This window comes from Scleropages formosus, chromosome 9, assembly GCF_900964775.1.
Source record: "Scleropages formosus chromosome 9, fSclFor1.1, whole genome shotgun sequence".
Classification (NCBI taxonomy): domain Eukaryota; kingdom Metazoa; phylum Chordata; class Actinopteri; order Osteoglossiformes; family Osteoglossidae; genus Scleropages; species Scleropages formosus.
The window spans coordinates 18,680,441-18,824,619 of NC_041814.1; the positions used below are offsets into that span (position 1 = coordinate 18,680,441).

Below are 144,179 nucleotides of genomic sequence, written 5' to 3' on the forward strand. Positions count from 1 at the left end.
ATTCCTGCAATAAAACTAGCTGAAAACTAATGCTAGCTATACCATTAATGCTTGATCTTGCTCACATTGTTGAGAAATACTACTTACTTTCAGTAAAGATGAGTTTTTTTAATAATTGACTGGGCCACATATTTTCTGTGAATTTCAGGGCTTATGAGCACTATAATGTTACATACCTGCTGGTGTACTGCTTGTAGGTATGTTGCTGTGCAGCTCTTCAGACTGATCATATTTTATAATTTCACTGGTGGGTACCAGATCCAAACAGAACACCTTATTGGACATATCGTGGCGCAGAGCGTCATGGGTTCGGATGGGGCGAAGAAGGACTCATAACAAACAATTTATTTGAACACTGGCACAAGGAAAATGATGCTCTCGGGCCAAAGACCCTATTTCCTCCAGGACCTGTGCTTGCAGCCAGTCTGCCTAGAACCCCTAGGTTCTCTCCCAACACACTGGTAGACACAGTCAACCCACCATTTCCCCCCGAAGTGCCCCCAGCGGTTACAAGCACTATTTACAGATTTCCCATAATGCAACTATTTACATTAAATTAGTAATGCAGGTCGTTACAATATTAAGGGAAAACATGCATTATGGCACATCTGTATATTACCTCCACTACACACGCACATTGTCTAAAACTGCTTGTCCCCATCAGGGTTGCAGCAAGCTGGAGCCCAGCCCAGCAACAGAGGGCATAAGGCTGGAGGGGGAGGGGACACACCCAAGGCAGGGTGCCAGCCCACCACAAGACATCCCAAGCAAGACTCAAATCCCAGACCCACTAGAGAGCAGGCCCTGGCCAAACCCACTCCGCCACTGCACCCCCTACCTCTACTGCTTTTGTGCAATAATACATTAGAGTTGGTTTTACTCAAAGGTTGTGTGGCAGGTCTAGGGTTCGAGCCCTGCTTGGGGTGTCTTGTGACAGACTGATGTACCGTCCTGGGTGTGTCCCCTCCCCTTTGGCCTTGCACCCTGTGCTGCTCGGGATAAGCAGTTGTTGATGGATGGACCGACTTGGTTTTACCATTTGTTTTTATTGTGTGTGTTTTGAGGTGTGAATGTAAAAGGTATAAAGTGTGATTGAAGATGGTTTCTTGCTACCAGAACTCAATCGAACAGCCTTGCTGCAAAGAAGAGGGTCATTTCTAAGTAGACGTTTGCTTGCTTGCAAAAATTATGGGCACAAAACAAGAAGCCGAAGCCACCTGCCAAGTAAAAGGAGAGTGAGTGTACACTGAAGAATGCTATCAGTCTAATAGAGCACTAACACAACGATCAGCAAAAAGCTGCCTTGGATGAATTGGTGTCCTGTGGCTCTCCAGTAGCACAATACCATGTTCCAGATGCTAAACCTCACATCCCCGCATTTAAGTGGCCTTTATTTTTTCTGAAAAAGAGACAAACTAATGAATTCATACTGCTTTACAAAATTAGCAGAGAGAACTCGTGTAACACATTTGGTTTGAAAATAAAGACAAATGTCTGGGAGTCATTCTTTTCTCCTTTTCCAAGTGCTCTTTCATCCTGAGTTTGAATAAATATACAGTATATGTGATTTTTTTAGACATTTACATTCTGTGCACTTGTACATCATGTTCCCAACAATTGACTTATGAATTTTCAGGATTTACTGGTATGTCAATATTTTTTAGATTTTAAAACAATTTTCTTACATAAGGGGGGGCGGGGTTATGCAGCGGGTTTGCCCAGGTCCTGCTCTCTGGTGGGTCTGAGGTTCGAGTCCTTCTTTGGGTGCCTTGTGATGGATAGGTGCCACCTACCCTCCAGCCTTGTGCCCTGTGTTGCCGGGTTAGGCTCGCTGCGACCCTGCTCGGGACAAGCAGTTTCAGCCAGTGTGTGTGTGTGTGTGTGTGTGTGTGTGTGTGTGTGTGTGTGTGTGTGTGTGTGTGTGTGTGTGTGTGTGTGTGTGTCTTATACAAAGTGTTTTACACTTTTTTCTACATCAGTAAGGCCCCTCCTGTTTCCAAAAACTGACTGAGAACTTCTATTGTTATACACTCTAAAAAATTATTGGGGTATTTGTTATGGAAGAATAACATTTGCTTTACATATCGGAACATTACTAAAGTGATCAGCACTGCAGTTTATTGGATCCATATCACATTTATTACTTTAGAAAGGATTTATATAAAATTATATAGTCGCTTTATATACACTGCTTCAATAATTCAGGCTTTGAATTATGACATGAAGGAGATGCTGAGAAAGTGGTGTTACTTGTAGCTGTTTCATTATCTTAACTGATGACTCCTCTCATGCTCATTAACAGTTTGGCACTCAGTTGAGGGTTATTATCCTTATAGAGCTGGACTTCTGTTTTGAAGAACAGCCTGTTTTGAATCATTCATGCTCATTTCTTCTAGTATTAATATGGTTTATTAATAACCTGTGGGGCACAGAAATTGCAATTCTTGCATTGTCACATATCTTTAATGGAATATTAACATACCCTTTTATTTTACTTGTACATTTTGTTCCAATTATCCAGTTTTCACATGAAATCATTGCCAATTTACACCTTGCTATTCTAGCTCAGCATTGCAATTTACACCTTAATGTTGCAAATATCTCCCCACCTGTGGAGAGGAAAACGCATGTGATATATATATATATATATATATATATATATATATATATATATATATATATATATATATATATATATATATATATATATATATATATATTAGGGGTGCGGTGGCGCAGTGGGTTGGGCCGCAGTCCTGCTCTCCAGTGGGTCTGGGGTTCGAGTCCCGCTTGGGGTGCCTTGTGACGGACTGGCGTCCCGTCCTGGGTGTGTCCCCTTCCCCTCTGGCCTCACGCCCTGTGTTGCCGGGTAGGCTCCGGTTCCCCGTGACCCCGTACGGGACAAGCGGTTCTGAAAATGTGTGTGTGTGTATATATATATTTTTTTTTTTTTTTGCTGACACTTTTTAAAAATGGCCAGGGCAGAACAGTTTTACATTGTAAAGATCATTTAAGGTTGAGCCAAACATAATTAATGAATAAGTATCTAATTTAAAATTGGAGATTTAAATTTCTCCATGCACGACGTTTGATTGTATTTTTAAAATAATTTTCCTTTCCTTCTTCATTGCTGCCACAATAATGAGGAATAACTGGTTCCAGCCTGGCTCAATTTTCCAAATTCTGTGTACTGATGTGTAAGATTTAAAGCGATTTCCTTTGTATTGTAAACTTGTGAATTTTACAAATGTTTTGTAAGCTTGTGGATTTAGATGGTGTCCCACAGAAGGATACTAAACAGAGCTTACTGAAGAATTAGACAGTTACAGAAGGGCATTAATCTTAGGCATGATTTTCAGTTGAGCATCATATGAGGGTACTTGCCAGCTGGATGAAATGAACCATGTTGACAGCTTATGTATCAGTTATTCTTCTCATGTATTTTGCATACAATATACTACTGGGAATAGGTAAAAATCCGGTGGTTGTATAAAGCCATATACTAGTGTTCACCCCTAAATCCACTTTTAAAAATGGAATGATTTTCAACTCCTCATGAATGCATAAAAAACAACGATATATTATAAATTGTCAGAACATTACAGTGTCTCAGTAGAAGATAAACTGTTTGATTCCTCTCAGTTTATTTGCCACTAATAAGTACCGGTGGAAAAACAGGCTTTTTCTCCAACACTGGCTGCGTATGACCGGGTCCCACCGGGCATGGCCCACTGGACGCGTCACGGAACTGGAGTGAGCGGTTACAGCAATCATTCTTCACGCCCTGGCTCCCTTGACCCATTTCATGATTTAGTGATGGCCTTGTCGCTATGTGCTGGAAAATTGTGTTTTAACCTTTCGGCACCGACAGTCCCGCTGTATCTCTTTGTGACGACAGTTAGGATGGAGACAAATCGAAGGCAGTAAGACGTTAAGTGCATGGCGTTGCACATTGTCCTTGACATAGAGCAATACATTCAGCCCGAAAAGGTCATCTGCTCGTTCTTCAGTCACTTAGCGCTGCGTTTCCACCATTGGTGAGACCAGTGTATCTCGACCAAGAGCACATGTGAAAAATTGCACTTAAGATCATTTCCCATAATCCATAACTGTGAATGTTTCATTGGGTTATTTCAACATGATTGTGTTTCAGATACATGAAAGACAAGTCAGGTAGCTAAAAAAGTGAAATGAGTAATGAGCTGCTGTCATTAGCTGAGCTTGTTGAGATACTGGTCCTTGCAGTAACTAAGTTCTTTTTGTGCTATATGGCAGCGCTCAAAAAAAGAATAATGTAAGACGCTGCAAATCTTACACTGTGCGTATTATTTGTTATTTTATAATACTTTATTTTGCAGGTACTATTGTCGAAGGAGGAGGGGTGTGGTGGTGCAGCGGGCTTGGCCGAGTCCTGCTTTCTGGTTTGTCTGGGGGTTCGAGTCCTGCTTGGGGTGCCCTGCGATGGACTGGCGTCCCGTCCTGGGTGTGTCCCCTCCCCCCTCCAGCCTTACGCCCTGTGTTGCCAGTTTAGGCTCCGGCTTGCCGCGATCCGCCTTGGGACAAGCGTCTGTAGCCAGTGTGTGTGTGTGTGTGTGTTGTCAAAGGCAGCTTTCTACATGTTACTGCAGTTCATGCTTATTTAACTGAATACACAAAAGCAACCAAATCTCATGTAAGTTTCAAATAATGACATTTCCCATGGAAATGACATTTACGCCCCTTTAGTTATTTACTAGCACATTGTACGTTGAATCCTGCATTCAAAATGCGTGTTTAATTACAGAATAACTTCCACTAGCATGAGAATCGCTTACCTCTCCACATCACATTACTTAGTGATTCTTTTTATAACACAGTACACCGACTGAGACTAATACCGTCGTTACACCAACAGAAAGAAACAGGCATAATCAAAGTCCTTGCCGGAGAATTGATCCGAGGTGTACGTTTAAGACAAGCTCATTCGGTCCTCCTTATTGCTTGACCTTACACAGATCAATGGCTTCCTGAAACAGCACAAAATCCTTCCCTTCAAAGGAGTTTTACAAGCTCCAGCATTGTCCACTGAGCTTTTTCTTCCTCTATCCGTAGAACACCGAGTTCCCACCAGCATCCGATAAACCCATTGTCAGAGAACTCCGTGCTTTATGACAAAAGCACCTTTGTTTTCCCCTGTCTAATCTCATAATTTGAGCTCCTTTTGTGTAACCTGCAACTCACTTCAGGATTTATTATAATTAACCGCTGCAGTGCTGTAATTATGATAATTGCCATTATCAGTGCAGTCACTGTTGTGAATTCACATTAATTATGTTGAAACATCAATAGAAAGCAACATTTTACAAAAACTGGGTCAGTTGTTCGGTACAGGTACCACAATGTAAAAATGTCTATGTACATAGTTAGCTACATGCTTACTGTACTTTTGTGAAGATTTGTCTGCTTCTTTTTCTCTCTGACATACATATTTTGATATTTACATTTATTCACTTAGCAGATGCTTTTCTCCAAAGCAACTTACAATGGATACTATGTAGTGTTATGAGCCCACACACCTTATTCACCACAGTGACTTACACTGCTAGATACACTACTTACAGTGGGTCACTCACCCATATATTGGTGGAACACACTCTTTCTGTCACTCACACACTATGGGTGACTTTTGGATTCACCAACTCACCGGAACATCATGTCTGTGGACTGTGGGAGGAAACCAGAGCAACCAGAGGAAACCCACACAGACATGGAAAGAACATGCCAACTCCACACAGACTGAGCAGGGATCAAACCCACATTCTCTCACACCACCCAGGCACTGTAAGGCAGCAGCACTACTTGCTGTGCCACCGTGCCACCCCATATTTAGAGACTCATTGCAGGCCACATTGCTCTGTGTTAAATTTAGGTCAGCTCTCCAACCCACTTTACACCCAATGGAGATAATTAAACATGGAAACGCTGACAAGACCCAGTTCTCCATTTGCATGGATATGAAATGTATGAAGCGAAGCAGCGTTGATATTTTTGGTTTATGATTAGCAGTAAAATATTGCTTTGATTATGTTGGCATCTATAATTAATTAATCCAACAGTTGTTTCTAAATTTCATAAACTATTTCTGATGGTACTTTACTGTAATTTTCTTAAGAAATGATACAGAAAATAGGAACAATAGAGTAATCAGATTACCAGTCAGATTTTGGTGTTGATTGACTTCATTAGAGAGAGTTTAACAGCACACATTTATTACAACACACTGATGCACTACATGTGAAAGGTCCATCTGTAAACCATGTCAAAAATGTGGCAAACAAATATTGGGGCTTTAAAGGTGTTACAGACAGTATGTTTGCCGATTAGTTTCTGGAGAAATGTGTATTTCCAAATTAATTTTTAGAGGAATTTCTTACGTTAAAATACTGCAACATGTTCACACATTGGTTCACGGAAGATGACATATTTATTGTACAACTGTTTCTTGATGAGTGGACATTCAAAGAGCAAAAATGAATAATTAATTCACTTTATTGTTCATATATATTTTCTTTGCAAATGAAGGCTCCACTAATCTCAACTTATAATGATCTAATGAAGACAAACCATTACTAATATCACAGGAGGTTGGCAGAGAAGTCCAAAACAAGTCTTAATATGTGTCCAGAACACTGCTTCAGAGAATGAAAACATGATTTTGGAAGAAAAAAAAACACAAAAATATATTTCAGCAACTATGCAAATAGCACATTTAGTTAAAACAGCCATTGAATATTAGAGTTAGAGCATAAATAAAGAAAAGACAGCACTTTCTTTGGCAAACAAAATCTTACAAAAATAACAATCATTTAAATATTAAACATAGTCTTCAGATCTTTGAGTTGGAATGATAATACACTTACTGAAATGGTCCTGAAACAATTGTACTGGATAGAATTTGACAAGAGTAAGAATTTTTTAAGGAATTACCATTTTCAAGTCTGGTGCTGGTGTTGTATCTACATGATCACCAGCTACAAAATTTCAGAAATAATGAAAATCTATTTTGTTTTGTTTTCATCTCTGATGCTAGTCTGAAGTTTATAATGACCCTAGATAGAAACAGAACAGTCTAAAGGATGAGATCAGTCTAATGACTTCTAATGACATGCATTGCAGGCCCACTTCACTGTGTCTAGTGAGCTGCAAAGCATGCTGGGAGGAAAAAAAGGGCATGATGCCTTCTGTGCCATCAGCCATAAGTGTGCCCTAAGGCAGTGCTTTACAAGGCTTTTCCACTCTGAAGCACACGCAACACACAAACACTTTGTAGTGCACTTTGTCCAAAATACATGACCGACTTGTTCACCGGTAAGAGAGAGAGAGGAGAGCGATCGGTACATACCATGGCCACTAGGGTGCATGATAGTTATACAGAGGTCACCTCTTCTACACACAGAAAGAGATACATCTGAGTTAAGTTGGACAGAATAAAAATCTGTCCTGGTGGAAATGTCACTGTTCAGTCCTGATTTGCTACATTTTGGTGCACGAAGAATGGACTAACATTTTTTGGCATAATGTAATGCCCTTATTGATGAACATGAAACCGCAGGCGCACACTTTTTTGAAAGAAAGGACCGTAGCACGCCGAGGCGGCCTGGGGAGGGGGCGGAGACGGGGGCAAAGCAGCCACAGCTGGGGCTGATTTCACTCCGTATTTCTTCCCCGGTGCCCAGCAGTAGGGGGAAGAGACCGAGGAGGAGAACGAGACAGGGGCGAACCCGATCCCTGAGACGACGCCCGCGTCCCGACCGACCCGCCGCCCCCTACCTGTTCCCTGGTCCCCCGTCTCCTTCCTTCTCCCCTGTCTAAGGGCAAATGAAAGCCCACTGCAATGGGCAACTGCATCTCCTGTCTCCTGTCTCATCTCTTACAAGGACCTAATAATCTCTTTGAGACTGTGGTTTCTACAACATAAAAATTATATTTCAGTTTTTCAGTTTGAATAAAATGTTTCCATTTTAGCACAATGTGAACCATTTTCAGCACGGCACATTTAAAGTATATCTTAAAAAGTAAAGCCAAGTTGTTTCATGTGGGAATCAGTGCTGCCTGTGGAAAGGTAAATTCGCTGCAACACATTCCTCATGAAAAAACACACTATAATCAGCTTTTAATTTTCTCTGCTTCTAGCTCCTCTAGCGATGAGAAAGTGGTTTGTGCCTCTAATACAAAACAATCGATTTATTTATGTCTTGTAACAGCCAATCTATGTCAACAAACTTTAATCCAAAAGACTTTACGTAGATTTAAATATTTTTTCTAGCAGTGAGCAAGGTGAATAAGGTGGAAGTATTTTGACATTAGGTTCATACATATTTACATAGTGAAAATAGAGGATTTTGCTTTTGTAGTCAATTTATGAAAGTCTTCTTGAAAGTTCCTATAGACAGCTATGATAAGTGCAAAAGTCACATTATATCAAGAGTAATAATGAGGAAAAGCAGTGAAGTTTGAAAAAGGCAAATTGTTGAACAGACTAAATGTGTCTACTTCTTAAAATTCTGGCACGATTTAAATACTGTCAGAGGTGCGTGCATCCTACATTAACGAAATATCTTTACTGTGCAAAAAAACGTTTCGGACAGCCCCACAACACATCCTAGTTTGTGCTTTTGAGTGTGAATAGATATACGAAAAGCAACCACCATGCACAGGTTAGTGTCTTATACTTTGGAAAAAGAAGTGTTCTTTGTTATGAAATACATTGACTTATCAGAATACTCAGACTGGCTGTGAAAATAGCTAAATCTGCAAGCCTCTGTAATTTTCTTGTGTTTGCTGAACACCAGTGACAAAGGCCATGAATGCAAGAACGAGTTATTGACTGAACACTGTAGCTGGTCAAGTCTTTTAGGAAAAAATGTTCAGGAATTTGTCAGTGAGCGAGAGATGTTCAGGAAGGGATTACTGAACATCTGACTCAGCGAAACCCCTTTGTAAAAGATGTTCAGGAAGGGTTCCCTACAAGCCTGATTCTGTGAAGTCTCTTTGCGTGAGATGTTCTGAATCAGTCACTGAATGTTTGACTTTGTGAACTCCCTTTTGTCAAGATGTGTGGGATGGGGTCACTGACCAAATGCCTGACTCTGTGAAGTCCCCTTGTAAAAGATATTCCTAGTGTTGTCTGGACTGCTGCCTCGTTCGGGGATGAGGATGATGTTCCCCTTCCTTCTGAGAGTGGAGTCCTGGCTAGAGGCAGCAGACAAGGTCTCGGAGGCAACTTCACCGCCCTCCACCGGTGTCACACGGATAGTGGTGACTGCCTGTGGGTGGTGGTGACAGTGGTTTCCGCTGTTGCAGTCCGCATTACTCGACTCCCTGTTGATGGGGCCGTAGCCGTCTGCCCTGGACTCGGGCCTTTCGGGGTCTCTGTTGAGGTCATTGAGCTCAAATGGCTGCCGGAGGACAACCTTCTCCTGCGAGCTCCATTTCCAGGAGCCACTTCCATTGGCAGATGGTGGACAATCACCTTCTGGGTGGGCCTCCACCCTCACGATGCTGACGGGGTCCTGGTCTGTGAGTGCCTTGTAACGGATTGACCCCGTGCAGCTGACCGAGCTGCCATCTGAGCTCTTGGGGCTGCCCTGGAGAAGGCCCTGTTGCTTGGACATGGCAATGACCTGCATTATCCGTGGCTGGCTGTTGGACCTGCACATGCCACTCTTCTCCGCCACCTTGAGCCACTTGGAGCGGCAGGTGGTGCTCTTAGGGGATGTATTACCGATGTTCTCCTGGGTCTCCTCCGGGATGTGGACCAGTTTGGTTGAGTCGGGCCGTGACGGCATGGAAACCCTGGTGCCGCCGGTGATTCCGCTATTGTTGCTGGGCAAATGGTTGTTGCTGGGCAAATGGTTGTTGCTGGTGGTCAGTTTCATGAATTGACTTGCAGAAGCGTGGTTATCCCCGTTGATCCCCACCCCAGCAGGCTCAGAACTGGACCTCATTTCTATGGCTCTCTGGGGAGAGTGGCTGACCTCTGTTTCAATCACCTGCAGGGACAAATTGTGGCTCTCGTTCTTGCTCTTCCATTGTGAAAGCAGCTGCTTGGAACGGGTCGTGTCCATAGAGGCATGGATGGTGGCGTTGCGGCGTGTGGCCTCCTCCACAGCAGAACTGTGGACTCTGGGCAACGTGTTGCTGAAGGTGACCATGTTCTCCTTGCCCATGGGAATCCTTGGAGTGATGACCTCCACGTCGGCACTGGCCCTCTTTAGGTTGGTGAGGGAGGCGGCATCTCGACGGCTGTGGTTAAGGATGCTCCCGGAACGCGAGGAGATGCCATCACTGCTGGCGTTCTTTGTTTGCAAGTGGCGGCTGGGGTCCTGACGCACATCTGTCAGTGGCTGTCGAGGGTCTCGAAGTTTTATCTGCTGGTTTGAGGGCTCTTCGCTTGACTGGAAGTTGCCGACAGCGTACAGCCCCTGATGACACAACAGAGCATTACGTTCCATCTGTCCTTTGACAGCTTGGTGCTGATGTTGTCAACACACCACTTTGCAGCCTAATCAGTGTGAAAGCTGCCCTTTTATGACAAAATACGGAAACTTAAGAAGCAGTAACTGCAGTGCAAGCGAAATTTTCCCTAATCTTACAGAAAATCTACAATATCAAACATGTGGTTTGTTCATGCATTTATAAACTAATATTTCTCAACTCAAGGGGGTGCGGTGGCGCAGTGGGTTGGACCGCAGTCCTGCTCTCCGGTGGGTCTGGGGTTCGAGTCCCACTTGGGGTGCCTTGCGGCGGACTGGCGTCCCGTCCTGGGTGTGTCCCCTTCCCCCTCTGGCCTTACGCCCTGTGTTGCCGGGTAGGCTCCGGTTCCCCGTGACCCCGTAAAGGACGAGCGGTTCTGAAAATGTGTGTGTGTGTGTGTATTTCTCAACTCCTGAGCCATCTCAATTTTCAGTTCATTACAGGGCAGACAAAAAAAAAAAATCAGGACTCTTTCACCTTCGCATTTTAATAATTGAAAAAGCATATAATTATACATGCAATTATGCGTGTGCTGAAGGGAACTCCTACAGCTTGACATTTATCTGCAAATGAAGCAGCAGTATGTCATCTAGCTCTCAGGGGAAAAGAGTATGGCCTTGAGGAGGAAAACATTTTTTAGCGGAGCACGCAGAACAACCAGTTATCGCTCAATGTTGTCAAATGACTTCCTCTTACTCAGACAAAGAAAAGAAAATGTTAAATATTTTGTTGGTATCACCATATGATTTTAACAAAATTTTCAATTCTGGCAAATTTAGATAGGAGCAGGTGCATAATGGTATGAAATAATAATTTATTGGACATCCTGTTCATCTGAGAGTTCAAGAACCGCAGGACTTTAAACCATATTTTACTGATCTGTATCACTGCAACGGGGTGGTACGGTGGCACAGTGAGTAGTGCTGCTGCCTCACAGCACCTAGGTGGTGTGAGAGAATGGTGGCCAGTGCCACCGCTCAATTTGCATGTTCTCCCCATAATTGCATGGGTTTCCTCCCACAACCCCAAAAAAAAAAAAAAAAAAACTGTTCAGGTGAATTGTTGTCTCTAATTGCCCTTAATGTGTGAATGCATCAGTGACTGTGTGTGCGTATATGTGTGGCTACCCTGCAATGCACTGGCATCCCGTCCAGGGTTTACCCCCTGTCAGCCTTGCACCCAGTGCTTCCAGGATAGGCTCTGGATCACTGCGACCCTAATGTGGACAAGCAGTTATTGAAAATGGATGGATGGATTTATCCTTAGACGCTACGGTACATCCTGCCCCTGAGTCATATATGTAGGTAACTGAAAAAAAAAAGAGAAAGGATACATGAAATGTACTGCAGAAAAGTATACTGTATATGAGCAATATTTACCAGATAGATAGCTATTCCACCTCCAATCAGGAAGCCGAGGTAAACGTCGACAGCGTGGTTCTTGTACTGAATGATACGCGTCAGTCCACATATAATGGCACATATGATGAAAGTGAATACCAGTGCTGGTTTTAAAAGCTTCGAAGAGTCATTCAGAGTTGCGTTGAAGTACATCTAGAAGTACGAAAGTAATCCCAGTAAATGACTGTGATTATTACAGTGCCTGTGAAAATGAACCTTTTCACATTTTAAACTTCACGGTGAAAACCGAATGAAACCGTGAAAGAAATATGTTAGTCCCAATCAATGAGAATTACTTGTCTAATACTCAAAGACATACTTTCCATACCATAGTATCATAATAAACTAGAGTTTGTAGTGAACATGTTGTTTGTTCTGATGCAATTAGCCAGGTATTAGATTTGTTTAAAAGCTTCTCTCTCACGTTACAATGTCCTGTGCCGATTGTTGGGCTGCATCTAACCCATGCTGCACAGGGATGAACATGAGGCTGGATTACTCACGGAGATGTAGACAGCAGCGAAGGATGCCATGGTGGCATGCTGGGATGGAAAAGATTTCCTGCAACAGAGGCAGAACAGAGTTGTTCTTCGTATTGAAAGAATTCGATCTCAGAAAATAATGTGCCGGACTAGGTTTGGCCAGACAGACCAAAAAACTTCACTCTTTGTAAAAATGATCCCAGTCATTACCTGCCACATACGCTGAGTTAGTCAGCCAGGAGCTTTCTTGAGGCATTCTTTACACATGTGCATATCCAAGGGTGTTTTTCAGCAAGCTGACATTACTGTGGAGTATTTTCTAAGTGCTCTCAAGCTGAGATTTGAATAGATTTACAGGTTTGACATTTGGCATTTTCTTTTTCAAACAGCTCTGCTGACCCCAGTTTCCTGACACAGATTTATTGAAATTAATTCATTTCAGCAGCGATGTGGAAGGCAATTATCCATTGAGTGTACAGAAGGCCCCTAGTCTGAAGCTCAACATTGAAAAAAGGTATTTTCACCTTCCTTCTGAACTGTCATAAAATGCAATCTTAAAAGTAACCTTACCGCTTTGAAAACCATTATTTTTTAATACGAACATTAAAATGACAGTCCGTCTGTATTTATGTCATGAATATAAAAAAGAAAAATGCTTAAAAAGTGTGTATCAGTCTCCTAAATTCCTATTCTCATGCTGAACTTGGGCTATAGGCCTCAGTCAATTGTAAGCGTTTTATTTCTCAAATCACTCCGGGGTCCACAGGATTTAATTTAATGCCCCATTTAATCTGTATCTGTCCAACAGACAAGTAAAACCATTTACCAAATTTATGATCCCATCCATGAGATAGAAGGAAGAATCAAAAGTAATTAGGCAGCAAAAATATTCAATAAATCAATCGATATAGCTACTGTCATTGCTTCCTTTATCCCGTCCTAAGACAAATGCATTTCGGATGATCTCGTTTTTCTCTCATTAATGAAAAATATTTTAAGTAAAATCCAAATATTGCATTTGTAGAGCAGAACTAGTTTATTAACAAAGAATTCTGCCTGTACAAGGTTGTGTAAATAAAACTTTTACACAAATTCGAGTTATGTATTATGAAAAATACTACAAGATACAGGCACAAAGCAATGTTGTGAATATGAAACAATGACAGTGTCAGTTTTTTACATAAAGCTCTCTGTGATTTGTCTGTACTCACTGATTTCATATTTATAGGAATCCCCTGTTTGATTGGCCTGTGAGTAACAACTGCACAGGCAGCAAAGCCATTAAAATTTACTTTTGGGTTGAAACAACAGGGATTCCTCGTACTCAAAATGTATGAAGTCATTTTTTGCAATTCATATCGTAGAAGTGCGTATATTGCCATGGGCCCTAATAAACGCACGGTTGAAGCAAACAAAAATCATAATGTTGTGCACACACCAGCCACTGGGCAAATGTAATGAGGTATTACAGCAAAATGAGTCATATTTGTGCAGAACTCCCATATCAAGTCTGTTTCAGTCAAGTCTGGTTGAATGTGGGTTTATATTTCAAACTTTTATGTACCATCCGTACTAATACCAAGGTTTTATGACAGGCAAACAAAGGGTTTTGGTAATAAAGTAAAATAAGAACTTTAATGAATTGCCCCGGAGGGGTGCAGTGTTGCAGCAGGCTTGGCCGGATCCTGCTCTCTGGTGGGTTTGGGGCTGCTTGGGGTGCCCTGCGATGGACTGACGCACACACACACACACACACACACACACACACACACACACATAAAAAAACTTGTTGGGAGGGTATCAGGATTTGTCTATCCTGTGTTTTATGCACCTACTCGGATGATGAACCCCGGTGCAGCAAGTGGTAGGGAACAAACTAGGTTTGCTTGAGACTTTCATGTCTGCAGCTATGTATCTTTCTCTTACTGTAATGCATAAATTTTAATTTTGCTGAGATGTACGTCGCTTCGGACAAAAGCGTCTGCTACATGAATAAACGTGAATGTAAATATATATGTGTTTAAGTAAAGAGAGTTTCACATTTTCAGCTACTTAATTCTGGATGTCATGGTACCTTAAAGGAACAGGACAGTACGTTAAACTAGTCTGTATGAAAGGGTCAGATGTTCAAGGGCTAGTGGTGGTCCTTCAGGTGCACTGGTGTGCAAGGAATTTTCCGAAAATTGCTTCTATAAAAAGATTCAGCTGAATAAGGTGTGCGGTGAGCATCTGGGGATAGTATAGAGCAGTGGCTTTCAGTCATCATTCGGGGAGGAATCCCAGCTGAATTTTAAATTGTTCATAATGTTGTGTTAGACACCTAAAGCAGTTCAGTTAGGGTGAAGATTAGTTCAGAGAAGTGCTAAAATGGTGAGGCAAGCTAAAAACTGTACACACTGATGCCTGGGAAAAGGCTGGGAAGCAATGCCGTAGAATTGGAATCTTGGGATGAAAGTCACCCGTGGTGTAAAATCTTACTAAATGACCATGAAGTGGCCATATCTGTCATTAGGGCACAGAGGAATAACATAAAAGCTTCAACTGTATGAGCCCAGGTCCTCCGTGACTGACCTGCCGCTGTTGATCACGGTCGGGTCGGACCCGGAGCAGATGTCCTCCACGATGAAGGAGTTCTCCTCACAGGTGGTGTTGAGCGTCGTGTAGTTGGGCTTGCACACGGTAAGGAAGTACGGCGCGTGGTAGCCAGTGGACAGCTGGATGATATCCGTGATGAGGGCGGTGGCACAGAGGCCGAACACGTGCACACCTTGCGGGCGCACACACACACACACACACACACACACACACACACACACACACAAACACACAGTAGCATGTTTCCGCTTCCCTCTCAGTTCAGTTTGTCAAGGTTGGTAATAAACACTACACGTATAAAAATGAGGAATTAAGCCATGGCTTTGAGTACTATTTTGGGGTTGGTAGGCCTGCATTCCCATTCAAGGCAACTTGAACTTGTAAGTACTTAAAGAGCTTTATAATTTATTGGCGCATATAAGGCCTAGTACCTCACTCAGGTGTACAACAGCAGGTCCCAGGAAGCAGCAACCCTCAATTTAAAAGTTGGAATCTTTATCCTTAATAAAAAGTGTTATGCTTCATCGCTTAACCTTCAGCCCTGCTGACTACATTTTAATAGCAAGACCAGGAGTCAAGAGAACCTTTTCAACATTTTATATTTCGCCTTCCACTATCCTTTTTTATGCTTTGACAAATGTCACGTCTTGCATATAGTTTATTCTGGCAGTGCTTGATTTCTTGTTCTTTATTCTTCTTCACTGATTTCTTACCTGGACTGATACCTCCAAAAATCAGTTTATTATTAAACATCACAGCCTACCTTAAGGAAAAAAGACCTTACAGAAAAAAAAAAAAAAAACATACCTACAAACCTGACAGCTCTGCGGATGTAGGAGTTGAAGTTGCATCCTGCAGCGTTGATGTCTGACTCGGCTCCAACGCAGTCCTTCCTCCGCGACAGGCAGCAGTACAGAATACCCTCCCCAATCATTATCTGGAGCAGAACGGTTCGCTTTGTCAGTATTTACTATCAGTCTGCAGGTGAATGAGTCCAATTCCTCTCCAGTGTGAAGCTGTATAAATTGCTGCACTTCTTCCCAACATTCCTCTAATGTCTTCTCTAATCTTCGCATATTTCACTGTGATACCGCATTCACGTCTGTGCGCGAGGGATCATGGGAAATGGGGCGCGTTCACACGGCTAAAGTACGCCCTACTTCTGTGCTCTGCCGCAACTTTTTTCAAAGAGGAGCTACATAAGCCTTTAGAAACTGAAAGCCAAAGGGACAAAAGTGCCCACCTGTGCATTTGCAGTGGGATCTGTCCCTGATCTGTGAGCCTGCCTGACCCACTTTGTACTCTAGGACAGAATGGACACATTCTAGTTTTTTGTTCCTCTTTGGGACGCGAGCCAGACTCCGAGGGCCTGCGAATCAGCCCTCGTGGATAGATTACAGAGTTTGACTGCCTCATATAACAGCTGCCGGTAGACACGACTTCGGGTTTAAATGTACCGGTAAGTAATTTACGGACCAGTAGGACACCGTTTGCGATATTTAGGTGGTAAGACTTTCGCACTTAGTTCTCAGCTTATGAGAGGGTTTCGTCCCAACGATCTGTTTTTGCAAAGAAAATGCAATAGTTGATAACACATTAACTGACCGAACTGCTCTGTCTGTACTGACATGACACAAGCCTTGGGAAAAGGGTTGCAAATGTGTACCGGCATCCGTAACACCTCATGAACGAAGCCGAACGGAATGCAGCGTGGACATTAAAGCCGTAGGATCATTGATTCCGGCGAGCACCGCGGTGCTGGACGTGACCCACCGTGGCTGTGGGCCCTGCAAAGGCCAGACTGAGCAACATCAGGAAGGGGACCACCTCGTGGGTGGGCTCGACGTAGGGCAGGCTCAGGCTCCGGTCGTGGCAGGTGTACCCTGCCAGCACGGGCTTGAACACATCCGTCAGCTCCAGGAAGTACAGGCTGACCACGGACGAGGCCAGGATGGGCAGCTGTTGGTGCAGACCAATGTCAAAGACCCCTCCACACTCACCTCCAGCCTCTTTATGTACAGACCATATTTTATCACATTCTTTCTATACATTCCATATTTAACACAGATTTGAAGATTGCAAAAAATGTTTCCATACTTTGTATTTGCATACTTCTTATTCAATATTCTTTGTTCAAAAACCATTAATTCCTTCACTGTCAGCAAACACTCGAGGCATGGTACACTCTGGAAAGAACCCCATCCCACTGCAGTCTCTGTCAGACAGTCTTTCACAATCACAATCACACACCCGTGAACTGAGTGACAGTTTGTGCAAACTAAAAAAAAAATAAAATAAAATTGATTTGTATCATATCACATTACTTTTGTCATGTGCATAGATTTCACTTGGTTCTATGTGATTTCACTAAAGGGTGGCCATATAAAGTGTTCAGTACTTCATATTACTATTACTTACTACTACATTTAGCATCTAGAGTCAAAGTACCTGTATCTATCTTGTCATCTTAGTCAGGTCATCATTTCATAGACTGACTCTTCTACTAATCTCATAAAAAGGTAAGACACACACTGTGAATATATTTAACAGGCAGAGAAGCTGTAGCCTTAATAAAATGTGACGACCCTTTACAATTATACACATTCGCAGAGCTACAGCACTAGACTGGAGTTTGATTTATGTTCCAGACTCAGATGTGGAGCTGCCCCCCCCCGTCACACAACAACAACAACAACAACAACCTAGAAGCGAACACAGACATGACAAACATTTTAAAATGAGTACTGTAGCACTCTCCATAGTAAATGTAATAAAAGGGATTTCTGCAGCAATAATACATTCCTGCACAAATCTCTCACCGCACACTCATACAGTGGAGGAGCTATGACACACTGCATCTAGGTAACTTGCTAAACCGAGAGCCGCGTGGTGCTCACGCTTGGCTACCGCTGCCCGAATTTCATGGGAAGTAATATTCTTGAAATAATATCACTGATGAGTGCCAACTCATCAGTCTCCCCAGCAGTACACTTGTTTATCCTGGCTCTTGTTAAAGTGCTGAGAAGATATTTGCAGTCTAGGCAATATTGTCTGCATGAGTCAGCACCTGTGAGGAACAGAATTAAAAATACTAACTATATTTCTTAAATTTAGCAAACCAAACAATTTGTTTTATGAACCCAACCAAAGAGTAGACTAAAAAATGTATGTGTAAAATAGAACGATTACCGTAATCTATTTGGCTATAATTATCAATTATCGATCCATTTTATAGTTTTCACGTTAAAGTGTTTAGTTTTGCTAAATAATTGAGCAGTATAGTCATGTCATAGTATAACTGGTTATTGGATATAGCCATGCCATAGTATAATTGGGGTTATGCCTACTACCGCTGTTGGGGCATAGGCCGTCAACAAGGGCTTTCCAGGCATCTCTGTCCTGGGCCAGCTTTTCCAGTTTTCCTCAGGTGTGGCCCAAGCTGGCTTTCGCAGGGTATGGCCGATCCATCGCCAGCGTCTTTTATAGTATAATTGAGGGTATTATTAAGCAGAAGGGGGCGTGGTGGGTTCAGCTGGTGCCCACTGTGCGGCGGGTCTGGGGTTCGAGTCCTGCTTGGGGTGCCTTTCGACAGACTGGTGTCCCGTCCCGGGTGTGTCCCCTTCGGCCTTGCACCCTGTGTTGCCGGGTTAGGATCCGGCTTGCCGTGACCATGCTTGGGACAAGCGGTTGTTGACGATGGATGGATATTATTAAGCTTTTATTGATTACAGCTTTGTGATACTTTGGCTTTACAAAGTCAACAAACCGAGATGGTCTCACTACTCGTTCCAGTTGTGTACATTAGATGAGGAGGCAGTGTATTAGTGGTATACACCTCAGGACTTCACTGAAATGTTCTGTTGTGCACCATGAACCACCCTTCATACAAGACAGTTGCCTGGTGGACACTCCTGTGTTATCTAAACAGGTGAGAAATGCTTTTCGGTTAAAGAAACAGGGGTATTCAGCTGGGCTCCTACTACGTGCTCTTCACTGTCAGTATCCTCATGCACTAATTCGAAATTTAGACTGACATATTTATCCTTTAAAACAAGCATGCACTTGATTTTTTCCTCCTAGAGCAGCTACCTCTTGAAGCTGCTGTTTTAAACCGAGTCCTGCTGACTTTCGTGCCACAAGGCATTCAAATATGATTAACTCTTACTTTTAATGTGTAATTTTTCTGCATTCTTTCTCTGACTGATTATGTATATTCTTCATAGATGTATACAAATTTAACTGGTGTAATTCAGGAGAAACACATTCATTATGGCTAAAACATGAACAGAATTCTGTGTCCTGCTATAACCCACAGAAAAACAGGCTTTGATATTGTGAAATCAATTTTCATGCATTAATATACATTTTTTAAATTCATTTGGTTCCCTCCTCTGTAGCTCTTTAACAGTCCTGCACTCACGCTTTGCAGAGCAGCTCGCAAGCACTTAAACTATTAAAATGTGTTTTTGGAACATTATAGTGTTCTAGCTTACTTTGAGTTATTTAGGCCAGACAGCAAAAATGTGTTTTATATTTTAAAAAGGAGGGGGTACCATGGTGGTACAGTGGGTAATGTCAGTGCCTCGCAGCTCCTGGGATGTAGGTTTAAATCTGTCTATGTGCAGTTTGCCTTTTCTCCCCATGTATGTGAGGGTTTCCTCCCATAGTGCAAATACATCACACACACATCGTCTGAAACCGCTTGTCAGAAGCGGGGTCGTGGCGAACCGGAGCCTAATCCAGCAACACAGGGCGCAAGGCTGGAGGGGGAGGGGACACACCCAGGACGGGACACCAGTCTGTCACAGGGCACTCCCAGCGGGACTTGAACCCCAGACCCACCCTGGAGAGCAGGCACAGCCGGCCAAACCTGCTGCGCCACCGTATTCATATTTGTTCTTATTGTTTATGCTTATTTTTACAGAGATCTCTTCTCATAGTGACACAGAGCACTGAACAAAGTTCCAGGGAATAATACAACAAAGGAAGGCAACACTTGCAGTTAGGTTAAGGAAGCTGAGGAGAAGAAAACAAAAACTCCTTACTGCGAAGAAGAGGAGGAAAAATAAACCTCAGGGCTCCTCGTACCAGTGGCAGCCCACCCATCTTTAGCACTCTAATGGGGTGACGGGTATATCTAATACAAAAGTAAGTATCAATAAACCACTTTGGTAACCTCAACCTTGAAGCCAATGGTTGCCAAGAATTAAAACTTTGACTCAGTGGCACCTACTCCTTACCTCCGCCCAAATACTCTTAAGTTTGCGCCATTAGCTGCAAGTAAACCAGAGCAGCAGCACTTATAGTTGGGTTTCTTCTCTTCCCAGGCTCTGTGATAATCCTGTGCCGGAGAGTGTACGACCGTGAAACCTGCGAACATCAGCCACGTACTGGCACATATACTGAAACACAGGCCAGTAGCACCTCTTCTGTATGAGGGCAAACATCCCAGGTCTCACAAATGGAACTGGAATACCTTTCATTGTTTGAACCACCTCCAATAATTTAGGATTTGTTGGAGCACTGTGCTCCTTCACCATTTTATGTTGTCTGAAACTTAGATCTCAGCAAAAAGTAAAATAAGGGCTTTAATTCCCTTACCACAGCTATAAATCAGGTACATGCATTGCCATGACATGCATTTGTGTTAAATACTAGCTTGATGATAGAGGGACAGAACTATGAAAAAACTGACTCCCTATATGACTTGCTGCAAAAATATTCAATATATTAAATATGTAATTAAAAAAACTATTAAAAATTTTTTAAAAAATAGTGCTTGAAGAAATAATACAAAATGCTTTGTAAAATTTTTACAAGTAGATCCAATGTTCATTTTGCCTGGACGAGACACACTTTTCTGAGATCAAGCGTTACTGAAACGCTAAACTCGTTGACATGATTCGAAGAAGAAGAAATGGTATTGCGTCTCTATGAGGCAGTGACACCAGTGCTACGCGAACATCGGCAGGACCGGTACTCCGGGTTGTCGTGAAGCACACGGCACCTCTTTTTGCACAATGCTAAGCGCACCGAAGCTAAAGCCCTGTGGAGTAATCGATGAGAGCGACTAATGAGCACAAGTGACCACTGCTGTCTTTCCAGCCACAGCTGTTCTGCCCCCAAGCGAACTACTTTCAGCTGTAGTTTTCAGTTAAAGCTTCTGTCACTTTGTATGGTCTGCTTGATTGCTGTCCATTTGGGTGTTTAACTCTGGATGCACAAATCTATGTATGACAAAACGAATGAAGGGCTGAATTAATGGGCGAACGTATGAGAGTTTTTATGCTCCCACCTTTATCGATGAAACACCACTTCTCTACATAATTTCTGGTTTAACCCTGGATGCATTATCGAGATCTGTTTAAAAACAAAAGGCAAATAATAAAACCCCGAACGTCCAAACGAAGGGCACTGGTTTGAGTCCCCGAGTGTGACGGTGTTGAAATTACAGCAGCAATTTCAAATCCGCCCTACTGTCCACCCTTCAAAGAACACCACACGGAGTGCTCTCTCAAGCATTAAAGGATTAAGCATGGTGACAGACGGGCAACTTCATTATCGATTTCCCATAATTATTTGCTCAGCAGAATGCATCCGTGTGATGTTCCAGCTGTTACCAGACGAACAGGAACAGTGTCCCAAATTAACAGACCTTGAACCCAGTGCAAGCCTATTTTTATAAAAGCTTCAGGCTCAGGTATTTCTCAGTAAAGATCTAAAATATGTGTTAGAAACACATTTAGAACCAGATAATGATGGTCTTTCGTGTACCTTTATGAGGTTACCCACTTGTTCTCCTTGTCATGTGTGAAACACAGATGAAATATTCATACTTAAATGGTCTCTTAAAACATGTTCTTGGGCCTAATGCTAAGAACTCCACAAAGACCAACTATCTTTTATGCACTGAATGATGGACTTTATTTGGTCTCATTTCATAAATTTTTACAGCCTTTACAAGTACTCAGACAACTAATGCCATTATTGCAACTCTCAGAACTGAAAACACATACAGTACAATGCACCATGTTTCATTCTTTTAAATAAAACTGTTGACTAACCATATGATATTCAGGAAATTGCAACTCGGTTATTGTGACATTCATTAATGCCACCATAAAATGAAATAAGCTTTATAACAAGTCAAGATCCACTCAGACGGCAACAACAACAACTACGATGGTGCATTCGGAACCAAAAGGCACTGAATTCATACATGGGTTCAAATACAGTCTAGCTTGTGTAGAGTTTGCTTGCTATCCCCGTGTTTGCATGGGTTTCTTCCCACAGTCCACAGATGTGCCTTTCTGGTGTATTTGTGACTCCTAATTGTCCTTATTGGGGGGATCTGGTGGGTTTGACCGATACCTCGCTGTTTGGCGGGTCTGGGGTTTGAGCCTTGCTCAGGGTGTGTGGCGGCTCTGTGTTTCTCCCTGCGTGTGCCTCCCTCAACATATAGAGGATAGCACTGGCAACCCCCTTCTGTTCCTCCCTTGCGATGAAAACCACACAGGTGATTGCTATGGGTCAGGTTTGACTCGATAGCAACAACAATTGTCCTTATCGTTTATATGTGTAAAACAATAAATGTGGGTGTGTTTGTGAGAGAATGTCCTGGTGTCCCATCCAGAGTGTAACCTGCCTCCTATTCATATGTATTCATTTAACTGACACTTTTCTCCAAAGTGACGTATAATGTTAAGGTACTTAAAATTGTTTACCTATTTATACAGTTGGATAATTTTACTTGAACAATATAGTGCAAGCACCTTGGTCAAGGGTACTACAGCTGGAGATCAAATCTGAGACCTTTAGATCCAAAGGCAGCAGCTCTAACCGCTACGCTACCAGTTGTCCCATCCAATGCTTCTGGTATAGGCTCTAAATCAATGAACCCTGCATTGGACAACAAGTTATTGGTAAATAGTTCTTACAGTGAAGTTGCTGTGGTAAAGAAAGCCTAAAAAAAAGGCTTTGCTGCACCAGTCGAATGAATACTTCTTAAGTAGAACATATTGAGAAGTAACCACTACAAAAACAGAACCATGATAATACTGGAGCTTTCATTCATTAACTGGAGACATAATAGTTTACACCTAAATCTCTATAAACTGAATATTTATTACAGTCACAGCTTACATTGTCATTGTGTGTAACCCTGACAGCCCTGGATCTATTTCACATCCCCATACTGGACACACTGTCTCCTTACTGCTAAGGTCTGTATGTAGGCGTCATGCAAACATCTACCCCAGTCTATTTTTATAAAACATACACATAATTTATGAAGGCAACTTACTTTTGACTCGGAAAAACACAACAAGACCGTTTTAGAGCAAATTTACACAAATTCGCACCACAAACTTCAACAGCAGCAGCAGCAGCACGGAATTGAGGAAAAAATATGTGAAATTAACTCAACAGCCCTAATTAATGACACATTTCCACGCATTTTGGCAAAGCTTCGCAGGTTATATCGCACTGGCCAATGCACGTGATTTTAAGAAACGCGTCAAAATAAGCACGTACGCAGTTCACATATAATTATGAAGTCATAATAATCATTATGATATTCACTGCAAAAAAAAAGCAAAAGAAATTCCCCGTCGGTCATAAATAATAAACAGATCATCATGAGCTCGCAGTCCGGATTTAAGATTAGAGCAGATGCACCGACTCTTACCTCCACGAAATAGAAGCAAGGCAACAAGGAGACGCTGTCTTTGGTCAACTTTGCCGCGCTCCTTCCGTCCTCCGTGGACATGATGATGATGATGATGATGATGATGATGGACCTCCTAGATCTCCCGGACCTTCAGTTCCCCGAGATTTGCTGGAGCAGCCTTCTGCGCTCGATCTCCTGGATCTCCCGCGTTCCCAGATCTGCTGGACCTCCAGGTTCTCCGCGGTGGCGCCGAGACTGGTGGGGAGCGGAGCACGCGCTCGTGCCTACCGACCCGACTGGCGCGAGGCTCCCCGCAGCTCCATGGTGGCAGAGGATGGACAAGCGGTGCGGCGGGGTGACCGCAAGAGCCAGAACTTCTCACTCAGACACCCTGGATCCTGAGACACAGACAGACGGGGAGTAACGGAATGTGGGACGTGTGCGGCGCTCCAGGCTCAGGAGAGCATCCCTGTGGCCGCTCGGGGTCCTGGCGGGCGCGTGTTCTTATAACTCGGTGTGACAGGCTGCGCCTGCTCAAAGGTACAATACTGGGTGAAATGACGTCATCCCCGCTGGGGGGCGAAGGGGGGGGGGGGGTGCGGGAGCCGTAATTCATAGACAGCCCGGCTGTACCCCCAGTGGAAGCGCAAGAGCGCACATTTTAACTGTCAGCCCACATGTTACTATATCAAACAAGACATCTGGAACATGTGGAAGCTGTCATTTCTGATACAGAAAACATTTCTGCATCGAATCTGTTCCGCTGTCACTGATCACATGTAATAATAGGTAGAGCACTTCTGTTAGATTAGGTTACATTCATATGAGGCCACATACTATATTAAACATCTACTGAAGGTTGTAGATGTAAATGCATCATTTAACCTCATATTTAATGTAACCTCATATCTAATCTTTTATGCAGATAGCTAAATAAAAATGTTTCAGTGACAAATCCCTTATCAAAGAAAGGTAAGTACATGACTGCAATGTTCAGAACCCTCACAGTAGTGTGTAATGTCATCTGTGCTCTTTTGAACCCTGTCACTTAAGAAGATGTGGCTTTGCATAATGCATTTCTTTCTTGTCCTTTATCATCTGTCTCAGTTACAACTAATATGTGCCAGTCACATGTCAGGAGCCCAAAGAACACATTCTTTTGATTGCAATCTGCAGGTCTATCTTGATGGTTGAATGAGTCATATCTAAGCACAGTGTTTTATATGTCACCCTAGCATTAGTGAATTGTCAAATGGTCCAATGGGTGCAGCAAATTAGAAAAGGTGCAGGGAAAAGCATAGAAAGCATAGATACAGCAGTGTGTGCAAAAATGTGTGCACACATTCAGATCCCCCAAAATCACAGCACCTTCAGTGTTTAATATGTAATGTTCTCTTGAGGATACTTAAACTAGTTTATGAACGTTCAATCCAGTACAGATTTTAATATAGCTTGCAATTAATTTCATTCCCACTGGTAAATTTAAATTGATTGCCAAAGTGTGTCTTGCATCATGGGGAAAGAACGCAGTAGACAATATAACTACAACACATGTAAAATTTAACTTAGAACATCTTTATTTTTGACATTCAATTGGTACTGTAGATGGTGTATATTTGTTGTAACAACATCATTTGTTAGATTTTTAGTCACAAAATATTTGAAACTTGGAGGCACCAAATGAAAGTGGCTGTTTGCCATGAATAAATAAATTTTGATAATTATGTGAAAGTAATATGATTTTAATTTAGAGCCAGACCAATTGGATTTAATGCATTTCATTCCTGCAAGCTTAACTACAAGTGCTTATACTCTCATGTGGCAGCAACCAAAGAAAGGCTAACCTTTGATATCAAGTGCTAGCGGTAGAATGGAGGGTTTCCTTTACATGATCTGCCCGGGTCTTTCCATTAGAAAAGAATGGATTCATCCACGATAATGAAAGTGAGGGGTGTTCTTATGATGCAAATTTTTCTCTAAAAAATGATGCAGAGTTTGTCTTCAAGAACAACCTTAAGCATTGGCAATGTCCAATTTTCTCAGTCAGAAAGGAATATTTGTTACCTTCTCCAGAGAAACACCTGTTACAATATTCTTTTTATCCAGAGAGACTCACATAGTGTATTTTACAGTTCTGGTTTTGCGTGCTCTCTTTCTCAAGATTTAAGAAGTTATAATATACAATGTTGTGATTTAACATAACAAGTTGGTCACAGATACAGTTCATTAACCACTCCAACATTTGCAAGACATTGCAAGCAAGCAAGGGCAGCATGATGGCACAGTGAGTAGTGCTGCTGTCTCACAGTGCTTGGGTGGTGCAAAAAATTGTGGGTTCAATCTCTGCTCAGTCTGTGTGGAGTTTCCATGTTCTCCCTGTGTCTGTGTGGGTTTCCTCCCACACTCTAAACATGTGCTGTTCAGGTTCCCCATGGTGTGTAAGTGACACTCAGTGTGTTCCACTGATGTATGGATGAATGACCAATTGTAAGTAGTGTATCTAGCAGTGTAAGTTGCCTTGGTGAATAAGGTGTGTGAGCTGATAAAACTACATAGTATCCATTGGAAGTTGCTTTGGGGGAAAGTGTCTGCTAAATAAATGTAACAAGAGTTATGGCATTTAGGAGGATGGAATAAAAAACAAAAATTCTGCTTGTATTGTCTTTAAATCTGTAGTTAAGCCTTTTATTTTCTATGAACTCTGTCACTTGACACTGGCTTGCAGGGTTCACTGACCCAAGCAGGGTCAGTTTATACGTGCATGTAGCACATAAGAGTAATAAAAAGTTAGAGGTTGTTTCTGATGAATGTAGAAGAAAATAATTTGCAAAAATTATATTTGTGCAGGGTGGCTGGTGGTGTTGTGGTTGGAGCAGCTGCCTTCGGCTCTGAAAGTTGCCGGTTTGATCCCTGCCTCCAGCTGTGGCACCCTTGAGTCACGTACTTGTCCTGCAAGTGCTCCAGTACCTTTGCCTGGATGTGTGCCTGGGGAGCTGGTTGTGGCCCTGCAATGGACTGGTGCCCTGTCCAGGGTGTGCCTGGTGCCCAATGTCTCCAGGATAGGCTCCGGCTTACTGCGACCCCACTCGGGACAGGTGATTACTGAAATTGGTTGACTGGTTGTATTTGTGCACTTTCACTTAACGTGGTGTCCATATGGCCCAGCAATACTCAAACCAACCAAATTTAGTTGATGAGACTGAGTAAAAGATGCTGTTTGGAAGTGAAGTGTACCAAGCCCAGAAAAGATGGCCTGTGCTATTCAACACTCCAAAATACATTCTTTTGCAGACATTTCACAACTTATTTGTTACCCAGTATAGTTATAATAATTTCAGACTTTAACAAATCACCAGATCAAAAATGGGATGTGTTTTAAATGAAAACTGAATGTTTAAAACACGAAAAAGAAGTGTATTTGTTTTATTTTTTATTGTATTTTATGATTATTAAAAAAGTTTTTTTCAAGGCATTATTGTACTCTTATGTATCTTTTGCAGTACAATACTGTAAGTGTTTTCTAAAGCACTGAAAGGATGGGTTTGTTTTTGCTTCATCATCCTACTACTGGATGCAATGCACTCTTCTATGGTAAGGGGTGGAAAGGTATAAAACACAGTAATGACCAGAGTAAGATAAATATGAAATGCAGTTTAAATATTTTTGCTCTCCACATAGCATCATTTCAATCTTTGCCTTCTAGTGTCTTGCTTCGTGTATTGTTTTTTTATATCATCGACAAACAGAATGTACAGTATCCTCAACAAAATAAACAAGTAAACAGATCGGCAGACAGACTGACTGACTTATAGATAGAATAGGTCACATCTGTCCACATTAATGCTGTTTTCCATTATTTCTTTAGGGAAAAGAGCACTTAGGAAGCCGTTTTTGCTCATAATTCCACCACATAGCAGGACCATCTGTAATAAGTAAGGATGCTTAAAATCATGCTGCGCTATGCCGTTTGAAATGCTGCAGGTGGCGTAGCGGTTGGGGGCTTTTGCCGGCAATCTGAAGGTTCTCGGTTCAAATTCCATACCTATTGAAAAGCCCTATATCAGTGTTCCTACTGTATTACTCTAATAAGAATACTGTGCTGTATAATGGGTAAATCATTGTAAAACTGCTTACCTAAGTGCAAGTCGCCTTGGTCAGTGGAATATAGCAGTTTACTGTATTTCTTTCAGAGGATAATTTTCAATTAGCATTATTTAAAAACACTGGATGGGAAACACTCATTTTTGCATCATTCGACGATGACTGACACACACGTCTGAAACCACTTGCCCCAGAGAGCCGGAGCCTAACCCGGCAACACAGGGCGTAAGGGAGAGGGGAAACAAGACAGGACGCCAGTCCGTCGCAAGGTACCCGCAGCGGGACTCGAACCCCAGACCCAGAGAACAGCAGGACCCACTCTAACCCACTGCGCCACCGCACTCTCTCGCCAATGACTCGTCAAGTAGAATGAACTCGTAGCCGCTGTCTGCAGAGAAACCGATGCGCGAACAGGATAGCTGTCAGTAAGAGGAGCGCAGAAGCGCACGGCGTCTTAGGTTCGCAGCGCCGCCGCAACGAGCCTCTAGTTCCAGGAACCGCTGCACGGAGGACGCCTCGCGCTGGCTGAGCTGTGCCGCGCATGCGCGTCGCGCTGCTCTCGGTGCGCACAGTGCGGTAATTACACACTATTAGAGTGGAGAGGACACCCAAAGTGTTCCCGAATCGCTGTCATTGATGAGCACAGGGTAACAACACACTGTTCTACATAGCAGCAGTGGGCAAGTAAACATTTAAAGAGCCCCCTGGTAAAAGAAGTGTTGTATGCTCTTTATCTAGGGTTGTGTCTGTCCGAAGCTGTTGAGACGATTAACTCCCTCCCTGCGCTCTCCAAGGTAGGACTTTTTTTCCTCTCTCCATAACTCCTCTAGTCTGTCTTACAGCATTACTGTTACCACACAAGTCAAGTGCACAATGGCAGTACAGTGTAAGGAGGAAGCATCTGTGAAAACACCAAAAGCGCCTTCTTGAGCTATGACTAGTAGAGAGAATGGAAATACAGCACTGCACCATGGTTAAAACCAGGTAACTCTTGTGGTCTTGGTACCATGGAACAAGTGCTTCCAGTGTTTGGGTGATCTGCATGGCAGTGTCGCTCATCGTTTCATTGCTTTTTGTTTTTTCGCCCTACATTGCGTTGCAGTGGAAAGGAAATTATACATAGGCATGTGATAATATCATCATTTGTTACATAATTTTCTATGACAGCCTATGTTGCTGCCCTACATCACACAGGCATTTATTTTCAGATGTGCAGGTGGGTTCAATTACTAGACAGCCTTGAGGGAACAGCCACAGAAAACAGAAATTCACCATTAATACCCTGTCACTGGAAAGTCTCACAGAACTGAAATTAACAGAAATATTACTATTAGACTAGACTGTGTTTCTCTTAACAGAGTTAACTCCTTATGAACATGGTTTTGTCTGGACAAGACACTTTGTGTTGTTTCAGAAGTGAAATATACAATATGAGCTGCGTTTAGAGGAAGATTGAAGCTATTTAAAAAGCCAAGACTGCTTTAAATGACTAAAAACACGTGGGAGAAGAGGTGGGCCGGAGGTGCTGTTCCTTTGGATATGATTAAAATATTCCAGTTTAAATTACACAAAGCCCTGATGGAGTTAACCAGAGAGAAAAGTCACACAGTAACACACATGTATGGTACACTCTGAGCCAGTTTTGAGTGTGTAAAATCTTTTCATAGATGAAAATATTTTTTGAAAAACTATTTTCATAGATGGCAGGAAGGATCAGGTCTCATTCAAAACAGTTCAGAGTATTAATATAATGACAATTTTTGGAACTTTAAAAGCACTCATGTTTGGTACTTTTTAAGAAATTATATGCATTTCTTTTCCTTATTGTTAAAATGGCATGTATAGTACTAAGAACTTCCTTAGTTTGCTTTGTTGGTGGAATTTCTGAATTAAACAATAAATTGAATTTAAGGAAACAGTGCCCATCCCATAGGGTTATTTGGAATAGGTATGGTACAATACTAACATAAAAAATACCCACCCTTTCCTTGATTAAAGTGACATCAGTGGGACAGTAAGCTAATATGAGCTAAATAAATGTAGGTATAATATCAAGAAGAAAACAATGTGTGCGAAAACACATTATAGAACAAAAACAATTAATTCAGCACTAACTGTTTAACAGCAGCCCCTTCCAGATGGATGGGAAAGGTGCTGTTATAAACTCGGGCCTTTATAACTAAAATCATATATTCCTTCATTTCAATCCTTCTGTAAACTGGGGCATCAGTCTCTAGTAGGTCCAAATGTTCACCAAATTAAAAATAGAACTGAAATTTTATTTTTTATTTCTCATGAGGGGGGTGCGGTGGTGCAGTGGGTTGGACCGGGTCCTGTTCTCCAGTGGGTCTGGGGTTCAAGTCCCGCTTGGGGTGCCTTGTGAAAGACTGGCGTCCTGTCCTGGGTGTGTCCCCTCCCTCTCCAGCCTTATGCCCTGTGTTGCCAGGTTAGGCTCTGGTTTGCTGCAGTCTTGCTTGGGACAAGTGGTTTCTGTGTGTGTGTATGTATTTCTTGGATTTAGAATGTAACACATTGTCAGCTAGATACACATAGCATGATGACATGTGTATATATAATATACATAATGCTGCTATACTTACAGTATTTCCTCATACTTCCATGACAGCAGGTGCTATAATGGTTAGTGCTCTTCCTCTGTAATGTAAAGTTTCCTAGTTCCAATCCATGCTGCTTCTGCAGCGCCCTTCCGGAAGGTACTATCACTGAACAGATACACTAAGAATGTCCTGCAGTATAAATGATTATCTCACATTGTACATTTTCTTGTACAAAGATACCAGCAAAATAAAGGTTAATGATACAAAATAGTGTCATAAAATTCACATGACCATATAATATTTACCCCTCCCGAACTTTCACATTCTCTTCTATCACTGCTTAAGATTTGAATCCATTAGTCTTCCCCAGAATTAAAGAGACATTTCACTCACACAAGCTGGGTCAGTATTGTGTAAACAGGCTATGGGAACCAGTTACAGCTTTCAGTCCTTGTGGATGAGGCTGTATGTGCTTTGCAGATTTAGATTTTAGAGCCTTTGCCCATTCCTTTGTGCAAACTCGTTACAACTCTGCTGGGAAAGCATCAGCGGACAGTATTTTTCAGGTCATACCACAGAATTTCAGTGGGATTCAAGCCTGGGTCTGCCCATAATACTGACTTGGTTGTGCTTAAGACTTTTCTTTCTAGTTTGCTCTTGTAGTCCTGCTGAATCATTAATCCTTGCCCCAAATACAAACCTCTTCCTGACTGAGTTAGGTTTTCCTGCAGGATTTGCCCATGTTTGGCTCTGTCCATTTTGTCCTTGATGTCATAAAGGTGTCCAGTCCCACTTGCTGAAAAGGAAACCTGTTACCACTGTCCTTGAGGGCAGGAATCTGGTTACATTAGTAATGAGCTGTGTTGCGCTTGTTCTGAACACATATCTTTGCTTACCAGCCAAAGAGCAAAACTCAAGCCTCATCAAACCACATAAATCATCTTACAGAAGGTTTCTGAGTCTTCCACATTGACTTTCTGGCAAACACCATGCATGACTTATGGTTGGCATTTCTCTGTCTAGACTTGCTGCCTTCTTTCTAGTCACTCTGCCCAAGAAGTCAAACCCATGTAGTGATTCCATGATCCCATTTGCTGATCTCTGTCAGTGTTTAATTTCGCCTCTTGCTCAGTTCTCTTTGGGCTGCGCAGTTTGTTAGGGCAGTCAGATTTTGGTATTGTCTACGTTTTGCCATTATTGCCTTCTTTCCATTTAAATACATTAGGCTTAAAAGTGCTTCTGGGGAGTTTCAAAACTTTGTCTGTAATTGCATAGCCTTTTCTCCTCTTAATTAAGGTCTACAGGCAGTTCCATTTAATTTTTAATACGATATGGTAGAATTCAGAAAACTTCAAATTCTAGTTCTAATTCTGGGCTGAAAATATAGTGTTAGTTTTATGAGTGAAACAAATGTCATGTAATGATGCAAAACAGATCTGGTTTTCATATGCTAAATACTGGCTTTGTGAAGCTCAACACATAGTGATGGCCATTTTTGACTTGCAACAACTTCTTCTTCTTTCCTTGCCTTGAAGAAGCTGTCAAGATTTCAGCTTTTTCCTCACCACTCCTAATAATAAAAAAAATTAAAATTTTTCTAAATGTAAAGAAAGCATATAATGGGGAACAGGCTATTAAGTCCTACGAAGGCGATCACCATATTAATCTCTGCTGCCACATTCATTGCTTTTAGAGCACTGGTTATAGGAGTACTATTATGAGGATAAATCTTACATCTCCGTCTTCCTAGTCTGCCCTAGAAATTCTAAAACTGTGTGGTCTCTGCTGGGATTACAGTTAGCAGCCCAACATCTTTCTAACATCTGGTTAGGGTGTTTAAAACAAACAGGCACAATTGGTATGATAAAATTATTATAGAGCCAGCTAAACATCATAAAATGTTACATAATTCCTGGGTATTTTGAAATAGATTGTAGACAGTTGTATAAGAGAACAGAAAGTGTGTGATTTTCTGGGAATACAAATTATTACTTTGCAAAACCTTTGTAAATGCTTTTTGGCTGTTTTATGCTTCAAGAACATCTCGGTTATCGCAGTGTTTCTTTGGTACAATTGCAGTTCTTCAGCTACCTAATTCATTCTATGATATTAACATTGTCAACTGTTTTTTCCATTTTTACAAAAGATAATGCAGCTGCAACAGTAAGTAACTGTGTGCTGAACTAGCCTTTTAAAATACTTCCAACAAATTTTTTACTGAAATAAAATAAATTTTGTATATATAAGATTTGAATCCCCATTCCTACTGCAGCACCCTTTAGCAAAGTACTTAGCCTAAATTTCTTGGTAAAAAGCAAGAAAGATATGATCCAGCTGTATAAATGGGTAGCTCAATGTGCAAACACTGTAAGTCAATTTTAACAAAGGTGTCAGCTAAATGATTAAATATTAATAACTTATACGAGAACCTGGAAAATATTACGATGTGAAACAACATACAGAATAGATATAAGGCCAACAGCTGCGCAGCAACTGGCTGTGAAATACCAACTATCACATATAAAAATGCTTAATCTGCAGTGTTAGGAACATCTTGAACGTAAAGTGCTATTTTCACGTTGTCGAAAATCAGAGAACGTGACCATGTGCTTATTAGAAACAATTATAATGACTCAGTAACAGACAGTGGTTTGCAGTCCCCCCTTTGGTTTAACACATCATCTGCATTTGCAAGTTAGTTTCCATTTTCTTACTTTAGCACCACTATCTCCATCTTCTTATTAGTATTTTGTTAGATATTGTACTGCTTTGTGCTTTATTCTGACTTTAAGACTTGCCCAGTGTTTCCTTTTCTAAATTCAGCAATGACCTGAACCATAGAATGAGAAAGAGGTAAACAATTCGCAAAATGGTATAAGAAGGTGAATTTGTAAAGGGGGCAGCAGGTGGAATAGTGGTAAGAGTCATTTTCTCACCATCAGGGCAGCCAGGTTTGAATCTGCCTACTGCTATATTTACTAGTGCACCAGTAAAAACTACCCAGCTGTACAAACAGGCTGAATCTTCATAATTTGCTTTGGAGAAAAGTAATAATAATGTTGTAACAAGTGCAATAATAAACATTTATTATGTGTATAATGTAATACATGTTTTTGTTTTAAATAATCATTTTAATTGTATATTTCTAATGTAAAAACTTTTGTTCAGAAATATGAATGTATTTTGAAAGAGCAGGAGTGCAGTCTGTTAATCTTAGAAGATTTTTTATTTCAGGTGATAAACATCAAGTAGGTTTATGTCGCTCAGCCATTAAGTGCAGGTGAATGTGCAAAGGTTTGGAGTTTGGGAATACTGTACATACTGTAACGCTGAGAACAGAAGCTGAACAGACGGCAAAGAAATCGCTTAATGTTTTTTAGAATAATGTTTTCATGTAACTGAGGTGTGAACAAAAACAGTGATAAAGCACACAGATTATTCCACAAAGTCAAGTAACAGAAAAGGTTATGTGTCAGTATAATAAGACAAAAAAATGTGACAAATAACAAAACACAAAGCCACGAGCAACACACGTCGATTCTTAGGTGATCTTTGAGGCTTTGTTCTAAACTGGCTGTCCGGTAATGTGGGAAACTACAATATTTTGTGTCGGAAATTTCAAGAGAAAGCTCTCCTGCCGAAAACCTTTCTGTGAAAATAATGTATGTATTTTTAACGAGGGTCCTGTCATCCTGTACATAGCGGATTATGTTCTGCACGCTTTAACTGTAGTAAAACATGGGAAGTGCATTTGCAGTTGCATGCTTTGAATAAAGTGGTGGTAAAGGGGCAAGTCATGTAAAAGCTATGCACAGTATGAATTTGCAGCGACTTCATCTTTTTATTTTTTTCGTCATGCTGCCTGTGGAGTAATGGTTACTTTGAGAAGCCACTCGGTTTACCATCCTCCGGTGCGGTAATGGTCAATTCAACTTTGTTGCTGTCTGGATTTTTCAGGCAGAGTGTAAAAGACCATGTTCCTGTTTTTGTGGCATGGAGTGAAAAGGTCACAGGCTGCTCTTTTATTTGTGTGCCAACGGGTAAGTTAGTAGTTAGCTCTACTGCCTTCCAAAGAAAACAGAATAAGCTGGGTTTGACTCTTTCTCCTGCTGCCTGCTCTACTTTCCTTGAGTTGTGGTATAGCTAGGAATTCCGCGTCCCTTGAACAAATATTGTTTGCCCTCCTCTTTTTCAATGAAAAAAATTTTGCAGACAGCCCAACTTTGAACTGGTTTGGGGATTCCCTCCTTGACTGTAATTTGCTGATGGTTTCTTGGACCAGGGGGACAATTTCCAGGAGATTATGGACTTGTGGAGTCAGACAGAAGATTGTGATTTCTAGGAGATGCCCAGAACTTCAGGCACACCATCACCACCATTCACCCCAGCAACGGCCCTACCCTTAAGCATGGTATCGTACTGTACTGCTGCAATAAAAAAAATTACATAGCTGTACAACAAATAAAAAAAAAATCAAAGTAGCTTGTTATACAAACCCAACACTACAATTTTAAGAAATGTGTGAAACTAAGTACATAATTAATAGTCATTGTGTGTTCCTGGAATTATTTAGTATTTATTAATTTTGGGGGACAGTTAGCGCTGCTGTCTTACAGCGCCTGGGTGGTTTGAGAGGACATGTTTGATCCCCACTCAGTCCGTGTGGAGTTTGCATGTTCTCCCTGTGTCTGCGTGGGTTTCCTCCAGGTGCTCTGGTTTCCTCCCACACTCCAAAGACATGCTGTTCGGGTTCCCCCATAGTGTGTGAGTGATACAGAGAGAGTGTGTGCCACTGATGTATGGATGAGTGATGCAGTGTAAGTAGTGTATCTAGCAGTGTAAGTCACCACGGTGAACAGGGTGTGTGGGCTGATAACACTACACAGAGTTCATTGGAAGTCGCTTTGGAGAAAAGCGTCTGCTAAATGAAGAAAAGTAAGTATGAGATAGTACTGAGGAATGTTTAATATATATCAAACAAATCTGCAGAATATTACTGAAGTAATAATATGATATCACTATTTAATTTTCATTCTCATTTTTCCTGCATTTTAATGATTCTATATTTATCTTTATATTAAAGTATGAATGCATTTTTAATTACTTTATACTATGATGGATGAACGTGACAAGCCATATCTGCAGTATGTGTCACTGACTGTGTAAAAGTAACATCACATCATCAGAACCGCTTGTCCCATATGGGGTCGCGGGGAGCCGGAGCCTAACATGGTAACGGAGGGCGTAAGGCTCGAGGGGGAGGGGACACACCCAGAGCAGGATGCCAGTCCTTCACAAGGCACCCCAAGAGGGACTTGAACCCCAGACCCACCGGAGAGCAGGACAAGAACCAACCCACTGCTCCACCACACCCCCTGACAAAGTAACATTTGTTAGTAATTTAGCATTAGGCTTGCATTCCTGAAAAGAGGAATTAGAAAAGGAATATGCTTTAAAATAGAAATCATGGCCTGTTACTTTAATCCCAAAGGAAAAATTGAAATTATGATCAGTATAAGTGAACTCTTTTCTCCTTGACCCAATATATGGGATACGTTCGGCCTACATTTCCATCCAGTGATGATGCAAAAGTAAAGTGTGAATAGTAACAGTGCAGAATTTAATTCAGTTGACACACATACACACACATTGTCTGAAACTGCTTGTCCCGAGCAGGGTCGCAGCAAGCTAGAGCCTAACCCAGAAACACAGGGCGCAAGGCTGGGGGACGGACACCCAGGACGGGACGCCAGTCCATCGCAAGGCACCTCAAGCGAGACTTGAACCCCAGACCCATCAGAGAGTGGACACAGACCAAACTTGCTGCACCACCACACCCCCCCCCCCAGTTAACGCAGAATTGATCATTTATGACTATTTAACTTGTATGTGCACTATAACGGGTTAAAATACGTAGACATTTTGCCAAGGGGGGGTCAAGCACAAAAAAAATGCATTGAAATAGTGAGAATTAAAAAGCTGCCACATTTTTGAAACGTAAAAGGCTATTTTTATGGAAAAAAATCCATTTTGACATCAGTATTCCAGTATCCGTGGCACGTAATGATTGGGTGGGTAAAACTGTAAATGACATTTTAAATTACAACAGTGACTTCAGTGTTCTAGTATGGGAGTAACAGATGGTGTTTGGGGCTCTTACCCCACAATCTAAAGGACCCCAATTCGAATCCAGCTTCGACTCTCATACCCTTGGCCTAAGTACGTACCCTGAACTGATAGACTGCGAATACTGTACTGTATAATGGGGTGAACTATTATAAAACTCATTGCCTAATTTTGTAAATTATGCTGGGAAAAGCTGTCCACTAAAAATGGTTAATTACAATACATTATTATGGAAGATTAATATATTTCTTAATAGGGCAATAACGTGTGTTTTTTTGTTGGTTTTCTCAGACTTTCCTTTTTCTAGTGTAAAATTTGCAGTATTTTCTTATGGGTGAGGTTGCAGTCCCATCTGCAAGTGACATCTTGTGGTTGTCAGTGGGATGAGACAGGCAGCTGCACAGCAGCAATAAAACAGACATGAAATAGAAATAGTGCTCATTCACGTGTGCTGGAAAACTGAGCAGATCACTCATGTTTGAAATGTTGCTTACAGAAGATATGTAAATGAATAAGAAGATGCGTATGCGTACAGTATGTGGCTGTGAGTCAGCGCTGGGGTTTCATAAAGTGAAAATATGGCTGCAGGGGCCCCCTAGTGGGCAGAAACATGAATTGAACATGGTAAGTGAACATGGTAAGAAACAGGTAAAAAAAAAAAAAAAAAAAAAAAAGGCACAGTCTGCATCAAAACCTCATGTGGCAATGTGAGCAATATGGCATGTCACACTCGGGTGCTTTTGTTTCCAGTTAGGGAGGTCATACAGAGTTATGAATATTTCTGCTGAGATGCAGTCATTTCTGTTGACTTGTAAAGCATTCAGCTATTTCATTGCATTTGTACACACACACACACACACACACACACACACACACACAAACCCGCTGCGCCACCATGCCCCCTGCATTTTTATATATTTTATATATTTAAATAGCATTATTATTTTATCGCAGCGGGTCCTTTTTATGAAACTGATTAACAGTATCTCCGAATGTGAACTTTGAACGCAAGGTATTGTATGAGCTGTGAGAGTGATAATGACTTTTCCAAACTGACAAACGTGTTGTGCTGCGATCCAGGTGCCATTCTGACAAATTCATAATTGCTCGATCATTTTACGATACAGCTTCAAATGGCTGAAAGACAAAGCACGGAAAAAAGAGAGCAAAATATACACACACACACACACACACACACACACACACACACACTTTCAGAACCACTTGTCCCATACAGGGTCACAGAGCCTAACCCGGCAACACAGGGCATAAGGCCGGAGGGGGAGGGGACACACCCAGGACGGGACACCAGTCCATCGCAAGGTACCCCAAGCAGGACTCAAACCCCAGACCCACCAGACAGCAGGACTGTGGCCCAACCCACTGCGCCACCACGCCCCCCAAGCAAAATACATTTTATATTTAAATGTGTATGTGTACTCATTTTACGATCCATCTGACAGCAAACTCTTTGAATCTAAAGTGATGAAAAAATGTGCTGTTTTTTTTCCAAGGCTGTTTTCCTCAACCCACGCAGGTATTGCCAACAGAAGAAAATGCCCCCAGAAAGACCTCACCACAGAAGTTGCTGGATGATCTACTTTTTTATCCTGGTTGAGGTAAAATGGCATATTGTATGTGCATCATGCATGCAAAAGTTATTTCTGTACAAAACATCTGCTTGCGGCTCCATTTGTTAGCATTCTCTAAATCATCACCAGTTTTTAGGCCATTTAAGAAAATGGACAATGACCATGATTTTTTTTTTTTTGTGCACGCTATAATCACAGCATTTCTTCTCCTAAAATATAAATTTTTCCTTACTATTCTCAGGCTGACAGTTCATATATTCTGCATCCAGTTAGAGAGAATATTTATTTTGTTCCGTTGACAAATACTGAGGGAAATGATTACATAATAAAATATTACAGATTTCCATTTTGGCTTTCCTAAATAAAGTTGTTCTCGCAAACATCCCATATGTTTGTTACTTCTTACAAGCCACACATGTAACAACCGTACGGTGCCATCTCCAATTTATGGGTGTACCATTTAGAGTGTTCAGAGTGTCACAATGATTTTTTTAAAAAAAATTTCTTAATGACAGTAAACCACTTAGCTCCATCGAACCTAGAAATCTGTAAATAGTGAGGGTTTTTCCTGACTCTAGATAAAAGCAGTAATGCGTACGCCGCATTCTGTTGGGGGTCTCATATTACACCAGGCGAAAGTTACTACCAGACAGACAATAGACAGTATAAAAAGACATATCATGAACAACCAAACTGGTACGTCATCTCTATTGACTTTAGCCATTATAGAGCACAGGAACACAAGAGGATAATGTGCTGTGATCGCGGTATTATTATGTACTTTAGGAATAACGTTTGGTACAATGATCCATGCAGTGATAGGGTTCAAAAATTAACCAAGCTGCTGCAGCGTCAGGTGGAATAAATGCAAAGCCAGTAATGATAGTAGTAATATCTGTTTTATCGCTTTGGCAGCAAGACCTGGTCGCATTTGCATTTCAAGAAGTACATACTCAAAACTTATTAATATGTTTTGTCACTTGCCTCCCAGTGACTGAACTGGAGGTGTTTTGTAATAAAAAATGGACAAATAGGAATGTGTGCTCACCTGAGAAACTTTTTGTGACTGAAAACTGAGGACTACACAAATGTATTTGAATATTTTAAAATTTACATCCACGAGCTCTCTGTGTTTAAATAAAATAAAAATAAAAAAATCTTCTATTTCATATGTATATTTTGTAACAGTGTAACAACACACTTTTCAAGCTTTGCATTAGTTTGGCCTTTAGAAATGTAATGCAATAACATGGAACAAAACACATTTAGAAATTACTCAGAATTTTAGTTCAGTACATAGGGAGACAAACAAATAGATATAGTGGCGGTTATTGTCAGGTGATACTAGTGATATTGTGTGATTTAACCAGCTTTAATGTCCATTTGGAGTTCTGCTAGTTTATATTCATGGCTTTTGAGTTGGATGGAGCTCCTATATCATTGCAGGCACTGGCACAGAGGTCAGCACTGGAGTACAGACTTTATTCAGACCACCTACCTGGAGGAAACATCCTGTAACAGGTGGACAAAGTGGAAACCTTTATAAACAGCCTACTCCCATTTTTTTTTATCTGTCGTAAGATGTCTTAACTGTTTGACCACAGACTCAGCCTCCAGTGTAAACAAATAGCAGAAAGTGAAAAAAACATTGTCTACTCAGAACTACTATGTATTCTGTATTTGGTATTTGTATGCTGCGTCACACTCTCGGAAGTGCAGAAATTAATTTTTGTTATGCTTCTGTAATGACAAAAAGTACTCCGTGTAGGTGTCAGCAATCTCTGCTCCAAAGTCTTTATATTCGGTTCTTCGGAGTCGTCACTTAAGTTTTGACACAAGTGAAGGAAACAGGAGTAGGAAGTGAGTTGCATTCAGAGCAAGACAAAAAAAGGAAGTATTTCCTCCTTTCCCATATTAGGAAAGCCTTTTCTTGGGAGATCAGGTATTGAAGCAAAGAAAAAGAGGGCCTTTCTGTTAAAAGAACCCTTCCTGGTGTGTGATACCACTTGTAAGGCCCGCGATTTGACTCGGACGTGAACCATCAAGCTTTGTGACCACAATCCTTGAGTGAACAGATGGTAGATGGCATTATAGCCATCAGACTGTTGCACTCACCATAAAGCAAGAAGCCAGAAGGAACAGCTTGTTGGGTGACTATTTGTCACATATACCTTTCACAGCTTCCGCTGGAGAGGCAGAACATACCGTGTCAGTATGGGCTCATGGAGCCTGGTCACACAGTAGAGTTCCTAGATGTTCCTTCAAGATATTTCCACTGTCCGTTTGTCACAGACTGCAGGAAAGCAGCAAAGAGGCTCTCCAGTATAATTGCTTCAAGTGTTACATGCTGTGTACTTCAAAACTTCCCCAACACATTTTGCCTTACGAAGCTAATAATACCATCTAGTGTCTCACATTTATTTGTTTAGTTGACACTCTTCTCCAAAGTAACTTACAAGTGTCACGACCACGGTCGCACCCGCAACCAGCAGCGCCTGGCTCCGATTAGGTACCTGTCCGCAATCGGAGCGCTCAGCTATAAAAACAAACCCCGGTCGCGGAATCTCTTTGAGACAACTGTCCATCCTGTGTTCACGACTCCACAGCACCTTACCTGGTCTCCTCCGTGTACCTCCCTCCTTGTGTCCTCGCCCATCTCCTTGTTTCTGTCTCCTATGGCATCGATCTTTGCAACACCTTCGTCGACCACATCTTCGGATTCTCTCCTCATGTCACGTTTACCACGTTTATCTCGGATTTACCACGCTTGTCCCAGACTACGAGTATTGCCTTGCTCCAAGAGTCTTTGCAACAAACGATCCTGCAATTGGGGCCACACCCAGGCCTCCGGTCTGCTCTGTGTGACTGCAGTGTTAAGCCATTACAATTCTTTACCCATTTACACAGCTGGGTAACTTTACTGGAGCAAGCATGTTACTCAAGGAGATTACAGATGGAAGTGGGATTTGAACCACCAACCTTTGGGTAAAAAGGTTGCTACTCCAACCACTTTGCTGCCAGTTGCCTCTGACCTCAGTTCAGTTACCTTGCTGCACACTTTATATGGCTACAGTTATGCTGAAAACAAAAGTTCTTGATATTTTTACTCATGGTACAAAGCACAGAAATACTAAATGTGACACTGATAAACGTACCGTATGCTGCAGGCTTACACCAGCATATCGGCATGTCTGTATTTATTGTACATGAGCAGTGCACACGATGAGGACCTTCTTTTGGTGGTGTTCAATTAGAATTTTTCAATGCGACAATTAAAACAAATTGCCTATTCCGTTTATTTTAACCAATGTATTTAAAAAACATACAGTGGTACAGTATTCTCACATGAGATGCTTTTGAACTCTCTTGATGTATTCAATAATATAAAAGCTATAAAAAAATTTTCCCTTACATAATTTCACAGGAAAATCATATTTTAAAGATGTTAATCTGAAAGTAATTAAGTCTATCCAAGATTAACTGGCCCTCTTTAAAAAAGCATCCATTCCTCTACACATGGAAAAAAAACCCAAAGTGGCAAAGAACAAATGCAAAGGATCATTCATTTTATAATAAGTTCAATGATGCAGTTGGGTACTTACACTTACAGCATCTATCTCAGTTTCTTAAGACAATTTCAAACCCAGTAGTTAATTTAAAAAGTAAACTGTTTTTCGTAGACTGTCGTTTAACAGTTTTGTGCAAGTGGGTACGATGCATGGAGGAACAAAGACACCAATATGTGATCTGAGCGATTTGACTTTATTTGAAAAGAGGCACCCTCTGTCTTTTCCTTTTCATTTGGAAGCGTTCAAGACAATTTAAAACCATATGTAGTAATTACGGGTTTCCTTTAATGCAGACCTTTAAGCATCTGTAGGGGGCATTCTTGAAGAGCAGACCAAGAGCAATATGCAAATTGGTTTCTACTCCAAATGATGAAGGGAGCAGCCTTAATATACAAGTGGGGTTGTCAAGGGAAATGAAATGCTTTCTGGAATCTTAACTAATGCTAAAGAAGATCAACTGAAGGTGTGTGTCAATAAGTAAACAAATAGCATAGGGCAGCTGGTAGTGTACTAGTTATACCTGCTCACTTTAGACCCAAAGGTTCCAGGTTCATATCCCAACTCCTGCTATATTACCCTTGAGCAAGTTACTTATCCTCAATTGCTCCAGTAAAACTACCCAGCTGTATAAATTCGTGAGTGTAAGTTTTTCGGAGAAGAGTTTCACCTAAATGAAGAAATGTAAATATATACTGTTAAAGATACCTGCAAATAACAAAGTTGCATTTTTAAAAAGTCTTGGTATAGGGGTTTGTTTTAGTATGTGTTCTAAATACTTTTTTAAAATAATCAGCCAGTACAAACAGGAATAGCCTGAACATTAAGTATAACGTAATTTTTGAAAGTTACGACACTGAAACGTTCCATCTTCCCATTTTTCTCTTCTAAAATCCAATAAAAGGGTTGGAATAATTTTCCTTCGGGAACTTTGACAGAGGATGATAGGATGTCCAGGTTAACATGCAGATGGGCTTCAGCTGTGGATAAAAAGTTTTCTGCATTCACTGTAAATCATATAAAGAGCTGAAGCGGTTCTTAAGGTGTGTTAATGAAAAATGATCTCTGGATCTGGATGATCTTTAGCTTCTTTGATGTCTGTCCCATTGTCTTGCCTTTCAGAGGCGTTTCCAACCACTGGCCATTCTCTCCCAGCTGATCAGTTTGGGAAGATAAGTGGGAGCTCTTGTACACATATTATCGACCTGACTGCTCCATGAGTTAATGGATGTCTGTGCATTCTTTTTAAATTCCTCTCTTTCTTTATGCCCAAGCTATTTGTAGTAGTGCCTTTGCTCTGAATACATAACCATAAAAGTGAGCCAGGTGTATTTAATCTCAGGTCAGTCAGTATTCAATACAATTACAATAAATAAATGTAATCATAAATCACATGGAACATGTTTGTTGTCTGCTGTTGGAGCGCTTTCAGTTTACTCTTTGAAATCTCTAGGAACCCCCTACTTATAATAGTACATACAGTGCCTCGAAAAAATATATTGACTCCCCCTACGGTGTCCCATTTCATGTTCAAACAAGGTAAATAGTAAATGATCTCAGTGTGCAGTTGTTTTTTTCAACAGGTTGCATCAGAAATATCCTTTTTCAGGAAACATTTTCCAGCATGTACGTTTTAGTACTAACCATGCTGAATTATGAAGTCACATTAATAAGAGAATTTAGAGATTAATTAATGTTCAAATGCAATACGCATGTGCACTGTGCATTAAATTTCTCTTTAGATTCATTTTGCTAGGTTATGACAACTGTGACACAGTCAGTCTGGACTTTTTTTAGCACAAGACTCAAAAGACAAATTTTGAGTGACTAATGCATGTTTTTTAGAATCAAGAAATACAAAAAATAAGTAAATCTGTATGAAGTACGATATATATATGAGCGGCACTTTGGTGCAGTGAATGGCTCAATTTTCTGACAGCTTCTGCACTGAGCTACTGGATTTGGGTTCGATCCCCAGTCAGTCTCTGTGGAGTTTGCAGGTCCAAACAAGGTAGATGGTAAATAATCTCAGTGCTCAGAGCAGATGCTTTCATGAAAGTCTCATCTTCATCATCTCATCAAGCAATTCGCTTGGCAAGTGACATGTAAGCACCTGCATTCAAATTTTGGGATGTGCTCAATGAAAAAAATGACTCCATCTGGCTGATTGTTTTGTCTACGATGATGTAACAGGGCCACGGTACAGATGATCAACATGATTTTTATCCAACTTGAAAATTCTCGGCAAAAGCTTACTTTCCTCACAATAACTTTGCTTACCGTAAAATTCCGTGCATGCATTTCAGCGCCTGAAGTACAACGAAGGAAATGTGGCAGATGTTCAGCTCCACAATAAACATCTGCCAGTCACCAAGTATTCGGGCTTCATCTTGCAGAAAATGCATCTGCTTGCACCTTAAACTTTCCAGTGGCTTCATGAATAATACTGAGGTGCTTAAGATTCCTCCATAAAAGAGAATCTGGTACAATCCTAAAACCCTGCATTGTACTTGAAAGAAGGTAAATAACTCTCTAGTACATCAACTGTTGTATCAACGATCAATGTTTCATCAACTGTTGGTCATCAGTCCACAGAGTTCAACATTTAACAGATTATTACACATGTATTGCTTGTATGTCTATAGATTCCAGCCAAAATTGAAAATACAGGAAGACAGTTTCACAATTTTACTAAAAGCAAACGTTGTAGAAATTAGATGCTTTCATCTAAGCACCAGAAGATCGTTGACAGCTGGTCAACATATTTGAATGTATTATTTATTGAAACAGTTATGACCCCAGGGAAGACCTTGATAAGCTTGATCTGCTTTCTAATTATCTTATTGCCAGGAAACAAGAGAATGTTAGACTTTTTTACTTTGCAACAATGTAACCTTATTTATTTTGTAAGCATTAATGTTGTTCATAGTTTTTGGAGTTATGCTATCCCGATTCATGTCATTATAAAAGCTTGTGTGTGCCATGTAAAGAAAGAAAGAATTGACAAAATGGACAAAAGATTCTGAAGAAATAGCGGTGCCGGTGAAGTAGACGTGGTAATATTGCTGCTCTGAACAGCATATGGAAGATGTTTATTTTCAGGATCATTTAAGTGATTATGATGACAAATGATTTCAGATGCACATGTGAAATGTCAAAACATATAGTTGTATCCAGATGTAGATGTGACCAAATGGACAGCCTGGCATCCTTTCCTCCCCCTCCCTTATATTTTACTGTTTTTCAGGCTGCCACAGATATTTTCATTCAGAAAGCTAACAGGATCCTTTCAAATCTTCAGGGGTATGATGAAGACAGTGCATGAATTTCTTATGAAGCTTGGCACGTAAGATAAGCTTTTGCCGCTTGAAGCCTGGTACTTTGAAGTTTCTCTCCTTTGCTTTGCCTTTTAATAACTAGCATTTATTCAGATGTGAAGATGACATCAGATGCATTAGTGGTCTGCCTGTAAGCACACACACACACACACACATTTTCTGAACCGCTTGTCCCATACGGGGTTGCGGGGAACCGGAGCCTACCCGGTAACACAGGGCGTAAGGCCGGAGGGGGAGGGGACACACCCAGGACGGGACGCCAGTCCATCGCAAGGCACCCGTAAGCAATTCACAAAATACTGTGCTTTTATAATATGGATACATTTGTAATATACATGGCCTTTTATTAACATGGTCAAGAAATTAATTTCATATAATGTTACCTTCAAAAGTCTGGTATTATACACAGAACTGAGATATCCATGACTATTGTGTTTTATATTGGTATTTTATTTGATGTCACGTTCTTGATCTAGGTCAGTCTCTAGCCTTGGGCTTGCAAAGATTGCTTTGCAAATTGCAGCGTAATCATTTTATTATGTCCCTGGCAGGGTACCAGTATATATAGAATACAACAGAATGTTTTAGATAAAGTGACAGACATTTACAGTAATTGCTTATCAAAGGACAAAAACAATGTGGTAATTAAAAGTGGTTCTAAGTCTACACAAAAATACATCCCATGTGGTTATTTTAATGGGGCTCATTTGATGTATTACCTGATGAACATGTTATTGATGAAGCTGGGAAATATGTAAACGCACAATTGAATTCAAACAACCTTTTAACCATTTCAAGGCTCTTTCTGTCTGCATTATGCCAGCTCACAAATATGCCGCCAGTTTGAAGTTTATTACACTGTATGACCTTTTTTTTAAAAAGTCACTATAATTCACTGCTCTTACAGTATATGCTATATATGACATTTCTTAATTTACAATTGCGAGAATCTGCACATAATGCAGTTCACGAAGAGAGAGATTTACTCATTTCTTGGTTACATTTTTCCATGCCTTATCAGGCTCACCCCACAATGAATGAACCCATAGCCCATACTGTATTCTGCCATACAAAGAAAGAGAAAGAATGGAGCCCCTACCAAAGCATTCAGAAGAGATTAAGAGGCTCAAACTTAAGTTAATTCCTAAATTAGCATGAATGCGCTTATTTTCACACCATTTTGGTCCCACGGCAAAGTGGACGTTTTTAAGTCCGTTACTAATTGCTGCAATAGCTCAGTACACTGAAATGCATGTCAGCAGTGTGTGTTCTGGTTCTGCAGGTGAAGTATATATACATGCTCTGCCATCTTTTGAATGATGTGGTAACAGCTGCCCATTGCTGAGTCCTTCTTGCGTGCTGGCATCGCTGTCTTTGCAGGATGCCTTCGCGCTTCCATCTTAGAATGGCTGGGGTCACAGAACCTTCAGAGGGCCCTCACGCTACACTCGCTTCGCCAGCATCTTTCTTCAGCCAAAAATATTACAGCCCCCCTTAAAGCCTTTGTTGTCTGGGAAAAGGATGCCAGCACACCACCGTATTGCTATCCAGCCCTTTTCCTTTTGTCTGATCTACACACTGATACCTGCACGTGACTGTCTCTTAAAATGTTCTTTATATTGGGATGAAGGTTGAAACAGAATGTAAGGGTATTCGTGGCATGTAAGTATTACTGACAACGGTATTTTCCCTATCGTGAATCCACCTTTCATTTAATTTGAATGAAGTCAAATTTTGAAATTCTAGCTTTTGCTATGGCTTTGCCTATCCTTTTAGACACTTTGTGTGGTATGAAAGAAGAACAAAGCATTCACTTGTGAATGGATTGAACAGTTTACCTCTGAAAGGTGTACGGTCCTTACTCCACTGTGTTGCAGCTTCTCTCTGAAGCCAGTTTTGCATTTTAATTATTTTTCTGTTCTGAATTTCAAATAGGAATAGGTAGTAATACTTTTATCTTCACAGTTTGCAATTAATGAGCATCATTTTTAAAAGTCTCAATTTGAATCAGTTTGTAAAGAAATGTTCGCTGTACATTTTCTCCACATTAAAAGGATGTAGCACACAAGAATATGCACACAAATGCAAGTACAGTATAGGAACAATAGTTTTTTTTTTTTTAATAATGCCAAAACTAAGTTTTAACTGATGATTTTAAAGTCTTTATGAAAACATAAATGGAAAACAGAATTTGTCTGTCGTAGAAGTATACAGTATGCTGTATGGATGAGTGACCCGGTGGAAGTAGTGTACAGTACCAGCAGTGCAAGTCACCTTGGTGAGTAAAGTGTAGGCTGATAACACTACATAATATCCATTGGAAGTCGCTTTGGAGAAAAGCGTCTTCTAAATAAATAAATGTGGATGTAAATGTAAACAGTATAATGGAAGAACTTATTGATTACTTTAAAAGAACAGTATTTCCCTCTGTTTCACTGGTTTATAGAAGGGCAGATAGATGTTTATAGGGGCTGTACTTTTAGCAACACATTAGACCATCATATTGTCTTAATTGTGAAAGACTGGTATCCCATCCAGGCTGTACCTTGCCTCATGCCTTGTACCTCCAGGATAGGCTGTGGACCACAGTGACCCTGCAGATGGATGGATATTATGTCAAGTAGTCTGGCAGAGGAGGGGCTAAGCCCTTAGGTGGGGAGCGATCGCAATCAAACCTGCTTTGTAACGACGGTGAGTGGGGTTAAATGACACATACCAGTAGAAAGGTGCTGTACTGCTGGGCTCCTGCTTCACTGGCAAGCCGGCTCCAGGAGCGAACACAGAAAATGACCTGATGAAAGCCACAATCAGCAGTTAGTGAAGTGTCATATCGAAATTCTGCCAAGTGGTAGCCTTCTGTCTGGTCACACAGGTGAGGAGGATGATCCTATCTGCTCACATACTGCCCCTTAAACGCTAAGGAAAATAAAAAGTTACATCTAAAAAATTAACAGATCCAGTTTTTCCATATAAAAAAGAAAGCAGAAAAAGTCCAGTTCAGCGATTCTATAAATCTGCTGTCTACTTATGCTAAAATTGAGGAGATATCAAACAAGGCAAAAGCCCTTAATCTGAAGACCCCATTGTCAAAATATTACAGATCAGTGTATCTGCAGATTCACAAAGAAGAACCACTGCACTGTTGAAATGACAGATGGGTGTTTGGATCACAGAAGATTCTTGCAAAAACAAACTGCTGAGGTCTGACCCGATAATTGGATCTGCGTGTAGATCTTTTCGCGTGATTGAATCTGCGGCACAGCGGCGCAGCCCGAGGAATTTACTCTGATCATGATCCTCCGTGTGGCCTCCCTGCTGAGCTTCTGCTGGGCTGAAAACCTTGACCTGTAATACACATTTGAACATCTGGAATAATGCACCAGTAACACCCTGAGCTTAACCTACTTTGCAGTGGAATTCACAGTTCAGCAAAGAACGCAAGTGAGGATGGACGAATCCAGCAGCCCATAGAGAACGCCTTGCTGACAACATCATACACCTCAACGATAGAGTTTTATATCTGTTTCATTTTATTTTATATCTGTATTTGGATACACAAAACTGCAGCATCCAAGAGACACTGTAGATATTAATAGTTTTTTTTTTTTTTTTTCACAAATGCCTTTTGAAAAGGCTTTTAATCTGCTGCCAGCTGAATAAAGTGCAACTTTCTCTTTGAAGACTTATTTGCGTGATACGATTAGTGCTGATTTCAGGCGGCATGTGTCTCATATTTGCTTTATGAAATTAATGTGATTAGACAGAAATTGAAATATAATTGTTTTTTCAGTTTTGATCAGAGCATTTTCCCATCCTGTGCTTGATCTCTGGTGGGTCTGAGGTTCGAGTCCCGCTTGGGGTGCATTGTGATGGACTGGCGTCCCAACCTGGGTGTGTCCCCTCCCCCTCCAGCCCTGCGCCCTGTGTTGCCGGGTTAGGCTGCGGCTCCCCGGGACCCCGCTTGGGACGAGCGGTTTCAGTCAATGTGTGTGTGATTTTCCCAGCCTCAGACTGGTCCATAAAAGACATTATCGTTATACTTATTTTCAGTCCACTTCATTCTGACAGGTCTAGCACTTTTATTTACCTTGCGTTCATGCGGTTCTCTGAAATAACTTAGTATGTATAATCTAAAAAATTTAGTATTTCTTAGATTTATTAGAAAAGAAGCAGAGAGATGAGCATCTTATATGTGTTGAGGTTGTGTATTTAACATAAAGGTATAATATAACCGACTGTAATTAAGATGTATATAGACTGTAGACTGTAAACGCTGGCACTGCAGTAAAAATGCTGATTGTTGCGTCCATATGTAAAATCCTTCTCAGGGCCCAATTAATACTAGCAGCAGGAAAAATCTGTAGACTAGATGATGCTGAGGCTTAATGTGAAACTTGAAATGTCTGGATGTCTCAAATATTTGGTTGTAGAAGAAGTTTTATGAAGTGAATTCTGTCAGCAGCATGAGTCCAGCACAGCTGAGTTGAACCTGAGTTGGTTCTCACTTCTGACGTCACGTGTGGCTGGCTGGTGCTTTTCAGTTCTTGGACAGTCTACATTGAGGAAGTTCTAACCAACTGGTCGTCTGTTCATTTCATTACACTTCTCAGTAGGCTACTTGGATCGTGTCCATCGCTTCTTTAGATGGGTTAAACGCTTTGGCACACACGGAAATAAGTTCTGGACGAGCGCGTGGGGACGGAGTGTGCCGATGGGCGGCGGGGGGGGCGGGGGGGCGGCGCGGTGCTCCTCCAACAGGTTGCTGGCGATGACGCGATCGGCCGAGGCGCGCCGCGGACGGAGCTCGCGCTGAGGAGCGCGCCGCGAGGACCGACCGCGCGCGCGTCCTCCGCACGCACGCAGACAGGCAGGCGTCTCCTTCCGCGCGCTCCGCACTCGCGCCCCTCGCCGAGCTGCCTGCCGTGCCATGACGGGCGGCGCCTTGCGCCCGTCCTTCGAGGGAGTGTGTGAGGGGCGTGTGAGGCGGTGCCGGGGGGGAGCCATGGCCAGGTTGCGGTAGGGACGCGCACGGGGGAGGCTCCGCCGACGAGCTCCGGCTTCATAAATGTTCTCTCGCTCACCTGTGACCACCATGCTTTACTTCCAGCTGGTGATCATGGCGGGGACGGTCATGCTGGCCTATTACTTCGAGTACACGGACACGTTCGACGTGCACGTCCAGGGCTTCTTCTGCTACGACAGCTCGTACACGAAGCCGTACCTGGGACCCGAGGAGTCGAGCGCGGTCCCGCCAGCGCTGCTCTACACGCTCGTGGCCGGAATACCCACTCTCGTGGTGAGTTTTTTTTTTTTTTTTCCCGCCGCTGGCGCTGCTTCTGCTGCTTGGCGCTTCTGTTCTGACTCTGCTGCTCAGCCCTTCCACCACGGCGGCTGGGCTCGAGTCTCCAAACACACACACACACACACACACACACACACACACACAGAGTACAGCAGTGTACATGTTACCGGCGTGTTCGAGTGGGACCGTCCATCGATCAGTGAGTAAGTGAGTAAGCAGCGCTGTGTGGAGTGTCGATACTGCAAGACACCCACGGCCACGGCATCGATCGTGTCCGATCCGAATGAATCAGAAATTAACGGTAATCTTTACTTAACATCAATTCAAACAGGAGTCATGTTCATCGCGGCAACTTAAACTTGCAGCAATGCTGACTAATTTTTATTAAAAAAAAAAAAAAATCTACAGATTATAATAACTGTTGTTATTAATAAAATCTCTTTCCTGTTTATTATTTGAAGAATGCCGGCAATAACTAAGAACTGGTAATTGAAGGGTTTGGAGACGCAGGATTCTGGAAATGTTGTGTTATGCGGTTCTGCTTCTGGTTCCGTAGCGCCGCGCTGGGAATTTCTCGCTTTTCCTCCTTCCTTGCTGAGTTAATGTAAGAAGTTTACATCATCGAATTGCATCGGGTCCTTACTGTCTGCAAGGCTCTGCTTCGTGACCAGTGTGTTTTAAGTGAGTGTGTATTAAGTAGCTGTTTTGATCTTCATGTTGCTGCATTGTATTTTCCAGAAGAGAATTTACATTTGCATTCACAGTTATTAATGTATTTGTTCAAAAAAAAGGTGTTGGAGCTGTTGATGTATAAACACCCTAATTTACATTTCATTTGTGCAGCAGATGTGCCTGTTAAACTTGTTATGCCAAATACACTACTCAGATTTTTTATTTTTATTTTTATTTTTTTATTTGAAATAGATAAGATATGGTTGTATTAAATCTGTACCCGAAGAACTAATACACCAACTATTTTTGATGCCAGTTGGGTGGATATGAAGTGTCAAAGCATAATATGTGTATATATTTATAGTGTTGAGCTGCAGCAGTCTGTGGTTAACTCACACCTTGCCCTAACCCATCAACCGCAGGTTAATGACATCATCGGTGATGATACAGCATAGTGTAGTGGTTAGAGCTGCTGCCTTTGGACCCAAAGGTCGTAGGTTTGAGCCTCACCTCTGGCTGCAGTACCCTTGAGCAAGGTACTTACCCTAAATTGCTCTAGTAAAATTACCCAGCTGTATAAATGGGTAAGTAATTGTAATCTCAACATTGTAAGTTGCTTTGGAGAAAAGCGTCAGCTAAATGAATGTGAGCTGACAATGTGCAGATGCTCTGCAACATAGTTCTGTTTATATATCCTTAGAAGACCACCGTTCCTGTGTAGATATGTGATAATGACCATTTGCCATATAGCACAGCTCCGCATCCAGGTGAGGTGTTTTCAGTGATTGTGACAGCACGCAGCATAGCAACGTAAGCCAAATGGTTCTTTTGGAAGCAGTTCATAGATTGACATTGTTGATGACAACATTGCTCCCTGCTGCCCTTAAATAATAGTGTTAAAAAGCAACATGTTGGAAAATCTCCCATGTGGCCCAGTTAAATTTGTGGTTCTCATTGGCCCTGTGAGTATTGTGAAAATGTGCCTCTAAGTTATTTGTTTGTTTATTCACCATGCTGAGTTCTGTACAGCTTCATTGTTCAATTCACTCACACTTTTTTTTTTTTTTTTTTGTGAGTTTGCTTTCTGAATTTAGGAACTAGCACGTTCTGTCCTTTTTAGCTGCTACTGTGCTACTGCCATTTTGCATAGCTATGTTCTAGATACTTGTACTTTGGACTGATGTTCAAGAGCAGATACAATGACTGGTACGTGGCAGCAGGTGGCGAGGCGGTTAGGATTGCACCCTTTTTAGCTGAAGCTGCTTGTTCTGAATCCCCCCACCTGCTGTAGTACCCTTAAGCATGGTACTTATCATGACTAGGTGCTGTGAAAATACCCTGCTGTATAAATCGGTTCATTATTCTCAGTCGGATGCTCTAGTACAAACTTTATTTTGGACAAAGGCATCAGCTAAACTGAGATTAATAGGTGCAATAGAAAACTGTTGGTAATGAATATAATGCATCAAACAAGTCAGCAGCAATGAAATATATTTACTTGGCAGTAACAGCCAGCGTTGGTATCTATTTGATTTTTCAAGAGTGGTTCAAAATAGCCATATCTGAATGTGAACTATTTTAGTTTTTTCCCAGCTGTTGCCCAACAGGAACCCAGAAGCACATAGAAACCTGTGATGTAATGGGGGGGAAAAAAGCTTCATGTATCTTTGCAAAATGCTGATAGAATATTTCAGATTTCAGTGAGTGTGCTTTCAGAAACATCAACCATTTACTATACCATGTTAAACCAGGTACTATGTCTCACAGATGATATTGCAATGGGGTATCAAGGAATTCCCGTACAAGAGTCACTGAGTCCACAGGCTTTCACATGAATGACAATTCCCTCAATTTGGGAGTGAATATAAAATAATTAAACTTTTTCTGCTGAGTGCCAGTTGTTGACTGGCCTTTTTAAACTTTGGATTTATACTTGTAAAGCAAAGCTGACATTAATGACTTCCTTAACAAAGGTTTGATGTGCACATCTTGTTTGAAGCTGAATGTCAGTGCCCGTTTAAAGGGAGATACTTTGATTTTCTCAGCTAGTGACAAAGCCCACGGTTGGAGTTCATGCAGCTGTTACTATTATTCATGCATGTCTTAGTGCCCAATTTATGTGTGCAAGATTTAACAGAATATTTCGATGTGTTCCGTTATTGAGTGTTTCAGAGGAAGTCTAAGGACTCAGTTAGTCAACACACTGTGCCAGTAGGAGTATGAGACGACATTTTAAATACATTCACTGTAGGGGCAAACGGTAGAAGAAATATCTGCAGCTATGGTCAGGATGACTCATGAAATGAGGGCAGGATTCCTCAACCAACAAATGAAACAACGAATACCCAGAGCATCGCTGAATGTGAGTAAGAACCCCGCTGCCACCACGACTGCCAACAACAGTGGGGGGAAGTTGTTCTGCGCTTGAGCTCCCTGATGCTGAGATGTCAGCACGCTCCAGGGACGAAAGGACTGCTGAGAGTGAAGCCCGTGGCTGAGCCACTGAGTCATGCACTGATGCCTCACTTCTGCGGGCATGTGTGTGTATATGTGTGTGAGACAGCCTTCAGCTTCACTGACCACTATAGCTCTTGGAAGCTGTACCCCTGGACTCCAAGTGTGTGTGAGGCAGTGTAGTGGTCAGAGCGGTTTCCTTGTAATGTGAATGGTGCTGGTTTGAATACTCTCCTCCTGCAGCACACTGGAGTAAGGTGCTTGATGTAAAAACTGATCAGATAAATTATTAATTTTTGCAAGCAGAGGTATTGTTTATGTTTATGTTTTGCGTTCTACTGTTGCCGTTCAGGTTACCTAGCAAAGGTACAACAGCATGTCCCCTTCGAGGGACCAAGAGCCTGCTTTGTTAGAAGGCTGGTTTCTGAAATTCTACATCACATAATGACTGTTTTATCATTTCCTGGGGTTTCAAACATGGGATTTAGTGTATAACCAGGCATTAGTTAAAAACTGAGATAAAGATTACCTAGAGCGTATCTCAGATTGGTGCACTGTACTTTTACTTAAAAGAGAAACCTCTCCTCAAAGGATGGGATCTTTTTGAAGAGCCTCACATAAATGAGCGAAGACACTTTGGTTTTATCTGACATTTATTTTGACCTACACAGTGCATAATGATTTTTTTTTTTTTTTTTTCCCCCCCAGTTTTCTGAAGTTTAATTGTTTTTGGTTTTGCTTTGAATACTGTTAAGATGTTCTCAATGAGCGCATGACTTTAGATTTTAGAAGATATATGAATTACATTCTAGAGGTGCACCAATTCAGGCATATGTAGTATCGTATGTTCAGAATCATTCGTACATTGTCAGTAACCTCTTGCCCAATGCAGGGTTGCAGTGGTTCGGAGCCTATTCTGGAAGTGCGGAGTGTGAGGCAGGGTGCAGTCCAGTACAGTGATGTTTAAAAGAATATATATATATTTGAGATAAAGATTTAATAAATCAAACATATATTTTTGATATGCATAAAGTCATTATAGTGACCAATTCTCTCACAAAAAGGCTTATTTTTTTCAGGGCTTGGTTATAGTATTCTTTGGTGGTGTCAGTGCAGTTTTGAAGTTTTTGGCACGGCGTCACCCCGCAGCACCCCTTGGGTAGAGCTCTACTGAAATCCCTGACCAATCAGTTCATTGGCTGTATTGTATTTGTGATTGAATGCAAATGCGGTACTATTTCAGCAGCGAGGTGCTCAGCAGAGCCGTGCATGCAATTGTGTGATGGATGCTGAAACACTTTTTAGTGATAGCGAGTAAGAAATGAACTGCAGGGATCAAAGAAAACCAAAAAAAAAACCATTATCCCTCAGCTATAATTGAGATTGAAATTAAATGGCTGTGTTAAAATTTTCATATAATTTCTTGAGTTGTGTTTTTTTTTTTTGCTGTGACCCAATACATCGCATTGTCTGGCATACGTTAGCTGGCTAGAGTGAACAGCTAGTGTGACTGAAGAGTCGGGCGTTACAATAGCCCATAAGCGCACGCGTCTATTTTCGTTGTGGGCCGTTCGGCCATCCTTAACGTGAAGCCGGCAGACGAAAGGTGTACCTCTTGTGGTTTGTCAACCATATAGTTTGTAACCAATTCCTTACACTACAGTGGATAAGGTGAGGACTAGATGTGTGTGTGTGTGTGTGTGTGTGTGTGTGTGTGTGTGTGTGTGTGTGCTGCTGTTCCCTCCAAAGCATCTCATCAGGGTTTATGGCATTTGACATTTGCCAGCTAGGATGGCATGATTGCTATTATCAGTGACTTGATGACAGTGAGTAATGCATGGTTGTCTTTGCGGCTCATCCAGACTGCTTTCATTAGGCAGTGGAACATTAAAGATAGGACAGTCCGACTGGGCAGCACAGTCGAAAGACTGAGGCTGACTGGTCTTAGTTTAATTAAATGTATTTCATGCTAGTTACAACAAGCATTCGAAGTGTAACAGAAATGTATGATAGATGCTACAGCTCACTGGGCTCAATCAAAATACCCGACCATGTTTTTCAGAAATGGAACTTGGCTGATTTTCCGTTGTTTCCATGGAACAAGCAGAATTAACATAGGCACAATATAATGGCAGGAATGGTTCACATACAGTAATGATTCAGAAACTGTCATAGCACTAAATATCATCTCCTTGATGAGTACTGCCAAAGAAAGTATTTGTGCATACCAGGATGGACCATGGTAAGACAATGTCAGATAGGATCTACTCTGAAGTTTGCATCAGGACCTAGACATATTCAGTGTTAATTTTTTTTTTTTTTTTTTTTTTTTTTTTTTTTTTTTTTTTTTAAATGGTATTTTTCAGTCCCTGCTCAGTCCATGTGGAGTTTGCATGTTCTTCCCATGTCTGCTTGGATTTCCTAGGGGTGCTCCCGTTTCCTTCCACAGTCCAAAGACATGCAATTCAGGTGGATTGTTCCAAATTGCCTTTAATGTATGTGAATGGGTGAGTGATTGTGTGTGTGTCTGCAGGTACCTTGTGATGGGCTTGCATTCTGTCCAGGGTGTACCACCCCTCAGCCCTGCACCTAGTGCTTCCAGGATAGGCTCTGGATTACCGCAACCCTGCTCAGGATAAGCGGTTATTGAAACTGGATAGATGGATGTTTCTTGTTTTATAGGCACTTAGGTACACATTAGTAGACTGTGGTTGCTGAAATACCCTGAGATATTGAAGCAGGAAAGATTTTTTTTTTTTTTTTTTTCCCCCTTCCCCCCCCCCACAAAATTTCCAGGATGGTTGCAGCATGTCTATGGTTTAAATTCAGGCAAGTTAGCCTGTTCACTATATTCTTCCTCCACAGCTCATGTTTGTTGGTTTGTCTGTCTAAGTAATACGGTGATTTAAATCCATTCAGGGATGATTATTTCCTGCAACCGATACTAGGCATCACTGCCTGGATCTAAATCACTTTATGTTAAAGACATATCTGCTGTCCAGACTCTGCCCTCTGTACTGTGGCTAATAGACTCCGATTATCTGGACCTGTGCCAGTTATCTCAAATTCCCCGTGTCGGTAAAGTTTTAAATGCAAAGCTCTGCATATCTTGCTCTTCCACATGTTGATGCACTCATCCTGCAAGAGCCTGAACTCTTCCCGGGGACATGCTAGTGAGATATGGACCAGAAGTAAGAGTAAGTTACTATGTAAGAAGTTACCATATAAGCAAAGTAAGCTGAGAAGACGAGAGAGAGCTGGAGGACAAAGTGGGAGAAGAGGAAGGCCGTCTGCTACTGTGGATACCAGGATTGCGTTCAGTTTCGTTCAGTTTCACTTTAATCCATCTTATGTTGCCGCGCGAACATTTTTCCTCACAAATGCCACTCACGGTTCTGTATACTTACATACATTTATCGTGTTATCATATTTTGCAGACTTTGATGGTCATTTAAATGTGCACAGTAAAGTAAGATGGCAACGAGCTTTCATCTGCTGACAAATGGAAGAAGCTGTTAAAAATTCATTACTAAAAGAGAAGCAGCAAAATGGTTTTGGACAATTTCTTTTTCAGTACAACTTTCAAAAAAGGCTTCGCCGCTTTAGAGAGGTAATGTAAAATAATTCCTGGTGGCAGCATCATGTCATTCTAAAGGGAATATGACTTGACTGGCACTGACACATGCACAGCCAGAGGTCGTTCAGTGTGAATAATAACAGTAATTCATGTATTCATGTAATTCATAATTCTTGGCATTCACTTGTTCCATTTTCATAGCTAAAACCTCTTTTTAAAACAGCTTATTTACATTGAGCACTGATTTAAAAAAAAAAAAAAAAATGTTTATAATTTCTTTTTACAGCACGAAGCTGGTGTTTTGCAAGGAGGTGATATTTTTCGAGCAGATGTCCGTGTTTAATTATTCTGAAAGCCTGGAACAAAGGTTAAGAGGGGGGAAAAAAGGGGGAAAAGAACGAAGTGAAACCCTGGAGAGCGCTGAGCTGGTTAACACAGCTGTACCAAAGCTGAGCCTGGGGCTGTCCCTGGACTTACTGGGTCAGAGATAAGTTACTCAGCCATATTCCTTATGCATCTGCAGCATCATGTGCGCTCTGTTTGCTCTGGCGCAGAGCTGAAACACGAGGACGCTTGGACTGTCTGTGCAAAAGCCCTAAGAACAGTGGAGAAAAAGGCATTACGCTTTTATCGCTTGTTTCGTGTGAATATTTCAGACTTGCTGCTGAATTCAGGGACTGATGAATTGACGTGCTCCCTCACGACGGGGGAACATCTTCGCATTCTCGGTACCTCGGTAGATACGTTTTATTCTAGCAGAAATGTATCGTACCACACTTCACACAGCAGATACCTCGTTTCAGTGGTGTTGCAGCTTCTTGGGTATCAGGTGGACCGAAAAATATTAACAGTAGCATTTGGTGTTATAAACGGGTTTGTTAGAATATTTTTGCAGGGCTCTTCTCCACCCCTTGTTACAGCTGTGCCTTGGTTAACGGAAGCAGTAGCACAGTGGATTGATGATTTACAGGCCCAGCTCAGATGTAAATAAGATTAATTGTCAGATTGTATCTGAACACTGTTAACTACAGCATTAATTGGTCGCTCTGCATTTCAGCTGCTCATATTATCATGATTACCCTTGTCAGCAAGACATCACTCTCATCACATGACGTTTATTAAGACGCAACGGGGCCGTTCATGAATCTGTGATGTTCACATGTGTGATATGAGTGTCTTTTCTTGGTATTGAAATGACTGTTCATTTGGTATTATTGCATACGGGTTCAATACAGTACATTGCAATTTACTCTATCGCACTAAGTGCATTTACAAGGTTGTACATAAAGGAAATGATACACCATCACATGTAAAGCATATTGCAAGAGACATTATATACTAAAGCAACAAGTACGTGATATTGATGGGGACAAAAGGAAACGGTTAAATTAGTGAATAGATACGAGAAATAAGTCATAAATGATGCACATTATGGTGATGAAGCAGTGGCCAGCTGGAAGTAGAGGATCTTGCTACTGGTGTCTCATCTTAGACTTTCATTTGTTCTTTTTGCTGATGCTTTTTTCCAAAGCAACTTACAATGTTAATCTACCTACAGTCAGTTACCCATTTATACAGGTAGGCAATTTTACTAGAACAACTAGTCAGAGGTGGGATTTGAACCTACAGCGTGTGGGTCCAAAGGCAGTAGCTCTAACCACTGTGCTGCCAGCTGTCTTTTACAGAGTTTACCTTTCTGTGGTATTTTGAGAGGTGAGTTCTTAGGGTGAGATTGAGAAATGCATAAAACTGAACTGAAAACCATCTCGGTAGATGCTGAAAATTCAGCACCGGCAGTGGGCTTCATGAAAGCTTTAACTAAGACCACAGAAGGAAACAGAGCTGTAAATAAGACAGTCGTGCCTCCCTCGTCTAGCACAGTCTCTTCTTTTGCTGCCCCCCCCACTTGTCACTCTACCATATGTCAGCAGAGCTGGGTAGATGAACAGTTCATCAGCAGTTCTCCAAACAAGGGTCAGTTAGTCATTAGTTGAAGGACCATCTGTAAAATCTTACCATGCTACTTAAAAATGTAGAATGTGTATTTTTACGTGAAAATTTTTCGTTTTTATAAAGGAACTACTTTGTAGTTTAAATGCTCTTATTTGACCTCAAATCATGAAACACTGTAAATTTTCATACTTATGCTTGCTGTGAATCCTGGACTTTATAGTTTGCTGTCTCTTTCCAAATGTATACAAAAACTCAGCTTTTCAGAGAATTTCTAGGAGTATGTGTTGTAGGCAAATGCAGAAAATATTATGTTCCAAAAGTAATACATTGAAGTGCTTTGAAGATTAAGGAAGGATGGAGCTTGAATATTGGGAGACTTCAAGAGAAATCTTACTGATGCAGAATATGTCTCAAACCACATGCAGAGATCATGACATTGTGAGGTCAGCTTGTGAAAGGATGAGTGAAAGCATGAATAATAGGGTTACTACCATCTCGGAGGACTATCTCTGGACCTCTTCAAGCTCAATTTCAAACTTCTGGTAACTTTGGCACATTTCACTAGAATGCACGGCACTGCTACTCTGGTGCAATAATGACATTAGCAATAGGAACTGACTGAATATTCAGAGTAACATCGCATTTCCCCTGGCAGGTGCCTCAGAGCTTTAGACTTTGGAATGTAGATTTACACTGTGGTCTGTTGAAAACTTGAAATGATTTGTGAAACTTGTCTCTTCCCATGTATTTCAAGTGGTCCAGTGTGTGGTTTTTTTTTTTTTTTCTTTTTCTTTTTCTTTTTCCAAACTCTCTTTCAGATAATTGTTACGGAGTGTGTCCTCTTCCTGCTTCAATATACATCTAAAGATTTAGACAGCCGGGAGAAGACCATTGTAACCGGAGACTGTTGTTACCTCAACCCTCTTGTGCGAAGAACTTTCCGATTTCTCGGTAGGTCGCCATGACTCGAACGTTTTTTGCTGCTGGTCCTCATTGAAAGCATTTTCCTGCGCTCTATTACACAATGAAGTGATCTGCGATGATACAGCAGACTTTATTGCTCAGGCTTCTCACTGCTATTGCTTCTCCTTGATTAGTAGGGATATTAAAATGACCTGACCTTGCCAAGTGACGCTTTAGGCAAGTGAAGACGTATAAGGCCCTCTCCTGCTTAAGTGCTTCGATCAGATAAAGTTACAGTTCCGAGGAGGATTATTACTTTAATCCTGAAAGAGAAAATCCCATTCCCAGCTCTAGTAAAATCTTCATTTGCACCTCACTGTAACATGGACTCCAGCCCTACAGTGTTACCATACAGTGACACTTCCTGGGTTGCACAAGGTGACAAACATGGAATGATGTATAACGGCGTAACTTTATAACTCTAACACTCTTGCCTGGGATCTTCAGGGTTTTAAACTATAGACAACCCGTGTACAGATTGATCACGTGGCTTTGTGTTCTCCTTCAGTCCCGCGGTGTTTAAGAGTTTTGCGGCGCTGGCTTCTGTCCATGTTCTCATGGTGCTTAACCAAAGTTTTTTATTCTTAAATCATAACTGATTGTTTGTAAACAAAAGTATGTAAGAGGAGCCCCAGCAGCGCCGGTCCTCGCGGAGATTTGGAGAGGCGCAGAGAAACGAGCTCCGTGGTTTCAAAGGCAACGCTGCAGGAAAAAAAAAAAAGACTCAAAACAGGCAGTTTGTTGCACTCTGAAAGCTTCAGCTGCATCACCATTTGCTTTGGGCTTCTGCCTAATACTCTTACAAAACAACAGGGTTTGTATGACCTGTAATTGGATTTTTTTGCCTTGAATTTATATTGTCAGACATGAGACTCAATTAATTTAATTAATTCCTCTGCAGTGTTGTACAACTTATGGCAGAGTATTTAATTTTTTCTTGCATGGTAAACAACATCCAGTAGTCATAAGGCTTAGCATGTTAGGAGCATTGTCATTCATTCATATTCCCATTTTGGGGAAACTGGTTTTTTTTACTTAATTCCATAATTAAGGAGTTTTAATGCCTCTGTCAGTAACCGATGAAGTGCTTAGTACTTTTTTCTTGGAGTTAAACCAAGTTAATGCAGAGTGCTTCCTTTGCCTTTACAGCTGTGAGCCAGAGACTGCAGTGGTTTTGATGACTATGTCATTTCAGCATTTCAACACAAACCAGAAAGGTTTATGCCTTAGTCCTGCAGTTATTTACAGCAATCATTTGAAAAGAGATGCTGAGTCCGTGCTACTGGAATTTAAATTGGTATTTAAAACTGTTGCTTAGCAGTTGCTACATCATAGAAAGGGTAAGGGAGCAAATGATATGTATATTCTGAATGTAAAATTTAGTAGCAAGGGCTGTCATCTTGTAATCTAAAGGTCCTTGGTTCAAAGACTTGATAAAGGGTTTTACCCTAAACTGATACAGTAAGAATACCCTGCTGTGTAAATAGGTTAACCATTGCAAAGTTATTGTAAGATGTCTTGGACAAAGGAGTCAGCCAAATAAAGGATAATAATCATAGTTTGCAGGGCAGAAACAATAAAAAAAAAAAAAAAAAAAAGCTCAATGTTTTTTTTTTTTTTTTTTTTTCCCTGGGGTCCCTGAAATGTGTTTATGCAACACGTATGGAAGAATCCTGCCACATAGTGGGGCAACATAAGCCCAAGCGCAACATTTTATTATTCATACAAGAGCACTTAGAAAAGGCCCGAGCACATCGCTGCTTGACATCGCCATAGTGATTTTATTGCTCTCATAACGGCTGACTCTGCCTGTAGCCCTAGCTACTTGTCTTGCATGTTCTCGCAATGTTAACTAGAACAGACACATTTTATGTAGTATCTCCTGCTCAGTGAGAACTAACAAACATTTCAGGGCACCATCATCAGGACTTGTCTACTCTTACTGGAGTTGTTGCTCTTTTTCTTCTTCTTCTTAATAACAACAACAATATTATTATTCAGTTTCTTCAAAGCAAATTACACTGTTAGGTTTGTGTGCTGAGCTACCTACAATGATTTACCTATTTCTACAGTAGGGTCATTTTTACTGTATCAGTTCAGGGTCAGATACCTTGGGCAAGGGTATTTACAGCTGGAGTGGGATTTATACCCAGTTCCTTTACAGTTGATGACAGCAGTTCTGTCCAGTATATTGCCAGTGGGCCTGAAGATGTTTTCTGCTTTTAAGGATAGTCTCCTGAACCATGCTTTCCTGAATTCAGTTTAATACTTGCAAAATAACTTTCCTGTTAAGTTATTTTTAACGGGTCACTCAAGGTTCTTATTTTCTGGAAGTGCTGTTTGTTCATCATAGCGAGCAGTAATTCACCGAGACTGTTCATCTCCCTGTGCAGGTGTGTATGCCTTTGGCCTCTTCACCACCGACATCTTCGTGAATGCGGGCCAGGTGGTGACGGGGAATTTAGCTCCCCACTTCCTCACCGTGTGCAAGCCCAACTACACGGCGCTAGGCTGCCAGCATGCTCTGCGCTTCATCAGCCACCAGGAGGCCTGCACGGGTAACCAGGAGGACATCCTTCGCGCCCGCAAGACCTTTCCATCCAAGGAGGCTGCACTAAGCGTCTACGCTGCCCTGTATCTCGCTGTGAGTATGTTTCCTGAGCATAACACTGGCAAATTATGAACAGCACGCTACAGCACAATTAGTTTGTCAAGTATTCGATCAGTACTGTCACTTAGCCTCCATCCTTTCTTGGCCCTTTCACTCTGTATGACTAATGGTTACGATTTTGTCAGTACGCCTGTCTGTCTTCTACTTTTTTCACTGTAATTTACAGTTGTACTGTCTTATATAAGCGTAAAATCCTCAGGGCAATCTATTCATTTATTCTGTCAGGCGTGAATAGCGACCTAAACTGTGTTTCCAAGTCTCGAAATAATTTTGATTGGGTGTTTTCATTCAAGTGCCTTTCAGTGGAAGTGACAGCATCCGCAGCTGGCGTTGGGAAGCAGACGCACGTGTGTCAGCGGGCTTGCGGTCTTGTCGCCTGTCATTCTTTAAGTCTGCATCAGTGAGCATCGTGTTCCTGAAAGCGAGAGAGGCACATACAGGAGGCAGCATCTTCTTGGCTTTAAAAACTCTTTAGGGAAGTCCATGGTTCTTACTGGAAATTGTCATTTTAGCGATATTGGGTATTTTCAGTGACCTAGAATTCAGCGTATACTCGTTGTAGAACTGTGAACTCGCTAACAAACAAAAGCTATTCATTTATTTGAAAATGATCTTATTGATTCCTTCCAAGTTGAAAGTGCTAAGATGTAGTGAACTGGGGATATTGGCAAATGAACAGATTAAATTTATGGCATTCCCATTTGCCAGTTAATCATTAAAAATAATTATTTACATTTATTCACTTAGCAGATGCTTTTCTCCAAAGTGACTTCCAGTGGATACTATGTAGTGTTATCAGCCCACACACCTTATTCACCAAGGTGACTTAGACCATACACTACTTACAATGGGTCACTCATCCACACATCAGTGAAACACACTCTCTCTGTGACACTCGCACACTATGGGGGAATCTGAACAGCGTGTGTGTGAGGAAACCAGAGCACCTGGAGGAAACCCACAATTATGGTGCCCTACCGAATTATGGTGTCTATCCCATCCTTCTGTCCATTATCAATAACCACTTGTCCATTGCAGGGCCGTGGCGGTACAGAGCCTATCCTGGAAGCATAGGGCGTGAGGCAGGGAACACCCAGAAAGGGATTTTGGTTTAGCTGGTTATACTTACATTAAATGTGACTGCGGTGCATTGTTTGATTGCTATTATTATTTGTGCAGAAAACGTGTTACTATTAACAGCACTCAGGAGCACAACAGCTTGGCTCGTATCCGTTGGAGTGTTGGAGACTCATTTCAGGCTTCCGATTCCCCAGGCGAACTACATTAGCGAGATGCTATCGGCGTGTGCCAGCACTGCGGTGACTGCGCTACAAGCTCCTCTTCTCAGTTGCTGACTAGTGATGTAGATAATTTGTCTTTTAATCCATTCCATCATGAGCATGTGTATCAACATTTCAAAAATGATTTCTTTGTGTGTTTTTCACTTTCTAGTTAGAGATATAAATATTGCACTGCTCTCAGTGGGTGATATGGAGATGTAAGGACACGAGTTACAAGAACATGGTATGCGCAGCTAAAGGCACCTGTGTGTTCAGACCTACCATGTACAAGTAGAGAGGGTGTTCTGGGCTTTGGGTTCACTGTGAACAGGTTGTACGCACACTACTTGCTGAACATACTCATATATACACACACACACACACATACACACAGGCTGAAGCCACTCGTCCCAAGTGGGGTTGCAGCGAACCGGAGCCTAACCCAGCAGCACAGGGCGCAAGGCAGGAGGGGGAGGGGACACACCCAGGACGGGAGCGCAAGCCACCCCAAGCAGGGCTCGAACTCCAGAACCACCAGAGAGCGGTGCCCGGCCAAACCCGCTGCGCCACTGTGTCCCCCCACTCATATAGTTGTTGTGATATCTTAATTCTGCAGTGGACCGATTTGTAGTAATGCATCAGCCTACAAATATATAGATTTTTCAGCAAGAAACCAGTTAGGTTTTTTTTTTTTTTTTTTTTTTTTTTTTTTTTTGGCTTCGTTTGTTGTGCTGTTGGCTACAAATAAGCAAAGTTTATATTATTTAAAAAAAAGTTTTTGTAGAAATCTGACGCTTGCACACCTTTTTGAAAATGTAAAGCCGTAGCAGTTTCTTCGTCAAAGGTGGAAGAAGATAATTAACAAGAATCGGAAGTTATGCCTGCTTTCAGGACACAGAAGTCTTTGCTGTAGTAGCTGCAGGGGAATGATTGGTAGAGCTCCATATTGGCATGGAGTCTGCAGGCGGGCTCCCACCTGTCCCTGCTTAGGGTTGTTGACCCCCTACTGAGACAACATTGACAGAAGACAGGAGGAGATGGCATGCTGGTGGGGTGCAGAGAACAGAATAAACAGGAAGGTGGAGGTTTGTGGGAGTCTAAATACTTTATTTGTGATGGACAGATTGCTGTTGGGGGTAGGGGGTGCTCTAATGCTCCCCTCCCGAAATTCTCCTGAAAATCCTTCATTAAAAAAAAAAAAAAAAGGTTGGGATTTGTTGATGCCGTTCACTAAAAATTATTTAGAGATTCTGCTTTGTGTAGTGATGTGGCTGTAACTGTCAACCCAGTGTCTTACTTAAAAATGTCCTTTTATTTATAAAGTACTACTGTTATTAATTTATATGTAATTCAGTGTATTTATACATGCATTTTTAAGTATTAGATTCTAGACTCCTTACCCTATCGAGTATCTCTTTTTTAAAGAGGTTAATGTTACAGGAATAAAAATAATGCCTGATTCTATTCCTAATTTTTAGTTTTCTCGTCTTTCACTTGTGCAACTTTTATTAATTTGTGTAGCAGATGCCCTTCTGCAGGGTGATTTATGTTCATTGCAAACTTAAGACACATTGAAACCCAGATTTGGTAAAAACTGGGGTCTAGCAAATTGCTGAAAAAAATATCAGCAGGGGCTACAGACCCAAAGGTATCAGGTCTTCTGCTCTGGTGCCGTAACCTCGGATTTATTATTATTATTCTTCATTAGGCTAATGCCTTTATCCAAGGTCACTTACAATACCATGATAAGTAGAATGCATTAGAATACAAGTTATTCTGTGTATGAGGGGATTATGAAATTGCCCTTATTGGAATGAGGGGTGAAAGAGAGGTTATTTTAGCTCAGTTCAGCATTAAACAGGATTAATCTACTATCATCCAATCGGGTAGAATTGGTGTTAAATACATCATTTATTATGTGGAGTTGAGTAGGCAGAATGTGAGAAAATAAAGAAAGATCTTAAAAAGAACAAAAGCAATTAAAGAAAAGCTTGCCTTTATGGGCACATGCTGTGCTTTGCATCCGTGGCTGCGTCTAGATTAGCTGGAGCTCAGGGAAAATGTATTTACCACATACTTATTCAGAAGGCCAAGGCTAGAGGATGAACTTTGATGGCATGCTTGCAGAAAAAGTAATAATGTTTCCAGAGCTTAGTGTAAAAAAATAATTTCCTTTTATGTGTCAGAGCCTCTTTGGACACAGAGCTGTGCCTTTGACTTCCTGCCCAGCAGGCAGTATTTGCATGTACTCTTTAGTCTTATCAACTAAGCAGATCATGATTTATATAGGTCATGCAGCCTGTGCATTGTTTTTAGCTGGTTCTTACTAAAGCATGAAATTAATTATTATAATCATTTCCATTTTTTTTCCACTGTCACCTTGGCTTATTATTCTTGCAACACATTAACTGTGATTTTATGATACAGGGTAAGGAAGCTGGAACTTGAAAGGGATGGATATGAAAACATCCGATATACCCAGTTTTACTCTCTGGGAAAGTCACCATGGACTTGCATAGTTTGCTTTAATGCTGCTGCTCAAATGAGTAACTGATGAAACAGAATGAATGCAGAACTAAGAGCACATATTGAATTTGGTTCTTGCAAAATACGCTGTTGCATTAATGCTGCCGTTATTCATATGTTGAATATGTTCTTTGCAAAAGGCTTGCCAGTGGCCCCTTTGGTGCTCACTCCGCACCAGTGTCATGGTTAACGGGCTTTCATGACCACTGATATTTTGAATTCACATGGAAATAGATGGGCTCTTCATGTTAGTACTTCAGCATGATCATTAAGACAATATTAAGCTATTTTTTTATGTTCTTACATTTCTTAAATTGAAATATTCCTCTGTGTGATGTTGAACTGACCTTATTGAACACCACTGGTTCCCAGAAGTATGAGGTAAAGGTTGTACATGGCTATGTGGGTATTTCCCCCCCCCCACTTGTCTTCATCAATATACACACATTTAGATGTTCTTCTCTCTGGACAAGTGTAGTTTGTGTAAATGCACCTTAGGCCTCAAAGTAGAGATTTCGTTTACACTATAATATATAATTTTACTCCCCTTCATTGAAACCACTCAAATATGTGGTATTGGTAAGGGGACAAACAGTTCTTCAGGTGTCTTCTGCATGGCTTCAGAGAAATATTGGTTACTCTGAAATACCAATGTAATATTTACACAGTGGATGGCATTACACATTTGGTGTTAAAATATTTTAGCACCAGAGCCTAGTGGTCTTATTTTCAACAGGCAGTCTGTTTAAATAGATGGAGCCAGCATGTGTATATTCTCACTCAGACTTCGACTACTCCAGCATCTGCAATAGCAGTGCAGTGACTCGCAGAACATAGACTTGGTCCTTGATGTATAATAAAAACCCTGTGTTTTGTCTACAAGTAAATAACCCATGAATTTTGACCTTAAACTGCTGACAGTGTTCCTAGACAAAGGGAAACAGTGAGGTCTGGTTATAGGAAACGTTAGTCTACCAGAAACTGAAAAATGCCACATGCTCTAAAACTGGTAAGGTTGATAATCAAAGTAGCAAAAGGGGTGAACATGGTTCGTATGAAGAAGGAAAATCAGCCACAATTCAAATTCAAATGACCTTTTATGGGGGTTAAAAACATGAGGAATATCACCTGTCTCCAGTGCAGTTTTTCAGATTTTTACCAAGATGCACTTAAAATTTTACTGAAGAAATGAGGCCTGCATATTTTTATTTAAGTGGCAGCAAGGCAAACTACCTGACATGTAAAGGCTTGTTGACACCTTGAGGTCTGCTGAATACATTAAGAGTACATAGTTGTCATTTTTCTTAAATAGGGTTTTATTAAAATATTTTTCCCCCAATGCTTTTATATTGATCGAAGAGAAACTCTGGAGGCTGTTTCTGTCTTGTCATCTCTGTTCCTCTTCATTGTAACTGAATAGTCTAAATGACCTTTGTTACAGGTGCAGTTTTCTCTTTCCATGTAATTTAGTTCTAAATTGTATGACAGTGGAGCTGATCAGCAAGAGCGAAATTCATCTGAAGACATATGTGTACAAGAAGAGCAAGTACGAGCTTTGCAAAGCCCGTCAGTGCGAAACAGGAATACAGCAGGAAGGTGGAATCAGAGTTCAGCTGCACTCAAGATCCACGTAGGCTGTGGCAGGGAATCCAAACATTAACAGATTGTAAACCAGACGCGAACATTGACAGGTGCCGCTCCGTCTCTCCCTGATGAGCTGAACGCGTTTTATGGCCGCTTCAAGTTCGAGAACAAAGACCCCCCCCCCCCCGGTGCGGATCCCCACAGCGCTGCATGATAACACCGGTCTCACCGTCTCTGTAGTACAAGTGAGGAAAAACCTTTAGCCGTGTCAACATCTGCAAAGCTGCTGGTCCGGACGGAATTTCAGGGCGAGTTTTTAAAAAAAAAAAAAAAAAAAAAAACATGCAGTGAACAATTGGCTGCTGTGTTCACGGACATATTTAACATCTCTTTAAAAAGCTCAACTGTACCCACCTGTTTCAAAAACACCGCCATTATCACCGTTCCCAAGAAAAACAAAGTGAGCTGCCTTAATGACTATAGCCTAGTAGCACTGACCCCCCTTGCAATGAAATTCTTTGAGAGGCTGTTGCTGGGACACATTAAGGACACCACTCCCGCCACTTTGGCCCCACTGCAGTTTGCCTACCACCACAACAGCTCTACTGAAGACACAATATCACACACACTTCACACCATTCTGTCTCACCTGGATAGTAAAAACTGCTATGTAAGGCTAATATTTGTGAACTGTAACTCAGCATTTAACACTGTCATCCCAACCAAGCTGATCCACAAACTACTAGGGCTGGGACTGAATGCCACATTGTGCAATTGGATCCTGGATTTCCTCACCAACAGACCCCAGCATGTGCAGATTGGCAGAAATACCTCCTCCCCACTGACCCTCTACACTGGCACTCCACAAGGAAGCGTCCTGAGCCCGGTGCTATATTCCTTGTTCACACATGACTGTGTGGCCAGTCACAGCTCCAACACCATCATAAAGTTTGCTGACGATACCACCATTGTGGGTCTGATCACCAGCAACGATGAGACGGCCTACAGTGAGGCTCCTGGGAGAGTAGTGCCAGGACAACCTGTCTCTCAATGTCAGTAAAACTAAGGAGCTGGTGATTGATTTCAGGAAATAGGATATGGTTCATACACCCATCTACAGAGGAGGGGACATTGTAGAGAGGGTCAACAGCTTCAGATTCCTCGGGGTCACCCTCACTGCCAAACTCACATGGACTGAGCGCACAGCATCAACCATCAAAAAGGCCCATCAACGTCTCCACTTCCTCAGGCGTCTGAAGAAAGCCCAGATGTCCACTACAGTCCTCACCACTTTCTACAGGTGTGCTGTGGAGTCCGTCCTCACGGTGTATTACATCCTGGGGTGGCAGCTGCTCCATACAGGACAAGAAAGCTCTACACAGGGTGGTTAAAACAGCTCAGGGAATCATTGGCACACAGCTACCAGCAGTCCAGGACACCTACACCACACGCTGCCTCAGAAAGACGATGCGCATCATGAAAGATCATAGTCACCCCGCACGGGTACTTTTCTCTGCCGTCTGCAAAGCGGCTCAGGTCTATTCGAACCCGCACCGCTAGGTACAGGAACAGCTTTTACCCCACTGCTGTAAGAGTATACAACACTAACCAATGTGCCACCTTTAGTAACTAGAGTTGGACTGCTCCTCCCAAGCACATTGGTAAATTACTCTGCCACTTTAAGCATTCCATTCTCTCGTTCTGAGTTCTCTGGCTTCCAACTGGTATTATTGTTATTACCGTTACAATTATTTATTGCTATTGCTGTTGCACTACTCACTGTCATTGTCATTGTTTTGTTTGTGCAGTCTTTCTATTGTCTCTGTCTGTCCATAGTCTGTGGAGAAGCATTCAGAAAGAATTTCATGATACTTGTACATGGTACTTGTACCTATGACAATAATCTTGAACTTGAACTTATGCTAATCTGTTGGTGACAGGTTGAGGCTTCTGTATTCTGTAAGGCTTTGTAAAAACATGAACCAGAGTTCTTCTACACAAGGCTATAATTATGGTTCTGTGGCATTATCTTTCACTGTTAGAGTTTAGTCCACTCAGTAACTCGCTGCCCTACATTGAATTTTGCCCCGAGTTCTACTTGAATGAAGAGCAGGAAAAAGTCATGTCTTTTGTATTCTCCTTGTCAAGATTTAACAAAAACAAAACTCCTGAGCCGATGTGTGCCGCTGGATTGATAATACACCCAGGACTCCGAGCAGCATTTGGTCATTATTTCTCGTTTTGAGGATAAATCAAGTAGGAGCGACGGGAACCAAAATCAAAGGAGGACGATTAAAACTACCGCGGCGCTTCAAGGACTGCTTCATCTCGTCGTTCCCTCCCAGCTGGCTGCTGGACCAGTCTGCTGGAGGCAATTCATCTCTATTTTATTCAGCCTTCCCGATTTAGCAGAGAGTCATCAGCAGCTGCACCACCCAACCCCTACTCCCTGAGGCCTGGCACGGGGTGGGGGGGGGGCAAGTAGGGCACAAACAATTGAATGGCAATGGTTGCATCTCCTGCTGAAGGTCCAACTTTCTGCTCTTCTTCACAGGAACCCTGAGTTGGAACACTGGATCTTAAAGAATTGGGAATTGCATAACATATTCCCTTAGTGTGTATTTTCTTTTTGTCTTTTCATAATTCTTCATTGCTCTTCATTGCACTTCATTGGCAGGGGGGGGATCCTACTTCACATAACTTGTAGTTAAACCAAAATAACATTATTAGACAGATAGATGGGTAGGTAAGTTGGTAGCTAAATATATGCATATATACAGACATACTCTAGATACTCACAAAATACTTAAGGTAGTGAGTGAGGTAGTGGACAGCAGTTAATACACATTAATAATGAGGATGTTGCTTTTTGTCTTCCAGATGTACATCACTTACACGGTGAAAGCCAAAGGAACCAGGTTAGCCAAACCTGTGCTGTCTCTGGGTCTAATGTGCTTGGCTTTCCTCACGGGCCTCAACAGAGTGGCTGAGTATCGCAACCACTGGTCTGACGTCATTGCCGGCTTCGTCGTAGGAGTGGCCATAGCCACGTTTCTGGTAAGGGCAAGTCGTAGTGAACATGGCTAAGAGGATGAAGTGGAGACTCATGGTTACATCCCAAGCACACTTATCAGCCCCAAGGTTGCCAGTCATCCAGTTTATAGCTCCTTAGGTAAAAGAAATACAGTCTTAGACTCAGGGACTATGCTAGTGGCATGGTCCAAAGTTTTATTTTCAGGAGGTCCAAAAACATGCACATTATTGACAGATGATCAAATTCAAACTCATGTTCTTGGGTTTTGTGCTACAGGGCTCCTTCAAAAAGGTTGTATCTGTACTGTCTCATGCATCCAGTGAGAACTCTAAAAATGTCAGAGAGATACAAACAACCTTTTGAAAGCCCGTAAAGGCCGATCCATCAGGTCCTTGATCTGTGCGAAAACAGCGGCGGAGTGCTGCGGATAGAGAGCCGAGGCTGATGGGAACTGCTTTGACGGCCTCCCCGCCGTCGTGCTTAACAGACTTGCCGTGGCCTTGTCTGCCAAAGACCATTGTGAACCACAGCGAGAAGATAGCAGGGAGATGGATTTCCTCTGTGTCTTCCACAGCAGGGGAGAAAAAAGGAGTGGATCTGAATTCAGCTCGCTGTGCCACATCCAGGCTGCAAACATTTACCAGGGGAATTACTGAGCTGCAGTTGTACAGATAAGAGTTTCTTAGCTGGGAGTAGTGAGACACAAAGATGTCAGACAGAATTTTCGTGTCCGGTGCTTGTAGGTTGAACACGGTTGACGGCGCAGATCGTTTCTGCCTGTAGCTGTGGCTCCGCTTCGTCAGTGATGTGTACAAGGTTTAGGCCCCTGAACAACGGACAGGAAGGTCACAGGTGCTGGATGTAGCATGTGGTATTACACACGAATGGACAGATATCCCCATGGTAAAAACTCTCAGTACACGCTTGGGCTATTGCAGTTCCACGTGGCCTCTCTTGGGCCAAATGGAATTACAAACACGAGGATGATAATTTATTACATGCAGTTGTACAGGTCATAAGACAGACCGTTCACACCATTCACTTTTTCTGCAGTGTTTTCTAAAATACCATTCCAAATTCATATATGGTATGATGCGGTGGGTAGCAGGTGTCATATTGGTTAGAGCTACCACCTTTAGATCTAATGGGCCCAGGTTCAGACCTCAGCTCCTGCTCATACTGTTGAGCAAGGTACTTACACCAAATTGCTCCAATAAAAATTGCCTTGCTGCATACGTGGAAAAATCATTGTAAGTCATTTTTTGACAAAAGCATCAGCTAAAGGGATAAATGAAATTGATTTATATGCATTTCTCTGCAGCACTCATAGATGCTGACCAGGGCTTTGCTTCTTTTTCGAGGAAATCCACCTCACGTACCGGGTATATATGTCTGTAGGTCGTTTGTTTTTTTGTTTTTTTTTTTTTTTAATCCTGTTCCCTCTCAGGAGGGATGAAAGCTGATGAAAACAATCAGATGAGATCAAACCTTTTGGGCTGGATCTTAGTAGAAGGCAGGATGAATCAATGATGACAGTGGGAGTCTCTACTGCAGGAAGAAGTGAAGGTGTTTGTTCCAGAGCTTGAAAGGTCCTCCTTCACTGCTTCTCATTAGCAGCAGAGTGGTGGAAGCAGCACTTTTCCCTTTAAATATCATCTTTTCATGTTCCAGTGGTTTACGCTCTAAACCACCAATTGGTTAAAAGGTAGAGAAGGAGTTAATGACACAGGCTTGTCACCCAAAGTGTACTGGATCTCGTCCCAGCCAAGGCCCTGCTTGAGCACCTTTGAGCAAGCTGCTTAACCTGAATTATCCAAGAAAGTATCCAGCTGCATAAATGGGTACAGTTGTAATTTGATTTGTATAAAAAATGTTGGCTAAGCACTAAAAAGCATTCATACTCATGCAGTAAAATGCATCAAAGCTTTATGAACATGGTTCAGACCATTTACTCACTTAGCAGATGCTTCTGTCCAAAGCAACTTACAATGGATACTATGTAGTGTTACTAGCCCACACACCTTATTCACCAAGGTGACTACACTGCTAGATACACTACTTACAAGGGGTTACTCATCCATGCATCAGTGAAGCACACTCACTTCGTGACACTCACACACTATGGGGAAACCTGAACAGCATGTCTTTGGAGTGTGGGAGGAAACCAGAGCACCCAGAGGAAACCCACGCAGACATGGTGAGAACATGCAAACTCCACACAGACTGAGGGGGACCAAACCCACATCCTCTCACAACCCAGATGCTGTGAGACAGCAGCGCTACTTGCTGTGCCACCGTGCAGACCAGCTATGTAAATCACAGCGGTCCACACAAATATAAAGGTGAACAATCATACAGAATCAGTACGTATCCATGCTCCTTTCCTGAATATGTAAGAAATTACACAAAAAGTATATACAGCTAGTCTAAGTAGTTTGTAATGATGCTCACAAATACACTATGAACTGATGTACAGTATGCTGGATTTTCAGTTAACACAGTTCAGACCAGAAGTCTGTTCCTAATTCATTTTGTTTGTAAGTCAGCATCAGCGAAAAGGTTGCATTACAGCCCAAGCTGTATGCTGTTTTCCAGAAAAGCATCTGCTAAATGAATAAATGTATATACGCAAGTCCGTCTGTTTATTTACAGGTAAGGTCCTGCAAAATCTTAGCCACAATACACACACAGATATCGTCTGAACCGCTTGTCCCACACGGGGTCACGGGAAGCCAGAGCCACAACACACACACACACACACACACACACACACACTTTCTGAACCGCTTGACCCATACGGGGTCACGGGGGAACCGGAGCCTAACCTGGCAACTTAGAGTGTAAGGCCGGAGGGGGAGGGGACACACCCAGGACGGGACGCCAGTCCGTCACAAGGCACCCCAAGTGGGACTTGAACCCCAGACCCACCAGAGAGCAGGACCCGGTCCAACCAACTGCGCCACTGCACCCCCCACCCACAATATAATACTTTTTAAATACTTTAACTCTGAGCTATGTTAATATTAACCCTAAAATGACTGAATGTGAAAATGTTTTCTTCCATAAATTCTTGTTCAATCCTTACAGTGATAATACATCCTAGAATAATGTGCAGTGTTTAGGATCTTGCTATTGATCACCAGGACTCAGGAACACCCAGCTCTATAAATAGTGTGTGTGAGTTGAGCTTTTCCAATATTCAAAATTGTTTGACATTTACAGTTTTTCTTCTAAAATATGGTGTATTTAGCAAAGAGCTTTTTTTTTTTTTTGGAATGTCTACGTTTGCAGCAACAAATGAGCCACCGTGCAAGTCTGGGTGGTTTACCATGGAACACGACGGGAGTTCGGCAGACTCCAGATGTCATGTTCATAGGGTGCACGCAGCTGCTCAGCTTCCACGCTCGTTTCAAGAGGTACACAGAGCTCGTTCTGATTAGGAACGCTCCAATAGCTCCTGAACACATGAAATGTATGGAACAGGCCCTGCCACGTTTGTTTAAGCCCCCCCCCCCCCCCTTCCAATTTTGTTTTTCTGTCTATTAAGGTTTGGAAAGCACTAAAGTCTGGTGCTCAACACGGTCTTTTTTCTTCCCCTTAGCCGCTGCGGCTAGGTTGTTCCATCAACTAGCGTTTCCTTTTGGTAAATACACAGCCCCACAAATGATCCTTTAGAATTTACTTGATCAAAGCTGTTTGATCAAAGCCATAAGAGGGTATGCCATTTACTATTCAAAATACAATGGCATTGACGTGTTTATGCCGCATTGAGCGTACATGCGTGCGCTTTCAGATTGATGGATGCACATTGCGAGGTGTGTAAGATAGTTTCCCTGGACACCCCACTTTTCACTCCAGTGAGTCCCACATTATATGGATTAAAGTTGTGATTTGTACCACTCTCAGGGTCGCATGTTCTGTACCCCACTGTACAGTCGCACCACCTTGCCAAACCTTACCTTATTACTAAAATCTCACAAAACCAGATGTGTCAGAGGAAATTTTTATTGGTGGGCCAGAAGCATTTTAAGTTTCCTGAAATCAGTACTTTTGAGTTTGCCTTCAGCCTTTTGCAGTGTCCATGTTTATAGCGATTATGGATGTTGTTCACCAAGATGAGTGTAGCCAAGTACAGCACACACTCTCTCTGCTCACTGGGAATGATCTATAGCCCAAGGGTCCCTACTTTAAGTCCAGAGTGATTCTGAATTTGAGCTGTGGACTGATACTCTAGAAGTACAGCAGCTTATCATACTTTTCATACCTCTGCTTCCATGGATCCTCGCTGTCAGATGGATCTCTGGGTGCCGCGTACACGGAGCCAGCGATACAGACGGAGAACGAAAACAGACTTGACCCCAGGTCGGGCTGAGCCCCCGTTGACCCCTGTGTAGCGAATGATCTCTGAGCAGCTCATGCAGTGTCATTCTCGTTGACCTGCAGTGATGTACACCGACATTGTACTCAGCTGAAGCTCCCGCTAAGGTAGAGCGATTCGCATGTTTTGAAAATCGGCAAGTCTCCGAGCAGAAATGAGCGTCCTCACACGTTCAAACCATTTCCTCTTGCAGCAGAGGCTGTTCAGTCATTGCAGAACTTGCCCCGAAGCTAAAGCGGTCACATTTGCGTTGAAAGTAAAGTACGTATGAATGCAACTTGAAGGTTTGCATCTTCAGTTAGCCGAACGACCCCGGGTCGAGGAAAGCGGTTCTCTTTGTTCGTTAGGCAAATCGGTACAGAGCTCAAGCCCAGCAAACATTTAACCAGCACTGCCGTGAGTATGTAGCACCATTTCTGCAACAGTAAGTCCTTACTAGAGTTGGATAACTTCCTGCTCTGCATTTGTATTGTATTTGCATTTGTAACTTCACTTCTAACATAAACATCTTACTTGTTTTTACCCTCTACCTTGTCCATAAGCAGAAGTAGTGTCTTTCTCCCTGTGGCTGGTAAAAGAGCGAGGATACAGTTTCCAGAGGGACACATGTGGTTACCCATGGGACCTCTATGGTGGTCAGCATGTCTAACATGTGGCTGGACAGCCTTGGAGAATCTTCATTTCCACACCGGAGAACACATTAGATGACCTTTCCTCTGATTTGGTGTTGGTTTCTGCAGGTAGAAGGTAACACGGCGGTTGCGGGACTGGAGTTCCAGCACGGTCAGTTTTTAAATATGGAAGATTTGCTTCTCATGGCATACCCCAGTGTACCTTACCTGTATTGTTTCACTCAAACTGCTTAATAGTGGTGGGACACACATTGGTGCATCTGGACCTGGTTCACAGATCTGAGATACTGTTTATCACATCACATTTGAGTCTGTAAACTTTAAATCCAAACTTTTACACACACACAGTGTCTGTCAGACTGTTTACTTTGTTTATTGGCCAAACTTGGAACTTGTCCTAATGAGTTTCTCACCAGGTGCAGTCTTAATGTGTGGGTGAGGGTGAGGCCGAGGACCTGGCCCTCCAGCTCCAGCCTGCCACATGTGCATCAACGTGAATGTTGCAGTGCCTCTGTAGTCACAAGTCTCTGCTGATTGGTTCTGCACTGATTTGTTGGTCCCATTAAATGCTCTGTCTTTATTAGCAGTGAGAGGTACAACTGTTGATATCTCTTGGGGTTTACACTTTCTTCAACTCTTTCATTTAGCTGACTCTCTTAGGCATCGCTCTTGTTCGGAATAAGACTTGTTAGCTTAATGAATGAAATGCTGCTCACACGCATTTAGTATATGTAGGAGATCCATCCATCCAGAGCCTGGCCTTGAAGCGTAGGACGTGCGGCATAGTACACCCTGCAAGAACAGTATAGTAAAAATACATTAGAAACCTGCATTTTCTTATCTTCTTTGGATATATATAATAAAAAAAAATCTGTATTTTTGTTGCAAAAGGTTTTCTTGATATCATCAGTGGTTAATTAATGCAAAGCAGAATTGTGCCTTCCATAAAATTGCCAGATTTTGCATTAATTTTTGATAGCAGCACAAATAAGTCAGTGATAACAATAGGCCAATTTGAAGCGTTCTGCTTGAAATGTTAACCTAGTTTCATCAAGTCATTATAAGCAAGCGTTTCTCTCTCATGCAATATTTATAAACCATTTGCGTTTGTGCGTAAAATTTGGTTAAAAGGTGGGGGGGGGGGGGGGTTGCTGTAGTGGAAGCTTTGTAGACACATTTGTTAGCTGTGTAAATAGCTTAAACTGTAGATGTTTTGCTAACATGTTAACATGTTTACCTTTAATGGTTCATCCTAGTGGGAACAACATATTATATAAATGACTTATGCATTTCTCACATCAGAATGTGTCTCTCGTAACTGATTATAATAATATACCTCTTGGATGATATACACCCTGGCTGAAATCCTTTACAGTAATTTTACAGAAAATCCAGTTTGCATTTATTTATTGTTACACACACACACACACACACACACACACACACACGCCCGCATGTTGACAGATGTCCACCCATTGATAGGGAGAGGTGATGTGCAGTAACCGGTCCACAGCGAGGTTTCCCCTCCTACTCCTTCCTCTGCCTTCGTCCATTGCAGGTGGTGTGTGTGGTACACAACTTTAAAGGGAAGCTCCTGTTCAGCGAAAGCCCACCGCAAGACCATGCAGACAGCGCTCCCATGGCTAACCACCCCAGAGTGGAGAGCCCGCTGCAGAAATACATCGCTTCTCAGGTACTCCCCGCTGAGCCCAGCCGCGCGGCGTGCCATCGCGCTCCACGCCTGTGTAGGTAGGGCTGCGGTACGGAGCGAACGGTTGCTTACGTGAAGAACGTATGCCCTTCAGGTGGCTGAGCTTAGGGAGGAAGAGGGGCCCCCGGCTACTTCGCTCAAAGCCCGTCTCATGAGGTTCTTTAGCTGGATGAAGGGCGCGAGCCGCTTTGAGCAACTGCACCGCACAAGGCAATAAACGTATGAGCACCTGTGTGAAGGACAGCATTTGCCAAATCTCCGGAGTACTTCGCACTCGCCGAGTTTTCTCAGCAAGCGTAAATGCAACATCGCGAATTCCGCGCAACAGGGTGGAGCAAATATCTCTTCGCTTTAAATGCTTGATCCAGAGTATTTGGCACATGTTGTTGTTTTGTTTCTTCTCTGTTTGCTTGTTTATTTTAAGTAATTTTGCCAAATTATTAGAAATTAAATGTTTCATGGTTATATTTTTAAGGTTATTAAACAAATTAAATATTTGTATCTATTTCGGGAATAAAAAGGAATAAATTTTCCATTTTAAAATAATAGCTTGTATGAAGTCTGATAATAGACGTTAAACATAAATGAAAAAAAAAAAGTAAATGCTATACATACACTGCAGTTTAAATCTAGAAGTCTCACTAAACAAGCAATTGTGTTTTTTTTTTTTTCCCCCTTTGTACACTGGCTCCTCAGTTTACAAACAGCAAGGACTGGAGTACTGCTCATAAATTGTTTTGTTGGAATGTCCAAACTGACTTTTACAACGTAACCAATAAAGGCACCACGATACAGATGTTCGTCGATTTATTCATAGGAGAAGTTCTGTGCAGCCTTGGGTATAGTCATAACAAGTAACACATTTATGTGATGTAGATTTCTGTGACTTTTTTTTTTTTTTTTTTTTAACTGACCATTTTTAGAATTTCTGCCTACCTTAAAAGTAAAGCTAATTTAAAATTACTGAAAAATTGTTATCCGTTCCGTTCAGTTATTGACCAAGTCATGCCATAAGCATGAACAATATTTTCAAAACTCGCTTCATTATTTTTGGTCTCTCACCAAGACTTTGGTCTCCATAGTAACAGTGTATCTCTTGTTACTGGTGCTGTTCGAATGATCAACACTCACACACACCAAACAGGAGCTGTAAACACTGTGGAAGTGAGTTGAATTAGACAGTCCTCCACATCTCTTCTGCATAGGTGCCCTTCACTGCCACCTAGCCACTTGGCTGGTAAACACACCTTTTGTTCGCTGCAAAATGTAATTTTAGGAAATAGATAATGGATAGATAATAGAAAATTTTGATTTTACTGTCTTAAGGGTTTGTAACTTCAGGGGTCAGTGTATTTCTTGGGTTTTGCTTGTTCAAAATAAGCAAACCCTTTAAACCTATATCCCTCTGTCATTTTGTTTGATCAAATTTGATTAAATGATTTACCAATTTGTGTCATCAAAAGCAGGTTTTGCTCTTGATTTTGGAGTGTGTGAAATGCATGGTTTTAACTGTGTTAAAATTGTGTCGTCCCCCCCGACTAAACATGTTTACCGTGTCTCATATCTTTTAGTGTGAGCAGCTTGTCTTTCTCCTGGGTTGTTCATTATAGGAGTACATTTTTGAGGCTGAAAGCAGCTCTTCTTTTCCACTGTTATTTACATTTGTAAAATATTAATTTTTCTGAAACTGTTATGATTTGTTGTGACGACTGACGTACATATCCCTTTGTAATAAATGTACGCTCTTAAATGCAAGAAGAGAATATGCGAAAAGCATCGAAAGCTATAAATGCGGAGGAGAGCGCAAGAATTGCCAGATGTAAACAGTGTTTGGACCGCTGACATGTCGTCGGGAGGCTGCTGCTCCCAGCGAGGAACGCAGCGGTGAACCTCCACCAACGCTGACAAATACAGACGAGTCTCTCGTTACTTAAGGCAGAACACGTATCATCTACAGATGTGGAGAGACGGTTTCAGAAATGAGGCTCATGTTGTAGATGATGATCCATATATAGTGAAGCAGTGTTTGAATGTTTGTTGTGCTGTTTATGTTTAATGAGAGGGAAAAGCTGAGGTTGTTGCATTTACATTTCATGAGAAGAAACCGAGCGCATTGCTGCATTATCCACGGGTGTGATTATGTGGAAACAGGTGTGGCTGGATTGTTGATGCTGTCCAGGTTTAATGGTTTGGGTTCCCCTGTAACACCTCGCACAGGCAGGTGTGTCTCACTGAGGACTGTCTGGTGTCAGATATGGGGAACAGACAGGGGTTGTATGGCAGGTGAACGGGATTATCCAGGTAGCACAAAATATTTCCGCTCACGGTGGATGACTGCTCCTCCCGCTATGATGAATTCCTCCAAGGCTACTGCATTAATCTTACAGTGGCTGGTTTTGCTGCTTAGGGGCGTATAGGTGCGTCCGCATGCCGGTATGCCTCCACTTCTCAATGCTGCATACAGATAACGCACACGAGCGCTCGGCATCATGGTAATTTAGAGTAACATTTCACAGCTGAACAAAAGCTTTTGGCCATCAGCATGCCTGGCGAGCAGTTATCAAGTCAAATGAGTTAAACAGGTCATTGTATGACTGTACAGTGTAATTCTTGCAAGTCTTATGTTTAATTCTTTGTTCCCTCAGAATCACATCGCCTTCGCTGAGGTCACATGACGCTGAAGCGGCCGTTTGCCAAGCGCATTGGACATCATCCCTTTTCACAGTTCTGCCATCATAGTGCAATGCAAGTTCCCAAATTACTTCTCCCCCCCCCCCCATCACTGTACCTTTCAGAAAAATAACTCTAAAAGCAGCTCAGATGAAGTCCTAATGGAAATCTACAGTACATTAAAGAGGCTGGACATCGTTCACACAAACAAGCCTCCTCAGTCCCCTTTTTTCCTTTCGGAAGGTCACACCTGAGATGGGAGTTTAATGATGGTAGCGTTCATCTGTAGGAACCTCCAAAGTAATAAACTTTGCATCTTGTATTCTGCTGGCATAATAATCGAAATACATCACATAAAGAAAAGTATTGGGGTTTTGGTAATTTCAGTTAAATTCCTGTATGATTTATTCAATATATTCTGTATGAATTTGTTTATTCATTAAATTATTTTTGTACTTAAACAACCAATACAAGACTACGCTCCTGAAAGCTGGGCAAAGTATTTTATTCTTAACACAGTTTAGAGCAATCTGTGTGTTTAGGGTATTGCGTTTAAGGATGGTAATCTGCTCAAGGCTGGAAATATTCTACGCTCATATTGTTATGTAGACCCCCAGACGTTCCTGTAAACAGTTACGGAAATAAAGGTAATACATTTGCACTGAATATTTTATTCAGACCTGTCCGGATCTAATAGTAAAGCATACATATTGAACTTACCGAAAATTTGAAAACAGTTTTAGAAATTTAGAATTTAAAGTGTTTAAAGACATCTAGTTTTGCAATTCAGTAGTAAGCCATTTTTGACCTTTGCTTTCATGTGACTGATTCATGTGTGTGTGTGTGTGTGTGTGTGTGTGTGTGTGTGTGTGTGTGTGTGTGTGTGTGTGTGTGTGTTGTTTTGTAATGTCTGAACCCCGAGTGGAAATCATTCTGAATACCTGTCTGCTACCACCATGAGTTCTTGATGGGTGGACATAGGCAAAGGGGAGTTCATAGAGGTACTAATGTCTCCTGTTGTGGCAGAACAAGGGCAAAGACATTTATTAAGTCCTCTCACACTAATTTCTGCAGCTTTGGTAATGGAACCACTGGGAATTGTACTTTTTTTTTTTTTTTTTTTTGCAGGAAAGCATAAGAAATGAAAACCTGTGCCCAACAAAATCTCACAAAAATGTTTAAACATCCTTTCCTTCATTAAAACTTTAAATTGAAAGAATTGATTCCTTTTTTATATGAAATTTCAATGTAGTCTAGTCAAATATTATTTGAACCAACCTATTTAAATCAATTAATTTTCTCAAGCAGATACAAATCACAAGGTTGATTTGATATGTTTCCATATGCAGTATATGAAAATGTGTGTCGGTTGTATTTTTTAGTGTTATACGCTGTTCCAGTATTGCTTTTTTCTCTCACTATGGCATCGGATAGGCTAAGGAGTCTGCCGTTATGGGTATTGTAAACAACTGCTGTACCTCAAGAGCCCAAACAGATTTAAATCACATGTTGAGTAAACAATTGCATAGCAAACATCCAGAAAAAAGAAGCAGAACTGTAGAAGCACCTTATACAGTATTGCGTATGACTGCCTAAAAATATTCCTCCAGAATACGTATGTGGTATGAACAGAATGCATTGCAACAATGCTCTGCAGGTTTAAGTGTAACTTCCTATATCAAAAAATAGGAAGAAAACGTCAGTATGCTTGCATTAACTTATCCCTTAAAATATTTACAGTATATCCTTTCATGAAATTTACCTAGTATAAGTCATTACACCAGAAGCTGAATAAAAACATACATTAAGCCAGCAACAATATTTTCATTGCTATACCTATTTGTAGTAATATATGTATTTACAGTGTAGTTGGAATAATGGTGTTATTTTTTTGTAGTTTTACGTTATGTAGTCATGTTCACTAACTATACACGCTGTACTTTTTATTTCTAAACATCATTCATGCCTATGATATGTTTAATGATGATCAGTTCTAATCACAACTCTGGCAGCTATATATTGACTGGTTTATTTGTAGAGTCCATTATCCACATATGCAAGAAACCAATATAATTAACAAATTGAATTGGCAATATCCCATAAGGCATCCATACAGCATTTTAATTCTGTTTTTCATTGCCTTCTGTTTATTAAATTAACAATGTATAGTTATTTTTGTGCTTTGGTAGAAATTATGTTGTTATGGATACTGTACATATTCTATTCATTCCATATCCATCACTGTCTTTGTAACATTTATGAGACAAACCTTTTACACTGTAGAGGAAAATATTAAGCCTTTTAATAAAAAAAAAATTGCAGTGTCTGCTGTTTACAAATATATTACACAAACATTCTGCTTTCCTCCATAGTGATAGTACTGCAGTACTGAGCCTTTTGAACCACGAGGCATTTTTACAGAATAAATTCAGGGAAAGTATCTTCGAAAAGCTAATTGCAGATGAGGGTGAAAATGAAAATCAAAAATGTTCTAAACAAAATGTGTTTGACAGCTTGATTACTCTGTTGTAATGGAAGACTGGATTATGAGTTGTGATAATAAGGTGAAATGCATTTTGATTTTTACAATAATGACCCAACAGTTAACCACTGTGAGACAAAAAGTATATCTATATTTAGGGAGACATTATCTTACAATTTTGTGCTGTAATTTCAACACAGCAAAAAATCTGATTATTGGAAAGATATGAATGAGTTTCTCTGGTCAGATAAACAAGTCAGAGGAAACATGATTTCCTGGCTGATTTAATAATCCAGAACCTCATTAAAGTACTCTTTAGAACTGCCATTATCTCAGACAGAGAGATAATGATGTTGTCACTTGTCACATCTCTGCTCTGCTCTTTCCTGATAACTTTCAGAAAACAGGAAAGAAAGGTTGAAATTTTTGGCTGAAGAATTGTACTGTTCAGTGATTCCAGTGGAATGCACAAAAGTCCTACATACATACATGAATATACATACCGTATATACATATACATCCCAAGCGACGGCAATATCAGAAAGAAGGAGAATGAGAAGATCGAGAAGTACCAATGGCTGAAAGAAGGATTGGGACAGATGTGGAAGGTGAAGCCTGGAGTGGTCCGAGTGGTAATAGGAGCACTCTGGGCTGTGACCCCCAAACTGGGAGAGTGGCTCCAGCAGATTCCTGGAACATCTGAAGTCTCTGTCCAGAAGAGTACAGTCCTAGGAACAGCTAAGACATTGCGCAGAACCCTCAGGCTCAATGGCCTTTGCTAGAGGAACTGATCTTAAGGAAGACACACACACCACCCCATATGGGGGTGAGAGGGAGATTTTTTTTATATATATATACATATATATATATACATATATATGTATATACACACACGCACACACAGAGACAGTGCTGCTTGAAAGTACGTGAACAAACCACTCATGGGTCTGAGTAGAGAACATGTAATTAACGGAGTGTTACTATAACAGCAAACCCAATGATAGGGGCTATATGTAGCGCACATGGGAACTGTAGATGACTGAAAGACCTACGTCAGCACTAACTGCACAACAGCTGGTTGCACAGTGCTTCAACATTGTCAAAGAAGTTACTATCACAACTGGAGATGGATGGGCTGCAAGAAAGTACATGCCACGATGACCTTTCCGGTCCTCTTCAACCTTCACTGCAATACTTTGGGGACACTGTGCCAACCCTGCATCAACCACAGACCTTGCAGGGTCCAGCTGCTGGTATCAGAAGTAAAATTATAGTTAAGCTAGCCACCAGTGGGCCCCAAGTCAGACTACCTAAGCTGGACAAGAAGAAACCATCAGATACTATGCTTATTAAATGTCAGTGTAGCAGTTCCCAATCCCCATCACTACTATCATAGAAACCAATGGCCTGGTGTATACAACAGTGACTCTTAAGATGCTTGGCTACAAGATCAGGAAGGAATCCAATGGCAGGCAGTGCTCCCCATGGATACTAAGGCTGGAAGCCAAGATAAAGGCATCAGTAGATTGGTTCAAATACAGAACTGTGTTCAGATCAAGGATAGGCATTCGGTGATTGTATCGGGTAAGTACCACCCGAAAATATGCACATCAATGTGCCTGTAGAGGGACACTTACTGTGTGCATTTCCATGGAAGAAGTGCCATGTGAACAAGGTGGAAGAATTCTTGGAGAACTGACTACTTTCAGGAACTTTAGGAAATGGAGCGTTAAGACACCCTTTCTAATGGAATGACAAATATGAGGTTAAAAAAAAAATCTTAACTTTAATTTTCTCACAGTTGTGATGAGATCAATGTTTTCCCATTCAAAAATATGTAAAGCACTTGGAGTAAATGACAGGTCAGTTACAGATTTTTCATTCAGGGAACAGCAGGTCTTCTGGTTTTCAGGGTATCCTAGCATGAAATTATCCAAAGATTTATACAAAGACTACGTAACTCCAGCCTAAATTTTGGGTTTGAACCCGATTCCTTACTCCTGCCACAGAACCCTTGCTCTGTGTTCCTACCCTGAATTTAAATTACCGTGCTGTGTCAATGTTTGAAACACTGTATGTTGCTTTCGAGAAAAGTGCCAGCCAAGCAACACGACTTCAGAGGGATTTTGGAGGGTTCAGTCATTAGGTCACCGTTCAAGTTCGCAGTCAGCAGATGAAACACGAGTGCAAAAGCCAGCTGATGTTGCATGCAGTGACACAAATGAAAAAAAGTGTTAGGAGCCCACAGTCCTTGCATGGCATAACTGGACTGCGCTGATTGAGTTAGGAAACAGTACTTCTCGTGATGCCGAAGACACCAAACATCAGAGCTCTCAAGGCAAAAAGTCAAGAACTAGACCAACTGCATTAAAGGGGCCCCTCTGCAGGGCTGAGGTGCATAAAGTCTACAGAACATAAATGATGGAGCTGATTGATTCAACTTTATTTAACTTTGTGAAAACTTATCATTGATACTATACTTTGGATTCAAGCAACTAACCAGTTTACTCTTGCAAGACCAAGATTTACAGGGCGATGTGCTGACTACAAGCAGCACAGTTGTTATACCCGCAAGGTTTGTGTGTCAAACATGTACAAAAGTGTTTCCACTGCTGGCAATGGAGTGCTGCGAAAGCCCAGACAAAGGACACCAAAGGACAGTCGGTCAAACCGAAAAGATATTAACTTTACAGGTGGTCCCCGATTTATGATGGGGTTACGTTCTGCGAAACCCATCGTAAGTCGGAAACGTCGTAAGTCGAAAATGCATTTAATACACCTAACCTACTGAACATCGTAGCCTAGCATACATGTGATGGCCATTACGGGCTTGCCGCCTTCATGCTGGGCAATTATCTTGAGTCTTTCCTTAAGAGTAATTGCCCTCCTCTTCTTCTTCTCCCCAGTAGCAGGAGACAGATGGGCATTTCTGTGACATTATGCACAACGTAGAGAAAGGGGAGTATCTGTATAGCGACCTTGTGACAGACTGGGAGATGCGGATCGCTGTCGCTGCCCAGCATCGCACCGCATATCGCTTGACCAGGAAAAATTCAAAATTCAAAATTCGAAGTACGGTTTCTACCTGTTCAACTGCTCATGAACGCAAATATCTAATCAGCCAATCACATGGCAGCATCTCAATGCATTTAGGCATGTAGACACGGTCAAGATGATCTGCTGAAGTTCAAACTGAGCATCAGAATGGGGAAGAAAGGTGATTTAAGTGACTTTGAACGTGGCATGGTTGTTGGTGCCAGACGGGCTGCTCTGAGAATTTCAGAAACTGCTGATCTACTGAGATTTTCACGCACAACCATCTCTAGGGTTTACAGAGAATGGTCAGAAAAAGAGAAAATATCCAGTGAGTGGCAGTTCTGTGGGCGAAATTACCTTGTTGATGCCAGAGACCAGAGGAGAATGGCCAGACTGGTTCAAGCTGATAGAAAGGCAACAGTAACTCAAATAACCACTCGTTACAACCGAGGTATGCAGAAGAGCATCTCTGAACGCACAACATATCGAACCTTGAAGCAGATGGGCTACAGCAGCAGAAGACTACGTTGGGTGCCACTCCTGTCAGCTAAGAACAGGAAACTGAGGATACAATTCATACGGGCTCACCAAAACTGGACAATAGAAGATTGAAAAAATGTTGCCTGGTCTGATGAGTCTTGATTTCTGCTGCGACATTCAGATGGTAGGGTCAGAATTTGGCATAAACAGCATGAAAGCATGGATCCATCCTGCCTTGTATCAACCGTTCAGGCTGGTGGTGGTGGTGTAATGATGTGGGGGTATTTTCTTGGCACACTTTGGGTCCCTTAGTACCAATTTAGCATTGTTTAAATGCCACAACCTACCTGAGTATTGCAGCTGACCATGTCCATCCCTTTATGGCTACTTCCAGCAGGATACCGCGCCATGTCACAATGCTCAAATCATCTCAGAATGGTTTCTTGAACATGACAATGAGTTCACTATACTCAAATGGCCTTCACAGTCACCAGATCTCAATCCAATAGAGCACCTTTGGGATGCGCTGGAACAGGAGATTCGCATCATGGATGTGCAGCCAACAAATCTGCAGCACCTGAGCGATGTTATCATGTCAATATGAACCAAAATCTCTGAGGAATGTTTCCAGCACCTTGTTGAATCTATACCATGAAGAATTAAGGCAGCTCTGAAGGCAAAAGGGGGTCCAACCCGGTACTAGCAAGGTGTACCTAATAAAGTGGCCGGTGAGTGTAATTCTACGTTGCTTTGGAGAAAAGCATTAGCTAAATGAATAAATGTGTGTGGATATTAATATCCTGGCAGGCACCTTGATACTGCCATGGTTAATTTGGTTTTCTAACAGTGGCGATAATGCCTACAGTTGATTGCCCCAGTGCAACTCTGACGCTGCAGTTATCTCATTTTAAATTCTGCCCGTATGGCAGGGTGGCGGATTGCCAGGGCCCAACTTGCAGGCCAGCAAAGATTGATGTTTGGCCCTCAGGACAGAGAGCTGTGAGGATTTAATGGTCTGGCTAGATTCTTTCGCTCAGATAAAATATTTTGAGTCTTGTGGGCTTCGAGCCCAAAAGTATGTTTGTGTGCTCTGCTGGTCTTTGTGTCCGAAACTGCAGCAGACATTTCAGCCGCAAGTTCATTAGATGCGACCGCTGGCAGATTTATGTGAGGGAACATGAACGTCCGGAGTGAGGAGGTAAACTTTGGAATGGTACACAAATGAATCCACAGCAGAAGGATGGGTGACATTTGGAGTAATAAAGAAATAACTGCAAAAAGCTGGGAAGTTTGTTTGAATTTATTATTAACCTCTACAAAGGGACACCTTTGTCTGACAGTCCAAGATGAACAACTATGCTTTACAAGTATTAACCAACATGGAATTTTTATCGATCGATATACTGTATGGTAACTAACTTTCTCAAGGGTACAACCGAAAGAGAACGGAGTTGAACCTACAACCTTCCTACTGTAAAGTGACAGCACCAACCACTGTGCTATCAGTTGACTTGGCACTTCTGAAAGTGATCTTTTGTGAGAATTATCCCACTGAGTGGTATAATGCAGGACATTAATTCTGAAGGTATCAGAGCTTAATTGATCCAGATAAATTTTCTGTCTATTATGACCATCAGCACTTTGAAAGTCATATTGCTTATAGCGGCACAATATAATGAACGCAAAACAGTTGTGTCCAAATAAACCATCAAACAGACCGCCCTGCATTATACCTGTAGGCTCTAGATAATTCCCATAATATTTTATTGTCTCTGCCTTGGAGTTTCATGGTCCCTGTCTTCATGATGGAGAGCATCACTCTTTCCTCTAGGGGCACATCTTCCTCTGCGCTAAGACACAAAATAATCAAAACCAATAAGCGTAATTGTTTAAGTTCACGTCTCCCTCCTCCGGCAAAGGAAAACCATTCACTTCCCACGGTTCTTTTAAGAGGCGTTTTCCCCCACCTGCCGGCAGAGTTAATGACGTGTGCCCGGGGACACGCGCCGACTCAGGGACATGCACTTGTGTGTAAATTTGCCACATTAGGTGTTGACACATTGTTTCCGCATTTTTCACCTTCCTCAGCAAAGGTATGGACGTTTCATGGGCAATATTTCACTCTCAACAGGGATTTCTGCAAGGGCCACGTCCGAACCACTGATCGCGTAGTTAAGAGAGAGGCTGCTGTCTGAAACACCGTGAGCTATGGATTGCTTTCTTCCCATCAGGGTCACTAACTACATCAAATCTTGCTCATGCTCCTCATTGATGCATCATTTATATGAACAGAGCACAGGGCCTTTAGTTAAACCGTATAACGAACGACACCTTCGTTTGCGCATAACAAGCCCTCCATGGAGAATCTCTAATAACTGAGAGCCAGCGGTTCATTTCAGGCCTAAAACAGAGAAATGATCACAAGAAACGTGTTGAACAAGAAGCGAAAGGTCGGACAGTAAATACTTTAAGGCAAGTGAATCGTCTTTCACATGTCCGCTTCTTCGCGCTGTATTGTCCGTGGGCCCCCTTGGTTTAAACGTGGCTTTTCTCACCCACTGCCTTAATCACTGCGGTGCATCACGGTACCAAAGAACTTCAGCATGATTCTCTTCAGGTACCTGGGATATCAGGTCAGAAACAGGAGTAGGGAAACTCTACCTCCATTAGCTCTCTTTCTCCTTAAGGATTAAACTGCTTCAAATGAAGAGCGCCAACGTAGTGTCTACAGTCCGGACCTCAAATGTTGGATTTCCAACGTCTGTTTCGGCCCTTTTGAAGAAACTGCAGCCGGGTTTTGATTCCACTTATGGCTAACGGGGGAAATTGCATTCAAACCGTTTACGCACACTCATTTTTAGCTGCAAATGCTCTCCTTTCATTCAAAACGTACATTTCCAGAACATCGTCCCTGCACAGAACATACGCTCAGTGGAGGATTTTAGTTATTACTCAATACTGTCAACGGTGAGGATGAAGCTGCACACTTTCAACTCTCATTTGCTGCAGCCAGTCTCTGAGATCTGGGACCGAATTATTGAAAAAAGACAAATGATGGTAAAAGCGCTTTGGAAAGTGGTGAAATGAGTTGCGCAGGGTGCGAGGGGAACGAGATTTATAGGACTTGGTCATGGCTCCGAATCTGTATAACCAACATAGCTGTTAGTTTCACTTCTACCATTACTGCTAACTTTTACTGAGCTGATGTATCTGTTCAAGACAACTTCTAGTACGAATCGACAAGTTATTTGCAATTACATACCAATTTACGTACCCATGTAAATAGGATGCTTAAGGGTACTACAGCAGGTGGGGAGATTCAAAACAAGCAGCTTCAGCTTGAAAGGGAGCAATCCTAACTGCTTCACCACCTGCTGCCACGTACCAGTCATTGTATCTGCTCTTGAACATCAGTAGAAGTGATGTAGCACCACTAGCAGCTAAAATGTACAAAACAAATGTGCAAGTTCCTAAACTGAATTTGGAAGTTGATGGCTTTAATCACAGTGCTGTCTGCTGCCCCTGTTAACAACAAATCATAATTGGTTGGCACTGTAGGGTGTCGCGAACATCATAAGAGCTGGAGTGCCGGTTATGGTTTATGTCAACATGCTTGAACAGATCTTACCCACAAGGATCTGGTCTGACAACATGATTATGCCGCGATTACGCCAAGAATGAGCAGGGCGGATGATAGAGAAAGTGCGTGTCTCTATGAAGCGAAACGACTGCTCGGTGTTGGGACCCAGCTTTGAGCACCCGTAGATATGATGGAGAACTTCTGCCCATGAGTGTGTCGTACACCTGAAGTGACAGCAGGGACTGCAGCACCGTATGGCGTGTGAATCAGAACCGGGCATCTATCCCTGAAAAGCTCCAGTATATTGTCCATCGAGGATGTCAGAATCAACTATTAGTTTTATTCTGTCAACTTTTTTATTGTTAATTCTGTTTCCGGACTTGTTGGCTGGATGTAGAATGTGGAAGAGTTTCACATTAGATTTCCTCATACAATCAATGGACTGTACCGCTATTTATTGTATTGAATTTATCCCTGCTGGTATAATACTTTCCACATGATGAAACTGAATTTCATAATCATGGAATATATTTTCCAAGCAGTTTATTATGTTACAGTATGGAGGACAGCAAGGAAGGAACTTAATTCTTCCACTTAGGAAAACTGGAAAAATCCCTATAAAGCATGCTCTTCCATCTTCAGTTTTTTTAAACATAAGTAAATAAATGCATATGTATTCATATATAAACTGCTCATTCTTATACATTTTAGCAGAAGGAATTTTATATCAGAAAAAAGAAAAAGAAAAAATTTCAGAAACAGCAAATTCAATATTAAGGACAGACTTTCTGGGCCCCATGTTACTTAGAGTGACAGTAAATATTTAATGTCATCTTGCCAACTGTGTAACCTACTTTAAACTGCAGTGATGTTTTTTTTTTTTTTTAATTAGTGTAAAAACTTTTTAAAATCAAAATCCATGTTTCGGGATTCGTAATGAGTCATAAAAAGATCTGCTATAAATGTAGTATATGGTTGGTTATTCTCCTTGGTATGTGCAGAAGATGAGCTTTTTTACTACATTTAGTCCCTAAATTTAGACATAGTGGATTAGTAGCAAGGCGTTTGCAAGTTCTAACCAGTGTTACATATTAAACATAAGTAAACAAATCACATCTGGTTATGTAACACATTGGGCATGGTCAACATGTCAAGTATAAACAGACATTATTTTGTTTCATGCAATTATTACTCAGCTGATGTGGTTCTAGACACAGTGGGAAGGCCTCTCAGTAAAACGCTGGCTAATTTGTTAAAGTGCTGTGAAGACCTTCTCTTTGGTCAGTGACGATGAGGATACAGATCTGCTTCTAATGACTTGAGAAATCAGGCAGGATGCTGGTGCATGAGTAGCGCTGCTCCTTCACACCTCCTGACCTACAGCTCCAGATCTGGCTCAGTCTGTGGAGTTTACCTGTTCTTCTGTGTGTCTCCTCCCACAGTCCAAAGACATGCTTTAAGTAAACTGCCCCCCTCTCTCTCTGTGTTGGTGTGTGTGTGAGAGAGAGAGAAAGAGAGAGAGAGATGGAAAGAGGAAGACCATCCTGTGACATACAGGTATCCCATCCAAAGATCACCCTTGTACCCTGTGTTTCAGTAGACAATACAGGTAACGGTTGGGTTCAGTTGACGATGAGCAACACTATTTATTACCTCCAGTAACATTTTATTAGTCTATAGAGCTTATCTACTTGAACTTTGTTTTAATTTATACAAAACCATGTTTTCAAACAAGTTTTGGCAACATCCTAATATCTTCACATCTTCTCCACCCCCAAAAGTCCAAAATTTAGAACCAGATCACTTTTCAAAAAAATTACCAAAAATGAGATTTACCTAATAACTCCCAGTACCATAATTTTAATTTATATCTACAAAGACACTGAATTTACTGACATAAATAAAATGAAATTACAAAAGTTTGAAATTAACTTATCTGCTACAATAATAAATAAATATGAAGAAATAAATTTATCTGCTGTGCAGCTTAGTAATCACCATTTGGGCTGTCTAACTGAACCAATATACGTACCAGCAATTTATAAATTAATACATTGCTACCTCTTATGAGCATTCAACTTATCCATTTAAGAAAGACATATCCCACTTTATTTTTAAGTTGTATTTTCTTTTCTGTTTTATTCACCAAAATTTGTGTCACAGAGCACAAACAACCTGCATTTCCAGTTGCTGCCATTAGTTAGCAGCAACACACTCATCTTTAATCAAAGAGCAACTGGGCAGGACTGATTTCCATGCACTTCTAATGTTTATGGTGCTTACAGCTCCTGCCTGGTATTCCTGAATTTGGTGATCATAACAAGACGAGCAACACTTTGTGTTTATGGGACGAATGCGTCAATCTTCGTTGAACAGGACTTTGCGGAGAAAATATATTTTCATTTGTCGTTTTAAAATTAGTCACATCAGAATGAGTTACGTTGGCCAGTGTGCTGATGCATACAAGGAATTTGCTGTGGTTCTAGATGCCTCCAGTATTTACAGACAAACAGCTGACAAAGAATTACAGAATAAATAATGTAAATAGCGGGCATGGTGGCCTGGCGGGTTCAGCCAATGTCTGCTGTGTGGCGGGTCTGAGGTTCGAGTCCTGCTTGGGGTGCCTTGTGAGGGACTGGTGTCCCGGCCTGGGTGTGTCCCTCCCCCCCTTCGGCCTGGTGACTCAAAGACAGCTGAGTAGAACTGGTTTGAACTTCTTCAGTTGGCAAAGGAAGTACATCCACTGCTGGGCCTTTTTCACAATGGAGTCAATATAGGTATTCCACTTCAGGTCCTGGGAGATTGTAGGACCCAGGAACCTGAAGTCCACAATCATCTCCACTTTTTTGTTCAGCTCCAGGTTGTTTTGACTGCACCAGCCAACTTCAGGAGCTTCACAAAGCGGTCCTTGGAGATGCAGTCTTTTGTGTATAGGGAGAAGAGTAGTGGGGAGAGCACACATCCCTGGGGAGCATCAGTGCTGACTGTGCAGGTGCTGGAAATGAATTTCCCCAGCCTCACCAGTTACTGTCTGTCTGTCAGGAAGTTGGTGATCCACTGACAGATGGTGGTGGGCACAGAAAACTGTATCAATTTGATCTGAAGGAGGTCTGGGATGATGGTGTTAAATGCCAAACTGAAGTCCATAAATAGGACCCTTGCATAAGTCCCTGGTTTGTCGAGGTGTTGCAGGATGAAATGCAGTCCCGTATTGACTGCGTCATCCACTGACCTGTTTGCCCTCTAGGCAAACTGGAGGGGATCCAGAGGGTGCCAGTGATATCCTTCAGGTAGGCCAACACCAGTCTCTCAAGTCACTTCATGACTACAGATGTCAAGGCAACAGGTCTGTAGTCATTCCGCCCGTGATCTTGGGGTTTTTTTTGGGACTGGGATGATGGTGGAGCATTTGAAGCAGGAGGGGATTTCACACCGCTCCAGTGATCTGTTAAAGTTCTGGGTGAAGGTGGGTGACAGCTGGTCAGCACATACTTTCAAACAGGCAAGTGAGATGCCATCAGGGCCTGGTGCTTTCCTTGTCTTCTGTTTCCAGAAGACCCGGCACACATCCTCTTCACAGATTCTCAGAATAGTTTGAACAACAGAAGGGGGGCAGGAGGTGTTGATGGGAGAGGAGGGGGCAGGGACCTATTCAAACCTGCGGTAAAACACATTCAGGTTGTCAGCCAGTTGTCGATTACCCACAGAGTGGAGGGATGGAGTCTTGTAGCTGGTGATCTCTTTCAGGCATTTCCATACCGATGCATTGTCATTAGTGGAGAACTTGTTTATCAGAGTAGCTTTTCTTAGCCACTCCTATCTCCTTTCTCAGGGTGTTTCAGGCCTGATTGCACAAGACTCTGTCCCCACTTCTGTAGGCCTTCTCCTCCGCCTGACGGAGCTGTCCGAGTTTTGCCGTGAACCATGGTTTGTCATTACTGTATGTTAAGCGAGTCCTGGTGGGAACACATATCTTCACAGAAACTGATGTATGATGTCACAGTATCAGTGAGGCATTAGTGAGCTCGTCCAAGTCAGTGGGTGCAGCTTCAAAGACACTCCAGTCAGTACAGTTGAAACAAGCCTGTAGTTCCAACTCTGATTTCTTGGTCCATCTTTTTACAGTCCTTACTACAGGCTTAGCTAGTTTCAGCCTGAAGGTCGGAAGGAGATGAACCAGACAGTGATCAGAGACCCAAAGATGCATGGTGGACAGAGTGACAAGAGTCCTTTAATCTCTTAACTAAGTATATCTTCCATAGCTATATTCAAGATATTTACTGAAGCTTATATGTAAATAAAGGACATCTGCTTTAAGGTTTTACTGATTGTGTAAACAAAGTTCAAAGTATCTGATAGCTCACAGTCAATGGCACTGAAGGGTAAGTTGTAAAGACATTTTCAGTAACTGCAATAATTCAGTGCTAATTCTTAAGTTTTACATAATGTAGTTTAGTTTTAAAAAAAAAAAAAAAAGTCCAAAGTGTTATGCTGATGTAGTGGTGGCACATCAAGGGTGTATCCCGTATCATGCTGTTTCGATATAGGCTGCAGACACTGTGACTCTGCATTAGGACAAGGGGTTTCTGATAATGAAACAGCTTTTGATAGCTTTGGCAGAGGTTTTTACAAAACCTAACCCATTTAGTGGACAGATGTAGTTTTCAGCTTTTACTGACAGACAAAAGTAAGTAATGAAAAAAATTCAGTTATAGAACATTCATTCAGTTGCTTTTGTAAGATGAGGTCCATGTGTATTATGACATCCAAAAGAGAGAGTAGAATCTTGGAGCTTTAAACATGGGGAGCCTTCATAATGATGCAATAATTATGAACTATGCTATAAAACAAGTGTGAAAAGAGCACAATAATCATCTCAATACATTTTAATAGTTGTCTTTTCAAATACAATATTAAAAGCCAAACAGCTTAAAATGCCTGTAACAGCTTTGTCCAAAAATATTCTACACTGTTGAGTGTACTTCAGAAAGCTAATAAATCAACAGTTTAAAAAAAGTGTGGATAATTAAGGATTTCAGATTACAAAATTTACTTTGTGTGCCTAATCAACTTGACTAAAATATCAGGTCAACTGTTGATGCTAATCTGGAGAAAAACTGCATATACACTAAAAGTGGTTTTGCATCATCAAAATATCAGATTATGTTCAGGCACTATAAAAAGGAATACATCATCTCATTATGTTTTAATGGAAACTGCCATTCCACAAATGCATCCAAAAGTCCAACTATGAAAAGACCTTCAGCTTCATTTCATGTAGTGGGGCAGCTCAAAACCCTGAGGCAGAGTTCTGTAGAGAATTCTGAGCAGTATAACACTGCCTGTGACACTATATTACAAAATCACAGGGCTGGGTCTGGAAGGGTCACAAACCAGCAGGAATGTCCGCAGCTCATCCGGGTCCCAGTCTCTTTGGTCTTCAGTGGTTGGGCGCAGGGGGAGCTCTACGAGCTGTGCCCAGAGTTGCTCTCCATGTCATGGGCTGCAGTCTGCGAGGTGAGAAAGGACTCCCATACAGCCAGGCACTGCAGATAGAGGAGTGGAGGGGAAAGAGGGCAATTTTTTTAAGGGAGTGGCAGCCACTTTTATAGCTCCTGTACACTTTGAGAGAGAAGTTTCTCAGTAGAAGATGGGATAATGGGGGGAGTCATATTGCTGCCAATGCAGTGACTGTCAATGTGCTTTCAATCTCTAAAAATCAGTCAAAACATGAACTATGGAATAAAACAGCTTTCAGATCCTGCTGTAATTAACTGCAATGAATCTGTGGTTCATGTGTAAACAAACATGGAATATACCAGTAAAATCTCAGAGGCAATCATCTTCAGAAAGAACACTATCACTCACAAACTATTTTACATGCAAACATTAGGTATTGTTAAAAACCTGCATAAACATCTGCAAGTAATTCAGCATCTTAACTGTTTTAATACACAATAAAACACCACTAAAAAGTTAGAGCACAGATTTATGTAGATTTGTGTGTTACTAATAATTATCTTGATACCGCTAAGTGCCCTGCACTTAAAACATCATCAACGTAAGAAGAGAAAGTTTTGTATGAACCCAACTATCTTGGGTTCATTAAATTTAACATTTATGCTGACGGCCCTAAAGTTTAAAGCAAGGAAGGAAATGTCCCCGCGTTGCAAATGTTGAGGAATCAATCACGCAACACTTGCCTAAACCACCACATTCTTCTGTAGTAAAACTTTTGCCACAACCCCAAAGTAATAGGAGCAGCTTTAATACCTGCTGTAAATCAAACACAGAGTGACTTTCAGTGCAGTGCTCATTTTCATTCAGATTCATCCATCCTGAGTTCATTCCAGTGTCAAACATCTGATTAATGCTATAACGGCAGCCATCGCTACTCTTCTGACAGACGGTGTCCGACACTTTGAGTCGCTAAAAATAAAGAGTGGACCTGCAGCAAAGTCATTCAGCTGACAATGTGTCAGAAGCATTTAATCAAGACTGGACTTTGTCTAAGCAAGCAGCCTTTACCAGGAAGCTCGTTGAGAGCCTTTCTCTGGTGCTTGGAGGTAAATAGCTTTTCCATTCACATCTAATCAGTGCTACACTTCAACATGGAAAGTGCTCTGCCTTCTGCATTACTAAATGTTTTTGGAGGGTGGAAGAGCAAGGGATGTCTACTACAAGGACAACAGAAGAATTGTTTACTCAATTATCTATTCATTATCAATATTATTTTGCCCTAATACTGGGCTGTGGTAGTCCTGAGCATTAACGAGAACTGTAGGGTGAGAGTCAGGGTTGCCATCCACTGTAAAGATTTTGGTGTACCATTCAAAATAAGATGCATCAACACCAAAAATTTGCAGGTGGCCATAGAATCCAAAAGGGAATAGAGTACTCTTTTTATTCTTTGCGGTATGGTCTGTCCATTCTTCATTCTTAAGGAACCAGAGATCACTGACAATAACCCCTTCAGACTGCCCTAAACCAAGCGTACCACTGCCGTTGTTTGTCTTTGGTAGTAGTCCACACGCGTTATGACAAAATGCCTGTTGTGAATATGGTCAAACTTGAGACTCAAAAGTGCACTTAAATTCAATTCCATCTACAGCAATGCTAGTGATCACTGAAGCCTGCTAACAAGATAGCTAGATGAGGTGTGTACCGCAGCCCTGGGGGTCTGCTGTTGCTCCAGGCAACAGAGGGAAATTTCTTGATAGTGATTCAGCACCATATCCTGATTTAGACCACCGCATGTCTAACACCCAGCAGTGGCAGAACCTAGCAATCATTCATTATTCTGGATGCAAGGAGACCAATTGGGTGCCACCTGGCTTTCAGGAGAAAAATAGTAGGATTTATTCAACATGGATGTGAGGTCCTGTGATGGTTTCACAGGTTCAACTCCAATCTGCTACAGTGCATAACATAGAGCAACTGTAGGTCAAAACTTAACTTTGACAATTTTCTGCATACAGAAATGAATATATCTTTTCTACTTTTCCAATATTATTACACTGTGAAGGGTGCACACTGAAGAAAATGAGGCAGCTAGAAAGCACAGTTAAATAGCAGTACTTGGATATAATCAGACACTGTATGATCATTTTGCATTTCAGAAAAAAATCCAAAAAGCTTTTCTAGAGTCACTTGTTCCTTGTCAAATATATGGAGACGTTTTGCATCTGTCCTGGTATTTTCACATGTATTTGTATGATACACATACAACCTGATGGCTTACCGCACACATTTCATTTAGTGAATAGGAATTCAAACATGACTTGAGCCACACACACACACACACACACACACACACACACACACACACACACACACACACACACGTGTGTGGAATTCAAACATGACTTGAGACATAAATGTTTAATATACTAGATACTTTCATATCTACCTTTATTTAAGCAGCTTGTCCATAGAGATTAAAATTCCCTACTCAGGAAAGACTTAATATGCAGCCCCTGAGCTAGTCTCTTAATAAATAAAACCACAGATGAGGACATCTGACAGTTTTATATGTGGATCTGATTTCCTGGTAAAAGAGGAGGAAGGCGGACACCCCTAATATGACAATTTTCTTTCAATATAAAGTTTCTGCTCTTTCCAGACAGGTATGGGAAAGTTCTGCAAATTACCATCAATCCTTGCATATTTACATGTGTACACTTTCAAAAGATGCAATCAGTGCACTACAGTAAACTGCTATGGATTTCAAATTGACAGTAAGATCTGGTCTACAGATATAATGGCTTCTTGCTGTAAACAACTGGCAGACCATAAATCCCCACTGTGGGGGTATTTCAGATTAGAGTCACCCCCTATCAAAAGGCCTGGAACTGAAGTGCAATTTATATCTTAGTAGGGACGATGATATGTCCTTCAGACAGGTCACACACAGACCATATTTAAATTTTACATCTAAAAAAAATGCAAACAGAAGTTCAGACATCAATACTCCACACAGTTCTAAAGGTGGTCAAACACTGCAGGTCACCGAGAACCTCATAAAAAAAGGCATATGTTGCCATATCCAGTTAACACTACTACGCTGACTGAAATTTCAGATTACAAATAGCACGGTGAAAAAGTAAATTATGGTATAATTGAGGCAATGAGCACTTCATTATGACACTTGTTGATATTTTGCAGAAAACACTTATGACACAGAATATTCAAAGTTCTTCTACAATTCACTAAGGGAAACTGTTGATTAGCCTGAGTAAAATCTTATATTTAATAAGCTACTCATCTTTCCCATCTTATTGCAACACTCTTGTTGCTATGGAGTCTCCATGGCAATTCCCAGAAGTGGCAATTTTTTTTATAAAAAGTCACTGTGGAGACACAAAATGTCATAATAAAAGAATAAAACACCAAAGTAGAACTCAGTTTTTGAAGACAATACTGCTTATCAATAGAACAATACATATTATTGACAAATCGTTTAACTAGCAACTTAGAAGTAGAAACAAAAATTCCAATGAATCTTTCAAACTACCGATATCCACAAAACATAAAAACATTGCTGCGTCACATTCATGTTCCACCAGCCCCAGTCAGAGACAGACAAGCATACTATACAATAGGAGGCTCAGACAAGCTCTTTGTTGATATAATTGCATGTATATCCATTAGCTGTGACAGGTATCTTGGGGTTTTGCAGGTCACAGGAGTTAACAATCAAGTCCATACCAAATCTCACTGTCACACCAGGCCAGCCTTCTCTTCACCTCTGCCTCTACCACATCAGAGTGGTAGTGGAAGAGGGAGTAGAGCCCACAGCGAGCTGACCCCCTTTCCGAACGGACACTCCTCATGCCTCCTCACAGTCACTTCCTCTTACATAAATCATTAAAGGCTGCAGGGTAACTGCCAGCTCTCTCTGTTCCCGCCAGAATATAAAAAACACCAATCTAAAACACAGAACATGTCCAGCAATTACATCAATTATAACACAGTAGCAATAACTCATGCATTGGCAGAACCGCTATTGACATAAATGTGTGATTTGGAGTCTGACACTACCACCCGGAAACTAGAAGAGGTTCCTGAACAACACCAAAGATTTGTGTCACCAGAATTTGGCTCCTCAGCCTCTCATTACAAACACAGAGCAGTTCTGGGTTAGAAAAATTCATTGTCTTTTTTAAGAAAGACTTTTCTCTCCTCCAATAACAAAAAGATCAGTCAACGAGTTGAATTTGCTTTCAGCACATGGCATAACTAATCAGTTTGGTAGTTCTTCAAAAAATCTGCAGCTCACCGAGTTGTCTGACTTCAGGTCAGAAAACACCTAAATGAGAAGTGTGCATGAGAATTGCAAACACAGATAGCCCCCAATAGTACTAAGACACTATCATCAGTTCTCAGAACTTCCATAAACAAATTTTCTTAACTCCTCTTACGGTCATATGACATTTTCACTTGCCACAGTTAGTCAGGACATTTGCTGTCATTCCTTAGCAAAGAACAACCTCTTACTGAAATGAATTCCTGTTGCCTTTTTAACAGAAAATTTAGCATTAATTATTAATCCAACTAATGACTAATGCCAGAACAATGAAAACAAATTCTCTTAGTCCATCCCAGCAGATAAAATCCAATAAGAGTAAACCCAGTCTCAACAATTCAAATGCTATATGTTTCAGCAATAAATATATGGACAGACATCTGTAAACAGCACGGAAGCTAAAAGCAAAACTAACCTTTTACCCGACCAGTTTTTAAAAATACTACAGAATTACAATAGATACCATGGTGGGTTTGTAAATGTAACAGAAATTAGACTTTATAGATACTGTATTACCTCATGGCAATACATTATGAGGGGGAAAGCAGGTAGTGTGAACTAGGGCAGAAAAGACAAAGATGAGGTTATGGAGCATGTTGTGGGGCAGCATGTGAACCTTTCAGTGCCCACACCTCAAACACGATGTCTGAGCTCAGAACAGGCAGTGACAGGGGAGGTCAGCAGCCACATGCATCTCATTTAATATCCTACTTCAGTGCATCTGGACACTGTGCGCAACACCCACACGGGGTGAGGCATTCTTCCTGTCTGGTTTTGATGACTCCAAGTGACACTATTGTGAAACCTACGTGTGCGCTTTGGCAATATTAGTGCAAGCACTAGAAATAACTGGATGGGAGGGGTTCATACCATATGCTAAAATGATCCATTACAAAGAAGTGAAATCTATGTTCATAGTATTTCCAATAATCTTGAGACCTTTAGAGTGTCTCCCTTTTCAGTTTTGCCTCAGGGAATTCACTATCGTTAAAATAATTCAACTTATTAACCAAGTATATGAAGAGAAAGATTTTACAAATTTGACTGTCATGAGCCATATTTAAAAATGGATACATTTGTCTTCTTAAGCAGAGGGCTGCCAATTGGAGTAAACCTTCTTAAACTGGCACTCACCTTCTCGTAGTAGTCAACGTTCTTCTCAGCAGTGCTCACAAAGGCAGCCTTGATGTCGCTCCTCATGTTGCCCTGCCATCGGAGCCAGTCGCCCTTCAGTGCATTATTGGCGCACTCGACTTTGTCTTCCAACCGCTCAACTTCCTCCTTCAGCTGTTAACCGACATGTAGAGGTCAACCTCCGAATTATGTGGACATGGACTTCAGATGAGAAAACAGGGCTGCAAGAGTCATACCACCTGCATTTCTATGACCCCACTAAGCTGAACTAGATACAAAAGTGTTTTTAATGCTTACCTGAACCAAGACAGAGATTCCACTACAGAAATATACTGCAAGCTTCTAGATACAAAGGTACAAAATATAAAATGTAAATTACAATTTTCAATCTTCCTTGACAGTGCTCTGGAGAGGAAAAAAATGTCCTTCATGTCAACATGAATAGACATCTCAGCATTTCCTTGAAGTAACCAAAGGGATTCAGACAGCATAACTGGTGACAGCTCACAGATATGTAGTTCAATGCTGACCTTCAGGTGGAATACTGCCTTGTTTTTCCCAATAATATTAATGTAACCTGCAATCTCCTACACTACAACTGAGAATATTACATAATAGCTTTTCAGGGGGATTTTTGAGGTTCTAGCCAATAGGTTTTGTTAACAACAGTCAAGGTGAACATCTACGTAGAGTTTGTTTTACGTTATAAGGAGAAGGACATCCGACAGCTGAATAGATAAAGACTAATGCCATTTGCTTAGTTACCTTTCACTTCATGTACAGGGAATCAATAGAAAATGAGGACATAGGAAACAAAGGAATCATAAACCATTTCTGTACCCTCCTCTACCTTGGGAACCACCTGAGTGGTCACAAAGAGTTGAATTCAGATCACTTAATCTAACCTTAAGCATATAAAAAGAACAACTTCAAAACGAGGAGCAACCAAATCCGGTTTTACAGAGGAAAAGAAAAAAAAATTAAGGTGAAAATGCATGAATGTTCCATTCTTAAAGACATCTAAAGGTCCATATGTTGATAGAAATCTGAGATGCTGCAAGCAGGGCAGTGTGCCAGACAAGTATTGGCTCCTTCTGCATGTAATACATAAACATTTTAGTCCGTGGCCCTACTGAATTTTGACTATGTTAATTTTAAAACATAAAATACATACAGCCATCACATCAGGCTGAAAATGTACATAAAGAGCTATAAAATCTAAATTATGAAAATGACTTTGCTCCCTTGTACATTCAAAAGTTCTAAAAAAATACTTAAAATAGACAAAGCGGAGGTATTATAATCGTAAAGCCACTACGATCTTTGCTAACATTAATGTTTATTTGCTAGACTTAAAACTGGATAAGCAGCATATAGTATGCAACATACCGAAAAATATTCAGGATAATCAGAGAACGTCAGTCATTTAACTTCGACTTTGCTGCCATCTTATGGCCAAACACAGTATTACAGTCATAAGTCAAATTCATTTCAGTCACATTTACTGCTCTTGCAGAACTGTTTTGCTCAAAATCATTCAAAAAGACAAAAATAGTCCCTGAACTGGTTGATCTATACATCAACATTACAAACACTGGTGAGTACAAGAAAGAGAACACTGGTATTGACCAGGTTAACTAAGAATGCCAGTTATATAGAGCAGAATGTTAAACAAAAAAGCCAAAAGTTCCCCTCTAAGTGTTACTGCATAATCTAAGGAAGCAAAGCCAGGTTAAAGAGAGCAGGTCATTCTGCAGATCTTAGTGATGAGTTTTGCTCAAGCTGCACACAAGCACCTCTACACATAAAGCTTTCCAAAGAGAGCATCTGGTTTCAGTCTTGCAGAAGTACTGCCCTTCTTGCACACTGCTTGATAACTGAAAAGGGCCTCACCCATGGTGAGGTGGTAACATTTCAATTGAGAGTTGAAAAAAAGGGAACACATTTCTTTAAAAATTAACTATAATACCTTTCGCTCTGCTGTGCCTCCCTCTTGTGACGATCTTTACAATCTTGATGGGGGTGGACAAAATAATGGAAAAAGCCAACATGAAAAAGTACTCTGCAGTACCTCAATTAAAATCACAAAAGGCCTCTATACCACTGTGTCATTAAGTTGAAGACCAATTACCTATATTTGTGAGCTATCAAAGCATTCTGACAAACACTTCACTGCTTCTAAGGCAACACAAGACAGCAAAAGCAAAATGCTTGAAAAAGTTGGTGCTCAAATGGCAGGTCCAGTCAGGGAAAACAAAATTACAGACACGTTTCGCTTAATGACGGGGGGGGCGCGGTGGCGCAGCGGGTTGGACCGAGTCCTGCTCTCCAGTGGGTCTGGGGTTCGAGTCCCGCTTGGGGTGCCTTGCAACAGACTGGCGTCCCGTCCTGGGTGTGTCCCCGCCCCCCTCCTGCCTTACGCCCTGAGTTGCAGGGTTAGGCTTCCACTTCCCTGCGACCCCGTATGGCACAAGCGGTTCAGAAAATGCGCGTGTGTCGCTTAACGACAGGGATATGTTCTGAGAAATGCATCGTTGGGCGATTTCATTGTTGTGCCAACATCATAGAGCGTAGTTATACAAACCTAGATGGTATAGCCTCGATGCAGTCAAGAGACGTGGTAAACACGAGATTTATGACGCTGCTGCCAGCATAATACAGCATACTGTTTTACAGTAAATTCTCATGAGTATTAAGAGTACACTAAAATAACGATTAGTACAGTACATAAACCAGTAACATAGGTGTTTATTATCAAGCATTATGTACTGTACATAATGGTATGCGCTATACTTTTACACGACTGGTAGTGCAGTAGGTTTGTTTACACCAGCACCACCACGAACACGTGAGGAACATGTGCTAGGACGTCTACAACGTCGCTAGTTGATAAGAATTTTTAAGCTCCATTATAACCTTACGGGACCACCGTTGTATATGCGGTCAGTCATTAAGCAGCGCATGACTATTTTATCTGGTAAGAGAAACCATCAAAAACAAATAACAGCAGCACATAGGGATCAAGGTAAAAATGTATCACAAGAGGAAGCCTTTGCAAGTCAAAGTTCAATGACAGAGACAGATGAACACAACAGGTAGCTGTTAATTCTAAAAGTACAGCCTTCAGAATTACCAGAAATGAACAAACACCTCTGCAATTCATACTCAAAAAATAAAGCTGTGAGTTTCACAAAACCGGTATTGATGTTAGGCCTGTAACTTAAATCTCTTGTATCCAAGACATTGCAAAGTGCATCAGCTCTGATATGCACAAAACCTGGATCCCTGAACAGGGCAGAAAAGAAATATGGTATGATGAATTTACCATTTTATCATAGTAGGGAGCAGGTGGCACAGTCACTGCATCGACACTAGTGGATTCAGGTTCAAATCCCTGCTCCTGCTGCAGTAGGCCTAAATAAATTACAGCCTTTCCCCAATGCCTCTTGCCCTTTCAACATTTGAGGCATTCTTATAAGTTGGCTGAAAAAAATGTTTCTGACAATGCTTACAAGACCACTGCAAACGACAGGACGTTATGCCATTAGGGGCATTGTGAAGTGTTACTGATTTCTGGCAAAAGATCTTCATTTGGCTAGAACTTTAAAGGTTTTATTTACACCAGTCTACACCGTTTCCTGGATAACGCAAAGGTTAATGCACTAGATTTAGCTAGAAAATTGCCAAATTTTAGAGAGTGACAAAGGCATTTTGAACTTGACACACCAACCGTTTACCTCTATGCTGGATATAAACAGCAACACAACTGTACATAAATAAATACCTGTTGCAGGAGTAATAGGAAAAAATTCTGCTGGACAGAATTTAAAAAAGTTGTATGAAAAAAAGGGTATATATTTCATACAGTCATTGCCCATATGTATGAAAGCACAGTGTACTTTTATAACTGCCTTTTGGGGACCATCTTTAGTGTTCACATATACATTAGTTATAGTATACATTAAAGTATCCATTAATTTTAATTTTTGGTGGAATGTGGTATAACCAGGCATAAGGTAGTATGCAGTGAACTTGAGTGTTTAATAAAACACTCAAAACAAATAGCACAACAAATATATAACGGGGGGGGGGGGGACTTTTGGCAACGACTGGCAACACCAGTTTAAGAATTCCTGTCCATCAATCCAGTAGATGTTAAGGCCCCATCTGTAGCTGATAATGTAGGAGGTGGGCATGGCCATGCTCCTTTGTGCCACAGATATTTGAGATTTTTCTCAATTCATTTTGCAACTATGGTGCTAATTGTAATGCTTAATGTATTATTTGTTCAAATTTACATTAAAATACTTATGTACTGCCATTTCCTAACTGCTTACCTTAGAGTAACAATCCAAGAATCTCATAGGACAGGGCATGCATTATAAATGTATAGGTTCTGGACAAGTGCAGTTACCAGTAGCACTGTGACCCCTAACTCACATTAATCAGGCAATGACTTTTATATATATATAAAACATATGTGTGTCTGTCTATATATATATATATATATATATATATATAGACAGACACACACATATACTTCATAAGGTGTAGTCAACGTTTCTTCATTGTAAGGGACTACATTAGGGCATGTATCACCAACTCTTATTCCTTAATGACATGAGATATTGGATCTTTAAGAAAGTAAGCTCTTTATCATAGAGAGTACAGGGGACTTAAATAAGGAATGAAGCTGGTCTGAAGACTACTCCATCTTGGTTATTTGATTTCCACACATATATTCGCATTTATTGTCCATTATTTTGTCACCCCTTGACGGTTGGCATCAGCCTTGATACCATAAAAATTTTCAAATGCTCAACAGATAATTCCCAGTAAGCTTCAACAAATTCTACTGTTTGGAAAAGTTATCTTGTGAAAGGGATTAGAGTATATTTCAAAATGTTACCATCTCAAGCCCGAAACCAGCTGTGAAATGCCAAGCTGAAAGTCCAACTGGTGAGGTCGACCCTCTGGCCACCAGGTACCTCATTGATTTCACTGTCAAGTCTCTGCTCCTTTTGCTGTTTGGCTTCTTCTGGTTTTTTCCCAAGGAAACTCCCCAGCACAAAACCTAGATCCTTAGAGTCCTTCAGCTAATGACAAAGTGGATGCAAAGCTCCTTCAGGTTAAGTGATAATAGCAGGGCACCTACTGAGACATGAACCAGCAGCCTTTACGTTGTAAAGTGTTAAGTGTACACCCTTAACTATTGTGCCTGCAATCTTTACAGTGGAACAAACTCACAAAAATACTGCAACTGATAAAATTCAGAAAAGTAACCTTCCCGTCCACATTCTCTAGCACAAATGACCAACTGAGTTCAGCACTGTTTTTACAGCAGAGAAAATACAAGAACTTTTGCTCCACATCCTGAAGTGTACTTATTCCCCACAAAAAAAATAGAATCAACAAACTACTCCGTCCTGTGCTGAACATTTAAATAAAAAATAAAAGAACTCTAAAGTCTGACCAACAGTTTTATCTATTTTACCTATAAAATGCAGAGATTCATTTGAAATAGAGATGCATGTATTTCATGTTTTGTTTCACACTACCACCCTTGTTGTTAACTGAGCAGGGTATTTCCCACTGAACCTATAACCCTGGGGAGTCTGCTTTCTGTCAAGAGCTGCATTAAAGTACATTGGGCCCAGGTCTCAAGGCCTTTCACATTAGGGGTTCATAATTAAAGTCTATGAAAGGTCAGCGATAAGCTGGAGGACACAGCTGGATTTTTTAAGCTATTTCGGGGGGGAGAGTTTTTACATCTGACATTTGAAAGAAACAACATCTCAAGCAATTTAATTATCAAGGTCTGCACTGCAATATTCAATAATATTCACATCCTATCACAACAGCACATATGAGGGCTCATGTGGACCCCTTGAGTCTTGGAATATTTACATAATCTTATGAACAACCCTTTTCCAATATCTTAAGATTCCTCTCTGGGTTTGAAATTGATTGCATAAAATGAATGGAGTTGCAATGACTTTAGGGGGCCTTATTACAAACAATCCTACAGAGCGGGTGGAAGAGAAGACTGTTCAGGGGAGGCCAGATCAATTTGATATTGTACTTACGGCTTCCCTATCAGCCTTCCTGTTGGCCAGGGCATCATTTTTAGCCTCAGACTCAGCTTGAATGTTGTCACGCCTTCTCAGTACAGCCTAGAAAAGCCCATAGATGGATCTTGATTAAATTCTAAAACCTGTTTATTCACAAGTGACAAAATACAACATCATGGACTCAGAAAGCAAATAACTATTTCAGGAGGAAGAAAGAAGAAAACCAAAAGCAAACTAGTGTTTTTACATTGACAAAAACTTGGACATGAAATGGGACATTGGCATGCATCAATGATCACAAACCCCTGTAATAAACTTGAGAGCTCTTGTTGATGTTTTCTGTCCAAGTGGATTTGGCTTCAGCATGTCAAAGCCACTCCAGGAACTGAGTGATTGTGAATAAGCCTGTTACTGTGATTAGGATACCATTATGCACAAAAACAACAAGCAGCCTCCACAACTATGGCAGTCAAAGCAATTATCTCTGGCAGAGAATTTTTCAAGTTTTCTTTTTATATAACCAGTCACCTTAATGTGCTCCTTGGAGAACTACACAAGGAGAAGACAGACTTGCAGGCGTACCTTCACAGAGTCTGTGCACAGGACGTATTCGTGCAGAAGAGGCACCAAGTTTTCGGACAGGTGACCGATCTGTTCCTCAGTGGCCTTGCAGCACCTGTCAATGCAGCTGGCCACTCCTTTTAGAGGTTCCACTAGCTCCTCCTCAGAGCCAGACCATAAGGTGTAGACAGGCCCATACTCCTTCAGCTCCCCCAGGTACTCTGCAAGAGAGCCAAGTGAACCTCAGTACAGAATCACCCCTTCTACCCCCTACTATACCTTTGCCTCCAGATCCACAGCAGAGAGCAATTCACTGTGATAATAGCAACACAACTGCACCATGTTAAAGCCTGTGCTGATCCACAGCGGTATGATGCAGCAGGCCCTGCATTCGTTTCAGCATGCAGAAGCAAATGTGTTTGGCAGTTTACCCTTTTGTTCTTTAACAATCCTCTGGGTCACTTTGTCAAGCGAGATCATCTTCTGACCAAAGGAATCCACATATTCCAGCATGGCGGTGAACTCCTCAGGTCTGTTTCGGACACCACGGACGCTGGCTGCCACAGCCCGCACAGTGTCCCCCATCCTGCTCAAGAAGCCTGGGCCCTGCTTCTTATGTGAGGTGAGCTCCTGTGGTTTGAAGAGAACAAACATGGAAACAGATCTTCCTAGATGAATCGGCAAAAGCAAAACCTATCAGCTGTGTGCACTACACATACTGCTCATAACATTATATCAAACATTTTACCCAGGCTTGAGCAGTTAGAAAAATCTTGAAATCTTCATGGCAGGACAAAATGGGGTGATCCGCAACCCGGTTGAGGAACTTGTGGAGAGCCTTCTGGCGGGTCTCAATGAAGTCATCATTGAATCTCTCCACCATCCCCTTCATCACAAACTTCTCTGGGAGAGGCTAATAAGAACATAATGTACTAAACTTGTACAATTAATCTTGACATTCTATTCAGTTTATTTTAGGCAACAAGTCCACAAAAGCTGCACATTTTATTAAACTATAGCAGATGCATACTTTCAGAGGAAGAACAGAGTAGAGCAACTTACATGCATTATGAGTGTTGGATGTCCCTCTTCCAGCCTCTCCTTTAACCAGAGGAAGTCCTGATAGCGCCTGCGTACCTCGTATTCGCAGGAATCAAACTCGGATCTTGTGGTCTTGAAAGAAAAAAAGAAAAAAAAAAAAAACAAACACGATTTAACAGCACAATAGTGTGTCCCCACCCAAATTCTGTCCCAGTACTGGATATGTTTTGAGTAACTGGCCTCTCTGATATTTGCCCAAAGATGTCTGAAAGCTCCACATTAGAATACATAAATCTGGTCTATTATAAATGTGCATGCAAAGGATGACACTTTGGAATATTACAAACACCAAGTGATTTAAGGCATAAGATTATGGAAAATATGACAATCACCATTCTGTTATCATGGATTATAGAAAATGACAACTACAGTTCTCACCTGAAATTAAACACCAATGTTTTTATTGATATTCAAAATGTATTAATATGTAAAATGTCCATGCAAAAATGGACCTTTAAGAATCCGTATGATTCCAATGCACAATTGAGACAGCTAGCTCTGAAACTCTTGGAGGGGAAGCAAACATATGACAATGTAGCAAATTCTGTGCAACAGCACCAAAAGGACCACCCTCTTTCCTACCCTAACGCCTTTTTTATGCCAATGTTGAAACACACCTTAGTTACAACCCTGTATGTAATGAAAGTCTCTAGGGCTGTTACATGACTCTCTGGGTTGTCCACTGTGACAAAAATGTCTTTGGCATCAGTTTCCTCTTCGAACTTGTATTGATTGATCATGGAGGCTGGAGAGGTTGGCATGGATGCATTCATGGGGCTTCCATCCATCAGATTCATATCCTGCAGAAAACACAATCAAACAGGCAAGCAATAAAAAAAAAAAAAATGAGTATTAACAAAATTACTGATATCTGCTCTCAGGGCAAATAGAGCCAAAGCACTGCACTGCCATTCGAGATGATAAATTATGGGTTTAAAATGTGAAGAAGGAATAGGATAAACAAAAGCTTCAGAAAACTATGTACAAAGTAAAAATATTCTATCCAGTTGGATAAGACAGGGCTAATTCTGAAATAAAAAAAGGCTTACCACTGACTTCCTCCTGTCACATCAACTCCACATAGTCACAATTACTAACTCTTAAGAGAGCTACTTGTAAACTTCTTAGAAACATGGGTAATTTATAGCGTCTTACAAAAACAGTACGCAGTTTGCACAGGAAACATGTTTTTACAATTTTGTTCTATTTTATTCTGTTACATGTAGGCTACTGTCCAGTCTTAAAACAACACTTCAAAGAAATTACCAGAAACTTGAATACATTAACAGAACGGAAAAATGCATCTCAACTGTACAGATATTCAAACTTGGAGCTGTGTTACACCTCACTAAATTCAGGCACAAAAAAATACAACAGTAATAATACAATACAATAATATTACTATTGTAATAGGGGGGTGCGGTGGCGCAGTGGGTTGGACCAGGGTCCTGCTCTCTAGTTGGTCTGGGGTACGAGTCCCGCTTGGGGTGCCTTGCGACGGACTGGCGTCCCGTCCTGGGTGTGTCCCCTCCCCCTCCAGCCTTACGCCCTGTGTCACCGGGTAAGCTCCGGTTCCCCGTGACCCCGTATGGGACAAGCGGTTCTGAAAATGTGTGTGTGTATTATTGTAATACAGTAATAAAATTATCTGGGTAGCCTTTGTTTGCAAATATGCCATGTATCATTGTTTCACTAAAAAAAAAAAAAAAAGAATATGTGATATTCGTTTATCAGATAGTCAAAGCAAGCCAAGGACAAAGTCACTGACCAACAGATCAAGGGACATGTAAAAACAATGTAGCAGCCAGTTTAATCAAAGAAGATACCGGAACAGGTCACATCAAGCATTCAAATATGTGCATCCACTCAAGGAGGAAACTGATATAGCAAAGTGGAAACTTGAAATGGGAGGATGGGGACTATTCACTGACACAGACCAATAGTCCTTCATCCCATACTTAAAAGTCTGCCAAAATGGACTGATAGAAGGCTGCAGATATTACCAAAACACCAGCTTAAACCCCACATTGATTTTGGGAGAAAAGCTAAATGGCAAATGATGTTTGGAACAGAGCTGACCCTGTGTACAGCAGGTGCTCTTTATCAAACAGTTTTTCATCTGCCATTTTCTTATCGAACGACACTCCCACAAATAAAGCCATGTCTGATGAATGATTGAAAATGTGAAAGATAAGAGTTTGTACTGCAACTGTAAGTATATTACAATAATATTTGTTTATTACCAGATACTGTCATTGTGTACATCTTGTTGAGTGCTACAAAAAGCTTTCTCTATCAGAAAAACTGCTACTGAGGCTATTAAGTTTACAGTGCTGTATTAATACCACACAGTAACTGTTCAGTAATGTACAGAAATGACAACCATATAGTATATGGTACAGACAGTACACTATCGGTCAGAGGACACACTATCCAACCTGATCTCAGGAAGAAGTGGTTGTTGGATAGAGGACACACTGTACAATGCTGTCAATATAATTCTTGCAGTTAAGTACTACTTCAAGGGGATGTTTCACCTCCCCCATAATGACCAAAGTGCTTGTTAGGACTGAAAAGGAAATGAACGAAACAGGCTGGATGTAACACAACACCAAAGAAAAACCTCTTTGTCTGCTTAAGACTAAAACACTGGCACAAAACTTCAACCTTTCCCCAAAACAATGACACCATACAAGTCTCAAACTAAATTGTAATAGCTTAGCTGTAATACAGTAGAAGTCCTTGATTTGCCAAGCAGAAGTCTTGACCTGAACCCTTTTAAGAACATGCGGGGGGGGGAGGTGGGGAGCTGTCTACAAACGATTCTTTTGCAACTTGAGAGCGTTCACAAGCCTTGAAAGGACAGTTGAGTGCACTAGAGCACTAAAGCAAAGCTGGCAGACGGCACCAAAGAGGTGTGCGTGTGGAACTGCTGACGGTGCTTCCAGCAAATAGTGCGTTCACAGGCCTGAAAACTCGAGCAATCAGCACATTTTCCTCTTTAGGTTGTAAAGATGAACATTTAGACCGAGCATTTCTATTTTCAATATTCAGGTACAGGCAACAAGCAGCATCTTTATTTTGGCCTGCGCATGCTTTTCCTATGCAGCCTGGAGGTTCCAGATTCAAACCCCACTGTTCTAGTACTACTGACTGAGGTACTTTGAATTGATGCGGTGAGAATATCCTGTTGTATCAAAGATTAAATAACTTAAGTTGGTTAACGCTGACAACTGCGTAAGCTACACGAAGGTTAACAAGTGCACATCTGATCAGGTTCAGACAGGAGCCACTGTGTTCAGCTCAGCTGCATGTTTATCTTCCAAAATGGTTTGCATGCCTCCCTGTCCCTGTCCTACCGAAACTTTGCAAAAAAAAAAAAAAAAAAATAATATATATGCAAAGATGTTCAACTGATAGGTCTTTTGTTTCCAAAGAGAGACGAGCAGGAATCCTCCCGCAGCGACCGCACAGCCAACAGCAAAAAAACAAGAAGCACAACTTCTGTGGTAACTTCTCGCCGAAAACATCCTGAGCCTGAGGTGGGAGGAGACACCTTCACAAGTTGCCTATGCAGGGGAATAAAAACGGCATTTTCGGAAAGAAAAAAAAACACCAAAGTATGTATAATTTAAATTAAAGCACGGAATTTAATCATGGTAGGGTTTTTTTTTTTTTTTTTTAATTCAAACAAACAAATGTTGAAATGACAGACACAGCAGCGCGTCCCATGATGATTCATGATCGCCCTGACGGAAATGATTTTGCCTCAAAACTATGAGCACTGCAATAAAATATTCGGTAAAAATAAAACTTCAAAGAAGGCGTCGAGAGAGTACAGGAGGAGGCAGCGGTGCAGTCGAGTTTTTAGTGCGGTTAAAAGTCTGAGAATAAACGCGTGCCGATCATCTACGGCGCGCTGTGTGAGATGGTGGTGAACTTTGAAGAAAAGTTTGAGCGGAGCAGCTGACTGGTGGACTTTGGAGCCCGGCCGAGAGCTGTTCGTGTCACCAACACAATAGTAATAAAAACAAAAGAAAGAGAGAAAAAAAAAAAAAAATAAAAAAAAACCAGCTCGGCTGGAACGTTTCGGTTCTAACCGAAGCCGCGCGCGAATGAGCGCGATAATCCGCGACATTTCAGCCTCTCTCTGGGTGTATTTCAGCGAATGGAAGTGGCGGGCAAGGCGTTGCCGCGCGCCGCTGCTTTCACGCCTCTCGCCACGGCGGCACCGAGCCCGTCCCGCTCCGCGCGTCTCCTCACCTTGCTGAAAACTTCCAAGTCGTCGTCCTCGTCCAGTTCCAGCATCTGTCCCGAAAGGGGCGACATAACCGCCGGCAGCGCCTGCGCAGGGTCAGCGGACATGCCGCTCATCGCTCCGCCGAGGTCCGCACCACCGTCGGACGCCGCTGCACCGGCGCAAAAAAAAAAAAAAAAAAAAAATCACGGATCACACAGTGACTCGTCAGTAAACTCGTTCGCCTGCGAGCCCAGCGACTGCGCAGTATCGGAAACGGCGCATACAGGAAGAAACTGCGCAGATACAAAAATGACTGCGCAGACGTCCCGCCCGCCTGCCCGGCACGAGGGCGGTCTTATTTCCTCACGGCGCTTCGCCTGGAGGCTTAATTTACCTTGGTGTTGGGACTGGCATTATTATTTTATCCCTCTGCTGCTAAAAAGTTAACCAGTGACATTACTTTTATGGTTAAAGTCTCGAGTTCTGTTTTTACTAATCTTCAAGGAAAAATGTAAACTTACACGCTTATAGTGAATAAAGTGAATTCAGGGGTTAAGGTTGAGTTTGAAAAACACCGTAACCGTTGGGTTATAATCCTTCATGTTTTAGAGATACAAATTATTTTCAAAATAAATATGAATTTTTTTGCTGAAAACCTCATTAATGTAAACTTTAAAGTATCTGTAAACAAATGCATAGATTTTTTTTCTGCAAAATAACTTCTTTTATTATACAGAAACTCAAAGTACAATCTGGTTAAAAATGTGAAATAATGAAAACTGCAGTATAAAAACTAAACATATTTCAAGTGAAATGATGGTGTCTGAACACATGATTACATCTGTTCAAGTACTTGTGGGAGTTGCAGACAAGCTTTCAATGTTTAAAAGTTTGACTCTTCCATGATGCCTTATCAAGAAGTTCGGATTAAAGATGAAGACGCAGGGAGCTGATAAATTCTCTGTACCGAAAAAGGCACTTGTTGAAAATCTTAAGGAAGTTAAAATAATATTATTTATCATTCTGAAAGACATAAAGGGCCTAAGATGATGTTAGCAAAATTTTTGCTAAATCATCATGGCTGCCACCATTTTGAGCAAAGATGCTAAGGCCTTCTCATCCATGTAACAGAAACTGTTGCACCTAGTTTGCTTCTGAAGTTCTCTGAGACTAACTCATACAGAATTGTAGAATTATTTAACCTATGTATTTGTCTACTCGCCTCACATTAGGTCTTCATCAACAACGTACTTTTTGTCAAGTATTCTTTTCAGTTTTGAAAGAAGGCATTTGACTCTTTCATAATTTAAGTTGAATATTTTGTCAGTTTTCCTCATTCAGTTCTTTTTTGATTCATTTTATGAATGGTGCTGGATCACAGCCACATACAGACAAAGAGCACGCCAAGAAATTGCAAATTTGTCCACGTGCATAAAACTATGGCAGAATGTGAAACGGAATATTTCACAGGTGTGATTAGATATCACTATCTAATAAGTTCCAGAAGGGTGTTCGGATATTGCAGAAGATATTCCAGATATTGCTTTGAATTATCATGCAGTTCAAATGTCAGGTTTTCTATTAAAGTTTTCTACACTTTAGCCATCCACATATTTACAAAAGCAATTTGTGGTGTTAGCCCAAAAACAAAAACATTTTCTTACCAAGTATGTAAGAGTAATCAGTCTGTTATTTACAAGTTCTTAAAAACAATTTGTGTTGTAATTTAACAAGAAAATAGAGGGGGATAAATTAAACATTCCTTTTTAGTTCTAAAAAGCTGAAGTCCCCTTGTACGCAACTTGTGTAGTGCCATGTTGACAAGATTTAGGGTGGGAAACAAGAGCAGGTAGCTGTTTATCTGTATTGGGGTGGACAAGCTGTGGATTACTGAGAGTGGATAGACGAGGGCCTAAACATCTTCAGCAGGGTTGTCCAACATTTTTAGGCCAAGGGCCACAATCATCACTGTAAACTGCTCAGTGGGCTGCATGTGTAAAAATCATAGTAAATGACATGCTACATTTTAAATGTTTAAATTGAAAAATTATTATTTATACTGTTTTTTAACTGTGATGTAGCAACTGTGTGTGCCTATAAATAAGCAACTGATTCAATAGAATTTATAGTATTCATGGTCTGTATTGAATATATTTGTCCATCCATCCATCCGTCTTCCATCCCGCTTGTCCTAGTAGGGTCGTGGTGGCAGCAGAGAGGCCCAGCCGCCTCTGGTGACACAGGGGGTAAAGCTGGTATCTCACACTTCCTGAGCTGGTTGGTGGGTGTAGGATTTGAGTTTGCTCAAGCCGTGCAGAGTTTGCATGTTTCTCTCCATGTTTGCACCCCAAGACATGCATAGGAGAAGGTATTAGCAAACCCCTTCTGTTCCTCCCTTGGAGAGCATGTGAATGATTGCTATGATGTGAATTAAAGTCTATTACACATCCATCCATAGAATATATTGGTAATTTTACAATGTTCTTGAGGGGTATTTGCAATCCTTGAGCTGCACCTTGCACACCCCTGATCTACAGGAACATGAGTTTTACAAAAGTTTTCAAATTCATAAGCAGTAGGCCTTCTTGCGATACAATTAATAGAACAGATTGTGTAGTGGGGGCCAGAAATGAAAGCTTCTATAACAGTTGACTGCATTGTAGACTGGAGTAACAATAGAAAAAATGTATGTAGGTGCAGTCCTGGAAATGAAAAATAGAGAGATTTCTGCATAGTAACCAAACACATTAACAATTACATTTTGTATTTTTGAAATTCCATATCTGCTATTTTTTGATAGCTGTTAAGTCTGCATTCATATTATTTTTTGTTCAAGGTGACCTACAATGTTAGATAGTTAGCTGTACAATGGTGACAATAAGTATTCAGGGTATGTACCTTGTTAAAGGGTACAACATAAGGAGTGCGGCTGAAACCAGTGGCCTTCAGTTTACAAGGCAGCAGCCCTAACCACTATGCTAAGTATTGTCCTGTATACAGGTACATAACTTATTGCCAGTTTCTTTATGTGAAACAAAATCACGTTCTCTAGCTGGTGTGTAACAGTGGTAATTTTATAACAAGATTCAGTATTTTAGTGACCATTGTATTAATTGTTCAGTGTGTTTGTAAATTGTTGGTTAAGGATCTTCACATAAGGGTTCACACCCAGCTATGATTCAAGGTGTACTTCATTAAATGTACATTATACCAAGTGTACAAGCGGTACATTTTATTTTGTAAATCAGTAGTTACAAGGTTTGTCGAAAAATTTGCATATGGCATTTCACAGATATTGTAACTAAATGCCTCTGTCATTTTCAAAACTATTAATGTTACAATCTGTAATTGTATTTAGATTTTTAATTTAAGACATCTGAAAAACAGGAAGTAGTATAAAGTAATGAAGTTAAAGATTAAAAAAGCATATGAATAAAGTGCCTTGTATTTTTAATAATAAAAGAGTAATGTTATTTTACTGGTTATAAAGTCTCAAAAGCCCAATCAGAAATAAACAATACATGTAATATTTAATATAATTAAGACATTTTAGATAAATTATCATATATGTACATGTCCTTATTCCCTTCTAACACATGTTAAGTGTGAAGACTTGATACCTAAGTTATCGTTGCTATTGCTATTGGGGGAAGATAAGAGTTGGTTCTTCTACATGTTCTTCTAAGATTATATTAACCTTTGTTAAATAAGTGTCTTTATAAAAACTAATTTTGAAAGAGTCTGAGGTAAATTACATTATTTAAAATACATCAATATTTTTAATGAACATTTATTAATTTATTTATTTAGTAGATGCTTTTCTCCAAAGCGATGCATATCTCATAGAAAATACATTACATTAACAGAAAGAGAGATTTAGATACAGATGTGTGATTCTAATCCAGTTTAATTTTTTAACTTTTAATAAGCCCCACTACCCTAAATTTAAAGAAATAAACTGAAGATGGCAAAGTTCTATATATACAATAACCTCTTCTGTCTTCCAGCTATCAGTAAAACAACATACAATACACTTGATATTTTTGGAACAGGAAGCTTAAACTGTCTTTTCTTTGTAAGAAATAAATGTGCTCAATATATGCAAGTAAGAATATCCATGTATAACGAGCACTGTTATTGTAATGATGAGCAACTTCTTACTGACACTTAGGTCTGTATAAAACAAGGACACAACTTCCTATAAATCATATTCTCTTTCACTCATTTTTGGTTTTTCAAGTGTTTTTTTCTTATACTAAAATTGAGTAGATTTGTCAAACTCAGTTCTATTTCTGCAGGCAAGAACAGCTAACATGTTCTCCCTATGTTCAGCTGAGTGAGTAATGTGTGATAAAATGAACAAATTATAGCATCAGGTCAGCTGCAAATTCATATCCATGGGCATAGTATAAAATGGTTTAATAAATGTCCTTCATCAGAATGCTGGAACTGGAAGCACACAAACTATTTGTTTTGTTAATAAATGTTTAAAAGCAATCGTGGAAAGAAACACAGAGGAGCTTTCAGAAAGACAAACATCAATAAAATAGGAACACAAGGACATTTTCAGGGGCTGACCTTCAGTAAACTTTTTAAAAAACTGAAAAAGTTAAAAACCTATGAGAAACTAAAATTAAACTCAAAACAGAGATTTGTTTCTGTTACTTTTATAATTTTTTTATTGAAAAATAAACTTTATTGCTATATATCCTTAGTATATTTAGTAACCAAAATGCAGTCCTAGTATATGAAAACTGACTGCTTCTCGCTGAAAGAAAATGCAGTTTGTAATAAAACATAATGTGTTTCCACTGTGTAGCAAGCTACAGAGGTGTTTTATGATTGTACTTGTGATATGTGGTCATTTTTCCAATCCTCATTACCATATTGAAAAACATCATACCTCTGTGAACCAAGGTTATGCGTTGAGAATTTTTACCGTGGGACAGCCACTAATTTTTTTGTGTATGTATGTACTGTCTGTGAATTTCAGAGGACATCAGTTAGAGGCCCATAGCATTTCAAATGGCATACAATTTAGAACTTTTCGAAGGTGATGCACAGCACCTTTGTACAACCAAATGTATTTATCTTAGAGGCAAAACAATGCTGCTGCAGTGTTAGCATGAGGGCAGTCTGCCCCACAAGCATCGTTTGTAATGATGCTCTTGCCACCTGATTACTAATCCTTCCTTCCTTTACAGTAGTTTGTTTGGCCCAGGAGCAATAAAGTGTATGATTGATGCCCGTATGGCAGGACCCACCCTTCTCCGGGCAATGGATGCATCTTGCAAGAACATTAAAGGAAAAAACCTTGCCATGCATCATTCAGAAAGGTTTCCATTCCACTGCTGTTTTGGAAATAAAAGAATTACATACACATTGGGATTTTTTTGTTTTTCTTTCCTGTTGCTCAGACCCCTTCAAAAATTGAGCAGATATTTATATCATTAACCTTTATTTTGGCTGAAACCTTTGTCAGAAGGTCAAGGTGACTAAATGTGTTAAACAAGCTCAGCAGGTGCTGGGTTTCAAAGCAAAAGCCTTTAGATTGCATGACTACAGCCCTTAACCACTGCACTACCTGTTGTTCCGTATATTATACATTAAAATAAAAAAAAACATGCTGTTTGTTAAAATTTTTTGCTTATATAAAGGTATGTTCTTTCAGACAACATATAATGAAGGGCATTGGGGGCAACTGGTAGTTGACTGGTTAGATCTGCTGCCTTTGCATCCAAAGGTTGTAGGTTTGAGCCTCCCCTCTAGCTGTAGTACTCTTGAGCAATGTACCTACCTAAATTGATCCAGTTGAATAAATGGGCAAATAATTGTAGATCACCTGGGAGAAAAGCATCTGGTAAAATAATGTAATTTTTGTCAAGCACTGTTAACATCCCTTATTTGGCAATAGCAGTTGTTTTTGTGTGCAGTTTATAACTGCAGGTGAGTGTGGGCTTTCTGTGGGGGGTTAACTCAGAAAATGGTAGATTTGGTATTCAGTTCCAAGGAGGGAAGGACCAGAAACCTCAATGTCACGCTGTCATGGTTTATCTCTGCGAGGCCTGGACACGTTGCCTTCTCACTCTCTTCTGCCACAGGTCACTTCTAATTACTTTCCCCTCAGTATTCTAAACTGTTATCTCTGCCTCTTGCTCCCACCATGCTTCCAGGCATCCTCCTGGAGCAATAAACCCCATAATATCACTTGGCTGACTAACCAACCCATCTGCAGGCACCAGTGCATGATGTTCACCCTTCCAGGACCTCCGATGATCACCCATTTCCCACTGCTGCTCACCCATAGATAAAATACAGGATAATGAACGTTGCGTGAACACCTAATGCTTAGTTTTTCAACATTTTTTCTTTTTTTTTGATGAAATGTTATTGCATATTTCATCCTTTGCGCTAATATTTAATTCTTCTCTAAAAATTCTGTAAATGATGCACTTCGATGCTTATAAGTGTTGTTTTGTTTTTTCTTTTTTATAATATGTCAGCCTCTTGTTTCGAAACTGCTACTGGATGTTTTCAAAACACCGTGAGTCATGCTGAAATTTGAAGAACACTAAATTGGCCACGAAAGCTGAAAGGCTCGGTGACCTTGTATGAAGAAGTCATTAACTTTGGCACTCAGAGCACAAGACTGACACAAAAGCGCTTTCGAAGCATTTCAGATTTTTTTTTATTATTATTATTTTCTGCCATTTCAGCACATGTGCTTGTTCAGATAGACATATGTGTCGAATAAAACAAAGAAAAATTTAAAGAAATAAATGACCTTATTGGGCTTTTTTTTTTTTTTTCCACATTTAAAGGTAGGATTGACTAGCAAGCGCTACCTAGAGTGCCTCGCATGCCATCACAGCTAAACACAATAGATGAAATAACAGTAAGGAAGCAGCACTACAATGACATAAATGCTACAGTGGAGTGAGTGCGCTGTACAGGAAATGCATAAATCCACACAGCAAGGATTGTTTACATCATTATCGCAGCGGGAAACCCGCGGAGAGTAGAAAGACCTGCACCTGAGTAGAGTACTCACAGCATCAAGGCTGAGGTGGCTGCGCCCTCAGGGCATTGTTCCCAAAGACACCTGTCCTCTCCGGGAGGGATAACTCTGGCCCCACTTCCAAGGTCAATGCTACTGTCAGCAAAGAGGCACATTTTCCACATGTGATTCTTGTTAAGTACAAGTGAGTACACATTGTTATTTGTCTCGTTTGGCGGACGAGGTGACAGGATCCCTAAGCGCAGCTCTTCGGATGAAAGAGACACAGTAAAATGGCGTTTGTGGTGCGAAAGGTTCGTTTACGATGAACTGTTTCGAAGTGACATTTTGGAGCTCGGGCAGATTAGAGGATGGTGAGGCAGGCGAGCGGTCCTCAGTTAGAGACGTGCCTTTTGTCGCAGCTGACAGCAAGTTGTCATGGTATCTGTGGGCTTGTGGTGCAGGCCAGCTCCTGGATGTGGGTGGAGTAGGTGGAGTATGTTTAAAAAAATAAGAAAAAAAAGAGTGCTACTCAACAATAGTTCTGTTCTTGCTCAGACCTGTGTAAACTGCATAAACGTTGCATAAGATTTCATAAACTATTCATACAGGGGTGTTTCGCTAATTCAGTTCTCACACCGTACTTCAGTGCGTTGCCTGTTGGTGCGGGTCCTCCCTGTTGTGTTCCTAAAGAAACTATATCTTGTGTGTTTATACCAAAATAGAAGCAGACAAAAGAACCTAAGATGACCTTGAACGTGAATATAATAGTAATGGCTTCGTGCCCGGAGATGTACTCATGACTCTGCAATGCTGAAAGTAATTAAGGTTTGTATTGTAAGTTGTTCTTGTATGTAATATATTAAGTATGATTCAGAATTTAAAAACACAGTTATTGTTAAAGACCTATTCTTGATAGATTATATTGATTGGGTCTAAAGTGTATATGGTGGATTTGGTAATAGGTTTACTGTTGTGCATATGATATTAAGACAAATGCTACTGTTATTATTTATATAAGAAACATATTCAGAAATACAACTGTTTCATTGCTTATTACTTTGGTGAATATATAGTAAAATTTTATGTTATTATGAAAAGTCATTAGGAAAGTAAAAATATTAACATTGCCACTACGTATGTAAAATTGCTGGAAAGTGTTAAACGTATAATTTTTTACAGCTTTCATCTTCTGGATCATTTAACCAAAAGATGTCACTGTTGTACAAAAAAGTTGCTTTGTGGCCATGCACAGACTCATGATACACTCTATTTGATACATTCTTTGACATCATATTTAAATGTACATGTAGTCTCTCTACCAACACCTTAATTACTGTTGACTAATTTCCAGATTACATCTGACAGTAATACAAAAATCAGTAAAATAATATTAAATAACCTGTATAATCTATGCGAACGTTTGAACAAATGAAACCTCGTGTATAGCATTAATTACATATGCAACAATCATAATTGTATTACCCTTTAGGAAACATCAGTTTGCGCCAGAACTTTATTTAGTTAGCAAAACAGCTTTTTGTAACATAATGCAAATACAAATGTACGCTCTGTAAACGGTGAAATTAGTAATTATTCCTGAGGTCCACCGGAAAATCAATTTTAGTGATATCATTCAAACCATCGAATTGGGTTCCTTCGTGCTAAGTGTAGACATTAAATATTAATGGGATTCTGAGGCCATCTGAGGTAATACTCAACAGAACTTGCAGTGGGATATTAAAAGCCAAATGGAACCATGGAGAAAAGCACTAAAAACCATAAACTCTTGCAACACGGAGTAGCAGAGTGCTTGTAATTGTCATTGTGTTCTGAGGATTCTCACAAGTGTGCCTTCCTGTCACGCCTGTTCCCGGTGCACAAACATACGGTCTGACTTTATTCTCACACCCGACGGAAGTCCTTGAAATACTGCCTTTATCATGTGGATTGCCGAACCTTTCCTACAGGCTGAGAATGTGTTCCTCCGACATTCAGATTAGACAATATTATTATCATCCTACAAAGGTCAGGGCTTTGCTGTGTGGAACTCAGACTGGTGAAGAGAATGCAGAAAAGGTCACTTCCATCGGAATCATATTATCTGGCTGCCATTTAATGTAATTTGTTTGCGTGATTGATTTAAACTTGATCCACAACATTTATTTTAGCCAGCTGTATTTAAGAATGCAAGTTTAGGTACTGTATATGAGCTATTGACAGTTACGCTGTAAATAACAATTCAAAACACAACACCAATATTATTAGGGCATGGCTGTTAATTAGTACCTGCTGCCTCAATCTATCGACTAATATACAAGACATTCACGAAAAAAAAAAAAATTAGAGAAACACGTTTGAGAACAAACTATATTTTAGAGCCTTCGGTAAGATTCTTTAAAAATAAATCTCCTATGAAACCACTTTCTGCAGCATGTACTGTAATCATTGTTACAGTTCAGTGATCCAAAACTGTAAAAAAAAAAAAAACATACGGGTCCAGTAACTGAATGTAGCTCAAACATTAACTTCGAAATTTCCTTTTAGCCATTTTACTGTGTGGCTATTACTAAACTTTCTTTAAATTGCCATTTAGTGGCCCTGCGATGGACGTACAAGTTTCCCAGACGTTTAGATTGACAGACGGTCACCATGTGTGTAAGAAAGGCGGTGGTGTGTCGGTATGGCTGTGAAATCGTCACCTGAAGCTGCAAGGAAAGTGCAAAACATCCCAAATGGTCACAGTTTCACAGCTTTTCTATGAATGGCTCTGGAATTTTCCTGCTGTCCTTCAGACCTGTCATCAGTAGTGTATTGGTTAGAGTTACTGCCTTTGAATCCAGAAGTTGCAGGTTTGTGCCCCACTTCTGGCTGTAGGACCCTTGAGCAAGGTACTTACCCTAAATTGCTCCAGTAAAATTGCCCTGCTGTATAAATGGGTAAGTAATTTTCAGTAGATTAACACTCTAAGTTGCTTTGGAGAAAAGTGTCAGCCAAATTAATAAACGTAGCACAGGGGATAGTGCTGGTGCCTCATACCACCTGGGATGTGCAGTAAGACATGGGTTCAAGTCTGGCTCAGGCTGTGGGTTGTCTTCATGGTCTCCTTCTGCTTATTTGCATTTCCTCACACACTGCAAAAATGTGTGCTTTGGGTTGACTGGGGAGTCCAAATTGGCTGTAGTGTGTATGTGAATGAGGGCGTGCGTTACGTTGTTCTGCTCTATAAATGGGTGAACGATTCTAAAAAGTGTTGTGTATCTAATATCATAAGTTAAAAAAAGCAGCTGGTAGCATAGTAGTTAACATTGCAGCCTTTAGACCCAAAAGTCAGAGGTTTGAATCTCTCCTCCAGCTGTAATACCCTTGAGCAAGGTACTTACCCTGAATTGCTCCAGTAAAACAGCCCAGCTGCATAAATGGCTAAATAGTTGTAAGTAGCTTAACGCTGTAAGACAGTTTGGGAAAAAAAGCATCAGCTAAGTGAAGTAATGTAAGTCACCTCGGATAAAGGTGTTTGCTACATACCAATTAATAATCATTATAGAGCTCCTAAATTAATGAGCATCTAATTTCATCACCGAAGAGTGTCAAGTCAGGCCCTCCTCTCATTGTCGGTTCAGTTCCCTCGATTCAGCTGTCTGCTGGCATTTTCTCCACACTTGTTGATAACTGTGTATGTGCTGGTAGTAGTGTCATTTGTTGCATAGCAATGTGTGCTTCCTTGGGAGGTACGGAACCTGCAGGGAAGGGCGCTATACAACAATGAAGTGGATTGAACTGAGTTGCACCGAGTTGATCTGAACCGAATGAACTCTCCCTCACATTTCACACGGACAGAAATCCTGTAGGAAGACACAGACGGGCACAAGTGACAAAAGGCAGAGTAGCAGCTTGTGCCATCAACGTGCAGACGGGCCGTGCCACCTGGTACCCGACCGTGCCCCGTGGCGCGGCCCCAAAAAATCTGCCCGATCGGAGCCCGAAGAGCATCGCTGTTCCATCACAGGCAGTTAATAATTAGATCAACATTAACCCTCAACAATAGGTTACATAGATCAGCTTCTTTCAAATTGCATTTCCTTCCTGTTAGGTCCATTAGTGCTTCAAACCAGACTGCCTTTAGAAAATCCCTTATTGCTGCTGTTTTTGAATGCAGCTTCTAAAATGGATAATGCAGAACGCATTAGAGCCAATTATGCTCAAGCTCTCCCGCGATCATTTTCGTAGAATCCCTGCTTTAAGAAATTGCGGCAAGCTCCACATTAGTCATGCGCGGCAATAAAGGCGATGCGAAAGACTTGGTCACCTGGATGAAGGCAAGAGGGAAAAATTACAAAATCAATTTGCTCTCGAACAGCAGCGCTTTCAAATTTTGGCAGCAAGAGTGAATTGGACGGAGCTGAGTTTTAGACTGTAATCCTGTCAGATGTATTGTGTGTATGTACACAATATACCTGATACCACAGCAATTACTATTATGTGATTCTCCAACATTTTTATCCAAAACAAGTAACAGTTTCACGCATTTACAGAGGTGCTTTAAAGGAGCAAGCCAGGGTGACCGAATCAGAAGTCACTAGGTTGCAAACATTTACATTTACCTTTATTCACAAAGCAGACGCTTTTCTCCAAAGCGACGTACATCTCAGAGAAAATACAAATTTGTGCATCGCATTAGGAGAGAGACACGGTTGCATACATGTGATTCTTAAGTAAACTTAGTTTGTTCCCTTCCACTATATGTACCGATGTTCATCGCATGAGTAGACGCATAAAACTCAGAATAGACGATTCCTGATCACCTTCCTACATTTTTTTTTTAAGGTGCACAAACATATACGTACAATACAGGAGTAGCGGATGCGTAAAGGCTTATCCGGGAGCGATCATAAAGTTACGGTGCATGAACATTTACACCTTACGTGAGGCTGAGAGATCATGGACGAAGTGAGTCTGGAAGAGATGAGTTTTCAGACCCAAATCTCTGCCCTTAACTAGAACACCCCCGGAACAAGACCTGAGTTTTACTAATGTGCACCTACCCCGACATCCTGCGGCCCTACTGGGGCTCATTTTTGGTATTTCTCTCCGTGGTGTCTTTGCTCCCTCCCTTCTCCCCCTTCCAATTTGCTCCCATATATTTCTGCATTGGTGAAAGACCCACGAATAATTTTTCCTCAGATTCGATACACCTTGTGACCATGAGTTCCATCGAGCCACACGGGGATCCCCATCCGTGTACCTCCTCCCCCTGTACAATCCCACCTCGCTGTTGAAACAGAGGCCTGATGATGAGGTGCCCAAATGAGATGTGCTCGTGCTCAAATAGGACAAATATTGCGAATGGCGGTGGTCCTCGAAGAGAGGACTGGGAACCACGGTGGCATATAAAGATGAATTCTACAGAGCTTAAAGGGCGTTTTATCACGTTACGTAATAAAATCCAGTTCATGAAGACAAGCTTGTGTTTATTGGCAATTGTTAACTTACAGTATGCTACCATTAACCTTTTTCTTGGCAACAGGTGCACTGCATAGACAGCAGTGCATTTGGGAAAGAGCCATATGAAATAAAAAAGCTTTAGTTTATTCAGTAAAAGAAATTAATGAGCACAGATCCCAAAGGACAAAATTATGTATATATATATTATATATATATATATATGTAGATACACACACGGTTCTTTTTTTCCTAGAAGTGTGCGTATATAAGATACACACTTCCAGGAAAAAGTAAAGTTGCATCACAATTTTGGCAATTTCTGGACTTGAAAGGGACTAAAATATCCAACTCCATACTGTATCTAGGTGAGATAATGGCTTGTGAACATTTTGAGAAAAAGAGAGACGAAAGGCAATCAGACCTCTTCACATCTCTGTGGACATAAAAAGTGGATTTACTCTTTGAAGCGTGTGAAGATATGTGCGTTTTTTTTTTTTTTTTTTTTTTTTTTTTCCTCTGTGGGCGTGTGTGCGTGCACGCGTGTGTTTGTGTGTGTGTGTGTGCGGTTACGTGCGTGTATGTGTGAGCTGGTGTGTGTGAGTGTGCTTTTGGCTGTAATCCAACCACTTCACTCCACAATGGCTGTCAAATACAATATGAAGGTAATGACTCCAAAAATGTAAATCGACAGTGGCTCCTTGGCTCTTTCCGATCAGCTATGGAAGTTTTTGTTTTCACGTCTTCCGTATAATGTCTCGCAAAAAGTAGAAATAAAAATACAGGGCACGATAACAACTTTAATATGTTTGCTCCAGAGACATTTGTCTTGTTATGCATTATTTATCACTTTATTTTATGTAAAATCTGAAATAAAACCTTTTTTTAATTAACTTTAAGACCAGCGTTTGCCACCCTCAGTCAGGGTCTCATAAGCTTTCGATACAAGTTGCAAATATTGGTTTTTACAAAAAACCCTTATTGTCTTGCTTAGATAGCAACCCTGTTGTGACCCTTCTTCTGTCTTAACATTAATGACAGCCGTCACACAGGAACTGCGATGCACCCTTGGAAAAAGGGAAAAAAAAAAAAAAAACAGGCAATTTATTCTTTTTTTTTTGCCTCTCATTAAAAAATAATTATCTTGAACTTTCAGCATGTACCACCTCTAACCTGCAAAATCTAATTAAGTTCCTTTAAGGAAAAAAATACATTACAAGCCAATCAGCCAGAAATAAGAGAAAATAAGACAGAAAGCAAAGTGATACAGTGCTGAGCTGGAGAGATAACAGAATAGACATAAATAGACACACACACTGTGCAGGGATGATTAGTGGAATTCCAAATTATTTTGGTGTGTGTGTGTGTGTGTGTGTGTGTGTGTATTTGTGTGCAATGCTCCAGGTGTAGTGGCAGCTCAGTGGCCTTTTTTATGGTTACCTTGTCATTATGCAGCACCACACCAGTGGTACACTAGCACACCTTCTATTTAAGAGTATGCTGGACTGGCACAGAAACATGCAATTATTCAGAATGTGGTCAATATCGGAAGCGGTTATAATAGATTCCACATTTTCCCACTTTATATAACAGACAGATTGCTGTTTGCAATATTTTGTATTTTTCAACCATCGTAGATGAGGGCCAATGTGTCTTGCAATATGTGTCTTGAAATAATTGAAGGAATGCGTTTTGAGCGTTGAGAAATGAAATTGTGCGCTTTTCCCCCAACTTGTTTTAGACCCACCATGACCCCACATGACGCATGCGAGCCAATTATAGATTAATGTGCATTTCTGCAAAGAGATACGTGGCCTGTGTTTTAGATATAGAAAAGTACAAGGTTTCTAATTTGCTTGGCTATATAAAGTAACACCACAGGAAGGTGTTACAAAGAGCACTTTAGTAGCTTATTACTAAAATCAAGTCACATATGCAACTTTTTAAAGTATAATTCGAAAGGGAAAGTGCAGAATATCCTTAATATACATGAGAACATTTTGTATAATAAACTTATGGTTATATATACTCTACAGTACATTGTATTTTGATAATTATTTTTAAACTGATTTACTGTAAGGTGACAACATAGAAGTTATGATGCTGTATATTCTATGACCCAATGATCACAACGAGTATTATAAAGCAACATTTTACTGAATAAGCTGAAAAATTTCAAAAGTTATTATCCTAACACCCATCATTGTTAGCATTGTGACAGTACTGTCTGTTTTTTTATTTTAATTTTCCAGTTGCTACTGTGCAGTATGCAAATTTAGCAATAAAAGCAAGAAATCCTTCCACCAAAAACACATCATTTTGTTGACAACATATATTGTTAAATAACTGTTTATTGAAATCCAGAAAGTAATGTAATAGTTAAGGGCATATAAGGTAAATGGATGAGGGTCCACTAGGGATCTAGCTGTACATTCAAAGAAGGTAATTCATGTGAACTGCTGTAATGCTTTACCTTAGTGTATAAATAAAAACAAGAATCTTGGGTCACAAAGTAATTCACCAACTAAGCACCGCACCGAAGCGCATACAGTCATGTTCGGCTATTTTATATTTTGCGTCCACTCGTTACTCAGTCCTTTATCTGATATATGACTCAAACATTCTATTAATAAAAAATAACGATAAACTCTGAATTGAATCTCTGTAATTTGCCCTGTCCCATCCCCACAATGGGTATAAATGTTAAACCTGTACGAAACACCTTCAATATATATATACACACACACACACACACACACACACACACACATTTTCAGAACCACTTGTCCCCTAGGAGTTAACGGGGAACCGGAGCCTACCCGGTAACACAGGGCGTAAGGCCGGAGGGGGAGGGGACACACCCAGGAGGGGACACCCCCAGGATGGGACACCAGTCCGCCACAAGGTACGCCAAGTGGGACTTGAACCCCAGACCCACCAGAGAGCAGGACTCGCTCCAACCCACTGGGCCACCACACCCCCACCTTCAATGTAGGGGTACGTAAATAGCTTCTATAAATATTTGCATACCTACTCTATGTACTGATGGGCAGTGAGTACTCACTGTTGTCATGTTGCAGCACTATAGAATTGACATTATATGTCATTTACCATTAATCTGTAACATCATGTAAAGAGGGATTCATATACACTTACAGCATTAAACCCATGCAAACTCTATCTGTTGAACTGACCAGCAGCTCAGCTAGATGAACTGATGTAGGATACGTTCTCCTTCCACGTGTCTTTTGAACTCAGTGACCCTGCACTTGAGCAAAATGCTATGTGTGATATCTTGGTGGTACAGGTTGTTAACTAAGCCCAAAGCGTCCTCCGCATGTTGCTGGAGGCTATAATATCAGTATACTGAGCATGCATCTGCACTGATTTAATTTGATTTTTGCATATTTTGGGCACACTGCGGAAGACAGCGCATAAACTGAAATAAATGTAAAAGCGAAAAGAGTAATTAGTCAAGTACAGGTTAAGGACACTTCTAAGTCCTTCGAGGGTGTCACCAGAGAACCCAGTCACTGTAATTTTCTGTACTGACAGCAGTCACACGAAATGCCTAGAAGACTATAGCTTTTAGCAGTCAAACTTTTCAGTACTTCATCGTGCATCCAGATGGACAAACTGCACCCCGTCTTTTTTCCCCTCCCTCAATTAGCCGGTGTTATTTTAATGGATGACAGAAGGAAGGGGTCACGGCGAGCTGACGAGAGGCAGGCGACAGAAGGATGGCGCTACACGCGCCGAGACACAGTGCAGCGCTGCGCTTCCTGGGGAAAGAGGGAGCTTATTAAAATAATTATGCTCATGGCTGCCGTGTCGGAGCACATTCCACTATTATTTCCTGGCCCCGGTGCCAAGTCCTCCCACGCCTGGCTCCCCTCCCCACCCCTTTCCTCTCCTTCTACGCACACCCGCATGCGGCCTGCTGACAAACACGCGCCGGCTGCGTCCCCGTGAAGCGTCGTCAAGGTGTACACCACGTGAGAGAGACACCGAGGTGGCGGGGGCTTTTCTGCACGTGCCTGCACTTAGCTGGAGATCACGTTCAAAGTCCTGGCCAGCGCTACACAATCCTGCGCCATCCAATATTAATGTCGACAGTACAGCAACTTGAAAGAGTGCCCGACGGAATAGAAAAATAACAATAAAAAAGCACATTAACATTAATTTTATGGGCTGCATAACATCATTACTATTGGAATATGCAAAACAGAGCAAAGATCTCATGTACGAGAAAGAGGCGCTCTCCCAAGGACGATCGCTTTTCCGGTTTTCTTCTCATAGCTCTGCTGCCCGTAAAGCGTGTTGCCCGCTTGATCGTTTTCAGTCAGCAAAGCCAGCTTCTGAAGGTGCGAGGCCTTCGAAACAATGACGGGAGGAGTCGGCGATCGTTGGGCTCGTCCGGTCCCGTCCTCGGCGGGCCTCCTCCCTCCAGATGCATTATGTAGATTAAACATCACGGCCACACAGTCGAGTGTCTACGACTGCAGCACTTTGTTTTGCTAAATAATTAACAAGCTGCGTTGATTTACTGTCTAATGTAATACCTCGACGTCTTCGGGAGGGATGGGCATCTGGCTCGGATCTGCCTGATGGCCCCAGACTCTCGAGTGTGAATGCCGGGCATTAAAATTTAAAAGCTCTGCATTAGGACGTTCGCCGCAAGATTTTCAGTAAACAGAGCGAATCGGGACGGGTGGCACAACGGTAACGCCGCCTCCCCCTAATGAGGCCTTTGTGAAGGGTACGGCAATTTGGTTGGATTTTGTTGCAGCGTCTCCCTCTGAGGCATTGATTCAAACTCCGACTGTAATTAGCATCCCTCTGAACGCTCATAAGTTGGCATGTTGTCTCAGTTATGTTAATCCGCTGCGATGCTGCGACCCGACACGTCCGCTGGGGGTTTCTTTGTTCTTTCTGAGCAAAATGGTACCTGCATCCCAATTATTAGCCGTCCGGATTGGGTTTGCAAAAGCTGCCAGGGTGCTGTGACCCAGCATTTTGACATGTTTTTTTTTTTTTTTTTTTAACAATGCAGAGAAAGCAGGGTTTTTAAGTTGCAAAATAAACAAAGCGGGAAGTTCCAATTAATCAGATTACCCTTTGGTTAAATTAAGGTTGACAACCTGTCTGTGAGAAGGTGCTGGACCTGCCATAGGTCATTTTCTGGTATTTTCATTGACGGGTATAATGATTAACTATCACTGGCCATTCTTCAAATTATTGTCAGGACCAGGTCCAGCATAACACTCGAGTAGCAGTGGGTTTACACTGAGGAGCACTGGGGATAAGCATCTCCGTTCGATGGTTGAACAGACAAAATATAAAACTTGTAATTTAGAAGAAGTGAATCAGCCCTTTGCTCTCCGCATATCCAACGGTGTTTTTAAACATTTGAAGTGAAACTAGTTCAGTGGCCTTCACGGTCTGTACGAATGTTCTCTCTAATTCACTCAGTGACAGAAACGCATTACTGTTACATACATTTGTACTGCGCTTTACATCAATACATACTTTGTTGCAGTCCAGGATTTTGGAATGTCATCACTCCGAAGCGTGACCCCGTTCCTCGTAAGAGGGGTTGTAAAAATCTGACGCTGATTTAAATAATTATAGTTTGAAATGCCTGGGTACAGTCACATTTTAATAAAATATACAGAATAAATATTTAATCCCCAGTTGACCGACTTGAAAAACAATGCCTCCAGCTATTGAGAAAAGAAATGAATTCTCTTCCACTGTATATACAATTAGGTTAGCTCCACTTATCAGGGGCCTAGGATTGTCCCCTATCTTGAAAGACGTGTTCATGTTTCCTGAAGTGGCACTTTGTTTTGTCAGCATCAAAAGACGCCCATTGTTCTATCACAAAGCTATCTCTCCAGCTACCTCGCTGCTCTTAAGGCAAATTACAGTAGGGCCATTTTAAAACTGCATCGCGGCCGCTAGCAGTCGGAATTCTCCTCTTGTAAAAAAAAAAAAGATAAAATAAATAAGTTTCATTACTAAGCTTTTCGTGCGCGCGCCTCCGTATGAAGTTTCACGCGGAGGAGAACACTTGTACGACAGACCCCCGTGCGACTGTCTCATCCATTGTAGTGTCTCTCTTTCTCTGGGACGGCACATCGACGGGGGAAGAGCGTTTTGATGTCACTCGCAGGTGTGAGGTTCAGGACGATGATCAGAAGGCTGCTGTAGGCATCCTCCCCCCACCGATGAGTGAGGAACTCTACCGTGCCCACTGTCACATCAGTTACATTCACTAATTAGGACTGTTTTCCCTATTAAAGTCCTCACCGCATTAAACACCACCCCTGTTTATTGCAATTAGTTTATCCATTAACTAGCACTTCATAACGCTCTTCTGTCTTGGATGGAAATGAGCAGAACAGCCCATGCATTATTTATGAGGGCGAACCAGCCGCAGAAATGTGTTCCGCACATCTTCTAGTCCTTTGGAGGATATCCTTTAACCGCATCCAAAATGGGAAGTTCCCCTTTTGAAAAGAGTACCATTTTCAAGTCCCACCGGAGCGTCCCGTTTCATTGCATTCCATGACACTTGGTTCCGTAAAAGGGCAAAACGTGTCTTTTTGGGCATTGCCGTCGCTGCTGGGATTAAACTGCTGTGCTGGACCTAATAAACAGTCTTCACCGGAAGGCTGAAAACACAACATATAGCACAAGAAAGCTTCTGTATTCACTCTCCAGTTCAATTTCTCAAGAAACATTAATAACCAATTATATACTAGCACATGTAGGTTTTGATCATTAAGTAACACCTAAAGGGCACAATATTGATATTTCTCTTAGCAGATTTTAGTTTGCATTGCCAAGACATTCATAAACATTAACAATTGGGGAAAAAAAAAAAAAGAAAAACAAGTGTTGGGTCTTTGAATTTAGCTCTCCATCCGAAAGCACCTTTCTCTGGTTGGAAAAATATTATTGCCTATTTAGTATACCATCTCTGAATTTTAGTGTTAGTTCATTAAATTCACAAGAAAGCCTAAACTGGTTTTTACTTTGTTGATGGCAGCATGGGTGGCAGTTATCGTGCGAACAGTCAAACACTTCAACAATGTGTCCTGTCAGAGGTGATGAGAATACAGTTGTTCATTTGCTTAATGCTGACACACATTTTTGCTCGCTGCCAGATTAACTTGTCCACTGTTATTGCAGTGCGAGAGGCTTGAAATAATTTGTTCGTCAACTTCACTTTTAGCCGCAGCCGAATGACTCATCCTGAGATGGGTGGCAGCGTTCACACCAGAGTCACAAATATGACACATCTAAGCAGAGCTCAGACATAATATTTTCCCAATATATCTGCAATGTTGAGATAACATTACCTGTTAACAAAGACATTACAATGGAGGCATGTGGTCAACTAAGCAGATTCGCACAATACAACACTTTTTTTAATTTTAATTTCGGCCTACGTACAGCACAGCGTAAAATATTACTTTGCGGAATTGTTCTGCATTCTTCACACTGCCTTACTTTTAAATACAGTTACTTAATTTCACCGCACACACTCTTCCAAAATATTTTAAAGTCATTCTGTATATGGGAACCTTTACTGGTCTAATGGGAAATTTACATCAATGGGTGTGATCTGACTTTCATTATGGGAAATTGGACCTGGCCTCCTACCAGCCAGTTAGTCTATATTTGCTATTTTTTTTCCCTTTGAATTCTATTTTCAAATCCTAGCAGTCCTTGCTTTATCTCCTCTGCTGCAGGTGATGTGTTACAGTCCAGAGTACTCCATGAGGTCAGGAGGCACTGGAGCATTAAAACGACTAAGAGAACCACGGCTAATCGGGAATCCATTTAGAGAACGTTAATGGTTCTGAACAGCCGGGAGAACGGCTAATTGAGGATCCAGCATAATCTAGTGGAAACAGCCTCGCAAAAGACACTCATAATGACCAAAATCCTTTACAAATAACAAAGCTCCAACCTGGATTGTTTGAATGTTGCTCTTATTTATTTATTTTTTTAAATTTTTTGTTTTTTTATTTACCCTGTTTTACAATGAATGGGCTGGTGTTTCTTAAAAATTACAAATTGTGCTGCACAGTTAATTATTCTTTTTTTCAGCTTTCTAATGCAATCCTTTATCCTAATTATTCCTGAAAATTCTGTAATTACAGTTTGGGGAATTATGCGCGGCACGGCAGCGCAAAGGAAATACTCGTGCCTGGCTGATGTTAATGAAAGAACCCTGTTTAATGTTCAGTTTGTCTAATGACAAAACTACATTTGGATTCCATTATAAATAATACATGGTTACGGCGGACTACAAAACATGGCAGATACTTTTTTCTTCAGATTACTAGGCCTCCAGGAACCTCATAAACAATGCATTAACTTACATTGACTCATTTGTTTCCCAAGGGTTCAAATATAATTGTAAATCACTACTTTCCTTCTACTAGTTTGTCATATTCTTCGAGCGGCAGAGGTCCTAACCGTTCTTCCTTAACCAATTCAAATAGCTGTAAGCAATGATTAATCAGGGGCCAAGTGCAAGCAAACTGCATAGAGGTTGTCTGTAAATTGTAGCCAGCGCTGATGAGGACAGGCTTTATGCTTGTAAGTATAAAATAATTCCTTACCTTTTGTCCACAGCTAAGGAGGTAATACATGTTTCGCGAAAGGACTCGCTTCAGAAAAAGTTGAATGGCAATCATTTTTATCTAATACAGCGAGTACCCTTCAGTGCAAGAAATTGTGGGGAAGGAAGAGACAACAGTAACAACGTATGTATTACGCCCTTCGTGTTTTTGTAACTTCTCAGCTTATCTTCTGGAAGCGATACCAGCGACCAAGCATTTACTACAGCAGTTACGAACCCATTGTTCTCTCATTGCTCACATGAAATTCTTTAAATTGTGCTTCTAAAGCACTCATTTATTTACATGCCAACTTTTGCTACTATTGCTCTCCCAGGCACAAGTAAGCTAATTAGCCATATTTGATGTTTAGGACAGATTTTGGGTCTTTTATCTGAACTAAGTGGTGTAGTTTCTCTAAAATGTCCACTTTATCAGGAAAGTGCTTGTGGAAACTGGCAATCCACTGCAGTGGGTGGCAGGTTTATCTTTATAATGCTGCAATCTCTCACGTCAGTCATATTTATGTGCTTTTAGAAAGAGTGGTTGTCAATGACATGCAGGAGACAATGGGACAAAGTAAATTTGTACATGCACCATAACTTCCAGCGTAATTTGTAGTAACAGACCATAGAGCAGATCTGTAGTTTTAAAAGTTAATTTTTCCACCATTTTTTTTTTTTTAAATTTAAATTTTACGCTAAATTACAGGGAACGAATCAGTGTACGTAAAAGAGAATTTGTATTTTTATAAATGTCAATAATTTGCAACCAGCAAATTTGCTAAAATAAGACACAAGAAGTTTTGCACAAGGTCAGTGAAAGCTGTGCAAATTAAATATACTCTTGATCCAGGGTGAAATGTACTGATCTAGATGGCTTGAGGCTTTGTTCTTGATTTATCCAACCATACAGCTATATTACCTGTGGACGAGGAACAATTTTCACTGTCAGTGCTTTTAGATGGTTTCAAGTGGATAAGGATCATAAACCTTTTTTTTTTGCCTGGTGCTCAAGAAGACTCAGAGCAGACTAAGCATAAAGAAGGTGTTCAGTTGTAATGGTTGGATTCCTTGTGAGGATAATAAAAAGGCCTGACTGATGTCTGACAAAGTCCTATATTGGTGTATCACTGCTATCATAACAGACTACATGATATCTTTATCGTGACACAGTCCATAAGTGTTGTGTCAACTGGCATAACTCATTATTAACATGTATAATCATTTTTCTCAGCGATTATTAAGCATTTGATAAGAATTTGAAATTAGCCTTTCTCCTTTGCAGTGTGACATGTGTGGTCATTCCACCAAGTCTGGTAGAGATGTTTTAACTCTGACGGGTTGAGGATCGTGTGTTGAATTCCGGGGCTGAAAAGCCAACCCAACCTGTCTGTTTTTCCATCCAAACTTTTGTATCCCCTTCTTGCTTTTATTAGGGAGCAAATCGGTACTGCTCAACAGTCCACTTGCGGAGGGGATCCATTAGTTCTGTTCCCTTATTCAGCCACAGTGCTTTTTTGGTACTCTTACTGTAAATGGGCTGAAAGGACTGCAGTTGCATCTCGTCTCTAGGTGTGGAAAGCCCTTGCTGCTATTTGTCTTCTGTTGCACACGTCAACCCGACCAGCCCTGTAGCCCCAACCCCCTGGATACCCAGAGACAAGTGCCTTGTGGCATTTATCCTGTGTATAAAGCACACACAGTGTGTCCCAATGCTCTGCTATTTTGTTCAGATAAGTGTACAATTATAGACACACTGTGGTACAATGTTGGGGTCTTGATGTAGTGCACAAATACACAGAATGATATCCACACGGTCGCATGTGTCCCGCTGCCTCACACAAACATTAATATAATAATAATATGTAGCTTTCTGCTATCAGATCCATGACATAAACCTAGTGTGAATGAATATTCTGCTTGTCTGAAGGTGTGAGTCATACATTAACATTCAATAACATCACCTGTTATGGTCAGAAACTCTTGGAAGACATGGCAATTCATCCTTCATCCAGTGTACACAGATATCTTAGTGTGACTTACCGTAGTCCTTTGTGTTGGCATATTCAAGAATCCGTATTTTGTTTGTCTGTGTCCTTGGTTATTAGCATGCACGATCATTTTTCACACACGCACATCATCTGAAACCGCTTGTCCCATACGGGGACGCGGGGAGCCGGAGCCAAAGCCTAACCCGGCAACACAGGGTGCAAGGCTGGAGGGAGAGGGGACACACCCAGGACGGGATGCCAGTCCGTCGCAAGGCACCCCAAGTGGGACTCGAACCCCAGATCCACTGGAGAGCAGGACCCGGTCAAACCCATTGCGCCCCCCACTCATTTTTCTCAGCCATTATTAAGTGTCTGATAAGAAGTTGAATTTAGTACTTGCGGGCTTCTTTTGGAAAATTCTTCTCTCCTCAGTCCCTCATGTCACTTGCACCTGAGCACGGTCAGTTGGTCAGGGTACATTGCTAGTGCTGTATTCCCATCATATCCTAAGTGGTTGTTATGTGTGTGATGACAGCTGGAATGGTATACACACAAACAGAGGCTCATACCAGCTAAGCAACTAAAGTGGCAAATGACTTTACTTTATTGCTTGACTCTTGACAAGGTTGTGTAACTCAACATTCTCTCGCAATGTGCATTGCAGTTGATGTACTGCGTGGTGCAATGAAATATTACGATATTTAACACAACTTTAGTATACGTAAGTGCACACTACCTGCATAGACTACGTTGTTAAAGCTCAGACTCCGTTTCTTGCTAAGAAAAAGAATAAGCTGTTGCCTGTTCAGACCGATGAAAAGGTGAAGGAAAGATTAAGTGAAAACAAGAGTAAAATGAAAACGTGCTAGATGGCAGCTGCAAAGAGCAGATCTCGGGCTCACGTAGAAGCCTTGACTGAGCCCTGACCCTGTCGTGACTCCGACATCTGCTGTGGCGTGAGCCTTGTAGGTTTGCCAGCCCTGTGTGGCAGGGCACAGTCGTGTGGCCTCCCTCGAGGCCTCCTATGTGTGCGAAGACATGGATCTGTACAGGCTCCGGTCTCCAGGGAGCCGTTCTGCCTCCTCTCTGCAGCAGACTTTTCTGGATGCAAACCTGACAATGGCTGAATGTCCTAATGACGTGTTACAGGTCATTGTGCGTACTCCCTCCACCTCTCTACTGCAAGCCCTGATCCCCTTGCTCAGGGGAGCTCTTCGTGTTGATGAATGCCTTGCTTCAGTACCTTATGACCTGGTAGCAACTCTGCCGGCGGTCCCTCATGCCATGGCAGGTGTGAGGAAGAACCTTTTAACCCTCAGAAATGCGGGTGGTTTGTTCACCTCTTTCTTTAAGAACCTTGTTGTCTCAGTGGGCCGACGGTGATGTGCAATGAATTTTTCTGCTGTGCTGCAAAGTTATCAAGCTGCCATCTTCTCATGATTCCTCCCAGTGTTACCTTTGGGAATATTTTTGGGAGTTTGCTGGACTGAAGGTTTGTTCTGTGACTGACTGAGAAGTGCTCTCATTAGACACCATGACATTCGGTGTGGCAGTCTTGGATATGCTGCAGTGATGACATAAAGAGACGACTTAGCTACGTTATCCAGCTCAGCAGGCAATGGGGAGTCTCATCTATGCTGAGACCCTCTGAAGAATCTAAAGACCGAGACATCTGTGGTGAGAGTCTTAGTCAGGATCATTTGTGATATATGTTGCTCAGCAGCCGAGAATCTCACGCAGACATCTGAGTGGTCGGAATCTAATAATAATGTTCGGTAATTAATGTTCTCTTAATGTTCTCATTTCCTTGTCCCAGTCCAGGACATAAAAGGTAATTTAAAAGTTTGGTCTCCATGCTCATATTACTGTTGCACACCATGGGGATCAGCTCTAAAAATTCTGTTGTTTTCCGCTTCACAGTTTTCATACAGGGTGGGGGGTCTTACACCTGTGCACACTGAGCTGCTGTGGGTGTTTTCAGGTTTTCCCTTGACAAGAGTTATACAACTGGAACTGAATTTGCAAAGTAAATATACCATCACATTACGCCTGTAGCGCCGGTTCTCTAAAGTGGGAATAGACCACCGGGCTTCTTTGATGCTGAGTAACTTCCATGCTGCGTTCAGAGCAAAAACAAGAAGCCCAACCAAACCACTAGCCAAACTATGGAGTGTGAAGTAGACACCCAGTGGGGCATTAGCTGCTGGTTGCCCATTCAGTGGGCTTTGGCACATGAACCTTAGGCAGTCCGGACCTGGTGGGTGAGATGCCCCGTGCCTCTGGTAGTCCATTCCCTTTCAGGGAACCATGGTTACGGAAGTAACCTCACAACATGTAACCTAATGTACTGGCACGTGCTGACCGGCGAAATCCTTTTCTGGTATTAAACAAATCTCAAACCTCATAGGGACCAGAAACCTCTTCTCACCCCTGGCCCCTCCTCTCTCTACCCCCTACCCCGGGGACAGCTGAGAAGGTATAGTTAAAGCATTTGGCACAACCAGCCCCATGCCCGCAGGACAGTGGCTGGGGAGCAGCCACCTGCAAGCACAACTCTGAAATCGTGAGGGAGGCACATTAGCCCCCTGCAGAGAAAACAGAGTCCTGAATCCACTGGTAATTTTTTAATTGTAATGTAAATTAGATGTATACGAGTGAGGAGCCGTCCCACAGCCCTGGGCAGCAGCTGGTGGTGCAGCATTGTGTAATTGTCACATCTCCTGGTGAGTTAATGCATGGTCTGCAAGGGGGCAAAGGTACCTGCAGCACTATCATGTGGCACCTATGATCACACAATTCAAAATCACTAAATGCAATACTGGACAGACCTGTAATGGTGGCATCGTGATGTTGGCCACATCCATAAATAATTCCCACAGCATACAATAATTTGGGATTATAAGATAGGTTTAATTTTTCTGTAAGAGCTCTGTTTTCAGTTCCAGTCCAAGGGACCCTAGGGACTGCCAATTTTTGATGTGACCCAAGCACTAACACACCTCATATAAATAATTGGGGGCTTCACAATTAGTTGACTAGTTGAACCAGATGTATTATTGCTAGGAAACAACAAAGATAAGCAGTTTTCCCAGTGGGGCTCCAGGGCTGGAGCTATTTTTTAAAAAAAAAAAAAATTAAAAAAACAAAAAAAGAAAATTTTGGTTTAATATGTTTTATCTTGATTTTGTCATGTTCAAGCCCCGCTACTGCGAGTTATTTAACCTTTCCTTTAAGTAACTTGCATTATATTTAGAACTTTTATTAACAGTAACCATGGATGCAGCAGAATTTATATTTGATTAAACTTTGATTTGAATCATTTTCCACTTATATAAAAAAGTTTTTGAAAACCCTGTGTGGCATAAAATAACCTATGTGCCGCTGTTAGCATTCCACTTAGAAGGCTACAGATCAGTTCAGAAGTCCATTTTGGAAACAAATGTAGTTCATGTGGCTTCTGGGATGAGCTCTGGGCCACTGCGATACTGCATTGGACAAGTGGTTGATCATAATGGATGGAAGATGATACAGAGCCTCATATACCAGAAAGGGCAATTTGACTTTTTCAAGAATTACAAAAAAATCTTCTCGACTGCACACGAAACTGACATAAATGTACGAGTTTATCTAAGAGTTTGAAACATTGTTATGTTGTACGTGAAAAAAGCACGGCCAATATTTTTCTTTATTTTTCTGTGAGCGGTAAAAACAACTTCCAATGCAGGGAATCTCTAATGAAGCTTTCATCCAGTTTAGCAAAGTAACTCCAAAGTTGCAGTTAACAGAGCAGAGTTAACAGAATTATATAAATAGAGAGAGCAAAGAGACGTAGAGAAATAAAAACAAGCAGCATCCATTCAGTAAATGAAATAAGGCAGTGGCTTTTGCACCTAACCAAAAATACTGGCATTTTGAAATCTGAGAGTTTAACGTTTAAAGCAGTCTAACTAATATTGTCTAAAGCGGAAAACACAAGCAAGTTCACTTAAGACATCAAATCATTAACCACGGCATTTATTTTTAATTAGCCTTTAAAAGCATAATATTGATACTGATAACTATTTTTACACAGGGCAGAATTACGCATTACTTGTTTTGCTAAGTTTGGCAATAATTCAACGTGCTTTTAGGCCTGTAATTTAGGGACTAGAATCCTATCCTATTAAGTTCACAGCTCATGCAGTCACGGCATTTACGAGGGGAATCTAACGTGGGGACAATTCTAAATATAACAGTCGATTTGCTTTTGCACAGAAAGTGCTTCCTTTATCGTTACGATTGAAAACAGAAATAATTGGGATTAAATATCTATACATTCACAGTCAATGCTATAGCCAGTTGTTTGCTTTAATAAATATGTTTATTTCTTTGCCGTACTCATGCATACAATGAACCTGTGTTCCAGTATGTCCTTTCTAGTCTTACTGAATGCACTGTTTTCAACCCAACATTCAACTGCTTTTTTTCCAAGAGAAATGTTATTGACCATCTTTATTTGCAGTGCTTCAATACAGCTGGAATTTGTTAGAAAGATAAATGGCCATAAATTGAATAACAGCCATGAGGTGGATGCATTCATTAGTGTTGCAGGGACCAGCATCCTTAAAAATCAAGATGCAAACATAAATAGGCACATTAGTTTACTCAGCCATATAAACAATGGGTTGTGAAGAGAAATATAAAGAATGGGTAGTCAATCGGAAAGAGGTCCAACCGGTATTTTCTGGCTCTCCAGCTGTCCCTAGTAGCGCTCAACTACATCAGAATGAAACGCATGTAAGGATTGTAATTACTTAGTATGTCATTCTTCTCATGATGAAATTATTTAGTCTAACTACCGTGCAAGTAGGCAAACTACAAGGCAATACATCTGCTGCGCTTGTGCCAAGATATCAATTACTTGTCATTAAATACATGTGAGAATCACCAATCACGCCACTATTGTTCAAAGGTCTGTAAGATTGCTGCTGCATTTTTTTCTTTTTTTTTGCGTCAGAAAAAAAAAAAAAACAATGGTGGAGATGAACAACGCTGGGTAATGTACTGTGGAAGGGAAGGAAATGGTTTTGTTGAGGGGAGCTCATGTAACAGTAATATCCTGTCTAAATGTAATTTTGAAAACAATCAGAGCCATTAAGCCTCACACTGAGAGAGATAAAGACTGATAGTGGTGTGTGTGTCCTAAATGAGTAATGCGTCCTCTCCTCTGAAACATCAGATTGACTGTAACACCATTAATATATAAGCATGTTGGGGGGGGAAGCCTTCCTTTACATTTCGAGTCATAGATGTCTGCAGCTGTTGCCAGCATTTGTACTGTATGAAACATTGATAATAATATCAAGTAGTGATGGGGAGGTGCTGTTGCTGTTATAAAATATGAAACATACGTAATGTGGCAGGAGCAAACAGCAAATATTCCTCAAGAGTCTTTGTATTGGTTTATGATTAAAGACTCAGACAGAAATATCACGAGAAGTATGATAGCCCTGATATTTACAAAGTTTCTTATGACCCTGCAGTAAATGTTATTTTCTCGCAGTGCAAGACAGATTCATTACCAGACATTCTGGAAATACTGATATTGATAATACTGTTTTGAGCTTCTTTTTTTGTTTCATTTTATTTTCCTGAAGTTTGACATTTACGGAACCCGTTAAAGCCCTTTCTTTCTACTATTTGGGGCAGAAAATGTTTGTAAAAAAAAGAAAAAAAAGCATACCGCAGGCTGTGACTCACATGGTGTCAGTCTTACTTTCTCTCCTTAACCCAGTTAAGTAGTCCCTGCCTAACTCAATTATTTTCCAAATTTCTTTAACGGCTTATAATGCTCCATTGATTTACAAGATAAATAATTTTTATGTCATACAAGATCTCATACAATAGTGCGGGTGGGTGTTTCTTCATAAAAAATGAAACTTTGAAGATACTAGATATTGCCCACCAAAGTCAGTTCTAGGTCACTCGTTGCCATCATTTTTCTGGCAAGCCAAACACGTCTCTGTCCATATTAACTACGTGTTGACCTATTAATGCTGCTGAAAATGACATTTCAAGTCGCCTCTCATTCAGGACTACAATAGCAGGTCCCTTTGAGATGGTTTATTCAGCAACCAGATAATTTTAATACCGACTCCTTCATCTCTTTGCCATCTGCTGCTATCCAATGTAGGGACACACGCTACATTGTTCTTATGTTCTGTGCTATAAATAATAAAGCTTTTTATTGTGCTTGAGTTCTATAAATATTATCTTGATTGTAATTCTGTTTCACAGTAAAGGCTCTGTAGGCACGGTGGGTACACCGCGCCCGTGCTCCGTGCTGCGTGTGCGCTGGTACGGTGTGTACCGATTGCTTCTGCATTAACCTTCATTCCCTGGAACAAGTATCACTAATCATTGCAATCTGGCACAGGTGAGACTGATTATTGCATTAGGCGGAAGCTACGGGGACACGTGAGGCATCCGCCGAGGGAAAGGCAGCACCATGCTATGCGCAGATTGTCCCTCGGTGGTTAAGCATGCTGTCCCCGCAGGTCTTCCTATGAGAGATGAGGGTCTCAGCACGGATAAACACCTACTGCAGGGTTGTGAGGGATGCACAAATTAAGCTACAAGAAGCGTGGCAGGGGTATAAAGGCACAGGTGTGATGATAAGGGAAATTCCATTACCATGTCAAGCGACACCAACCGACTGGCGGGAGATAGTTCTTGTTGAACTCAAGGACTCTGGTCAGTGAATGGATTTTCAGGGCGAATGCTGCATTTTTAACTGTGTTGGTGTCTGCTGTAGAGAAAGCGGCGGCGGCTACGCGAGGCAACAAAGACTATAGTGTGAGCAGTTGGTCAGGTGACTGAAAAAAGAAGTGCGCTGGTACACAAAAAGAAAAACACTGGAAGCCAGATGGTCGAAAAGGCAAAGAGGGAAAACAAAGATGTTTTATGTACTTTTGCTTTCTGTCAGTTTCTGGAGTTTTTTTTCTTTCAGTGAACGCAACGTTCACCCCAAGCTTATTCTTCATTACACACACACACACACACGGGAACACAAATTCATAGTCATTCAGAGTTCATCCTTGCCTCGAGAAGTACTTGTATCATTTATTCCAGTTCTGGTAGTGTTATAGCTCAGAAATTACTCACAAATACATACTATTTACTCAAGGAAGATTTACAATTCATTGTAGGATATAAAATCACAGCGTGGTCTATACATGTTAAAAACCATGAATGCTTTATGACACATTACTGTATTAAAAATGTAACATGTACTGCACTATTGTAGGCCGTGAGAGAAAGGCATGAGCCATAGGAAGAATAATAGCAATAAGTTCATAAAAAATGCTGCTTTGCTGTATATCTCAAATAAATAGGTATGATGCAATAATAATAATAATAATAATAATAATGAAAGTATGCTGAATTGGTTAATAATTTTGCTGCAGCTCATTATTTTTCTACTTCTAATCCTAACAGCAAAAGCTATCTATTTCGCTGCTCATTTCACAGAATTATGGGCTTGAGGAGGAGTTGTGACTTAGTTTATGAAGTTTACACTTGGTTTAGATTGGTTACGCTGGTTCAATGTCTGAGTTTCTGACTTGAGTTACTATGATTGTATCATTGTATAAAGCTCAATATGTCAAAAGGCATGAATCGAAAGTTCTGGATGTGCTGGTTTCTGCTGTCCGATGTACTGAGGCTTCCGCGTTAATTCTGCTTTTTAACTGCTCTACGAGGTTTTGAACGTGAGTACAACTAAATACTGCTTAATACTGGCTTAATACTGTGGTTTGATGAATAACTGCATTTATCAAAGTTTCTCTCTGGATAACTGATGCTTGTTTAACCATTCTTTTTTTTTTCTCAGACTTGTAAAAAAACAATGGTAGATCATAGCCAAATTTTATTAATCCAGGGGTCTATGACACCTGTCTTAAAAAGTCACTTGTATAGCTTCTGATGATCAGATGTCATGCTTCCACCATTCAACAGCAACTGTGACAATTAAATTCCAGTACAGAATTGATATTACCGCAGTGCCTGTTCTCTCCTGGACCCGGGTATTTCTAAGGATGGGTATATCTGTTGAGAATGTCATTTGATGTGATAAATGTAAGTAAGGAGCAATTAGAATAGCAATCCCTTCATGGCATGTGTCCTGTCTTTATAGTAAATATGAATAAAAACCAATCCAAAGCAAGTATCAGATGCTACTTTCAGAAATAGAATCTGACATATTTGTGTTTTTTTTCAGGCCTTGCTCCAGGTCC

At 41.1% G+C, this 144,179-nt stretch overlaps 3 protein-coding genes across 7 annotated transcripts; 1 reads left to right on the top strand and 2 right to left on the bottom strand.

The window, feature by feature from the left end:
- Positions 1 to 7,814: 7,814 nt before the first annotated feature.
- Positions 7,815 to 23,768, bottom strand: LOC108935347 (phospholipid phosphatase-related protein type 4-like). Its single transcript, XM_018753894.2, has 7 exons — positions 23,679 to 23,768; positions 16,766 to 16,951; positions 15,800 to 15,929; positions 14,969 to 15,164; positions 12,419 to 12,476; positions 11,895 to 12,068; positions 7,815 to 10,463 (listed from the first exon to the last, which is right to left on the bottom strand). The coding sequence occupies exons 1-7, from the start codon at positions 23,757 to 23,759 to the stop codon at positions 9,108 to 9,110; spliced, it is 2,181 nt and encodes a 726-aa protein (XP_018609410.2). The 5' UTR covers positions 23,760 to 23,768; the 3' UTR covers positions 7,815 to 9,107.
- Positions 23,769 to 49,777: 26,009 nt separating this feature from the next.
- Positions 49,778 to 80,591, top strand: plppr5b (phospholipid phosphatase related 5b). Of its 3 annotated transcripts, XM_029254946.1 has the most exons (7): positions 49,778 to 49,957; positions 50,049 to 50,237; positions 59,718 to 59,850; positions 62,256 to 62,506; positions 70,804 to 70,980; positions 77,526 to 77,660; positions 80,324 to 80,591. In XM_029254946.1, the coding sequence occupies exons 2-7, from the start codon at positions 50,058 to 50,060 to the stop codon at positions 80,351 to 80,353; spliced, it is 906 nt and encodes a 301-aa protein (XP_029110779.1). In that variant the 5' UTR covers positions 49,778 to 49,957; positions 50,049 to 50,057; the 3' UTR covers positions 80,354 to 80,591. The 3 variants fall into 3 exon arrangements, with proteins under 3 accessions (XP_029110779.1, XP_018609418.2, XP_029110780.1); XM_018753902.2 differs by having other exon boundaries at positions 49,778 to 50,237; XM_029254947.1 differs by lacking the exon at positions 77,526 to 77,660 and having other exon boundaries at positions 49,778 to 50,237.
- A 12,141-nt stretch (positions 80,592 to 92,732) lies between these two features.
- Positions 92,733 to 113,252, bottom strand: snx7 (sorting nexin 7). 3 transcript variants are annotated; one of them, XM_029254963.1, is made up of 10 exons: positions 112,862 to 113,162; positions 109,216 to 109,398; positions 108,560 to 108,670; positions 108,246 to 108,410; positions 107,929 to 108,127; positions 107,519 to 107,718; positions 106,952 to 107,038; positions 105,854 to 105,961; positions 100,866 to 101,018; positions 92,733 to 95,472 (listed from the first exon to the last, which is right to left on the bottom strand). In XM_029254963.1, exons 1-10 carry the CDS (start codon positions 112,970 to 112,972, stop codon positions 95,392 to 95,394), a joined length of 1,398 nt encoding a protein of 465 aa, XP_029110796.1. In that variant the 5' UTR covers positions 112,973 to 113,162; the 3' UTR covers positions 92,733 to 95,391. The 3 variants fall into 3 exon arrangements, with proteins under 3 accessions (XP_029110796.1, XP_029110797.1, XP_029110798.1); XM_029254964.1 differs by lacking the exon at positions 105,854 to 105,961 and having other exon boundaries at positions 112,862 to 113,153; XM_029254965.1 differs by lacking the exons at positions 92,733 to 95,472; positions 105,854 to 105,961 and adding an exon at positions 102,835 to 102,877 and having other exon boundaries at positions 100,925 to 101,018; positions 112,862 to 113,252.
- Between the last annotated feature and the right edge of the window lie 30,927 nt (positions 113,253 to 144,179).

Excerpts from the sequence above, each read along its gene's own strand:
- LOC108935347 (XM_018753894.2), bottom strand. The coding sequence starts at position 23,759 with ATGTCCACGGAGGACGGAAGGAGCGCGGCAAAGTTGACCAAAGACAGC. Across the intron at positions 16,952-23,678 it reads CTTGCTTCTATTTCGTGGAG|CTGCCCATCCTGGCCTCGTC; the intron begins GTAAGAGTCGGT and ends CTGCACCAACAG. Across the intron at positions 10,464-11,894 it reads GTGGAATAGCTATCTATCTG|GGGCTGTACGCTGTCGGCAA; the intron begins GTAAATATTGCT and ends TTGTGTCATCAG.
- plppr5b (XM_018753902.2), top strand. The coding sequence starts at position 50,007 with ATGTTCTCTCGCTCACCTGTGACCACCATGCTTTACTTCCAGCTGGTG. Across the intron at positions 62,507-70,803 it reads ACGCTGCCCTGTATCTCGCT|ATGTACATCACTTACACGGT; the intron begins GTGAGTATGTTT and ends TTTGTCTTCCAG. Across the intron at positions 77,661-80,323 it reads AGAAATACATCGCTTCTCAG|AATCACATCGCCTTCGCTGA; the intron begins GTACTCCCCGCT and ends TTGTTCCCTCAG.
- snx7 (XM_029254963.1), bottom strand. The coding sequence starts at position 112,972 with ATGAGCGGCATGTCCGCTGACCCTGCGCAGGCGCTGCCGGCGGTTATG. Across the intron at positions 109,399-112,861 it reads ACTTGGAAGTTTTCAGCAAG|GATATGAATCTGATGGATGG; the intron begins GTGAGGAGACGC and ends TGTTTTCTGCAG. Across the intron at positions 108,411-108,559 it reads ATCCAACACTCATAATGCAT|CCTCTCCCAGAGAAGTTTGT; the intron begins GTAAGTTGCTCT and ends TGTTCTTATTAG.